At 44.0% G+C, this 144,179-nt stretch overlaps 4 protein-coding genes across 4 annotated transcripts; 3 read left to right on the top strand and 1 right to left on the bottom strand.

The window, feature by feature from the left end:
* Window positions 1–32,398: 32,398 nt before the first annotated feature.
* On the top strand, window positions 32,399–39,344 carry LOC128715773 (uncharacterized). The gene is made up of 15 exons (XM_053810687.1): window positions 32,399–32,828; window positions 32,900–33,457; window positions 34,315–34,614; window positions 34,811–34,888; window positions 34,957–35,052; window positions 35,342–36,148; window positions 36,297–36,890; window positions 36,980–37,158; window positions 37,223–37,362; window positions 37,639–37,893; window positions 37,968–38,118; window positions 38,180–38,452; window positions 38,516–38,919; window positions 39,005–39,130; window positions 39,293–39,344. The coding sequence occupies exons 1-15, from the start codon at window positions 32,399–32,401 to the stop codon at window positions 39,342–39,344; spliced, it is 4,443 nt and encodes a 1,480-aa protein (XP_053666662.1).
* Window positions 39,345–43,497: 4,153 nt separating this feature from the next.
* On the top strand, window positions 43,498–45,272 carry LOC128712151 (CWF19-like protein 1 homolog). The gene is made up of 4 exons (XM_053807045.1): window positions 43,498–43,517; window positions 43,588–43,754; window positions 43,816–44,242; window positions 44,309–45,272. Exons 1-4 carry the CDS (start codon window positions 43,498–43,500, stop codon window positions 45,270–45,272), a joined length of 1,578 nt encoding a protein of 525 aa, XP_053663020.1.
* A 2,781-nt stretch (window positions 45,273–48,053) lies between these two features.
* On the top strand, window positions 48,054–120,094 carry LOC128711484 (calsyntenin-1). The gene is made up of 6 exons (XM_053806361.1): window positions 48,054–48,177; window positions 96,038–96,177; window positions 103,530–103,648; window positions 104,532–104,607; window positions 117,417–119,514; window positions 119,604–120,094. Exons 1-6 carry the CDS (start codon window positions 48,054–48,056, stop codon window positions 120,092–120,094), a joined length of 3,048 nt encoding a protein of 1,015 aa, XP_053662336.1.
* A 14,151-nt stretch (window positions 120,095–134,245) lies between these two features.
* On the bottom strand, window positions 134,246–141,814 carry LOC128711737 (farnesyl pyrophosphate synthase). The gene is made up of 5 exons (XM_053806622.1): window positions 141,591–141,814; window positions 136,132–136,438; window positions 134,926–135,287; window positions 134,617–134,843; window positions 134,246–134,427 (listed from the first exon to the last, which is right to left on the bottom strand). Exons 1-5 carry the CDS (start codon window positions 141,812–141,814, stop codon window positions 134,246–134,248), a joined length of 1,302 nt encoding a protein of 433 aa, XP_053662597.1.
* Window positions 141,815–144,179: the final 2,365 nt, after the last annotated feature.

The following is a 144,179-nucleotide window of genomic DNA, read 5'->3' as shown; positions in this document are numbered from 1 at the left end:
TGTTTTTTTTGCCAATGAATTCCGAAGAATAGACCAGTTTTTCCGCTTTTCAACGCGTTGCCACTGAGCATAAATTCTTCCACACCGTAACATAAATCAAAGCTCGGTATAACGATGGAACGGGTGAACGGGAGGGCGATGATGCTCGTGTTTGCCGCAAAAGTCGGAAGGACCGTGCAATGCGGTGGGATTTGCGCAACCGGCTCGCGCCGAATGCGCGACGTCCGCAGGTTCGGGCTGGAATGAGATCATTAGTCGACACGCCAACTGCCCTTGCCCTTGTGCGTTGTGGGCCCGGTTGCCTCACGCGTCGCGAAGGACTACCGGACGGAACCGCCAAGTGCATAGGCGTAATGCGAAGAAATTGCAATGTACCGGGCGACGCATGTTTCCGTACCCCGTTAGTCCACGGTTTGCGCATATCATACTTCCACCGCGCACTGTAGTACACAGGGAAGGAAGATAGGTGGAGTAATCACATGCAAACGAGAGCAGACTGTTGGCGACAGGGATGAGCAACCAAACATGTCCGATGCGAATTTTGTAATATGTTAATGTGAGAACGACCGGGTCAAATTTATATACGAAATTATTAGAAAATAATAATCCTTCAGAATCTTTAAAATTAAATTAGAACAAAGAATTCATTGAAACTGTTTTGGGCATTGACGATATTGAGGTAAGTATTGAGGTGCTCTTCGCATCATTTACTAACAAATAATAAGAAACATGATTTGAAGAATTGATTCATTATAGGTCTTACTTTCCTGTTTTAAATCATATTAAATGTTACACAATCTTGGACGATTAGTTATTCATTCTTAGCGTTTTCCTTTCCAACATTTCTGATAGTTTCTTTCATTTCCTTTTTTCTCAACTCCCTGAGGGATTGTTCTCCACTGGACTACGAAGAAGCGCATCTTTCGCTGCAGTGATTTGTAGCATCCAAATGTCGCTTCGGATCTCGCGTATGCAGATAGGATACGGTCGGTGTGTGCTTTTTTTTGCTTCTTTCTGCCTCTCAAGAGGATTACGCGTGGTACAGAGCACATCAGCGATGCCGGAAGATATGTGCTGGTGTCGTGTCGCACGGCGAGGATTGCACCCTTTCGGTGAAGGATGTGGAGGTTAATTATGGCCCTCTGCACGCACGCTTGTCAGCTCGCTCGATCAAACACGCTCCAGCCGTGGTAGTTCCGTGTGTGCCGTGTGATTTCATTGCTGTCATTAATAATCAGGTGACAGGCGGCAAGGTGATTCGTTTGTGATGCGTTTCTTGATTCCGTTTATTGCTTTCCTCCTTCGCTGAAGAAGGAGAGCAACCCCTGAAAATTCACATCCTAATCGCTAACAACCTTCCTTCGTGCATCAACGCATCATCATCAGCGTTGCTCCAAAACCCTTCCCACTTAACGAGGTTACGCATCGAAGCGTTCCAAGAACCCGATGCAAGAACCGGATGCTGGGCAGGAAAGAAGAATGGATTCAAAACGGGAAAAACGCACTTCGTTTGCTACTGTGCATTTGGTTCTTAACCACAGCGCGCAAAAAAGAAAACAAAAAAAAATCCAAACGCAATGCAGGATGCGTACGTTCGATCGAGAGCCCATTACGACGCACTCAATTTCCATTTCCCCATACACTCGTCGGATCGCAGCAAACTCGTCCGCCCATAAGTTCCGCGCACGGTTGGAAAATGTTTCCTTCCGCTGTTTTGAACTGTTTAGCGCCCCGGCTTGCGTGGTTGCGAACCGTGCTGACGAGATTGGTTGCGGTTGTTGCGAATGGAGTTCCAACTCGGTTCCATCGCCGTCATCATCGTCGAGCAGCATGCCGTAATAATGCTATAATCGATTTCAATTAGTTCCGGTTGATTTTTTCGGTTTGTGTTTTTGTTTTCTTGTTGCTTCTACTCTCGGCTGAATAGAAGCTTTTTTTTCCTTTGAACTGGATGGTTGCCTTTTTATTGTGTGTTTACTTTGTTTTTCTTTACATTCTTATGGCTGTAACAGTTTAATATCAAACTGAGAGTTTATATGAACAAATGCATTTTATTAATATGTACCAGTGGAATATTAATCGACAAACAACTCTCCAATGTTTTCAGTTAATTTTATTAAATTTGATACAAAAAAATCATAATTTTTATATGGTAAGGCTCGACTGATAAAATGCCTCTCTCCATCATTCCTTTTATCACAAAATCTAATCTCCCTCAAGAATGATTCCACAGTTGTTAAGACAATTGGTTTTTAATTTTATGTGCTGGCAAATCCTGCCACCAACAAAGCCCAACAAGATCGTGAGATAAGAATGCACTTCGGGTGCATGGAACTTCTCTTTCAAGAACCTTAAGAGAAAAAAAGCCAACCAACTCACACATCACAAGCGAACCGCCCAACTGCCGATCGATTGCTATCCGGTTCGGAATTCAACGGAAGCTGCGCCAGATTTATCGATCGAAGATTGCCACAAGCCATTTTTCCCGTGCCCTTGCACATGCAGCAACAGTATTCGCAGGAAAATCCAGAAAAAAAGCACGCTTCAGAAGATTATCGATTCGTCCCTTCTTCGGTGGATCGCATTAAGCTACCCTATTATTTTACAGTATGCAAATAATGCGCCACGATACGCGACGCATCCATTGGCGGCTGTATTGTTTTGTCCACTATCAGGCAACCCTTTTGCAGGAATTGCGCCTCCGCACTGCGCAAAGATTGGTATCGCATCGTACCGTGGAGGCGACGTGTCGGCTAATGCACACCCGCAGGGAATCCGTCCAAGCAGAAACCAATTGACCTACGCATATCGGGTAGAAAAGAAAGATTTCCAACCATCCCAAACTAACCACCCATTTCCACCAGCCAGTAAACCGTTTCCTTTTGGTGCACGGTTCGCCAGCGTAATACCGGGTACGGTTAGGGAAAACCTTCCGAAACGGAATCGATCTTCGGCTGGCAGCATTGCATGAACCGGAAAGGAGTAAAACTATTCAGCCCGAGAAGCAACACACCATGCGGGAGCTGGGGAAAATCTATCTTATTTTAAGAATGGATGAACGATCGTTCGTTGACCTTCGCCGGGGAGATCCAACTAGCAAACGAAACAGAAACAAAAAAAAAACCATGCTTGATTCGGTATCGTTCGGTACTTAAAATCAATCCAAAGAAATTCCCCTTCTTCTGCAGCCGGGGAGAGGTGATGGAAAGCTGCAAAACCCTAAAGCACAGAAGGTTCAACGACCCGGTGGAGAATAATTCCGAAAATAAAGCCCGCCCGAAACGTACGTATTTCACGAGCTAAATCTAAACACTTCCGGCACAGGCGGCAGCAAAATATCTTACAAAAAATGGGGGAAAATGCTGAGCAAACTGAAACGTAATGCCGAAAAGCAACGAGAGCATCCCGGGCTGGGTGAAGGTAGAAAAGGAAACAAACTACTCAACACACACACAGAAAAAAAACCAACGCACGGTTGGAAGGAAAGAACAAATCTCGCTATTGAAAATTAAAGTTTTCGATAGATGCTGATCGCATGGAAATTGCATCGCATGGAAAGACAACAGATGGTCAAGCAATCTACAATAGAGATACAGCAAAACAACAGGCGAAATGAATGGTTTGGATAACTTTGTTACTTTGTGTTTAACCGACAGCGCGTGGAGAGCTCTTCTGATTTTCCTAATCAAAAGCAAAATTCTTCACTCCACTCGCCTCACGATCGCGGTTGCAGATATTGCGCATTCTTGTGAGTGATTAAATTCTTCCTTCTGAAGTAGACGTAGACGTACCATGCCCACATCAAAACACTACCCAACATACGGTGGCTAATTAAAGGTTTTGATTAAATTTAGACATAACCACCTCCCACAAAAGGCGAACACAACGCATCAGCACAGCCACATTCTTCCACCGGCCGGACAAGTTGATCCCGTAACACGATCAGGCTCTTCCTTCTAAGTGACAGTAACCATTTTTTGCCCTACAACACCATCCCTTATATCGTATCGGGATCAACGAGACAACGTACACGAGATACTTCGTTACGAGTGGGGTTCGTCGCTCGCGGTAGAAAGACTTGGTCGCGTTGAGATATTCTTTTTTTCTTTATTTTGTAGGACACTCGGTGCGTTTATCTCGCACTCGGGATTCTTTACAACGCATCGGCAAGTGTCCGGTTTTTCGTCTCGCTGTGCCACACTTGTACTCACATTGTGTTCCTTTCGCGCGTCTTTTATGCCCGGCAGGCAACGCGTGGAAAAGCCGCTGATATGGTGCAGTTGGTTAAGATTTACCTACGGCGAATCGGAGTAGCAAATGCATCAGACACACACTGACAGTTAGTTTGTCCGTTCCACCCGCATCTCGGTATCCCAACGGTCCCTTTCCGGTTAAAACAGATTGGCAGCTTTATTGGTTTATTGAACGAGCGATCCATGGTAGCGATCCGGGAAGAGATCACTGAACGCTTTTAAATTGTATTAATTTGTTTGTTGGCTCAGTGAGGGAGTCGGAGGTGTCCAACAAGCGGCACTCTAGCAGAACGTTGACAGGGAAACGTTTTAATGCCTACCCGATCAGTTGCAATTTGCATCCCTCCTACACTAATTCTCCCTCCTCACAAATGCAGCGGGATTGGAATGAAAAGCCATGTCCATTATTTATTTCTCAATCCCCTAGCGTGAACGGGGTACCGTTAGAATTTTGCCAAATCTATCACCCCCTTCCAGGGTGGAAAACACAAAGTATGAGGGACGTGCTGCATCTTCACAGCTACCGCCTTCCCATCCCCTGCACCATGATTGATAAGCATCGCATGAACTTCCGGTTGTAGTTTTACAGTTAATAGACAACCTGCGCGTATGTGCTGGGAGGGGGAAAAGCTCCAACTCCACGCCAACCGTAGCGTCCAGAAACTTTTACAATCTCGCGATTGCGCGGAAACATAATTGAAGGTAAAAACCCATCGATGCAAAGCGAATAGACATGTTTTCCCTCCCCGCGGTTCGGAGCTGATCATCGTAACTTTGAAGAATTCCGGTGCGTCCAGGGATTTTTGCTATTTTGATCAATTTCACCCCAGCTGTAACGTGATTGCATAACAAGGTGCCCGTTGTTTTTGTTCCCCTCTGTCATCCCTTTTTATGCAAACAATCGGGAACAATCCATGGCACAGGAGATGGGATAAAATGGCACCTGTACTCAAGGGGTGAAAACTGGTGGAGATAGTTTTGAGCCTCCCGAGCAATGCAACGCTGAAGCGAATAAAGAGCGACGCGAACAATAGAGCGGTTGTGTTAGATGGCGTTGAGCGGTTTGGCTACTGGGAGGGGAGAGGGATGGATAGCCGGAAAATTCACGTTGTTCCCGTGGGGGCGCGCAATATGGTGAAATGATGGCGCTGGTACAGTAGGGCGAGTACCGAGCGATCATTGACACCTGTGACTCGGTGGGATAAAGAGAGAATGCGTTCCAAACGGATGAGCATACGGCTGCAGTTGAACGTATGTGTTTGTGCGTGCGTGTATGTATGACTGCTGTTCGGGATTTACCGGAGGGTGCTGAGCCGTGAGAGTTTAGATTGAAGATCTCAGGGCACACTAGATCAGTTCAGGTGGTTGAAATGCACACTGAGATTGAAAAGTCTATTGGGGGAAAAATATCATTTATTTAGTATTCATTTGTTTACATATTTAACTACTAAGCTCACATGGTTTGACAACTTATAGCTTATATAAAAGTTGGAGAAAAAGAGATAAATATTTTAATTGCAACCAATTTTCTTTGCTTTTCGTCCAAATATTTCCTAATTAGTTAGTCCTCAAGCTTAAATCCACATTCACATCGGAAAGTAAAATCTAATCACTCTCGCTCGCTTGCATCACCACACATCAATCGATACCGAAAACCGTTGCCGAATGGGCGTTTGTTTGCCCCAAAGCGTAACTCGCACAAACGCCTCCATCGCGTCTAATTCATACTTTATGTTATAAATAAAACATTCAGCGATACAGTATGCCCAGAGTAACGAGTAACGAACGTGGTATGCGATGGCTTGGGGTATCGATAATAAGAAAATAAAGTTTCATTGGAAGATGAACACTATTTCTTCGACGAAAGAAGGAGAGCAATGGAGAAACAATGAAAACAAATAATCTTAAAGTTCTATTATCGAACGCAGTGGTGCATTACCGGTGGTTTGAAGCCGGTTAATGAAGTTCATGTCTTTTCTTTTTTTTTCTTCGTTTCCATTCACTGTTTGAAGATTATTTCGCTTGGTTCAACCAGTATAACGCGCGCATCGAACCCACTGTTCATCCATCGAAGCGCAGAGCACCAGATGGCCACTCAGATCAGAAAGCGAAACACACTGGAGCCACACGGTGGAGGGTATTTGTGTGTGATCGCCCAGGGAACTGGTAACGGTGGGGGCAGGACTAGTGTGTGGTATTTGTATGATGTACGAGGAATGTAAAAATGGAGATAGCGAGATAGAGAATAAAAAGTACACAGCCCGTAAAGATCACCATTGTGTGAAATCATTCCCGACCGTAGCTCAGGTAAATAGAATAATAATCCGTAGGCGAAATAATAATTTCGAAGCATCGAGTTTAACGAACGACGATGTGTGCGCATGTTGCTGCTAATGCTTAGATTCCACGATCAGACTGCATACTGTTCCGTCTGTTCGATGCCAAGCAGTTGCTTAGAATGGGGGCTTTTAATGAAAGCATTTGAACGAAAGTGCTACTGAGGTGCGTGGAATTTCGCGTACCCACGAAGCCGATTTGAATGACCAACAAAGTAGCAGGCAAATTGAACTCGCACGAAATTCGACAGGTGGCCAATGGCGAACGAGTCGGCATCATGGGTTAGAATGCAAATCATGAAACCCTCCCTCCCAGCGAAGATCGATTGTGTGTACTGCAAATTTATGTGCGATCGTTTTAGGCAGCTGGAATTGCGGGATCAGCACTTCAGGTCGGGATAAACGGTGAACTTTTCTATCGAAAGACCGTTGGTTTTATTTTGCTCTTATATCAGTACGCTTTAGAATACAAACCTCGGTACCGTACACCAGTTGGAGTGTGCGTTTTTTTGGAAAAGGTCTCGGAGTCTCACTTGCCAAAATGGAGGCCCAGAGATGATCATCTGGAGAGAAAATTTCCTTGTTTGTAATTTGATGTAAAGCGATGCAGAAGTTCACCGCCACTGCTAAGCACTGTAAAGCAAACACAACTCACCTACAGACAGCTCAATTTAGGGATGCTAACCAGAAGAGAAACTTTCGTCGACCATGTAGCTAACATGATCAAGATAAGCGTTGTAGCTTCCACGGTGGAAAAGTGTGCATTCACTAGAATAAAATAGAGACATTTCCACCAGCCTTTCCCAATTCCTCGTCTTGACCAAAAAAAAAAAAAAAACACTTCACTCACAGTGAAAACTGTCCAGCAGCTACACCGACCTGTGTGCGAGTCACCCGAAAAGAACTCGGAAAAACTCTCCCGCCCCATAGCCTTTCCAGGTGCCGGCTTCATCCACCAGTACCGAAACCTTTCCCTTATTTTCTCACGCATGCAATTAATTATGCATTTAATTTTCCCTATCGTGACCCGCATCTCTCATCTCTCTGCCCTCGGTTTCGGTTTGCAGTACGCGCTGCCCGGGAAAATTAGCACTTGAATTAAGCTCGAGTGAAACGAGTGAGACGCACTGGAGCTCTCGAAACCATACCGTGCACACGCGTTAAAGAAGGATGGACAAACGCCGGACGGTTTGGGACAACTGGGCGGCATGTTTGCCGGTTGGTCATGGCGAAAATTTTCCAAACCCTTGTGGTCCTGCCGCCCCGCACCCTGTGCCGGAGAAAACCGCTGTTCCATTTTCAATGTGCGCGCGGGAATACCGTGGGGGTTCGAACCCCGAATGCGCTCAGTCGGTCAGTAAAGTCATCAAGGCTGTTTCGGATGAGCTTTTTAGCCTCGATTTTGTTTTGTTGTTACAGTCACCGTGCGCGCTCTTTTTTTTCCTTTTCGAGATCATCTAGATCTGAAGTGCTTTGCCCGCAAGGGAGGAAAACAGGTGTCGGGGTTTTTTTGGGAAGATGATCACGGCCAACTGATAATTAGTCTGGGAGGAAAAAGAGGCACGTTTTGTGCCGTACTTTGTCTGGAGGTTCGTTTTTTCACTGATCGTTTAAGTCGTTTTCGTTGTAACTCATCCTAATTACTTCCGCCCACCGGGGTTGATTGTGAATTTTAAATCAACCAAAAAAAGAAAAGTTAAATTAAACGAACATCAACTTAAAAGACTGCTTGGTTTTACGATTGTAGTATCGGAAGATTTATTTCACGCCTTTCTCGCTCACACACAGACTCACACGCGCGCGCGGAGGTCATCGCTTGTAAGCGGCTTGTAGTTTTACGCTATCAGATCACGATATTGTTCAAGATTTTTCGTGCAGCTCCAGGGTAGCTCTATTTATTTTAGAAACATAAACGTAAAACAAGACATTCACCCCGATTTTCCCCTTTATCAGCAGGTCCGATCTGGGGCTTTTCTTCGGACCGCGAAACCAATTAGCTTTAATTTTATGTGCAATATTCCGTCACTCAATTACGGAAGGGTGGGCCAAGAAACCTATCCAGATCCATCATTTCTCCGTGGCATTTCGCGGAAAGTGAATACCATTACACGGGCTTCTGGGCAGCGATTCTGAACCATGACCACGGCGAAGGGTGTACCTGTCTAGAACACTGCCACAGCACAGCCCCAACGGGTCATAATTCATTTCGCAGTTCGTTAAATCGGTTGCGTTACCTTTACCGAACCCGGTGCAAGTAACCGAGAACTTTGAAAATAATTAATAACAAAGCGGAAAGCTTACACCGGTGCTGTACCGGTTTTGTGGCTACGATTAGAAAATCACGAAACCTACCCACCCAGAACCGCCTCCACCCTTAGGTATGGACCGTACCGGGACCTTCGGATTCTGGTGGCGCATCCATCCATAATTCATACCGGCCGGGAGGTTAGCCGTTCCGTTCCGCGCGGATGCATTCGCCCGTGTATTGATGCAGGATCATGTTTTAAACATACACATGCGGTGGGGTGAAATATACATGAACTTGCCATCAGGCACGGGACACCTTCCTTTCACTGGAGGTTCACCCTTTTTCATGCTAGCGGGCAGGGCTGCAAACCAACGGTGATAATGCTTGTTCTTAAGTTAAGCATGTTTTCCATCGGCAACACTGTTACCATTTTTTGCTTTCTTTGCGGTACTGTCCGATTCTGTCATTTTATGCACCTTCCAAGCGAGCATTTATGGTTGGAACATGAAGTATGACAGTGGAAATTAATTAAAACCTTGCCGTAAGTCCTATAAGCAAAAACAAAAAAATGTATTTTGTATTAATAATAATAATTATAGTCCCCATGGTTCCAAGCACTCTTTAGATAGTTTCAAAATTTATTCAACCAACTCTTAACACACAAGTTTTGTTACCATTTCGAAATACTTTCGATATCTGAAAGAAGCTTTATAGAATGTACAGCAACATCCTTTCACATTTTATTTTATATCCGAAAGCCCATCATTTCACAGCTTCTCACTCAATTACACCCACTACGAACCGTGATCAGAAGAGCATATTTAAAATCTGATGAGCCATGAAACTACCACCACTACTGTGTGAAGTAAACGGTGCTATACCAGACTGCATCACGGTGCATCGAATGAAGCTGCATGCATTAATGTCGATAGCACACGCTTACCCATCAAAGGGCGGACAAAAGTGAAACTGATAGCGATTAGCTTAACTGTCACGCGATGCGAGTGTCTTTGAGTGAGCGCACTCGTATGCAATCGTCGCTCGAAACCGTCTGGGAGTGGGATTGCTACACCCATGGCTTTATTCGCGTGCATTAATTGAGCGAACAAAGTATTGCTGGGAACGACATGGATGCAGTTGTGGATGATCATGAACAGATATTATAACTGCTTTCTAGTCATTGATCGAGCGTCACAGCTGATTGAAATTGTTACGATTTCACCCGTAGCGCAGCTAGAAGCAACCAGACACATCGTGATAAGCAGGAATTTTAAGCGATTTTTTGTTTCCGTTTTACCACAAAACGAGCGCTCATATGCAAATTACCCCAGACAGGTGATTTGTTCGATAGGTTTGTTTTCTAACTTCTGGTTTTATTCGCTTTCCTTGTCATTGCTCTTTCTGAGACATGTTTGCAAAATAGTAGCGAAGACATGGAAACCAGTTTAACGGCGACGCCTCGTTCTGGAATCCCGGGAAGGTGGTCGCAGACAGCAGACAGAGAATCGTAAAAATGGGTCACTTAAACGTCTGTATCCTTGCTGATTTGGGCCTCCCGAAAGTTCTCCCAATGATGGCTAAACAGATTTAAAACCTGCGCCAAATGATGATTGACAGATGCCGTGATTAATTTTAGACTAGTTTTTTTTTTTCGTCTTCTCTTTGCTTTGATTTGGTTTCTTCAACGATCGGAACAGGTTCCATTACAAAAGAATATCGAATGACGAACGAATGACGAACTTCAAATGTAAATTTGGGTTTGGGCTTTACAAACAACGAAAACATGAGACACGTGTATGACCTATGCGTGCTAGATCTGACCCTGGTTGTACGTTAAACCCTTTTAAAATTGACCGATATTTCTATCAACTCCCATTTCCGTGCGTAATCCCAACCATAGTCCGTCACAGACAGACCTAGATCAATCAGTAAATGGACCTTCCAGTTTTTGTTTTCTGAATCGCCCGAAAAAATTACTTCTTATTTGCATAATTGAAAGAGACGGAGACAAGCGAAGAAAGTATCCTGCCAAACAGTACCAAGATTATATTGAAGGTGGTCCTTCAGTCATTTGGACGGTGGTTGATACAGTTCGTTTTCAACACTTCCTTAAGTTCCGAAAATTAAAGAAATATTGTCTAACCAAATGAATGGTAGTGTGAAATTTAATACCACATTCTTCCACATTTTAAATTTGCTCTTTATTCACTATACCTCACTAAACTCAAAAAGGTTCGTCGCTTATACGATCATTGTGTTCCAGTGTACAATCATATGAGATTAATATAAGATTTTACTCTTTTTGTAAGTTGTTAATTAAACCATCAACAAACGTAAAGAGTGACGACCGGAACGTGCTAGATTAACCTTAGTTTTACCGCGAAAACCCCACGCGCGTACCAGAACGGCATGCTTTAAAATGAAAGCAACACGATATGGCTGTCGGGTCGCGTCGGTGTGGACATCAATAGCATAATTAAAAGTATCGCGGTCCGTATCTCCACTCCTTCCCACTTCACTCTGCTCATAGATTGTTGTACTCTTTTGCTATTTAGCAAACCAAAGGAACAATTATTAGACGATGGACTGGCATGGGCCGGCTTTGCGGTTCCCTTCCTAGAATTTGTCTCCTCTCATTTCACGCTATCGTTTCGCTAATCTTGCGTAACCTCAACACGTGCCCACACCGTTTTTGTGTGAAGTGTGTCCGTGGGTACATTTTATAAGTGAGACGAAAAAAGAAGGTAAATAATTTGTACGCACCGTTCCATAATTGCGCAGAACGTTCAAGAGTTCCTCCCGTTTTAAATACTTTGGGATCGTTGGTAATTATTATGACCTGGATACTTTCTTCTCTTCTCTTATGCACCTTTCATCTCGTCGGAACGTTTTCAACTTGTGGCATCAAAGCGATCGACAGTTTGTAAGTGTCACGAAGCCGGCTTTACTTCTTCCGTTTCTTCACTCCTTCCAATTTGGGTCTCATCAAATCTCGTTAGGCCAGCTGTATCTGGCCACTGGTTTGTTGGATAGTAGTGTTTGCTATCCTACTTGTTGGATAGTAATAAGGAGAAAAAAATATCTCACCAGAGCATCATATATACCTCATCATGGTCAAGGTTATGCATGGTACGGTTATGCTGTGTGTACCTTTTCCTTTGTTATGTAGCTTGATCGTCCACCGATCAAGAGGTACTAGTTTTTTATGTTTCCCATCTCATTTTTTCAACTCTTCTTAGAAGGTTTTTGAAACAGGATTGACTCAGCATAAAAAAATACACACACACACGTCGTTCAATCATCAATAGATTCACCGATGCATAACCGATCGAGTCCCTTATCAACGAATTTCCTCTCGACAGTACCCGGATCGAACCTTCAAAACATGTATGCATGCAAACAAAGAGCCTGCATAGTGTCGGTTATGAGTTTATTTGGTGGAATATTTTCTTTAACCCAGCGCCATTAAAGAACAGCTTTCAAACAAACTTTCCGATTATCTAGCGGGATAAAGATGGATAAAAAAGCGAATTAATGTGTCAGGAAAAAAATGAAGTAACTGTTCAATGCAGGAAGCAACATTGAAGGCAAGCAATGAAAATATGTTGGTGGCAGCTCGTGATTAATTAATGGGAAATAAAAAATAGATTTTCTTTTTAAACATGAAACAAAAAGCAATAATTATGCCACCAGACGAAAGTAAATAAGAAATCCTCCAGAATCTACGCCGGTAAAGAACGGTAATGTAATTACCCAACACATCAGCTCGTGTGGTAGCTGTAATACAGAACAAATTCAATTAAAATGCTTCCCCATCGTGCGGAAATTTGTCTTTCTTACGTCTTTACATTGTTTCCTACGAGGTTTTTTTTCTCTTCAAACACGCTTGAACGATCTGAATCGAATGTGTTGCGAACGAAAAACGACACCACACTGACACTGAAAATGGGAGGGAAATTCTAACGACATTTGGAGCCCTCCTTAAATAAAGCCATCACACGGAGGAGGATGTGATAATTACAGTAGAACCAAGAATCGGAACCAAAATACCCATAAAGTGTAACAAACAACCCAGGCAGGGAGGCCATAGACAGATCTTGTAGGTGAATGCATGCAACAAACATACACCGCAGTTCCGCTTCATTTCAATCTGGACAGATTCAATCGGCACCCGGCGTCTAGCGTTGGGCTCATTAAACGTTACCATCTTTCGCATCTTCATCCACTCACGGGTGCTATGAATACTTGTCGCTAGCTTAAACCCTCGGCGGAGGGCGTTCGCATTCCTTCACGGTGTTTTATTTACGAGCTGCTAATGGTGGCGAAGTCTCGCAGGGTGATCCTCTCGAAATTCTTGCCAACCGTACACCCTACGGGCCACCCTTAAGCAACGTACGTATCTTTTTCTCATTCCTGTTGTCCTCTCTGTTTTGCGGCTAATTGAATGGAGAAAATGAATTAGCGCTGCGGGGATGCTTCACGGGAGACGGCAAACAACCGAATGTCGAAGGAATGTACATTCGAAGATGTTTCAGCTAATGTAGTGTTGAGTTTGTTTTTTTTTACTTTATTTTCCTTCTTTTTTTCATTGCTTTCCCGTTTGCAATTTCATCTAGCATCCATCCGCGGGCAATATCCGACCCAGCATCTGTTTCAATGCTGTGTGTTCGATGTTCGGTCCCGACCGGATCACGCGATCTTTTTTGCGCAAGAATATAGCGTTAAGAGGGACAAAAGCGTTAATCCCTGTTTTGTTTCGCTCGAGAATGGACACATTTTCATTTTATGTTTCACAAATTAGTACATTTTATAGTAAGCTATCAGATTTTATAAACTCTTAATAAATTTTTGAATGAATAAATCAGATCAAATGTTAAGTTATCCCAAAAGAGCACAAGCTACCTAAATAAAACGTTTTGAATATTGCCTCGATATCGTTGCCTATATTTAGGCGCATCATGCTTGACGTCAAACCATGCCTAAAGCAATATCCTTAAATACGCACCTATTTCAATGGCACCAGAAAAAAACCAGTAACTCAAAGCTCCGTTAACCTTTCGCCAAATTGCCATCCCGGTGTTGATCGGCAAGCAATCAATATCGACCTAATCACTAAACATCATCTTTCTAGGATAAGCCACCTTTAGCCATCATCGGGAACACCTTCCCACTCAACGACCTGGAGGCAAGCATTATGTTTCGTGATCCCAAATTTTAGCTACACCCCTCGCATACTCGCACGCCCCAGTATGGTTCGATAATGGGTAAAAAGTCATCCACGACGATACGAAAAAAAACAGCAACTTCATCGAACCACTTCGAGCCAGGTGCGAGAAGCGCGGGTAATGATAAGCAAATAATTATTAAAATATAATGAAGTAATTTGCTACGCTCCAAATATTGCACAACCATCCCCCATCTGAGGCTGATTTTACTGGCGGCTCAAGACAGGAGGTGGCTTGAAGATTAAACATTACCATACCGTCTTCGGCCACCACGAGCAGGCCATAGTTTCGCGGTCGTGCCAATCAGTGTTTGGCGTTTTGCTCGCTCGGAAAAAGCATACTCCCCCATATGCCTTCATCATCATCTTCATCATCATCTGCTCAGCGTGGCCGTCGTCGTTCGGCTATTGGCGAATTGGACCCATCTCCTTGGAACTTCACGGCGCGCCTTCTTGATGAGCCACCGAACTAGGGTTGGTGTGTTTGGGTTCGATTTCTACTTAAACGATGAAGTTGCATGCAAAAGTAGGAAACGATCACGCTCGCGAGCTCGATCTGATGCTTAAGCAGGCGATGAGCCTAAAACAAGCCGCACTTAAGCGACCGACGGTGGAGGGAGACTCGTCTAAAACGAAGCTAATGCACCCCACGATCGTCCATTTTGTGGGTAGATCTTGCGGGCAAAGGATTTTACCTTCACGAGACATAAGTATTGGGGGTGAGCAAAACATCAACAATGCGTAGGTCCCAGTGGAGTGGCACGGTTGAGATGGTGTTATGTTTGGCTGATGGAATTAATGCACCAACCAAAAGTTACGGAATGACCCTTGCACATGCTGGAACTCTGCAGGACGAACAGTGCTTTCAATGCGGTTATAAAGGAGCGACAAAAAAACTTAACGCTTTTTTTACACCAACAACATTCACGCAGCATGCACGCGTAAGAACATTTTATTCTTCACCGTACGCGGAACTAATCATATTCAGCAAGAGAAAGGTTTAATTGGAACTGCAGGAATGCAAACATCATTGTTAGTGTTTTTATATGCATATGGAGGTTTCTTTGTTTTATGCCAACATCGTTACGGTAATGAGCATCGAAAGGCAAAACATCGTAGTAAAGAGATGGTTGTTGGCTACCCACTGGACACACTGCAGTCTGAGGAAACTGTTGTACTCTGCAAACCTGTCGCGTTTGTTAAAACTGAGGCATTTTCAGAAATTCACAATCCAGGTACTCATAAACGCCAATAAGATATAATCATTTTCCTAAACTAATAAAACCTTCTATTCAGCGTTCGTTGGAAAATATTTAGAAAGATACTTGGTGTTGTAAAAAATAAAATAATCTTCTGTTTGTTTTGAAAAATGGACACTAGTTTAATTTATTTTCACCATTATTGAAATAAAACTGATATTCGTACTACGAATAAAAGACTTCAATGCCACATAAGAAAGGAAAGTTTATTTTTTATTTCTTACGTCGAATACGATGAATTGAAAGATGAAGAATTAAATCTTTTTTAGCATATTTAGTCGTTACGGCACATTCTTCTTTATCGATTTAACAACCTCAAGAGGTCTAGGTCTGCCATTTCTGGCTTTCTTTCACTTTATTTACCCGTAGACGGACTATCAGTCAGTTCTATCAGTTCTACATACGAAGTTTTGGTTCGGATGGGATTTCGGACCGGTCCTGTCGTGCGGAAACCAGCGATTACGGCACATCACAAAACACTAAATTAATAATAATTTATGCAGTATTTGTCAGAGGATAATTCCGGATCAGCTTTTATACTAAATTTCAGGAAACTTCAAATTTAACGCATCGAGAAAGTGAGTATAAAATGGAAAGCTTACGATTATTAGCAAGTGACATGAAACTTTTCGAATGCAGTTTGCACCACTTTCCAATCACACTGCAGGATTGAAGGACAAAACTCCTTCAAAAGACTTAATGGTTGAACGCCATTCGATGGGACTGCCCGTTAAAGCGGACGACGAACCCAGTGGGATGAAGAGAATGCACTGACTCGATCTCGATCCTAATTTATCTCGAGGGTCCCATCGTATTCGAGGCGTTAATTGAAAGCTTAAAGAAAGTGCACCATTCAATCTGGTTGATAATCTGTATCATTTATGAACCGGGTGTTATGATCCTCTGTTCGTTGGGAAGGATTGGCGAAATTGTGAAAACAACAAGAGTGTTTCTTGCATGAAAATAAAATTCAACTGAACTACAAATAAGCGTATGCAAAATCTAAGTTAAAGTTTAATGTGACAAAAAAGATTGAAGTGTATGACTATTTTTTTAATATGGTGTAAAATAAAATTGAAACGTTAAACCTTAAAGTATTAATGATCAATTCAATTGAATTTATCTATTTTTTTTATTGAATATCAGTTTGAATGAAAATGGCATTATCTAGGTATTTGTTGAAATGATTATGTTTTTTTCTTCCTCGTATTAAATTTATTAATCCGGAAAGCAATAAATAACGAAAGTTGCCAACCACTCCAAACAGCCAAGTGTCAATCAATAACATGTTAATCATCTGAGATACTGCCGGTTGCCCTATGTCACAAACCAAAACAATATCGTTTTACATCTCCAACAAACAACTTTCAAAACTACATAATATCAACTCATTTCTCCAAACGGAAACCAGCGTAACGTTGCGTCACCGTGGTGCGTGAGCCCTCGATCGAACCCTTCAGCACCCTAAGAAAAATCGATCAAATCACCCTAAATATGTCCAAAAGCAACTAACAAACCGGCGCGTGAGAAAGAGATCACTTTCACGAGACAAAGGAATTCGGATTGTTCAAGACCGCAGCCTTTTCTTCCAAAAATTAGTTGACAGATTCCTGCCTACGCTATCAAGTACCTGAAACAGTGCTGTAGATGAGAATATTCAACCAATCAAAATACCGCACAAGCATTACACCGGCATCAACGGACTCCAGCTCCCAGTGAAATGTTGTTGTCATTTACACATTTTTCCTAGAGTTTCGTTTTCAACTCGTCTATCAATGCTCGATTTCTCCACTACCTAATCAGGCACCCTGCGGTGGCTGAGTGTTTCATTTCATCTCTCTCTCTCTCGCTCTTTAATGTACCCACCGCAGACAACCATTCCGTGCCTGTGTAGAACATTATCATCTGCATTTGATATCACATCGTCAGATATCTTCCCTTGCACACGCTCGCGTCTTGAGGCTTTCGAACAGTGTGCACAAATCGTCACGATTCTGCAGTAACACCCAACGCGCCTCCCAACAGATCATCGCTATCGTGCGAATGAAAAGTGAAAAGACCACCCCACAGCCAAAGGTGTGAATTTTCCTTCCCGTCATGAAACCCTTTGATTCGGCATGCCAACGGGCTGTTCGATGCGTTCCCACTTCCCCGAACGTGGGGCAAAAAACGAAAACAAAAATCAATGTACCACATAAGTCACGGTATGTGACACCGGGTCGGTAGAGAAAAATGATCCCTTCAGGGACGGAAATTTCCGTTTTTCCGCATCCCCCCGGCCGGTTGGAAGCTGCCTTAGTGTAACAAAATGTTAAGCAAAAGGGCAACGCCAAACGTTGCATGTGACCAAACGTACCTTGTGGGGGGAAAAGTGATGGTTCCTGTGTGAAAAAAAATACACCCAGGCCAAGGTGATGAGAGCCTCCCAGGAAAGAGATGCGGCGTGTATGTGATTTTATTTCTATGCAATTTTGCAACCACCCCTTTTTGACTCACCTCTCTCCACTTGGATGACACCAACCTGCCGCTTGTTGAACTAATTATTGCATTGTATTCTAAGTTGCCATACACGAAGCACACACTCGCGCACTCGCACTGTCTCACGTGCACCTGGAGGAAGTTCGCTAACTAGATCACCGTCTCATACACCTTCACTTCCTTAGCATGACTTTTGCTTTTCTTCGTTACGTTTCGTATTTTCCTGCACACAAGTTTCTGCCGTATCGTTCTCCTAGCCTCAGGCGGGGAAATTTTGCACCCAGCATAGGGGATGACGAACTGACGCCGGCTACCGGCAAGCATGCATGCAAGCGGGAAGATGATACGTCAAGGTCTCGGCGAGAACACTATCTTCACACTAACTAGCCCTAACGACAGTAGTGCGTGTTGGGTGTGGTCGGACTGTGGTTGCTATGGGTTTGGTCGTGTGGGAAAAATTCAACCCTCATCTAAGCCATCTACAAAATGTGCATTTAAAATGAAACTGAAACTTGCTCACACACAGGAAGGATGTTTCTTGTCGACCTTTGTTCTATCACGGATAATGACTATTAGCCGTCACTTAACTTCATCATAGAATCACCTCAGAAGCTGCATAATTTCACTATTACGACTGCAGTCGAAACATTTTTTTTTGCACTGGAAAGTCGTGAAGTTTGGAGTGAAATTTCGCCGTCCGTTTCAAACGTTTCACTTTTCACATTCAAATGAGCTCACGAATTGGCGACAAAACTATTTCGCGTTTTGCCTCTATTTCGGTTGTTCCTTGTCTAACGATCAATAAATCACCACAAAGGAAGGCGGAAGCGGATTCGATCGTGATATGCTCCCGGAGAAAACAACAAACGCACAACAAGCACACACAAACACTGGAAATCGGAAGCCAAAAATGAAGCAAAAACGTAAGCAAAAAAATGCTCCCCGGCATCAGACAACTGCCATACGCACGCACAATAATTTCGCGGAAGTAACGAATTTCGGAAGGAAATCACGATCAACGCCCTGGGGTTTTTTTTCGGTAAAGATTCGGCACGACACGAGCCGGTCTTTGCGCGAGTAACGCGCACAAAAGAGGGGCGAAAAGCGCAAAAAGTCCGTCAAGGCCGCTGGTCGAACGGCGAATGCAGACGGGTGCGCCAAGACGATACCAAAGAAGGTGCCCTCGGTCGGCCGAAAGAGAAGAGACCGATTGGCCACCTGGAAAGGGGCTTGGGTGGAGAACATCTCGTTCGTAGCGAGGAGAATCACAGGCGTGAAGAAGGTGTGTGTAAGGGGGGCAAACGCGATGATTTCTCATTTCTCCACACTTTGCTTTGCCGCTTTGCTGTCGTTGCCGTTCGTTTCTTTTCGTTCGTGGTTCGTCTGAGTGCCGTGGTTCACTGCTTTCGAAGGGTTTTTATGAAGGTTTGTATTTTTTTCTTTATTTCTGTCGCACTCAAAACATCGGTTGCACGCTTCGTTTGATCATGATCGAGAACCGGCGGGAATAATAGAATCAAACGACTTCAATGCTTGATAAGAGACGAACCGGGGTTTGAGTTTTTATCAGTTCGTTACAAAGAGTTGATTAAAATTTTTAACATAATTTTGTGAAATAATTTCATAATTTGGCGCATCAAATAAGCAAATAGTTAAATTTAATCCAATCAATAACTAATTACAAAAATCGCTAAAACATTTAAAGTTCTTTTAACATTTAACAACTGATTAGTATCTCTTCTTAGAATCCTTTCAGTACTGCAATCTAAATAAGAACGCAAAGCATATAACATAACGCAACATAAACTAGCATTCAACACGTCTGCCTTCGACATGCTCTCCTATGGAAGTGAAATCGCGTGTACGATCGTAGCTCCATCAAACCTCACGATCATCGAGAGTATTCACCCGAACCATGGTCATACTCGGCATGAACACATCGTTGAGTTCCACCTTAAAGAAAGAGACCAACGTATGCTCCCAAGTGCGGGAAAACCTCTCACTAGCATCTCGGCGAAGCATGTGTCGTGCGGAAAAAAGGAAAAGCAATTTAAAATGATTTAATTTACCCAGCCATTACGCAACCTGATAACGACATAACGCCTGTCCGAGCGGTTTGTATCTCCGCTTTGGGACAATTATTGTAAACTGTGTCAGGATGTTCTTTAAATTTTCATTTCCATTTTTACGATCACACACAAAATAATAATTTTTGTCTATCGTGGCATTTAAATAAACATTTCTTTTTTATTCATTGTGTTGCGGAATTGAATCATAATACGATCGATGTTGTTGTCATCCAGACAAACCCTTGCTCCCCTTTCAAAAGGCATGTCAGAAGCTGCTCTGCACAATAAAAAAACCGTGGCGCGATCATTAAACTTGATTACCGCCTCGCGTATACGCACCCTTTTGCCATCACAAACGAGATTCTCAATTGTTCGGGAAAGAAATGAAATAAATCGGTAAGTAGCAACTTATTTCGATGTAATACATGCGGTTACCGGCATTGTGCGTTGATTGCTTCCCTTTTTTCTACTTCCCGGTACAAGAAGGTAATGTACCACTAACCGCCGTCGATCTTATTGACGCAATGGTAATCCATTTGATGGATGGATCTTGTGGTTCGGCTACCAACATACCGAGAGAACATTGGTCTATTTTTGAACAGCATCAACACGAGAAGAATAATGCTTAAAAAGCTCATCAGCGGTACTCCAAAACGGAAGGAAATTGCTATTGAAAATAGTGAAAATTGTTTTGCAATGAAAAATTGACTTTATTCTATTATATTATATTGTTAACATTGTATGGATTGTGTAGTTCAAATGAGTACCTCACTGAAACGATTTAGTCTTTTGAAAAATTAACCTTTATTAAAATTATCAAAAATTAAAAAAACTATTTTTAAAACTGATCTTTTTGGTAAGATTTGTTAAAGGAAATGTTACTCTTAACCATTTAAACGAGCACACCTGTCCACATTATCACCCTTACCGAAACATCACTTCTGGCCAATAATTTCCCCGCAACAGCTCGTTTACAGCAGGGAACGCATCAGCGTATTTGGTCCACTTTTAAGGTACCGGTCCCTAATTATGTCATCATTGCTGCCGTACACGCAACACCACATTCTAACTTCAACCATTACCAAACGTCAGATTATTTCACCAAGGACCGACTCGGCTTAACGGGAAACTCTGACGAGGAAGAAAAATTACGCTTCTTCTCCCAACGGGCTAGCAAAACTGTGCACGTTACAGACAAGCTCTCTCAATGCTGCTACCAATCCTCTGCCGTATGTATGTGGCCCACTAATAGTGGAAACCGGAAATTCAAAACTGGGAAAAATCGGTGCAACTCTGTCCACGGACCAATATCACCGGCGCAGGCAAATTTATTTCATACACAATCTCTTCTTTTCTGATAGTTTCTAGCACCTTCCGTCTCGCCACCGGCTTATGTTGGAAAGCGGCTCCCAGCACAATCAACCTGAATCCGGGAAACTGGTTCCGGAACAGCATTTTTCACAGCAGTTGAGGCATCGAATTCTTGTCCCATCTTCCCGCGTGGACGTCTGCTATACATTCGTGGGGTGGAAGATAGATGCAAAAATCAAGCATCGGTTTCAGTTTGCTCCATGAAACCGTTATCCTTGTTTAGGTTGGTTTTAACCAGTACTGGAATAGGGAATGGTCTATCCTTTCTGGTTGATCATTCATACGTTTCCCGTGAGATGTTCGGTGTGACCTGAATATGGACGAAAATTAATGATTCTAGTAAGGTGTAGTTTGATGTTTACATGCGCCAGGCGACAAGAGTTTACATTTTATAGAGACGTATTAACCTAAAAATGCGGAAAAAAGCGTTTGCGTACCGAAAGGAGAACAAATATATTTTGTTTCTCAACACAACAGTTTTGATTTGTCTTTCATGCACACATTTAAAAGGGAACGTAAACACCATCAAGTTTTTGAAATGTTTCTGATAATTTTTTTACGAAAATTGTACAAATAACCCATATTTTTTTGAGTACATGTCATAAATATGAATGTATCTCAGAAAGACTTCATCATGATTGTGAAGCGACGAACCCGAAATATGATTTTAATATCAATTAGATCAGCATTATATCAATGAGACGTGAGTTTATTACTCTACATAATCTGAATGTAATGAGCGAAAAAAGTGAGATAATTTTGATTAAATTCGTTTTTTTATATCATTCTTTTCGACTGAACGATATAAAAAACTAAAACATTAATCTATTCACACCATACACAAACAAGCAATCAACCAAAAGCAATCAATATTTAACGCCTCATCACGTGTGGTAACCGAGGTGATAAAACTTCTCAACCGATCGTCCACGGTTGATCGCTTCACGTGTTGTTATCTCGGCTATTACAGCCCTACCGCACGCTTCATCTACCAGAGCAGTAGGCTAAACAAACAGAGCAAGCCATGAAATGACACCTGCTCACAGTTCGCTGTGTGTCACCCTCGGATCATTGTCCTACTCTCGGTGGTGGATAGCGTCCAGTCTTCGCAGACGACCATTTGCCCGAAACAAGTGCACGGAGCATGTAACGACCGCACTGAAGTAACCCTTGCCCATAAACTGGCTCTACCTATTTCGAAAGAAATGCAAAAAAGGCATCCCCGATACGGTTTGTCCCACGAGATGGTGACTTTATGTGGAAATGAGCTTGCTAGTAAAAGCTTCAATCCCCTGCTCTGTCTGCGCGTCTCGCTTCTTTCCCTTAAACATGGACACCCATGGTGGGACGGCAACGAAAATACCCTACGCCCCATAATGTACGCATAGGGCGGGCAGTGCGCCCCGTGCGCACGCAACCGGTTGCGCAGTTACGGTACAAACCCGAGCTATCTGTAAAGACAAAATCCGTTCCCGGGGGCGTCGGATGGACAATTGAAGAAATTGAAAACTTCATAAATATTTCATTAGAGCCACAATACCTATTTCATCTACCGGGGCGAAAAGACGGTGCAACTGTCGCCATAGGACCATCGTGCCGCATGGTTTATACGAACAAAACACTCCAACAGAGACACCAACTACAACAGCATTAAAAAAAACAACCCAAAGATGATTCAACCGATCCGCGAGCGAGCGCATGAAGATTCGCCGTAATTCATTCCGTGAGCAATCAGGGTAATTTATTGCGTCCCCTGGGAAAACTGACCGTCCGGGCCGGAGCGTATAAGACCATGCGTAATTCCTTCACCCATTTTGCCGGGCAAATGACACACCGTGCTAGGACATGAGCGGGATCAGTTTATTTATGTGGCTTTTAAATGTTTTCCTTCAAACGCAACAAAATGCCAATCAATGTTAAGGCGCGCATCATAGCGCCGTAAAAAATGGACGCTTACGATCATTCTCATAGGATTGCTTCTCTAGGCAGGAAATTCTTGATTCATGCATTGATTGTTGTTGGGATGAAATCTAACTTTCCCAGCTATTGCGTGCAATATGACGATTAAATGGCACAATTTGTCCATTTCGGGTACGTGCACGGGTTTCTGGTTCCCAATCTGCTAAAACATGGTTTCGAAATCTGCTTTGACTTAATTAAGCTGGGATGACATTGTATTCAAAACGGGCTGCAATTATAGGCGGTTGTAGCATAGATTTTATTTATTTATGAGCTCGGGTGTTAATGATGTTGATATGTTGCTAAAGATCAGCACCATGTACAGATAACGGCACTACAAGATACAAGATAGTGCGGCATATATGCTAAAATATGACTTTCGTGAACGAATATTACCATGACACGCGCTGCACTAAGCACTGCGCATTGAACATTCAAAATCGAAATTGAGAGCACATGAAACCATTCCCGTGCGCACCAACTACCAACTCGAATGCCGAACCACTCATTTCATGGATATAATTAACGGTTCCCCCATAAGCCTTGCAGATCCGGGTGCATCCGGATGCCGACCTATGAGTGTGGTGCTTCAAAACATCGAACTTGCTTCCCAAGTGCCGCATGCAAATAAACGAGGACGAACGTTGCCATCACTGCCGCTAAAAACAACTAAAACTTGCTTTCCAACCATCACTAGTTCAGTTTAAGGTCGACTGAAAGAGGATTTGGGCTCCGTTCCCGGCCAACCTCGCTCGAAAACCCAACCGTCGAGAGTGTTCTTGTCTGCGCCAGACCAATCTGTTTTCCTCTATGAAAAAAAAAATGACTGCGTGTAAAATGCTTCCAACCACGTCTGCCAACGATGGCAACGAGAGCCACTGCAACACCATACCCTGTTCGATCCGGCTCGACTAGATTTTCCACTTTGGCCTTGTCCGGCGAACACACGACGCTATTAAACACACATTACGGTGCGTTTATGCTGTCCAGCTGACGAAGAGCGGCAGCATCCCGGGCCGCCCGCGGGACTCTGTATATTGATCATAATTTATTTGTTAACAGCAACTTTGCGCAGTTTGGCGAGTTTTTAGGTACATCTCCGGAACGATGGTCAAATACTTGTTTCGAGTGTAAGCGAAGAAAAATGCAACGGGCTAACGGTACACGGAGCGGCTGTAAAAGATGATGTTAGATTGTATGATTAGATATCATCTGCTTGGTATGGGGTATTCAACTCGATTAGTAAAGATGGTCCTTCTTCTATGTACGATGAAGAATTCATTTTATCGAACAAGTATCAAACAAGCGAGTTAGTACATTATTTAAAATCTTATTATTTTAATTTATAGATGTTTGTTCTCCTGCTTAGCCCAGTTAGGTATTTGTGCTGAAACAAAAAGATTCCAATGATGATCCAGGGTTTAAAGTAAAATATTATCACATTAACATTTTCCATTTCCTTGAATAAATTTCCCGAAATACCCCTCTCTAATCGGCAAACAATCACGCACCTCATTAGTACTCCATCATATAAAACAAAATGGTGTCGATTAACCTAAGCGAAATAGCAAACAACCCCAAAACGGGGTGCACCTCATTCGCGAAATGGCCATCAGGTCATACCACCCGGCCCATCATTCCAGGAGAAAAAAAAAAAACAACGCGCAACAAACGACGCCAGACGCCGGGCATAGTGTTCACCGGAATTCGCTTAAGATGCTCCCGTTTGGAATGGCACGGGACACATGCCAGGCGGGCGTGTGTACACTGCGCACGGCAACATATTTGTTCGAGTTTTGCTCGCATCCGGCATTTCCTGCCGGTGATGAGGTTTTTGTTTCCCGAATTTTCGGGGTCCATCAGGGTGGTAAATTTAACACCGTGCTGCTTGATTGATGTTCCCGTTCGAAGCGAATTGTTTCGGCGGTACACTTTAATGAACTATTTTGCCCGGTGCTTTCCTTTCTGCTTTGTTTCCTCGCGATTTGTTACAGGGTACAAGTTGTCCAAACATGTGGTTTTATCAGAAGTGTGTTCAATGGGATGTGCTTTAGATACAAGTTTAGCGATTTTTGATGATTATTTAAATGTCATCCATTTATATCATTTTCTATAAAATTGTATCTTTGTATTTACACTTATTCCCTTCACTCTAAACGATTTTTCATGCCCTTTTAAATTCAAATAAGCATAACACAACATAAAAGCAATTATGTAAATTTTTAAAGGAATTAGTCGATTGCCAACGACTTTTGTCCTTACAACTTGATTTACAATGCAAAATGATCTAATAAAGCACTGGAGAGTATTTAAGATGATTCATTTCAATGCGATAAGCTAACTTAATCTATTGTAACACAAAGCAGACACCTGAAAGTATTTTAAAATATGACTCGTTTTTGATTAGTCATGCATTTTAAAAGTCCTGCTTAATTTAATTTTATATTTTTACATTCAACCTATTTGCTAAAATCACCGGACGACCTTCAACCGTACGTAATTTTTGCCCAGAGGACCATGAACCTGCCGCTAAATTGGTGAACTAAATGTAAAGCTAATCAGAACCCATTCGGCGCAATTTGGTACGCTTTTCGGTAAAGCATAAAACACGCCACAGCACAGGGATTATCCAGTTGGATTTCGATTGAGATCATCGATAAAAGTTTGTTGACCATCGCAACAACGGCCCGAACGGTTTACAATCCTGCTCTATTTAGAGCCGTTGTTGTTTAGTACGGTTTGACATAAATCATTTCAGGGAGTTCAGGGTTGGAATATGTTGCGTTCGAGCTTTAAATGCAAATCAACACCCATCACAATGGTCATGGTGGGCCCACGGTGCAGCATCAAATCGGTGGTGGTTAAGAATTCTTTTTTTACCTTTTATTTCGGATACATTGCATACCGCGAACTGATGACCTTCGCACCTGACTGCCCCGAAACAGTTCGCTGTAGCAGGCGGGTTCTAGCCCATAAAAATTAACACCATGAAACCGAGTGACCCACCGTGAAGGTGTCACCCGAACGCCGAATAACGCCCCTCCACACCGTACCAATTGATAGGGATCAATGTGTGAAACCACCCGGCGGTACACCGAACCGAACCATGTTGAAGCATTCAATTGCGGACACAGCTAAGGCGACCACTCTTGCAGATACTGGCTCACGGGTGGATGGTCTGCCGTACATCCGGACGATGCAGTTGATGGTCGTCCGCCATTATACCCTAGCTCAATATATCGTTTGTATATTTTAAAGTATTTATTTTTAACCACCGTTTGATCTTGCTCCACATTCCGTACACGAGCGGTACACGAAATGGCCTACGTTTGGAGGACTCTGCAGTAACTTTCAATTGCGCACCATTGCTAGTGTCGTTGCGATCGTTTACAAATCCATGATCACTTTGTTTAATTTTCACCTCTGCAAGCTGATTTCAATCTGTAACATAGCGAAAAATCCGAACGAATAGTGACTTTTCGTTTCCAGGTAGGCCCTTTTCAAAACCTTTATTTAGATTGCGTTTTGCAGTGGACGAAGTAAGTTATCAACTTGTCATGATCTACGAGCCCAAGGTACCGGCCTTCCCGATCGATGACATGCACACCAACCGTACAATCTTATCGACGACGAAGGAAAAGCGTTCCTGGTCCCTTCTCAAACACTCGTTCACGGTGCTTGCAAACGTTCACAAATGATTACAATCGTACATTCAACTTCAAACAGGCCTTCGATTCTAACAGATTTATAGCCACCCTGATACGCAGCGTCCCGTCCCGTTCAGTAGCAAGCAAAGACATTGCCTGCAGGGAAATAGGCATCTTTCATCCTCCCTTTTTTGTTTCCATTTCTCTCGACAGCTCGATTGATTCCGGTGGAAATCTCGGCATCTTGGAAATGCTAATTAAATGCTTCACTTGTTCTTGTGTCAGCTGGTGTGCAGCAACAACGATGTTACGGTAGTTGTAACCTCTAGCACACTTCTCAGCTGTCGTTGGGAATGGAAAGAATCGCTTCGTTTGAAGATATAAACACAAAATTGCAATGCGTGAGCTGGTTTTTGCTGCTTTCGCCTCAAGAATCGATGTCATTCGGGAAGGGAACGGGAAATCAAGTTTATCAAATTCCTTGCAATTGCAGGCCACTTCCAACAGGTACATTGATACATCATCTAGAGCAGCTTGTTTAGTGATGCTGATCTACCGACAGTTAGAATATTGCTAGGAAGTTCAGGAAAAGTGTATCTTTTCGTTTGATGCCGCCCCTGCTGAAGAGTAGAAGGCGAACTGGCTTGAACTACCAATGAATGATTTTGTAAGTAATTTATCGAATGTTTATATCTTACTGCAATATGTGTGATATATACCCCTATCCCTATCGTACTACTAAAAGTCCATACGACAACATTCTATCTATGTAAAGCTCTACAGTACATCAGTATCTAAGTTCTTGCATTGTCCCTAAAGCAGAGAGAGAGAGAGAGCCCAAAAAGTAAGACGGAAAAATTTAGAATATTTTCTAACTCTAACTCAATGATTTTTCTATAAACATAATGTCAAAATCTTCCCATTTTATATTTCATTTACGTATTATAATTAAAATTAAACTCACTCAACTCCAAACCACATATTTCGCGTTTATAACATCATTCTAAATACAAAATATGTCCTCCCTCAAGAATGGCCTTTTCCACATCAGTAAAAACACACATAAAGAGAGATCTCTTCTCATCGCAAATCATTTTTTCCATCGCTGACCATGTGGAGCTCCGGACGACGCCACGTTCAAACCGATGGCTTTGTTCGGTTGAACTTTTCTCTTTACTCTTTGCGAGACTTTGCCACCAGCTCGATACGTCACGGTGAACTCCAGCATCAAACCAGTCGACCGCTGGTCGCGTTTTCCAACCAATTCGTCACCCCTGGCTCACCCGGAGATTGCAGCGTGTCTGTGTCCCGTGAGCTCACAATTCTCACACAGCAAACTTTCCGGATGCGTGTAACAAAAGAACTTCCGCTTTTATGTCCAACCACCACCCTCTCCCCTACGGTCTTTTTCCAGTCTGTCCTGCCCCACGCCGAGAGTGGCGAGATGGAGTGGAGTATGAAAATCGCATTTCCATTTCATCACCTCCGAGTGCTCCCTGTTTGCCCCACGAGGACGCGCATCAGATGCGGTGGGGAAGAGATGATCGTTCGGGTCAACGAAGCGTTCAACCTGACGCGATAGATCACAATTGATCATACACAGATTGGACCCACGCTACCAATACAGACAAAACCCGTGTCCAGCACGATAATGCATTCCATCTTTTTCACCAGCCACCGTATGTAAAACCGTCCACCATCAGTGGGAAGATGGACAACAAACAAACAAACTACAAAAAAGAGTCAACCAATGCGTCACGAGCTTGTAGCATAAAACAGTTCCCCAGTACGTTACTTTTTTTTGTAATTCGTCCACACACGCGCGTACACGCCATCCCTTTCCAGCGCGTGCTTTATCAAGCCCGGTCGGGTCAACAGCTAATTTGCTTTCCATGGGTGGTCGGAAAAATGGGGACATTATAGGCAGAATATTCTGCAGCCCAATATTCAGTACTTTACGAGATCTCGCTGTGAACGGTTTATTGCGAAGCCGGAAAGTTTTGGGGGTTTTGGTTCGATTTTTCCAGTTTGGCAAACGCTTTGTTACACAATCGTTTGCATAACCATCATCGACGATCGATCGTACGGCCAGCAAGCACTGCCAGCATCACCAACAGTAGAAGAGTGTTGAACGTGGATGTGTGGACGTATAAGTTCTCGATCGAATTTTATATTAGTTTGTGTTGTCAGTGTGAATACAAAATGATTTTATTGACTGCTTAAGATATTGTGTGGTGACAAGCAAAAGTGATACAAAATCATAGTTAAACGAAATAATTAAATACGTGCTTGTGAAACTCTATCCAATACTTCATCGTGTATAAGTTGAGTTCTAAAAATAAATCACCAATAGTGCAAACAAGTGCTTTGAAAACTGTGCTACAGAATCGTTTTAACAAAATACTGGTGTGTTAAATTTAACAGGTGAGTAGGGTATGCTTAAAAATAGAACATGAAGTAAGTTTTTTGTACAATTGTGAGTCTGCATCGAACATAATTTAAGGCACCTACAAGTGATATCAAGAATCAGGAAAAATGATGCACCAAGTGAAACTAAGTGATTGTTGTACAAAACCATTTCTGAAAATTAGTATAACTTTGTGCGTTTGAGAGGTGTATATAAGGATAATATTATATTACATTACCTTAAAAAGAAAATAACTATGTTTAAACATTGATTAAATTGTTTAAATGGAATGCTGAGAACAATTATAATTATAGGACCTATAGTAGTTACTATTTTATATTATTTTTGATGAAAATATTTAAATGATTGATTGATTGTCTGTTTTTGCATAATTTTCCATATTTTTCTGTGTCTATAAAAATATAAATCAATGTAAGTTTATTAGTTAACAAGTATTAAACATACAACATTAAAATTGTGGAACGTTACCAAAAACTTATCTATAATATTTGCACAAATATTAGAATTATATTGAGTTCGTAAAAATAATTAAACTATATGCTTATTTGTTTCATTATCCAAATTACAATTATTTTATAAAAGACTATTTTATAAATATATACAAGATGTGCATGACCAACCATTTCTCAGAAAAAAATTTAAAAACAATTATAATCATAATAACAAGTATAATAATTGCACAAATTGTAACCTTGATAGAAACATTATTCTCGTAAATTATTAGTTTCCCGGGGAAACACTACTGTACCATAGAACACAAATCCATAAATTATGTACTTGTGAAACATTATTTTTTACAATTTCTAGAATAGACTAGCGTTGTACACGCTCTAGGAAAAAATAATTTCTATTAACCCATAAAACATGCAAATATAATATTTTAATTTTCCATTTCCAAATTTATTCATGCGTGGTACATTGAATCAACCAGATTCAAACTCGTCCCTAAAATAATAACAGTTTTCCCACCCTCCAAGACCAAACAGGTTGAGTGTGTCCAAAATACCACCTATTGAACAGTTTCATCACACCTTCAAATTACTTTATCGATCGGAAAAAAACACCTCACCTCAGAAAAAGGCGCCTGCCTAATTTGATTGAAACACATCAACTAAACTACCTATGGGACAAACCACAAACGCACGCGCCCTCACAGTGAGTGTGACCGTTTTCCTCCGGTAACCCTACAGCGACACACGAACGGCCATTTAACACGCCAACCCCGAGAACTTTCGTCACAGTTGAGCTGCGCTCCTGTTGGTATGGTTTTTGTTTTTCTTTCAACCTCAATCGGTAATAAATTGCCAAGCACGGTTCAGATCGGTGCATAGGTTCTCCTTCACCTAAATCACAATCTCGTGCTGATAACACGCGCGGGTTCGGTCTATTGAACAACCTGCTTTGAACGATCCGATGACGATCTGATTCTGATGGTCCAATTTCAACGATCACGCTCGGCTTCACTGGTAATATTCTAACCGCAAAGCCGCAGCAAAAATTTTTTGGGCTCAGGAAAGGGTTCCACGCACTTCCATTCGACCGCACGGCGCAGCACACGGGCAGGGTTGAACCAAACCAAAGTAATAATTACATTCCATCGCTGCTCTGCATTACTCACCCACACACAGCCCCAAACACGCACACGATCCTCTCGTTGTCCACCCCGTCCACAACCGGCCGGGTCTGTTCTGGTCGTTCTAGCCCATTTTCCCTATTTATTTTTTTCTGAGCTCGCAGCCTCGCTGTTTTTGAAACTCATAAACCGTAACAAATCAACTGTTCCGATCAGCAGCGGAAGTTGGTTCCGGTTTTTCCTCTTTACACTCTTTTGAACCATTCTTCGTAACGCACACGGTCCAACCGCAAACAATTCAAAGTGCACAACCCTCACTGGTCCAGGGCCACCGAATGCCACCACTCCCCACATCCCTTAATGATCACATTTGATCATCAAAGTGGCTCTTTAGGCTGATACCACTACACACACCCCCCTATCGGTGAGGGAAGGAACAGAAGCACGGGTAGAAAATAGAATTAAGTTAAACGCACCCCGACACCGCACTGGTTGTGGGTTTGCGTTTGGCTGCGAAAAATTTCTCTCCCGGTGCAGAATATTTGTGCTTTTTTTGTTCATTGGGCTGTACGGTATGGGTTTTTTTCTGGCAACTTAGACCTTTTTTCCTGTTTTTGTTCATGGTACCTTAATTGTAGCTGTTGCGAGATGATGAGGTTTATTCTATGGCGCCGGGATTGTGACGCTACCGACCAAAACTAGCGAAATTTGCACCGAAAATGGAGGTCTATGTGGGCAGGAACGTATTTGCACAACCGTTGCTGCTAACAAGCACATAACTTACGAAACGTATAATATTCTATGTAAAATTGTAAAAGGAAATGTAGAATGAGTTTATGCAAAACGCCAATTACAGTATATTCCTTCTATTCAACTCCTTACGGATGTGACATTTCAAAACGCCCAAAGTTATGCAAATGTGAGCTAATTTGTTTCATGGAAAGAAATTATGCTTTTATTCTTAGTTTCATCGAATCGAAGTAGCCACAACTTCAAGTGCCTATAGGTAGAACTAAATAAATCTTATAATTTCTTAAGTTTCTTCTTTAATTTTTTTCTCTGAGCGCACAGTCGTCCGATGTAGTTCTTACTACATCACTTAACTTTTTTATATTTGGGGGCAAATTAGTAACAATTAGAAAGGGAACTGAAATATTGAATTTTATGAAGGATCTTCCAAGGGTTGAAAACCCTGATTGTAGAATGGCTTTATATTAACATTCTTTAGACTTTAGTACATGAAATGAGAAAACGAAGAACTAATTTGTTCCACAAGCATATAATTATTCTCGTCCATTACTTTCATTCCAGATCGGTGGATACTATGAAGTGGTGACATGCACGCAAGATGCAGAAAACATTTTCTGTTTAGGCCCTCACCTTCGAACGATACCTAATAGTAACTTTAAATCATAAATTCGTTTCACTGCCACTACACCCTCTTTGTGCATTTTTTTTCGGAAACATTCGAATTCAAACCCCGTTCCTCATCATCCCATACGGACGTTGAGCTCACCAGGTGACATTAGCAGCAGCTGCTGCTCGAGTTCGCTATGCGCAAAAAGCAAAAGCTCCTACCGGGGCTATCCGATCTAACCGTACTCGTCCTGCTCGCTCGGTTCGCACTGGTGCTCGGTCAAACGACCTGCAACAACGGCCAGGGACGTGTACTGTACGAGCGACTCCCGAACCAACAACTGCAGGGCTTCGACGATGACGTCGTGCGTGATTCGGCACCCCCGTTTCGGGTGCTGGAAAAGTGTCAGGACCTCTGTTTACGTGACCGAACTGCATCGAACAATCTTGGGCGAGCCTGTACCAGCTTCGACTTTCAGCCCGGTAGTCGAATTGCATCGTTCAGTGGGAGCGTTGAGTATGAGGAATCAACGTGCTACCTAACGCGGGAACAGGCAGCTCCCGAGGGCATCGGGAATTTGATGCTCGTACCGAACAGTGTACATTTTACCGAAGTGTGCATCACCTGTAAGTAGAGTTGTAAAGCGACCGATTTTCAGGCACAACTTACTCATGTTTTGTGTACTAAACACTAACAGCTAGTCGACCTGATCGAGAATGTCCCAGCCGAAGGTACGTGTTCGAGCGTCATCCAAGAAAGAAACTGAAACTTCCAGTATCCGACATCAAGGAAGTGACGGCGGCCAATCGCTCCGACTGCGAAGATAAGTGCTTGAACGAATTCTCATTCGTGTGTCGATCGGCTAACTACGATTCGACATTGCGCAGCTGCGCCATGAGTCGATTCACCCGGCGAACGCATCCAGAACTCCTAGAGGACGACCCAAACTCCGACTACCTAGAAAACACTTGCCTGAACGCGGAACGACGCTGCGATGGGCTGATCGTGTACGTGAAGGAAGAGAACAAGCGTCTCGGTGGTCCGTTTGAGGTGGAAATTTTCAACAACATGACGCTGGAAGAATGCCAATCGCTTTGTTTGCGCGCGGAGAAGTACTTCTGCCGCTCGATCGAGTTCGACGATCAGACCAAGCAATGTATTCTATCGGAGGAAGACTCCGTGTCACAGAAGGACGACCTTAGCATCAGTTCCAGCCCGACGCATCACTTCTACGATCTTGTCTGTCTGGATAATCGTAAGTATGAGTCCTTAAAGTGCACCAGTCTCATTCCTCCCTGACCGGGAAGGATGGCTAACCTCGCTTTGCGCTTCGCTTGCCTTTACCCCGGATGTGGAAGCTACATCCCCGGGTGTGCGGCCGTTCGGTGTTTTGGAGCCCATTGGATTCTCCCATCAAGGTTCGACTCTTGCTGAGGTGGTGACTGATAGGTACTCCACCGACATCGGTAGAATGCTCAATCGCGCTCTTATCATTCATTCGGGAAAGTTAATCCGCACGCTTAACCGCTACATAAGCTTAAGTATCTCAAAGGCACGCTTGCATACAAAATGTCCATATGAACCTCTGTAGCTAATGTTCTTCCTAGACCCACATCCTCTAAACCTTAGATCATGCATCTCAAGGGACGCTTCCAACGCTTCCACTTCCCCAATGTCCAGCTTCAATTGTTGAGGTCAAATTTGTGTTTTGTTTTGTACTCCTTTGACATACGTACAGTTGTAGTTGTAGTTTTCCACCTCGCGCTGGTGGCTGCTGAGACGACGGACCTCATCCAAAAAGGCCCGCCAAAGCATTCGCCGACCCTGTCAGCGATTTCCTTCCCATCTCAACTTCGGGAACTCGCCAAATAGGCTACTCACTTGTCCCTGGCTCTCGGTATTAGCAGATTTTTGGACAATTTTTCTCAAAACCTACCTTTTACACACATCCTACCGGCTTTTGCCCAGCATGAACCAAAACAGGGGGAATCCAATGGGCTCAAGAACGCCAAACAACCAGCGCCAATAAACGTTTAAAAACAAAGCGAAACGACATCCAGACTAAACAGTACACAAAACCCTTTGTTCTCGTTTGTTCGATCCTCGTCCCAGAGCGTGGTACCGAATATCCGGACAACTCCGTCACGTCCCATCTGTTTGCGAGTGGCCGCCGGCCCGATACCGCCTTCCAGCGCTATCGCAACTCGCGGCTGGGCGGTGAGTTTCACTCGGAAATCACTGGCAGGTCGCTTAGCGAGTGTCTTGACGAATGCCTGCGGCAGACGAGCTTCCAATGCCGGTCGGCCGTCTATAGCGATCGGTTCCGCACCTGTCGTCTCAGCCGCTACAACCAGCGGGACGGTATGCGCATCATCTACGATGCCGATTACGATTACTATGAGAATTTGATGCGTGAGTATCTTGTTGCCCGCCGGGCGGGCGGGGATTCTTTTATCTTCTTCTTCTTTCGGTTATGATTGAATCCATCCCTTCCCCCTCCCATCACCTTCCCGCTGCTTTATTACACCCTTGCTATCCACCGATGCTCCTTGGGTTCCCTTCAACCGCTTCATCTTCGAATACCGATTCTCATTGAAATCTTTCAAAGCGCACCTAGTTGGGGGAGATACGGACACGACCAATGGACGACCGGATCCTACTGATTGGCGACCACCTTACGGAGGAGGTAGGTCATTCTTCCACCGAATGGAGGGCTGGGTTAATATTCAATTTGATCTCTTGTTTCCTTCACAGATCGCGATCGGGATCGTGTGCCGGATGATAGGCTACCTCCAGGACGTTATCCGCCCGGCGATCGGTACCCGATGGGACCGAGACCAGACTATGGAGGTAAGTTACCTGTTTTACGCCTCTCTTACATTCGTTGCACCTTGTCAATAATGTGTATGTGTGGTGGGGAAAAATGCATCCAAGGCAAAGTTCACACACTCTCATCTAAGTAATGGGTCAGTTGTCCGAACGAATGCGTTGAATAACTGAAAGAATGCTTCCAAAGAAAGCTTTATGTCATTCTCAAGTACATGTGCTCACCCCGCATAAAAAAAAACACTCGAAAAGCACTGTGAACCGTGCTGGAGTACAAATCCTAAGCGCACTTCCTCACTTCCCGTTCTTGCAGGTGAACCTTTCCCCGGTGGCTATCCACCAACGGATCGCTACCCTGGGGTTACCGACCGTTATCCGGCCGGACCCGGTACCGACCGCTATCCGACCGGAGGCGGTGACTACGATGGACGCTATCCGCCCGTGTACGACAATCGCTTCCCAGGCGATCGGTACGGTCCAACGGATCGTTATCCGGGAGACCGTGACCCCGATCCTATGTACTCGGGACCGGGAGGTCCCATGCGGTATCCACCGCCACCGCCCGATTCACGCTATCCGTCCGATTCGCGCTATCCGTCCGATTCGCGCTATCCGCCCGATTCGCGCTATCCTCCATCGATGCCGGATTCACGCTATCCGATGGATCGGTACCCACCTCCACCGGATTCACGCTATCCTTCTGATTCGCGCTATCCGCCCGATGCACGCTACCCACCGACCCAACCGGACTCTGGCCGGTATCCACCCGGACCAGCGCCGGATTCGCGCTACCCACCACCTCCCATGCATTCACAACGTCCAGACTCGAGGTATCCAATGATGGCACCGCCGGCCACACGCTACCCCCCGCCCCACTACATGCCCCACATGTACGGGTCCGGCGTGTATCCAGTGGTACCGTCACGAGCTCCACCAAACCGTGGTTACCCACCGGACCCTTATCCGGCACCGGTACGCCCAATAGACAACAATCGTTACCCAGGGCCGGAAACGCGCTACCCACTCGAACCGATCGGTGCCCAGGGTCGTTATCCTCCAGCTACATCACCGAATGTCTCACCGTTCCACAAATACATGACCGGACCGGGCCGTCCCGCGGGTAAGTATTTACCTTGTTTAGCTGTGCAATCCATGTTCACTCACCACGTTGATAACATCAAACGTCAATCTTTGTCACATCTGAGTGTAGTAAATAACGAGTTTAATCAGCAGTGGACAGTACCTAACCTTATGGTTATCACCTTCAGGTTACGATCCTTACATGGGAGGTTATGAACCGCAGCGAGGCTATGTCGATGACCGGTACGGTGGATATTACCCCACTGGTGGTGGTCGCCTACCACCACCACAAATGCCGGCATTCCCAGACCGTGATCGAGGTTATAGACGACCAGCAGTCGGCATGGCACCGGATGGTGGCGGCTATCCATTTGAAATTCCCTACGGACCGTCCGGTACAGGGTACGATAATACACTCGGCGGAGGAGACGGTTTCGGTGGTTACGGACCACAGCGACCGTACGAAACGCGCTGCGACAATACGGACGTTTTCAAGCAGGTGGCCTCGAAGCGCAAGATGCGCAAGCAGTACATCCGGCGCGTGATTAATGCGCCTTCGCTCGGCATCTGTCAGCAGGAGTGTGTTGGCGCGCGGGACTTTATGTGCCGTAGCTTCAACTATCGCGACAGTGCACCGTACGAAACGGAGGGCAACTGTGAGCTGAGCGATCGGGATTCGCGCGACCTAGAAGTCCCTAGTACGCAGATGTTCGAGAGTGACAGTTCCGACTACTACGAGCGTACACCGGGACGTGGAGGTCCTCAGGATGAGTGTCTCGATGGTAAGCTCGTGTAGAGATAATAAAATAAGCTCCGAAGCTACGTAGTTGATTCACATGTAATCGTTGTTGTGTTTCGTTTGTCTTACTAGTCGGCCAAGTTTGTAACGAGGATGGTATGGAATTTACGCTCCGCACACCGGAAGGCTTTGTGGGACGTATTTACGCGTACGGATTCTACGATCGGTGCTTCTTCCGCGGAAACGGTGGCACAGTGAACGTACTGAGAATAAGCGGTCCCCAGGGATATCCAGAGTGTGGAACGCAACGGGTAAGAATGGCTCTAAACCAGACACATATTCCACTGGTAATTGACACTATCCGTCCACTTGCAGTACGGTGACACGATGACAAACATCATAGTGGTACAGTTCTCAGACAACGTACAAACGGGACGCGATAAGCGATTCAATTTAACGTGCATGTTCCGAGGGCCTGGAGAAGCTGTCGTCACATCGGGATACATTGGCGCAGGGTAAGGAAAGGCTTCCAAGATTCTCAAATACTCCCTTAGTTTAAGATGTCTTGCATGAGTAAGATCACCCACGTTACCCTGCATGAAACTCGAAGTAACTAGACCTAGACTAGCTACTAACAATATGTGTACCGATCGAACGAACTTTGCTACGTTCATGTTATGATGTGAATGGGATCGCGTTCCAACCGGCACCATGACGCTGTTCGGTCTCCAATTCCGCCATGAACATGATTCGCAGACAAAGAACATCCAATACACGCTTCTCACGCGCAGCTTCAATTCGATTGACAGATCCGGCAGCCCGATCCCGATTGAGTATCTGCCAGCGGAGAACTCGATGAGCAACAAGGTACGTTTGATGATACTGTACCAGGGCCGCCCAACGACCACGATCGCCGTCGGTGATCCACTGACGTTCCGACTGGAATCGCAAGATGGTTACAGTCACGCAACCGACATCTTTGCGACGAACGTAGTTGCCCGGGATCCATACTCTGGACGCAGTGTGCAGCTGATCGATAACTATGGGTAAGATTTAGAGCGATGGAGTAAAAAGGGAAGTCAAGGTGTCGTCTAACCTGTTGTTTGTTTCGTGTTGCCAGTTGTCCTGTTGACAGCTTGGTGTTCCCAGAACTTGGAAGATCCCGAGATAACGATGCATTGGAGGCACGGTTTAACGCATTCAAGATACCGGAATCAAACTTCCTCGTGTTTGAGGCCACTGTAAGAACATGTCGCGGAGGATGTCAACCGGTAGGTTACACTGTAGACATTGGTTTGTTTGCACGTATTGAATTCAACTCCTTCTTGTTAGGCATACTGCCCAGGACCAAGCGGCCGCTCAGAACCTTCGTTCGGACGTCGCAAACGGTCAATCGAGAATGCGACGGAAACGATCGGTACGGCCGAACCCCTAGTAGCCGGAACTGATGGCCAGGAAGACGATGTAGTGTCCATCGTAAACGGTACAGTGGTGAACGATAACGCAACCAACGCTAAGGAAAGGGACGCCTCCGACACGATAGCGGCCGAGGCAGATGTAACGAGCCCGGGTGAAATGCCGGAACAAGTGCGCGAAATGATTGAGGTATTGCGGGGAGCGGCACAGAAACATCCACCGAAGCTTGACGGTTTAAATAATAATTCAAAGTCTCGCTTCTTTCGCCCACTGCAGGTGTTCCAATCGCGCGAAGAGATGCAACAGGACACGGTCGCACGCAAAATGGTGGCACCGATCGAGTCCGTCTGTTTGACGCACGCCGAGTACTACGGGCTGATCAGTGCGGTCATATTGCTCATCATTCTGCTGATCAGCATCACCTTTGCGGCGGGAATCGTGTATCGAAGCTATTGGAAGGTGTTTATCAAGAACCGTACACTCGACCGCAGCTCGCCGGTGAATTCGTTTAGCCCGTCCGCGCTGCACAACGCGTCCGGCAGTCAGTTTGAGGCATCTGGGCGGACGCACTCCACGGCGAGTCGGGGTGGACCCCACGTACGTACACCGGGTGTATCGCTGTTTGGTAGCGGGCTACAGAAAACATTCGCTACCGGGTAAGTGGAGATCGGATGACAAAGTGTTACTGATGCACTAAGCCTTGAAGAACTTCCATTAAACCTGTCCTACTTACCTCCACAGAAACCTGTCACGCATGTGTCAGATACCGGTGATGAACCCACTGTCCCGAAATGGTGCTACCAAAAGCGAATTTGATGACCCCAGCGAACCGATATACACTGATCCGTCGCTTTTCGAACGATCAAGGTAGTGTTGCGCATCATTCTTTTCTCAGCGTTCCATCTTTCTACCTCAGATCCTCAAGGATCTCCTACTGCGTCTATCTCTCTACATCATCCTGATCCTCTTTCTTTTGCGCTTTCTTGCAATTGCAGAATATAAAACCCTCCACTTTGAACACTATTTCAGATCGCTGCGCAGCATAGCCGTCGATCAAACGGAGGATGCCAACAATGTCTAACCACACGGAAATGTCTGAACCTTACAGTGGCGAAACGAATCGGAACCATAGCATTGTAGGATTTCTTCAATTTACGCACCCAAAACGAGAGCCAAGTGCGCATTAGAGTTGCATTAAGTACTGGAAGCAGACACTTTAGTGCCACGGTCGATGGTCATTTTGCTACCATGCCGCGCACAGGAGGGGGACATATTTATTTGCTAGAACAGGGGAACAAGCAACTCCACTACAAGGAATCACATTTCAATACACAGCTAATAAGCCAGAACCTTCAACTGAAACTCTACATTTAGAGTATAACATAGCTTAGCAATTAGACAGAGTGTTTGCGAATACTTCCGGCCCTTGATGCTAGCAGGGTGTGATTTGCATTACCCTACAATAAACACACAGCTAAACCAAACTTAAGCTCATAACGTTAAGTACTGTGATTGAAGTGAAAGCACAAACACACACACACACACACATACACACTCCTTCCCCAATGACTCGAGAACGATAGTCGGAGATGGTTTTGTTTGTAGCTTCGTCATCAGATCGCATCAGATGCTACCGTAGCAAACTGGTTGAAGAATCACCATACGTAAGCGTAATTGTACGGCGCGGTAGGAATTAGGCGTGTAGGAATATAAATACATACTTTATTAATAACCATTAATTCTTTGCTGAAAGGATACCGTATACGGGAAGTAGAGCCGCCTGCAGCACTTCATCTAGTACTAGCGGGTGTCCGGTGTATGATATGGGGGGACCTGAAAATTGAGGGACGCGATTGTTGCTGTTCTATATTTATTCGACTTAATAACAACAATTTAAAACAAAACCCCTGCTAACCATTCTTCTTCTATCGTAGGCTTAAGCAATCGTCAGTGGAACGCAAAGTGGCGTCCACCTAGAAGCTAAACTTTTAGCTACATAGCACCCTGTCTCTAACAGCTAGGCTTTTTAATGGAGAAAAGTTAATAAATAAGCAATTCAAAATTTTGAACCACCATGATGTTTAATTGTTTCTTCGTGTTCGTTTGTTTCTTCACTAACGCTTCAAGGTTACTGCTCGATCGTTGCTGATTGATCCCAGCGAAAGAAATCACGATCCCCATCAAACGAACGTGCGGTCGAACGAACGTGTCACCGAGGGTGGTTTAATAACCAGCGAGAGTTTGGAAAAGCGTGACAATTTTGCACACTTCACGCGACATAACAGACCGAAAGGTGTGAGACAAACAAAAAACAATCACGGGCAAAGAATGTGACTAACTATTCACAACATGGCTAGGGTTATGCTGGTGGATGATAGTTTTTGGAAGCGCGCAACCACAACCATCTACCAGTTACGATCAAGCGTTCGCTTCCGTTAGAACGGTTTTAGTTTTTTTTAGATTCTTGTTTAATGCTCCAAATCGTTGGAGTTTATTTTTCAAGTCCATTAATTGACCATGGAGATCGGGAAACTGTGTCTTTTAGTGCTGGTAATTGAATGTGCTAAAATTGCTGTCGGCACATCAGTGCAGACACAAACAAATGGAACAGGCGTTTGTGAAGCGGTAAGTTCAATCGGGACCCTCCTTAACGTCAGTGAAATATTAAAAAGAGTTCTCTCTGTCCTAGACACTCTGTTCCAAGCTGGAGTACTACGATAAACTCAAGCAAAAGTGTCGTGATTTTCCTGGTGGTGGGTTTCTTGTCATTATGGATCACGTAAGTGTTTCAACCGAGTTTCGAGTGAGTTCGATCCGATTGATAAAGCAATTTTCGCTCTCTTTTGTAAAGTCTACTAAATGTGCCAACGGTGACAGTGGTTTGCATACGTTCAGCAGGCGCGATTTCTACTACGTTTGCCATCCGGATGGAGTGATGATCGGTCTATGTCCGGATAATACGGTGACTTTTTCTACAACATGCAATGCTGATCGTACACCTGCACACTCTAATCCCAAATGTAATATATGTTGCAGGTTTTCAGTGATACAGAGAAACGTTGCATTGGACAAACGTTAAATCAACCCAACACGATCAAGGTGCATGATGAGTCACGAAACTGTAACATTATCGTGCCGGATTGTAGTGGAGTTGGTAGGAATGCTTTTCAGGTGTGGTTCAGTTTTAAATTGTTGGTTTTATATGTGCGCCATTTTCCATTTTCTAGGACTATTCCCGATACCATCCAACTGTTCTTTTTATTTCAAATGTCAAGAACATAACTACAACTTCCACCAGTACGTTTATCAGTGTCCTTCGGGGACTTTCTTTCATCCGGATCTGCAAAAGTGTTCGTCCTCGAGCAAGTGCTACGAAGCGCAGGCAAGTGATACTTATTGACAAGGCACCAAGTCAAAGTCATCCTTCATTATGCTTTTCCCATTCAAGGAGGAAATTTTACACAACTTTAGCAAAGACTATTTCCCAGAGTGTCACATACATGGTCAATTTCGTACGGCAAAGGATTGCTTGCTGTACTATCGCTGCGTTCCCAACGTAGATGGCTCTTTCTATCAAATTCGCTACGAGTAAGTCACATTAACCGACATCGTTTTAAACTGACCACTAATAGAAATGATTTTATTTCCCCCCAGATGTCCTTACAAGATGTATTACAATATCGAGAAGGAGATTTGCGTACCAGAACATTTGCAATGCTGTGATTATATTCCACATGAACGAATAATAGAAAATTATAAACAGCAACACAAAATTGATTCCAGTACGTCGAATCCACTTCCTACGACGGTTATAAGTGCTATCAATACGAATATTACATCCAGCATTCCGATGTACTACGATACGACACAATCATTGTATGAAGACGAAGCGGAGTCACTAGTGCGCGAGACAAGTGCCACCACCGAAGTAGCATCATCTTATGGTGAGGATGAAGTAGTTGTAACCGAAAACTTTCCTGATTGTTATTATGACGAAACGAATGACAATGATCCTTCCGACATGGCGTTGGATCCGACAGAAGAGTATTACTATTCAACCCCGGTATATGATGAAGACCCCCAAAACACAATGGTTGAAGATTATCCATATCAGTCTAGCACTGAACCTGACCCCTATGAATACGATCTAACGTCTGTCACTTACTACGACACTACGACAGAAGCCGACAAAATGACCACTGAAATAACGAGACCCAAGTCCCGTCCAGGTTATGACGAAATGGAATGGGATGATGGTGCTTGGGACATTCCTGGACGGAAGCGTACTAGCCAACCCCCATTAACCACGGTTCTACCCGAGTATAACGATGAGCCTGTAAGCGTATCAAAGGATTATATAGAAGACGTTGAAGTGACTACGGAGTGGCCTGATCATTATCCTACAAGTGAATCGCAGTACGATTCTTCCACCATCGAACCGTACGAAGGATCGGCATGTGAAATGCTCTCTTGTAATGCGGAATCGTGTCTGGATGACAAAACATCCAACAGTGCTTACTCTCCCGTAGGTCCTGTCTCCAGCAAACCACAAAGTAGCATTACGGACCAAACTTCCATTGTACAAACGGCAGAAGCCATGCATCAAGAAAATGAAAACACCACAGCAAGTAGTAATGAAGCAATGGAAATTAATTGTACCACGGACACAGACGGAGAAATTGTGTGCAATGGACAAAAGTTAAGCATAAACGGGTACTTGGAGTTGCTAGGATATGCGTTCCAGTTCACCAAATGGCAAGATTTACCAGATGAACCGGCATGCGGGATTAAACCTACTTTAAAGTTTCATTTTACGCTAGAATATCCGTATAATTATGCTTTCAAAGCACAAGCGATAGATTATCGAACGACGTATAGCTACGACGATTCCTCCACGACTACCGTAGGACCGACAGAAGGTGAAGCCGAATCTGGTAGTTATGAATAGAGCTAATCTTAAAATATTTTACAATCAATGCTTTGAATACCTGAAATAGTTTTTTTTTATAGAATAAGTAATTTGGTAACGGTTTTTGGAACAAATAAAAAGCACGTGGTGTAGTCATTATTTTAAAATGATATGTTTGTACAAACCTTGGTTTGCCAGAAAATGTTGTTGTGTACAATTTAATCAAGCAATCAAGTTCTCGGTAAACGAACGGGATGTCAAATTATTTCTGATTTGGTTTTGTTTACGGTAACGAACCGCTTGCACCGGAGGGAATTTCACCGAAATGGAGCAGAAACTAAAGCTGTAGGTTGATGGCATTTGGCGGTTTACAGAAAACAAATACAATAACGTATATGCAAACATCTTTTTCTAGGCTAGTATGTGGCGACGTACGTGGGAAACTGAAGGCGTTTTTCGCGCGCATTGAGAACGTAAACAAGAAGAGCGGACCGTTCGATTTGGTGCTGTGCGTTGGTGATTTTTTCGGTTCCAATCCTGAAGTGGAAGTACTACAGGAGTACAAAAGGAATGTAAAGACAGGTAACGATTGCCGGAACGTTTAATGCTAACAATAAGCGATAACACATTGTTTCCGTCGCAGTTGCTGCACCGGTTTACATACTTGGCCCGACTCGCAAGGAACTCGCACAGTACTATGCAGACACCGATGATGGAGATATATGCACAAATCTTAGCTACCTGGGGAAGCGAGGCGTTTATACAACTTCCGGTGGTCTTAAAATTGCTTACCTCAGTGGCATTGCAAGCCCGGAGGAATCGACCGAACGCAATGAGTGGAGTTACGACAAAGCTGACGCGATTGCTGTGCGTGACTCGTGTTTAGCCAGCAAGGGTAACATGGGAGATTTTAGAGGCATTGACATACTGCTAACGTCACAGTGGCCCTTTGGTATGCAGGAGAATGTAAAGGACTGTTCCAAGTTGGTTTCATGGCTGGCAAATGCCGTAAAGCCAAGGTACCACTTCTGTGGGTTAAATGATGAATTTTACGAATCCCCACCATACCGGTAAGTTGAAAATGTCATAGTGGCAAGACTATTAGCTAAAAATTGTACACGTTCGCTTCACGTTAGAAATTTACCGGACAAAAGCACACAGATGGAGCTGGCTACTCGTTTCGTTGGATTGGCTAGCTTCGGAAATCCGGAAAAGAAGAAACACATTTACGCCTTAAGCATAACGCCGGTGGAAAAGATGCGTGTGCTGGAATTGATACAGAAAACCACCGATGAAATTCCTTCCCCTTACACAGGGTTATCGCTGCTTACAGAAAGTCAAGGTGCCGCAGTTGACAAGAAAGACGATCAATACTTCTACGATATGAACACGTATGATGATAATCGGCGAAACAAGCGCAGAAGCAACGAACCCAACCAGGGCCAGAAGCGTGCCAGACCAACGTTCGATCAGGAGACGTGTTGGTTTTGTCTGTCTGCCGGTAGCATCGAGAAGCACTTGATCATATCGGTGGGGGATTATTTTTATCTAGCCCTAGCGAAGGGACCCATCACCGAAACGCACATCCTGATCCTCTCCATCACACACATCCAGTGCGCGGCGCTGCTGTCCGAGGCTCAGTGGGCCGAGCTGGTACGCTTCAAACAAGCGCTCGCACAGTTTTACACCGACCGGGATCAGAAAGTGTTCTTCTACGAGCGCAACTTCAAAACGGGCCACCTGCAAATCAACGCCATCGGTATCGATGAGAACGTAGCGTGGAAGATACAGCACGTGCTGGAGGATAAGGGTGAAGAGTTTAGTGTTCAGCTGGAAAAGGTACCGACGCTGAGCGGGCCGAGTGATCTGCCAGAACGGGGACCCTACTTCGTGGCGGAACTTCCCGACGGGACGGTCATGTTGACGCGACAAATGAAAGGGTTTCCGTTGCACTTTGGACGGGAGGTTATCTGTGCGGATAATTTGCTAAACTGTGAAGAAAAAGCCGACTGGCGGCAGTGCAACTGCACGAAGGAGGAAGAGGACGAAATGGTGAAAAACTTCCGCGAAAGTTTCAAACCGTACGATTTTACAGTTTAATGGAGAACATATATAATTAAAAAACGCATATTTGGAATAATTTGCTGCTTTTCTACAGCGATAAAATGAGAAAATCAGCACAAAAAAGGCGTTTTGTTTGAAATTTAAATAAAAATCACTCAATGCAATCTAATTCAATATGGCGTCCAGCTGGGCGTATGATATCACCTGCTTTTTTAGGCACCAAAACAGCACCTTACTGTCATCACACCTTGCCCCGCTAATCCGTGCTGCTCCGACTATCCGGCAACATGTTCAAACGCATTTTCTTGTTTTTTCATTCGCTTTGAAGGTTTTACGCAGCTCACATACACTGCTGTCGTGCAGTGCTTGCCGGAGAAAATCGTCGAAAAATCCGTCACTGCTGGTAAGGAAGCCGGAGCACGGCAACATTTACGTGTGCGCGTAAGTGGGCAAAATTCACGCGTGCGTACTGTGGTGGTGGTGCACAACGGGTGTTCGCCGTACAACACACACTCACGCAGTGCTCGCAGGGTGGCAAGCTTCCCAGTGCAAATTCGGTACGGAGTTTTCGTCGCGCTGACGCGTTCTCGTCGTGCTCGTGAAAGGTGTCACACATTGTGCTGTCAGAGCCGTGGTGGTGTTTCAGGTGAATAAAAACAGCAGTGCTGCAGCGTCACACAGTGCGTGCGAGGTGTGATTTTTCACGCGTACAACCCATAATTCACAGCAGGGAATCGTGTGCGGGTGGGGCGGGGGTTTGTCCGACGTGTTGTGTGAGACCGATTAAGGTGGTGCACTGCATACACGGAAGGGGCGGGGTGTAGAAAACAGGGTGCAAAAGGAGTGTGAAAACGGAAAAAACAACAAAAACCGATTGTATCCAATGTGCGTGTGTGAAACGCCGTGTGTTATCCTGACTGTGTGTGCGTACAAGTTCTAACTGTGTGACTCATCATCAGTAGCAGCAAATTGTGTTGTTACGGGGGTTTTTTTTTTGCTCGTCTTACCTCATGTTGTTGATGTTTTGCTTTAATTTCTTTCAATTCCATTCCACTTCCGGCAATTCCGGTAAAGAGCAATAAAAAAAAAACCACCAAACCATTCGACTTTGCAACAACCACCCTTGTTCCTTTCGAAATCCTTCTCATTGCCGCACTTGTATGTGCAATTCAGGTGTGCGTAACCTTTTCGAAACACGCACTCTAGGTCAACGCAAGCATGAAACACACTTGGTTTGTTGATTCAAGTGCAGTTAATTTTCAGCAGTCCCCCACCACCAAAGAAAAGTTCGCAAGTGCGTGTAACCATAGGAACTGAAGAAGTTACCCACGTATTTTATCACGTTTTCAGTCAAACTGTACAAGTGAAAGCAAAATCCCAACATCGCCTCCTCTCGTTTGAGCATCTTGTGTTTCCCGTTAGAATGTCAGAGGCTGCCTTGTTGTCAGAGGCTGGTTTGTCCAACATCGCGCGCGGGTTGCTGCAACTTCTTCGAACGACTTCGAAAGGCCCGCGAAGCAAACCTGTTTTACGAAAAAGGGTTGGAAGTGTAAGCTACGAAAATGCACTCTGCTGTGTTAGTTGCGAAATAGTGTGGTGCAGTTGAAGAGCAAATTTATAGCTCTGATTCGGGGTACAGGTGCAATGATGTTTGTCGAAAACAATCCCAAAGCTGGGTGCATGCCACGAACTTTCTTTGTAGACAAACTCACGTCAAACTTCAAAGTTGTGAAACAAAGCAGCATGCTGTGATGAACGTTTAATGTGACATCCCTGCCTTTATTGATAAAGTTCCAAATGGCATCCAAAATGGAACAAAAGTTAGAAAATGCACACGTCTAGCAGAAAACATCAAGGAATTTCAAGGATTTTACGCCATCAAATTCACCTGCTTCATTGTGCTACACACAGTGCTGCTGCTGTTGTCGGGTGTATTTGTATTGCGGGTTCCCCATTTACGCTAGTGTTCGTGCGAACCCCGTACCTTATTCGTTGTTCGTCCTGTTTTACCGTACGTGTATGCGCGTGTATGGGTGTGTGTGTGGACGCACTCATCAAAATTTTATGCTGTGGTTAAGGAAAAAAAAAGGATTGCATACATTAGCAGCGCACACTGGGCAGCGATGTTGTGTTACTTTGATGTGTGTTGTGCCTATTGTGTAGGGCTTGTTTTTGTTTCGCGTATGCATTGAGGAAAAACGAACGTATTTTCACGCTGCTCCGGCATTAATGCCAAAGTTCTTATAAGCTTTCCGTGTGTGTGTGTGTTTTTTTTTTCTTTCTTAAGTTAAAAGAGTTTTCTCGCCTGCCATTGTGTTTTGTGCACTTTTCCTAATTAAAATAGTTTTTTTTCTGTATCTTCTAGTGTGTTAGTGTATGCGTGTAATAAAAGTGTGCGTTTGTGCTTTTCCTAAAGGTTTATATAGTGTCGGATAGGAAGAAGGATCCATCCACACCAGCCAGGAGTTAACAGTGCCGGAGAGGCCTCCGCAGTGTGTGGGAATAGATTTCCCACTGGCCCTATCCCCAAGCATGGAATAACGGTGCGCACTGCTGCAGGAAAAGTGTGTGTATGTGTCCAAGTGTTTTGTGTAGTGTTCAGCTCGTTGATTTAGTTACTTGCAGCTATTGCTAGTAAACATCGGGGAAATTATCGCAAATAGTACAGTATATACACAGACGACAGTCCCGGTGGGAACCGTCCAAGATATTTGATTCCTTTGTGCTCCCCGCGCGTGTAGGAGTGGTGCCGAACGTGTTTTGCTTCGAAACAGAAGCATCCGTGTTTGTGTGCGTGCGTTGGTGTGTCGTAACGCAATGATGCCGGCGAAAGGATTTCTCCTTACGCTGCTGGTGCTGGTTGCTAGCAGCAGTTTCCATGGCCATCATCAGGTGAAGGGAGAAAAGTATGATGATGAGGACGACTACTACGACTCAAGAGGTAAGTGTGTTGTAGAGGAATGATTTACGTTGCTTACCTTTTATCTAGAGTAGTGGTAACAACAAACTTGGGATAATCTCAGCAGTCGAAACTCTTGGTCTAGAGCAATTGCATATTTCTAAATTTGAATCGTCGAATTTTGGGTACTAGGGGCCTTCAATGCCTTCATCCAATCAAGTATAATCCAAGCAGTTATCAAGTATTATAAGTTCGAATTTGTCGAAACGTTTCACCCCGTGCATGAAGGAAATTTGAACTCAGGACGGTTGGGATGGAACGACATGCAAAAGCCTTCATGGCTATGAAGCCTCACGATTTAAGAAACGAATCAGAGCAATCATATCGCTCCTACTACTTGTTTCCCTGCCTAGTTAGTACGAATATCTAGACATATTCAAACTCAAAGTCTACAGAACTCGGAATTCTCCCATTGAAATACATCGTGAATCGTTTTAATTATGTAAAGTAGGCAAATTATTGTTCATATTTAGGGCATATTAACCAGGACATTTTCACCGTTCTCCAATAAGAGGTTATTTCATCGCAATTAAGATGCTTTCATTACCATCCACCAGTACCAGCGATGCCAGAGCGAATGATGCGATGCGGGGTGTTTTCATTTCGACGAAATATTGAAAGCAAAACCATCTCATTAAGGTGCAACATCGGTAGCAGCTGGTGCTACTACGTGTTACCTTTTTGAGGGCACTCGCCTTACCCGACAATCTGCCCGCCTCCAACTCACCCTATCTTCCGCCCCTTCGCTCTTGCATCTTAAGTTGCTCATTACGCTTAAGAAACGCCATGAATTCCATTTTGAAATAAACTCAAGATGTTGAAGTTCTCTAGCGCGTACTAGAGATAGCAGCGGTGAAATTATTTTACAAGCATAAATCTTACAAAACAGTTTCCTGGGTCATTATTTAATATGTAACACCGAGCCTTCGTTGTGCTCGAGCATCTTTGCGATGCGTATGATAGGTGGTTGGCGGTACTTTCGTAAAACTCTTATCAGTGACCATCTTTCGCAGTTTGCTGTTAAAGTGTTGCTGGAATTAAAATTTTATTTCCCTTATCGCTTCGTATTGCCACCTACATCTGTAGCACTGACTGACAAGTACGATGACCGTGGCGAAACTGGAAAGCATCCAGCGAGGATATCTTGCGTCCTGTTTGATTTGTGTTTCCATATTTCCCATCTCGCTAGTGTAGCAGAGAGTGTTTTATTTTATTTTTCTAGAAATCTAGGAAAAGCATACACATAACATACGCAGCACACTCCATTATAGTGTCAGTCACACCCGGTGCGGCATTTGGTGTGACACAGTCGACAGTGCCCGTCGTGCTATTTATTCTCAATCTAAATTCAGTCAACCAAATTGAAATTCCACCCGCTAGCATGGTGTTGGATGGGGCCAAGGGCCCCCCGAAAGCCGTGGTCTCGAATACGTCCTACCGAAGACCGTCGTGTTGCCTAGCTGTAGCTTGCTTTTATGCTCTTTTCTTCGTGCTATATTGTTTTGCGTCATTTGTTCATTTGTCCCTACATTTCTCATCGTTTTGCAATACAGAGTAATAGCAACAAAAGATTGCTGCTTGTTCATGAAACAAAACGGATGAGAGCAGGTCGCGTTGAACGTTTCGAAACCAGCCCAGTCCGAGCAGTGAACTTTTCATGTTGACCTTATATGTCCTTACTTTCCAACAAGGCTCCACGGGCATGTTATTATTCCGAAACCAAACTACAATGCTGGGTGTTATACTGTAAGCCAACATTTTCCTTACCATACGCAAAATTGTCTTTCATATCATACTTGTCATCGATGGTCCGGTGTCAAATATGGAACATAATACTCCACTCAAAATGCTTACGCTATCGAACCATTATGTCTTCACTTATTGGGTAAACCGACCAAAAGCTACCTATTCAAATCGTGGACTAAATTGCTCGTGTCTATCGATCCATATGGTGCATACCGCCCCGCATGCAATGATGTGTAAAATGAGCTTCGCTTGTCATTTCTTTTCGCTTCCCCAACATTAAACAATTATGCACAATGCCGTGTAATTATGATGCCTCGCCGTGCGAAAGGATAGTTATTATGCTGAGCGGCCAATCCCGTCCAAAGTTTAACCTTTTGATAGTTGCACGGCGATAAATCTTACCGCAATCAGGATTAGCAACCGAAAGACGACCCAGTTCTGCGCACCACCGAACACATCCATCCCTACCAACGACCACGTTTTTCGGTTTGTGTCTCGTTTTGTGCGTGTGTGTGTGTGTGTCTGGGGGAAGGCACGTCTTGATCGGGTCACGAAACATGGGTCTCATTATTAATCCGCCAAAGAAGCATAAATTGCATCTATACGATCTCGCCTTCCTTGCCACCCGTCCGGACATTGAGGACTAACGGAGGCAACTCAAACAATGGATCCTTAGCTTACGCTATTGTGTATTGTGCCTCCTGTACTTCTCTTCTTCAAGTCTCATCACGTTCAACTTCTGCTCGAAACGTCGAACCGGCAACTCGTCGGGGGACTCCTTTCGATTTCTCGATTGATTGTATTGTATGTGTGTCTTTGCCAGCTCTACGTCTTCAATGTGTACACACACACACACACACACACACACATACACACACACACACACACACTCCGTATGCTAAAAGCTCACTTGAAACCATTCGCCCACGCAATCCCATCCGACAGAGGGAGACAATTTCGGTTGGTTCCCGCAGAACTGCCGATCTGGGATGATGACTCCTCATTCGTGATTGAGTCACGGTTTGGTCTTTGCTTTTTGTGCACTGATGATGGCATAGTCTCCTGCAGGGAAACGGCGTGTATATTCATCGCAAAATCGATCTAAAGCTTTGTATAATGGCCGTGGGTCTCAACAAGTAACAGTCAGGTTTCAAGTTGATGAGTGGTTTGTGCTTTATGGCTTGCAACGTTTTGTAGGTGAATCGGAGTGGGATAGAGTACGCTCCAAGTTGAGATGCACGTAATTTCGTAGATTGGAGTTCCAATGGAATAAAAAGTTCCATATTTCTTATGATAAATGTATAATACGAATGGATAAATGGACAAGCACTCTGACATATTAAGCCCGAGGTGCGATATCTGGTGGTGTACTTGTTGCGGAATTTATAAAGCTACCCTCGCCAACACCGCAAGTGGACAAAATCCTTCCTGAGATTGGCATCTATGTGCGATCACCGTGCGAGGTACGCTTCACAGTGGAGCGCTCCTATTTACACGCGCATGGCATGATCTCCTGGGGGTGTGGAATTTAAGATAGAGGTGGTTCGTTTGCATTCACTCCACGACATTTCTGTGGATGACTCTATAAGGTAGTTTTAAATACATGCCATATGGTGGTTGCAGCGTAACAGCTTAGACACAGTCGTTGCAAAGCTTTCATCTACGCCGGTTTGTATTTACCCAAAGCATTCTCGTATGATGGGTGATGCAAGGCCTGATGAATGTCGCCTGTTTTTTTTTCGTTTGATTTAAAACTTTCAAGGACTACACGGAGTACCCATTGATACGCTCGCCGTATTTGCTCGTTTATGGTGCGGTTTTTTAATCGCTTTGGTACGTTCGTGCGGTTGTATTTCGAACAGAGTTATTCAGTTTTTAAAATCAATTCAAAGTCGGTTCGAGAATTATAGTACAGTTTCGAGGTTATAGTAGAATCCGTGTAGAAGTTTCATGTTTTATACAGCAATAATGGTTATTCTTTTCCATTTGGTCAAAGTCTTGCAAGCAACAGCTCAGAGGTCTGCAATTGTTTATAAATCATCCTTACATTCTACACGACTAATTGTAAAATAAACCATTGCATACTTTCAGGCTTTTCGTACACATGACTTTAAATGAAGTAATTAAGTTCCCTAATATTCTACCATACATTTTTTTAAGCGCTTCTAGTAGCTTAAGCGTCTTTAATAGATTTATAACTAAGCAAAAACATTGTTTACGAAAATTGTAATACTTATAATGTCGGTAAAGATTGTATCTTTTTGCTGCAAATGTGCACGACAATGCAACATCTAGCCGTTAACCTAATTCCCAAAGATTTCCGTTTTTTTTTATCGGTCATGTGAAAGCACTTAGTTTTCTATGCTTATCTTAATGCGTTTTGAAGAAAATAAAAGAAAAATGCTCACACAAAAAAATCCCCGACCAGGATAAAATCCTCATTTGAATGCAATTGCATTGCCAAGATTACTGCACACTTAGTGCGGAGCAGTAGGCAAAACCAGTTCGGCTGTGAAAAAGGAAAACGAAATAAAAGGATATTGCAGTTTAGAACGTGCAATAACAATAGTAATGGAAGGAAGAATGTTGCCAAAAAAAAAAATCACGACCAAAGGGACAAGGGAAAACCCCATGCAAATTGGAACGAAGGTACAGGGGGATTAAGACCAAACCGAACCAATCCTTGGTGGGTATGAACGTGCACCAGCCCGTTGCTTTGTTACATCGGTAGCTTATGCTGCTTTACCAAAACGGGGCCAGTGCAATGTTTCGCGAGGATTGCTTTTTTTTGCTTTCCTGTCTGCCGGCAAGTTCTTATCTTTATGTGCATCGTTAGCTTTGGATGTAGGAACGGCAGCAGAAAACAGTTCGAAATTATCAAATTGCACGATACACAAACACAAGCCCGGCTGCAAATCCTTTGCCGATGCTCGAACGCCACCTTATTACGCTCGGTCGGGATGTGTTTTGCTCTGTCGCATTTGTTTTTTTTTTTGTTTTACTTCCACCAAATGATTTGCGTTGTCGGATTCGGTATTTCGCATTCTTGGTGTGAAAGAATAAGGTAGGAATTCCACTTTGAACCGTAGCTAAACCCATGCACCCAACCAAACCGCCAAGGATCATCGGGCTGCAGAGCAGCTGGCTGATCTTTCGGTCTTTGTTGTGCGAGCCAACAGATGGCTGCTGAATATTCATGGACTAAAACAAAAGGCCAAAAAGGGCTGAAGCACCCAAACCATCTTTTGCCATCTGTGTTCGGTGCGCTGGGCCGCCACCGCTCATTATTATTTACTTCCTTTCGCCCAAGCACAGGATCGTTCGGGGAGCACACTCGTAATTGTCAGGGATTGAAGCTAGGAAAATGAACCCCGACTGTACTTTCAAATCAAACGCGCAGCATATTGTCCCTTGGTCACTGGGGCGATTTTTTTTTATGCGTCTCTCTATTTTTGTTCATCCCCTCTCTTTTGCCTTTTTAAATGCAAAGTTATTGATTCGATAAAGATGGTTTTCGCCCTGTTGTCGACTGTTTTCCCGCTGTGAAGGGTATCATTCTCGACGCCGTCTGAAATCTGTGTCTTTCCATAAATGTTGATGGTTACGCCGCCGTGCGGTGGAAATGCTGAGCCACTTACTGGGGAGAGTTTTATGTGGGGATGGAAAAGATATACGCCTCATATATTTTCATCATCGTTTGCCAATGGATGGTGGATGACTTAGCGGTGACTGGCGGGGATTAGCTTAAATCAGTCCGCTTCCTTCACAAATCTTTAGCCCAGAAGCGAAGGAACTGGCTTTGTCGAAGGTCATCCATTTATGGAAGGTTGTATTGCCCGGGATGGGCTGAAGTTGTTCGTGTTTAGGAAGTCGCATTCAGTTGAAGTCAACCTACGCCGTTAAGAGATTATTACTCGCCACTCTGCGATACTGTCACCAAAAGCTCCAAAATGCCCCCAACGTCGAAAGTGGCGTTGGCGTTAAAAAAACGATTAGATTTCAAATCTTAAGATCTCGTTATATTTCTCAGGATTACTCATTTGTAGTCACCAGTCATATGATATTAGTCGTTTTGTTAAGGCATATTAAATATTCCACATCTCCACATAAGTAGCTCTACGTTTGAAAATCTTCACGAGATTACGTTCGTTAGCCAAGTTAATTTGACCTGCAGAACTCCTCAAGATACACCAGATAATTACATGAAATGAATCTGTGAAATACTTCCGTCGAAGCACACGGCGCAATGCATCAGTTTCGCATTACTCAGGCCGGATTCTTCATCGCTAATGTGTTACTAACTGCAATCAATCCATTCCTAGCCCGAGGATTCAGTAATTCGCATACCAGACAACTTCGTAGCGAGCTGTTTCCTCGGTGATACTGGTAATTATTCTGGCATTAGCGCAACCCTTACCAATTAGAAAACCGACCAAATGCCTCTTGCATATGCTGATGTATTCTCTAGCTTCGCTGCACTTGCTCTGCTGGGTTTTGTTAAACGTTCCCTATCGGAACGATGCATCTGAGTATATCCTTGGCCAGGGCCGTCGTATCCCCCCCAACGCCCGTGGAGAGGCTAAAGTTCGATCGATCCTGGTGGGGAAGGTCAGCCGGGAGTGCCTAAGAACGTTGAACATTATCGCTGGCAACCAATCTCCCGGCACTTACGTATGTGTGTTGCCGTTCTTGTAGTGGCACAGATTAGTCACGTTCTGCCAATGACGGTTTGAGGCGTCGCGTCGTTTCTTATTTGGTCGCCGTACCCAAGCGTTGAACGTGAGTTCTGTTAAAAGTGCAAAGTTAGCATATCTGCACCAGCAGCAGGATGTGGCAAATTCTGGACGATTCTTCGGGAGGCACCCAGGATGGTAACGTCGCCGACTGCAGTCAAGCCAAGCGCAAGGTCACATTGGGCATTTGGAAAATGCCTTCGTTCCACGTGGTTTCGCTTTGCTTGTGGTGCCTTGGGTGGATTTAACCCTACCGTAGATACAAGCTTCATCTAATGCTTTTGACGTTGATGAGAAAACATTGAAGATAGCTTGTAAGAATGCTTTATCCTGTCGGGTATGGTTACAAACACACCCCCATCGTTTTCTATCCAAATCCCCCCGTGAAGAATGAAAGAATGGTAGAAGCCCTCACAGCAGGGGTAGAGTAGAAAAGAGGCCACTTTTATGAAATTGAAATGCAATTTTCTTCGCTACGCAAAACCGCAAAACTGCCACAAAAAAGCAGCAAATGTGTGTTTACAATGCGATAAAGTTTGGTGTATGCCCTCTCTGCCGAACCTCTTCTTCTGAGCGGGTCACAGGAGCCGGGCCCTTATTGACGTTAATAATTGCAATTTTAATTACAAACTTGTCGCACCCCCCCATTGCCCCCTGCTGGAACCCAAGAACAAGGTGCACCCTTCCCGTGTTCGGCAATTAGATCCTCCTTTTTCAGGCGACACATCAGAAAAGGGCCCTAACGGCACACAATATGGCACGTTTTTTCCGAACCGTCGGCCGCCGACCTCCCGGCCGCCGATCTTAAAGCGAGTCGCTTAAGTCAACAGACACAAGCTCGGTTTGGGTCTCGAAACAAACATAAGCACTCCCCAAAGACAAAGTTGCCGGCGATCTCAGGGTTACACCAACCAGCAATGATGTTTTTGGTTTGGTAAGGCTCTTGAAAGTTTCTAGTCGAGAGGAGTTTGTGTGTGGAGGGGATGGTCCGTAGCGGGAGAAGGCTGGTGCAACTTGTTCACCACCCTGTCGCAGGGAGGAGATCGCGCAGCGGGGGAGTTGATCAAAATGCAGGATCAAAACCCAGTACGGCAGAAGTTTCCGGCGGATGAGCAGGATTTCGATAATTGCTGTCGTAAACAAGCAAACGTGTCTCCTGCTGGCTGGGAACGCCCTCGGTACGGTTACAAAACCGTACCGCCCCGTAAGGCACGTGATTCTTTCGCCGCTTTGATGTCGGTTGGTAGTGATTGAGGAAAAGTTTCACACTGCAGTACCGCCGGGAAAAAGCAGCGCCATTTGCATCATTTTCGCATATCCGGCTGTGGCAGGGTGTCGTTTTATCGGGCGTGTTCGCTCGGTGCGACAAAAAAGCTCTCGCTGTTTATATGCTGTACTATTTTGGGGGTTGGAAAATTGTGGCTAAATTCGTTCATTAAAAATCATCCTGAAATGATATGCATCTCGAGTCGTGCGAAGGGGAAGCTTTTGCGGTGGAGCATACCATTTGTAATTCAGGTTAATAATCGAAGTTTTGTCTTATCTAGCGAGAGCAGCAGCAAGGGGAATTACGCTTCATAACGGGGTGAAGCGCAACGACTCGTAAAATGATCCAATTTTAAGAAAATGGCACCAAATGAATAAACTTTTTAAGTCTTAAATCCTATTCCCAGGTTCGTTTCGTGAACCAATCTTACTCATTACATGAGTTACAGCAAGATGACAACGCTAGTGCTGTGCCACATAATAGCGAGCAAGTTTGCTGTACGAAAGAAGCCTGCAACAGTTGTTTGTTGTTTAGGTTTTGTTTGGGGCTTTTGTTAAATTTTTTGCCACTCTTTTCACAACGTTTACCCACAGGATGTAATGCTGACGTGACAAACGAAGAAACAGATGTTCCAGTTGGGGGTTGGGATTGCAAACCGTTCACAAGAGTTCGTGCCGCTTGTTTCTCGAGCGGAAGATGATTTGCCATGGCCCGTGTTTAAAATGCAGATTTTAAACAGTCCGATTCTTTCGTTCCCCTACCACGACGGGTGATGTTGATTCGGTGTGGCAAGTATTCAGCCAACTTCCGCAAAGTTTGTGGGAGTAACTTCCAAGTAAATCGCAAGTTCGCCAGCATCCGCCCTCGATGTTTGGACATATAAAAAAAAGGATCTCTTACAAGGTGCAGTAGCTAGCGGCACACAAAGAGGGCCGAAAAATCGTTCTAAAAGAGAATGCTGGCCATCTTGTTTCGGGAGTGGTAATGGCAAACTTCAACACAAATTCTTGTACGGAAGTTTTCGCAAAACATTCAGGCTCAAGAACCCTAAGAATCAAATCCACTTAGCGCCTACGATCCTATGGTGAAGAAATTCGGTGGAAAGGGAGATCCCCTTCAGGCAGTGGTTTTGACGGAATCTTACGTAAAACTAAAAATTGTGCCGACTGGAATCAATTAGCGCGAAATGGCGCGTACTTGAGCTTTTAACAAAGTTTGGCATCGGCCACAAAGAACAAGGTGTGGTGGGGGCAGAGCGGGAAAAGTACATTGCAATTTTCAGCAACGTGTGCTAGTGTTAAGGTCTTATCTTTGCTGAACGATGCCGTATCACTGCCATCGTGCTGTGGCCACATTATGTGCGAATGATGTAACCAAAGCTTTTGTTTTTTGGCCATTTTATCTCTTGCAAGGTTTCGTAATGGTAAGGTAAAGATGTCATTTTAAGCAGTTCTGGCAGCAACACCAGCAGATGGACTGGTTTCATCCAAGTATTTTCTATGTACTAAAAGTCCTTTAAAATGTATTGAATAGTCCGCAATAACCTGATTTAAATTATGAAATAGTGATACAATGCGAATTTATTTTTGCACAAACAACTTTTGATAACTATTGGGAGTCTACGATGGGTTAAATTAAGCAGCTGGAAATTTTGAACAGTTTCGTCCAACAATAGACAAGAAATCGAGCAGCAAATTGAAATCAAGACATTTAATCTTCGAAAAATTGTGCTGATGTGTTTACACATATTGCTGATATGCTGCTACTTCTTTAACAAAAATACCTTGAAACCCTCAAGTTTCTGTTTAAATGTTCTTAAAATAAATTGTTGATTTGAACAATCTCGTTATCAAACAAACTTTAACAATCGCTTTGAAGTTAGTTCTTATATTCTTTACTTCACTTTGAACACCTTGCCATGTAGGAGAAAAATGGACCATCTTCTGGTTATCTCAACTTTCCCGTGTCCTGTCAGGATGCATCTTAGACATTCGCATTGCTGAAACCAAAAAAAAAAGGTGTTTCCTCATCCCGAGAAGAAACAAAAGTAACTGCTCTCATGGGGGTCTTGGAACTCCACGGAACTTGTCCTCTGTGTCAGCAGTCTCCATTTCATTTTCTTACCCCACTTCCCTCCACGCTGCCGCCCTCCCCCACGATAAGGGTTTATGTGTAGCTGTTGCACATTTGACAGTGGCGCAAACTTTTTACTCCAGGATGACCCTTGCGCCCCGAAGCGAAAGTTAAATGGAAAGCGACAAGTTTGCCCCCAAAGTATGAGCATTCTCCGGAGCGTTCCCAAAGTGTTTGGGAAAGCGTACGGCCAAAAGGGATGTCGCCATCGGGGGTGTAACTGGTTCGTTTTTTTTTCTGCAAATAGTTGGACGGTTACGTTGCTTACGGTTTGCTCGCTGTCGTGTGTAGCGCCACTACGTCACTACATTGACACTTTTTGTTATCATACACTTCTTTTACCTAGGTAAACTCTTTCTTAACTCATCTCCATCATATCCTGTTGATGTTCATCGTTGTCAAGTGTGGTTGGGGATGTGCAGTTTGATGGAAATTGGCCAGAAATTACACTTTATAATGCAGTTTCCCAAAGTTTCCCTCATTGTTGACACTTTTTTGCTGTTTATCTTATCACATAATGGAAAAGAAAAACTACACTTTTGGTAGAAAAAGAAATAAAAACCCTTTCAACTTTTTCAACTCCGAGGTGAGGTAATTCTGGGTAAAAATTCTTGTTTAACAATACTGTTCATCTTTTGTATTTCTACTGTTTTGTAAAAGATGTTCCCTAAAAAGGAGATGATTTAATTTACCCAGTACCACCCTCCCTTCCTTAGGGGTATGTGTGTGTGTTTGAGTTATCTCCTGTTCGCTAGGATTCGTGTCGATGTTTCGCAACACTCGCAGCATAATAAATCGAGATTCGAGAACCAAGGTCTCCGAGATGGACATAAATCATCACGAGCATGGTAAAAACTGGGTTGCGCACAAAAAAAAAGCTCAGAATTGGCAACGCCTGGGTACCATTCCCAGCGTCCGATCGAGTACCCTGCGGGATATAATAATAATTCTCGCAACGATACCGGCGCACAAAAGCGTTGCGGCAAATGGTTTTGCAATAAAAATTAAAAACAGAAAGATAAGAACGCGATGTTATGGATCCCGCACACTTCCAGGTCGTCCAGGTCCAGGAGTGTGTCCGTTGGATGGTATTCTCTTTTTATTTTATTTTTTCGTTCCGTTATTTCGGAAAAGGGCAAATTCAGGGGTAGCGAACTAGCGCATACTACATACCTTTGTTCTGTAAATCTCAAACAAGCTGAAGTTATATCTGAGTTTATGCCAAACAAAAGGCAATACATACGCACACAAGGATAAAAGCTCAAGGATGAACTCTAATGGTTTTTCCCCCTCTGTACAAAGCCCTTTCTATTAAATTCCCGTTTTCCTCCTGCAGACAAAGAAAGGATCTTTCGGTGTGTCCAGATATAGCTCCATAATTCAATGTAAATCCCGCAGAAAAGGAACGTGGTCAAAATGGCAGGAGCATTGGGACCTTGTGGACCCCTTGAGCGGGACCCAATTCTAGAGCTTTGTGAAAATACTGAACCATCCCGGTCACGAAATGAGTGGCGAACGGCTCACTGGTACGAGATGGAATGTTGGACGTATTTGAAATCCTTACTATGAGATTTTGAAATTGGCTTCCCGGGCGGTCATTAAAACAGGAGACGTGTTCTGCAAAAGCTCTTACGGCAGCTGTATGGCGAAAAAGTTAAGGTGTGTGTGGCGAATTGTAACCTTGCTATTGTTCAGCTAGAATTGCTGTGCAGAAAGCAGGACCTTTTGGTAGCTTTCAGTTTTAATCCCCCGTTTCAGCGGCCCATCAAGATGAAACGAACTAACCACTCACGCACATGTAGTTCCTCGTTTTCCCCCTTATTCAAATGTACCTTTCACTATTTAGTTAAGCGTTGCGGCGAATGATTTAAGCTCGTTCTTAGCAGCATCCCAAAAAAAAAAAGCAGGAACCCTTCAGTAATGGTCCAAGACGCTTGTGTGTTTGCACGCATTTTCAACCGCGGACTCGGGACACATTAACTTTTAAATCTGCTTTGTGGTGTAGTGCTTTTTTCACCTCTTCGTTTTCGTTTCTTTTTTAAACATGGTGCACTTCATTTTACGCGTGGTGGCTTTTGACCATGCAACGCGAATTGTCAGCGTCGTAAAACGCGAAGGGTTTACCAGGCGGCAGAAGGTGCAATGACGAAGGTGGTCAGTTCGGGCAGTTTGCTGTCGTTGCAGATTCATGCTTTTAATGGTTCGCCAAATGTACCAAAAACGGACATCGGTGCAGTGGTCCCGATCGCTAACCTTGTTGCTACCGCCACCACGCTTCGCTCGCCTGGACGGATTTCATTCGTAATGCTAGCAAATTCTTCCTACCTCGGTTTGTTTTACTCCGTTTTGCTTTTTTTTTATTCATGCGGTGTTATGTTGCCTTCTCCAACTATCAAGTTTCGTGTGGCGTTGGATCATGTGAAACAGTTTTACGAGGCGCAGTACGCTTTAGTTCTTTCGTTCCCTTTTATTCACTCATTCTCAGCATGTTTTTTGCACTTCAAATGAATTCTCACGAGCAGGAATTTTCAAGGGCCCTTCGTTCGACTTTGAGGGTTGACGGATAAATTACTGTCGTCTCAGGTTTTGTTGCGCTGTAGCCCCAAGAAACGGAATCATTTTACAAACATTAGGTGCCGTGACAGTTGATCCTGTAAAATAAAATGGTTTCCCAATCCAGTGGTAACTTAATGAGGATATTTTAAAGTTGAAGATTAAGTACTACCGACATTTAAATCGTGAGTTGCTTCAGTACTTCGTATCATGCATCGCGGATTGCATACTATTTTAACACATTTTTTAATTGCGCCGTCAGTTATGCAATCCGCAACGTAAAATCCCTGCAGTTATGTAATTTGCATTACAAGAATAGTTTAATAACTGCTTGTTTGTCTCATTTGTGGAACAACAATTCATTTCATCGGTGGTATATTGAACCTCAAAGCTGTCCACCTAATTGGAAACGCTCGCTTGTCGTAACCACACATTATCGCATTACGCCACACAGAAAACCGTCCATTTTACCCCGAGTGTATGACCCCATTTGTTAAGCAGCAAAATCGATGTTTATCCTATCGCTGAGAACTTATCAATCCACACTATCGCACCATTAGCGCCGCTCGGCAAGGCCAACTGCAGCAAGAGCATATCGGCCGGAGCACGTTCGTGGCTCGTGCTGGCGATGTGCACAACTACTATCGTTTGACAATTCGTACATTTATGTTGCTTTGCCGTTGTGAGTTTTCTGATCCGGGCGCTGCCATTCTCGTGCCGCCGGTTGCGGGACGGTAGGACAGCCCGCAGTACTTCCAGCACGACAAACGGCCACTGTCGCTACCTACTCGAGGCGATGGGAAGGACTTGCGATAAGCTTAAAAGAACGATCCGTTGCCAGGTTCAGCGTCCGGAATGTGGAAACTCCGCGCGTCAAAGTGGTCTGTGAAGTGAAGAAAGCGCGACCATCATCATGCCCCCCGGCCCGGGCTCGTCCCAGTGTTGTTTGGTGATGGGGAAATATATCTCGTTATTTTCCGTATCAGATCCGGTACCGACCGAACACACCGTCAGCATGTGTATGTGTGTTTGCTGCAGGAAAACGGTACCGTTAAGAAAATAGTATGTGGACTCCATTTCACCTTCGGTTCCGAGTGGCTACGGTATGCGTGAAAGTGTACCGGTGTACCATATCGTTTTCCCGTGCGATGCGAGTATTTTCTTACACCTCGTGTGCCTTCAAAGAACGCTACTTGAAGATTCTTTTCCAACTTGTATTTTTTACCCTTGGCTTTTAGAGAAAACGCTCCTCGCAACGTCGTACACAGTTTTATCAGGTTTTGTTGCCTTTCGGTGGTATCTTCGCGGCAGATAACATTGCTATCTTTTTTTTCCCGGAGAGGCAAGGCTTTGTATCGTGTGGCGTTCGCATTAATCTAACCCAGAGCGACACAGCCACACAACATACTGACGGTAGAGAAACGAAGAAACACATTAAATACCCCAAAAAGGACTCCTCACATTCCATTCAACGCTAATAGTGTTAGGATTGTAACAGCGCGGTAGCAAACATAAAGCGAATTGGGAACAGCACGACTCTTCTCTAGGAGCAAAAAGAAACTTGTTGCTTGTTCGGTGGGGCAAAGTTAATTACTTTCAGCCAGGGTAAATGTTCACTTCGGGGACTCAGCGCACTCGATAGCGTATAAAGATAACCTCCTTTTCCACTCTGCGCCACCATTGTAACTCCTGGCGCATGTAATGCTTGCCCAGAAATAAGGATCTTCTGCCTTGCCCAGCATACCCAAGTCATGCGAAAGGAACTTCTTACAATAAGAAATGTCGTTCCGTTCCTTTTTTTTATGTTTCCCCACTCAGGAAAACTAGACCACATGGAAAAGCGCATAGGAAAAAGATAGTAGTAAACGATTTACTTGCGAAATGTCTCCCGGTAACGTACTCATTCTCCGACTCCGACCCGTTGGGATGGAGCAGTTTGTGTCCATTTAGCACATTGTCGGGATTGCAGTTCACTCGAGCGGCTGACTTCAGCCCAGGGAGCTTTGCAGAAACTCCCAGAACGGCCATGCATACCATCATGGTTACATGAGCCCCGGCAGCTTTTTCTTACGTTTCTGCTACGTAGCGCTGCTTTTCAATCGCTCGCAAACCCTCGCACTACCGCGAGTTCATACCTGGTCGTACACCTTGCTGTGGGGTGGTATAATTCGCACAAAAATTACGACCCTACCGAGGTCGCTCCGGTGGCTCGGTGCTTGGCTAAGCATTCAGTTATCTTTTTAATTAACTCCATAGGGCTACATACGGCACACGGGGTGGCCCTGTATACTGGTGTTGGTAACATCTTCCAACCCACCTCCCATGTTCGCTGGTTGAAAGGTATCCTAGCACGTTATGATGATGATGATCCCGATTCCTAGTTCATCTCGCCTATGTGTGTCCGTGGTTTGTACTATTTATGGCCGGCTCAGGTGTTGAATGGGTGGGATTCTCTTGCCTTTTTTCCCACTTTAATTTTCCATTCTTCCCATTACAAGAAGCAAGGAATACAACCACAGCTGCTGCACGTTATGCTACCGAACCCTGCCGTATATCATCCCGGGTGATCCTTCATCCAGTCTTTCGTGAGTGCCTTGGGACGGGCCATGTATACTTTGTGCCTTAATTAATTTTATTGCGCTCGGAAAACGAACCTTCCCCCCGAACGAAAGGAGACCGAGGGTAGAGAGATCGGGCTATTTCGGAACAGTGGACGATTGTGGTGGGTGTCTAGGTCTTTATTCTGCGGCAAAGGTAAGGGTTTTCTATTGTTGATTCTATTTTCCCTTCTTATTGCTGGGCGTATGGTGTTACCGGTTGCAAAAGGTCAGTGCTGTAAATAAAATGGGAAAAAGGCTTTTCCTTACTGAAAATATATTGTCCTGAACCCGATGCCTTTAAAGGAAAGGAAGCAAATTTAAGGCACGGAAGATAGTTGTATTTTGTATTGAATAGAAGAGTTGCTGTATTTTCAAAAGAACGTTATATACAGATTTGTTAAAGCATTATAGTGTATGACATGGGTTGGGTTAATCCCCACATGAATAGATCATTGCATTCTGTGCTGCTTCAGTTGCGCCCGCCCGAGAAATCGTACTCCTATTCCGAGGTTTTCGATGGTTGAATACATCGTATCACAGGTGGTCTTTCATCTGGCCGTCGATGGTTGTGTGTAAACAAAGCCGTTCAACTGCATTGAATTGGACAAGAGCACTGATCCACCTAAACCGTTCGTTGTGATTTACACAACACCGACCCAACTGTGATGCGGTTGAAACACCTCGTGCAAACGCCGTGCTAATCAACTGCTTATTAGAGTACGGCAAGTGACACCACAATGCTAAATGCAACCGGGGTAAATCTGAAACCGGTGAAGTTTCCCAGCCTAAAACCTAAACCAAAAACCGCTTTATCAGTGAAGATGCCCGGTACAAATCCCGATTTGTCAGTGCTTATTAGAGCGCATCTGTTAAGTATTGACATTTGTCGTTGCCAAGCAACGGTCAGTTGATGCGTGTCAGAATGTAGGAATTCAGGTGGGATTTTAACAAAACGGCATCTCCTCCGAATCTCAAAACTCTCGGTATGCATGGATCCATTGCTAATCGAAAAACCTTTTGGGAAATAGATTTATCCCTAACGTGACGTTTGTAGAAAACAGCAATAAACTACACTTCACCACAAACAACAACGCTATGAGGTGACGGTGAGCGAGGAAATGTTTCGATTTCATCAAGGGAAATATATTCTGCTCTTGTGTCGGACATAGGCGGCCAAACCATTCCAGCAGCTAATTGGTGCCGTACTGTCAATGCGGAACCTTCGGAAGCAGTTGACCACATAGAATTTATGCTGTGTGGGTGGAAAAAATAACCTCAAAAAAGGGCTTCTCCCAGTTATTCAGGTCCCCTTTTTTTTCGTCCTTGCAAAGACCCTTTTTCCCGCAAAATGACCACAAATGGAAGTACAGCGCTGGAAACCTCAACGATTTGTGTCCGATTGCAGAGCCCGTTCATTGGACGATGCTTCTTCCTAGTGTCGGTGGCAAAGAAACGGTGGAAAAAGACTGTCCATGGGTGGAAAAACAGAATGAAGCACATTTATACCACTGCAAAAACGCCCCCCGTTCAAGCACATCTCACAAAGGAATGGGATGGCGCGGTGCCATGAGTGCACTCTCGCCTCTCTACCTTTTTTCCATTATTTTCTCTTTATGAGTATGGTATTAGTCGTTTTTCCCTCGCACCATAGCATAGGTGAAATCATGACGGTTATATGAAACAACGGTGCGCGAGGTACCCTTTATCTGACCCGGTGTACTATGCTATATTATGGTCTGCTTTCGATTTTATTTATGGCGAATGTGACTACGGGTACTGCTGCTGCGGCTTCACCACCGGAAGAAGCGGCTCGGGTATTCGAAGAAGGTGTGGATGGTTCGGCTACCAAGGAGACAGTTTTGCTCTATTTTCAAGTTTGCCTCTGCACCGGCCGCACCCGTATGGAACAGGTCCAACTATTGCTGGAACCAACCGTTCCAGGCCGGTTGTGTGAGGTCAACCGTTTCAGTTGTCTTTTAAGTTGGTGTCCCACTTGAATATTGGCTCGTGATCGAGTGGATGTTCTGCCGGGCAGGTTGTACCATGGTGCAACCGGAAACAGTCATTTGTGCCCTAGATGTGTGACATGTGGGGTGAGGGCGATGTGCGCTAGGTTTGAATGACAGAAGCGGAGGCGCCGTCCGATACGAAGTTTTGTTTCCGAAAAGAAGCGTCCAACGATGCACATTGAAGTGATGCTCAAATTGGGAACACTAAGATGTGCACTACACCGGCGTTCTGTCTTTCATGTTTCTAGCTCGTTTGACAGAGTGACTAGAGCCGAGAACACACGCTCCAGATAAATGCTTTTTGTGCTACGCTTCATGATGGCATGACCTCTTGCGGATGCACTGGAAGCCCGGAAAACATTTGGCAAACTGTATTGGAAATGCTGAGGAAATGGGGCGTGTTCACCTGACTGTAAGCCATGTAACAGCTTGTTAAAAAAGACGTACAATCCGTTGACAAAGTAGAAACAAGGTATAATTATCACACGTTTTGTTACACGGTTTGCATACTTTGAGGCAAACTTGCTTGCGCCTAAAGTTATGCAACACAGCAAAGTTTCTATTTTGTAGTCTTTTTAACTGCTTTTAAGTGTGTTTTAGCGAAACTATGACCTCAAAACTTAACTAATAGTAAACTTCAGCAAAGCTTTTTGTATATTGCTTGCCCACATCTAGGCGCTCTGTGTAAAATATAGAAGCTGCCAGGACGAAACCCATTGCTAAAGGTATATGTTTACCAATCATAATAGTCTGACCTTTTCCTTCTTCTCATCGTACCGAAATTTCAAAAAGGGGGAAAATGCGTTCAGAACATTAAAAAAAACTCATAGAACCAACTAAAAATGGGAGTTAAAAAGGGGCCACAAGTTTACGTATGTGCGTGAACATTGGCTGTGGGAATTATGAAGCCGGCTGTTGGAATTGTTTTCGTTTGTCTTACCGGGTTTCGCCTACACCCGCACAGCATCCAATTTGTGAATGTTGCAAACACAAACATCAACTTCGCTTTCCTTCCCCTCCATCTCTGCCTTTTCTCTCAGGTTGCGGTGCACCCAGCGATGGTGCTGGTGTGGGTGTACGTTTATTGTCAGCAAGCCGATCCGAAGTAGTTAAGCCCTTTTGCGGATGCAGCTTTACGCAACGGTTTTGGGTCTAATAAAAACAAATTGGAAAAGGGAAGGAGGAATGACGGAATGGGGGGAAGAGACGACCGTGATTTTCATTCGTCTCTTCATAAAAGCGTCACGTTCGGCGGTTCCCAGGCGGGCAAGGATTCCTTTCGACCGGAGCAAAATAAATTCATAAATCGTTAAAGGTCTATTCGGCCGGTAGCAAAAGCAACTCGTCGTGCTCCGTTTTTTTTTTGCATTGTCTTTCGAGCAGATCATGTGTTGTTCCGGTCGAAAGTTTATGTGACATTTGGTCTGTGGATCGAAAAGTTCAACCCCGCCCCCCCGAAAAGAAAGTGAGCACCGTTGGGTTACAGTGAGCAGCCACAAATTGGATGGGATTGCTTGCTTCGTAGCAATTAAGGGTGAGCATAAAACCAAGGTGGGTAGAAGTAATGCTAAACCCATACTTAAACCTTCTGGCTTTTTATTGTTTTCCGTCACGATTGTCGGGCTCTCCCTATATTGCTTTATCTGATGCTGTGTGCGCCCTTCGAAAGCCGATCGATGACTGTTTCAGTCCCACACATTATTTGCTGGTACGGCGTCAGAGTGAGTTTGAAACGTGGTACATTGAAGTATGGTTATATTTGTTTTCTTTATGTTTTGCCCTATTTCATGAGGTCGTAGTCATTCGTTCTGTGTTCTACTTGCAATACCTGAAACGATTTCGAGCTCGAGCTTTACTACCAGCTGTAAGTCGCAGTAATGTCGGGGACATCAATAATACGCTGGAACGTTGCTCAATATTGAGGTCTGTAAAATATGTTTCCTAAATTACTGCGTTATGCTATAGATGGTCAACCTTTTTTGTGGAAATATTTCTTCATATAAAAGGCGGAAAAAACATTACCATCGTGTCGGGAAGCTATTGTTGCCCATGTGATCTCCGTTCAGCGGACAATATTTTCCCCGGTTGGGACCAACGGTTGTTTGTGGAACAAACATATGTTCCAAACGGAATTCGCTTGGCGAGACACACGGTACGTATCCACACCGACAATGTAAGTTACATCCTTTTTCCTTGTGCCAATACGAAAAAAGTACAAAACGGTCGAATAAAGGCAGATTGTTGTTCGATTAATATCACTTCCAGCTCCAAGCGTACCGTGCGGCTGGGCGACACTATGCTGGCAGTTGTGCAGAAATATTGATAAGGATACGAACAACAACCTTATAAAAGCGCTTCTAAAAACAACAAAATTCTCTGCCGAACGAACGATACTTTGGCTGGTTGCTTTTTGCCATTATCAATTCAACGGTCTTCGGGATGGTTTGTGGCATCGGAAAAAAGGTCTTCAACGATGATGTGTTTTAGTTGCTTGCTGTCGTCCCGTTTGTTTGCTGCTGAGAAAGGTTTTTTTTTTCGTTACGGAAGTGAGGTTTTGTTGGGTTTATTTTCCTGTTATTCTTGATACCACATAAGATTGAACTCGTTCGGTAATGCTCGTTAGTTTCTTTCCTTCCTTGAGCTTTACCATTAAAAATGGGTGAACGATAATCAAAAGTGCATTAGAGTGTCGTATGAATTGCCATTAATGGGTGTTGATGATGGCGCAGTAAGATAAGCTTTTTGCAGAAGAAAACTTTGTGCTTTTTTCATTTTATTCTCGTGAAATATATTTTTCTTTAATATTCGAATGTGTTCCTAGTTTTGGTCATCTTCAAACTCAATTACTCCTCACATCGCCAGTTTGTTTACGCAACATACAAAATGTTAAAAACTTTACATTAGAGCATTCAATTAATAACAATCAATAAATCATCCTGCTCATGAAGGCTCGAACTCACGATGGAAACAAAATTAATATGATGTGTTACCCGGTAAGCTTTATTGGACTTGTTTTATAGCTTTCCATCTACCACAACGTAAATTTTCTCTCGCAACCTCGCGGAAAAAGCATTTGCTAATCGGTAAATCAGCATAACACATCCCCTTTTGATTGTCGTCTGCTGTGACATTATGTCATCATAAGCGCATATTAATGTTTCAAGCCACGCTACCCCATCTGAATGGGTGCTTAATTGTATCGGCTCAGCATATTATCCCCCATTTCACAAGTGCCAACCGAAACACCGAACGAACTCATCAAAATCCTCGCATTGTGCTGAGCGCACGGCAGCACACACGGCTTTAGCACTAAACTGCCCGAAGCTCGACTCAATTGACGTCCGGGCGGCAACCCCAGCACACCGAAGCTGACCAACATAACCGGAAACTCGTTTTTCCCCCGAGGCAATCAGGACACGGCATTGTTGTCGTGCGCTTCATGCAAAGTGTCCCGGAACCCGGGGAAGAAGCGCGCGTCCCTTCTATTCCTGGTGTGTCGCGTGTGAGATGAGATAACCTATCCTATAGTAGTGGAACTCTGGCGAGTGTTCGTATTATCGTACAGTACCCACCCTTTCCCAATGGATGCCGACATTATCTGCCAGAAGGAATAACGCCTCCAAAATCGTTTGCAAACTAGCGTTCGAAAATGTGTTTTGAATTTTCCGAACTCCATGCCCAGACCATATTGGTTGTGGGTCGTACGAGGCACATCTTTCTGCGCGGGCAAATATGCTGCTCGCCCTGTGTCTCCGGCGCACACAGCCCCGGGTGGAACTTAATTCAATAATTTATGTCTCACAATACGGCCCGTGCACCCGTTGTAGGTCAGTTGGCCATCCGGCCCTACTCGGGTGCGTGTAGCCATATGGTCACTACCACCCCCCGCCGGTGCTTTAGGTTAGGTTCTCTCATGGCGTGGATTTGCTGTGACACTTCGATGCCTGCATCATGAATCTTTGCGTGGATAATGGAATCGGTGCATCCAGTACGGGTGTACGGGTTTTAACCCTGCTTTTTGGTCGCGATTCCCTATCGGATTCAGGAAGCGACAAATTGGCGCTAACATGCAAACGAACAAGCTGCACGCAATATGCAAGTACACCATTTGCATGTCGGAAAATATTTAGTCCTGCACAACTTCACGATCGGGCTATTGCAATAAGGATTAAATTTCGACCTATCGCGCGCTGTTGGAGTAGCTTGCCGCCATCGCTTAGCACTCGGATAATTCCACACTGAAACCAGCTAAGGCAAAAAAAAAAAAGGTTTGGCATACCAATCGGCAGGACTTCATCATGATTATGATCGTGTGCGAAAATTAGATAACCGTAACCGTAGCGCTATAAGCGCCAATGTAGAGCATCGCCAGAAGAATTGAACGACAAGCGAACACGAGGAATCGTTTCCGTTAAGTAGCGTCTGACAAGCACGGAAATGAACTTTGACAGATCTCTCGGTACGCGCCCGACGCCTCGAATTGGTAGTCGATTTTTCGTGTTGCGCCATGCTAGTAGGTCGAAAGTTTGCGCGTTAATTAGGTGTCTCTAGTGCACCTGGACATGCACTTTGGCGGTGAAACTTTTCGGCCACAGCGACCGCGCCGAAGTTGACTCCGGAAGAATGTGCTGCTAACATCCTCGAGCAAGCAACCACTTAATGGTGGACTAAGTGGAGTGTGCTTATGATGTTAATGATATTTTCACGTCCAATAAGTCTGAGCACGGCCTGGAAGATTAAAAAAGCAATAGATGGTGTGGCGCCTAGCGAGAATTGCGGAAAAATTTAACTTTTGTTGCACATTCCTTCCTTGTAATCTCTTTCTAGTTCCCATCCCATCCCTGGTTCATTGTGAGTTCATTCGCTATAATTTTGGTTTATAGTATCTAAATTAAAGCGTTGTCTGTCCTATATCTTTCCTTATATTACTATAAATTTATTGTTCGATAAATGTAAACGTTTACTTCCAACAAAATAATATTGAAGTGGTTTATAAGTTCTTCAAGCGGTATTGATACGAATGTTTGTTCATGATAAAATAAACAAGTGATAAGAAAAGAGATTTAATAATTGATAAAAACATACCATTGAGAACTAAGTGTGTGTGATTAGATAAGAATGTTGAGCAATTAAAATGGTTCATGAAAGTTTTATTACATTAAATGTATACGAGCCTAGTTGCGAATGCATCAAGATACATTTATTCTATCATTTCAACATTCTACAATTGCATTCATCGTATAGCTACAATTACTAATTCAACAGGAACAGAAGGTAATGTTTGGAAACATTTCGCATGAATCACTTTCCCGTTCTCGGTGTTTGGTGTGTTTGTACAGTTTTTGCATCTACTATTGATCAACAGTGTGTAAATCGATTGCCTCCATCGCATCGTTCCAACCATTCCCTTACATTCTTGGTACGCACGCAGTACTGAAACTGCACAAGTGGTACGAAATTCTCATTTCATTTCGATTTGCTCACGTTACCGTGCCATCCAACAGAACGTTCCGGACATACGAAACCTTGCCTCGGCGACGGTAACGTTCGGAGAGCAATCATTCTTTTCCGGATAATCACATTTTGAGCTACAATCGAATCGAGCAAACGTCACAACCACCCACACGGACGCACCCAGCCACCTCAGCATTCGGTGCTTTCGGAGTCCACTGTATCGCTTTGCTCTGGGTTGTGTTCGAGTGATCTGGAACAAGATTGGGTACGGTAACCTTTACCGCGGGTAGGCGTACGGCACAAGAACAAACCTCTCGCTTCTTGTACACTTTTCCAGCTGCAACCTGTAACCTGCGGATGGGAAAGGAAAAATCAATCCCACCCACACGCAAGCCGTCGTCCTTCGGTACGCTGGTACAGCTGAACCGGAAAAATCATGTTCAAACCACGATGGAAAAGTGCAGAAACGTATGCGTGTGTGCAGTTCATGCGTAGGGTAGGAAACTGGATACCGTCACCTTCCGCTGGTTAGGTTTCCTGGTCACTGACCGGGTAACTCTTTTGTAGTTGATGGAAGCAGAATCAACCCTCCGCCACCCTAATGGCCCGAAGGTTTGTACTGCGCTGAAAGCCCAACCGTACACAGCCGTTTTTATTGCAATCACACTTCGAAGCCGGTGCCTACTGAAGCCCTCCCAATAACGCAACAAACCACTTTCCCCTTTCGGGTACTAATCCGATCTTCTGAGGTTGTTTTTTTTTTCTTTTAAATTCAAATCACATCACAATCATCACTCGATCGCTGCTACACAATCCTGCCCGTGGAGCTATCCGGTGAATCGTTGCACGCGCTATCCTCTGGTGCATTTTTCTACTGCATCCATTTCCTATAGCTCTTCGTTTGGAAATAGACAGCTCGGTGCGACATGTGACGATAGAATTCAAATTTTCATTCGCGGCTCTTACTCGTATGCTAGTCACACAAAGCAGTTGCAGAAGCTGTACATAGTATCTGAACCATTTGTGCCGTGGAAAAGGACACCTCACGGGGATGTATGTCCATTGTCGAGTTTGTTTTTCGCCCTCAATATCTGATGGTGCAAATCCGCGTTTTAGCGTTGTCCTATCCAACCAAGAAAAAACGTGACTGTGCTCACCCAAAAATTCCACCAATTGTTGGGCGAATGGTTTGCACTAAACCTTTGTTTTGCGAGGTATTTTTTAAAAGTACACAATACAAAAAATGTGTGTTTAGCCTTTGAACTTGCAGTTGCGAGGGTTTTTTTTTTTGTTGTACCGCCATTTTGCTGTCCATTTTCATCTCATATGATTTCTTCCCTGTTTTCCCATTCGGATTGTCGTTAGGTACTTTTATGCGCTGGCAACAGCCCGAGCAAGATTGTTGTATGCATGATGAAAAATCATGCTTTTTGTTTGCTTCCTTTCAATAAAACAACGAGGTTCCCGGCGCGCTGGTTTATGGAAATGGAAATGGCGAACCTCTATTCACTCCCCCAATGATCGGGGGATGGAAACCGGCTATCCCTTTTCCTACCCCGCAAACCGCTTTGATACAATGTGTCCCATATCCCGTATCACAATCACTGCGAGCCGTGCGGTTGACTCGCACCCGAAGTGGGTTTATGAGTGGGGTGAGTGCCCTGTACGTGAAAACACGGAAAATGTGACGCTTTTTCCTTGCAGAAAAAAAAACAACAAAAAAGGCTCCGCAAAATGATTGCAAATCTATCCGGCTGATGCCCTTTGCCGGCGAGGGTGGGGATGAAAATGAAAACCCCCTCCGGTCCTGCACGTAGGGGGCCGCAAGGGCAGTTAGGAGGGTGCTCTTTGGATGATTATTGTTTTTTGGATTTTTCCCCGGCATTGAGTTTCCCGCAACGGTGTTTTCGGCCGTGATTGAATACGGCACCAGTGTGCGGTGTGGTTGTTTTCTGTTGTTTTTCATCTGTTTTGCATTTCACAACACACTGTGTCAAAGTTCAACCGGTTGTTGTTGATCGGGTTTTTGCGTTGAGGACGCGCGCATGCGATTGTGTGTGTGTGTGTGCGCAAAAGGAAATAAAACATGGTGACACTTTCCGCTTCCGCGTACGCTTCATCTGTCGCACGCGATGAGATTAAATGGAAATGTACGTACGCTCGGCAAAACGAAATGCACCGGATATGGGACTAACCTTTTTGCCCTACTCAAATATCATCCCGTAGCGGCATCCCATGCATTGCCTTCATGCACAATTCAATTGCTCTTTTTCAATGCTTAGGTTCGGCTGCTTTTGTAAAAATGTATGCATTTTCCATGTTTGACACACGCCGGCTTTCGATCGGTGTTGAACACAACACACCAAGGCAGATAAATTGCAAATGGTTTGAAGTGTGTATAGATTTAACTCGTGACATCGCGAAAAATCAGACTGCTCGAGAGTCAATCATGGATAGAAAATGCCACACGAATACGCAAATGCAACGCGTGGGACAGAAGTGGGTGAATTTTCCCGTCGACCGGAAAACCGTCCCTAGCCGGAGGCACCAGAGCTGGGAAACATTTCAAATAGCATAAAATGCAGATTTACGATTTTCATTTTTCCGTTGGCAACTGCTCCCCGATTCCTTTCAACACTTCGTTTGTCTTTTGCCTTCCCCGTCTGTAGGTTGGCGCGTTGAAGTGATTGCAAGGCAAGTGGTTCACCTGCCTCTCGTGTGCTTCAATTTTAAAAAACCTCATTCTTGGTACTACCTTTGTGAATAAGGATTTAGCACCGGGAGGGAGGAGGCACCGGGAAATGGTTTCCCCCTCCCAACCTCAAGGAGTGGATTAACGCGCGAACGAATAAGAAAGAATAGTGACAGTCTGTAGCGCTTGAGTGCTGGTGGAAAATGTGCCAGCATTTTTATTGCCTCACTTTTCGCTCTATGTGCCGTAGAAGGTGGAACGTTGCGACATCCGCAACAACAGGGACGTAAGGTACTTTGACGGTACTGCAGTTCGACGGAGGAGATCGTGAGCTCAATAAAGGTCAAAATCATTTGTGCTCTTGGCAGCCCGGCAACACGGTAGTAGTGGGGTAGTGCGGAATCGATTTCCCACGCGCCGTAAACGTCACACCGAACAACCGATATAAGCTCGGCGAACCAACCAGCGCGATATGAAACTCTCAATCACACTCGGCACATGGGGATAGGGAATTAGTAGCCGGGACCGATTTTCCTTCCTCCCCCCGGATTCGGTGGATACGGTAGCGCATGACATAAAAAGGTACTTTAGGGATGGCAAATGGGAGGCCAGCGGAGACGGAGAAGCTTCTGCCAAAGGACATGGCTGGATGAAATGAAGGATAATTTCCTTTTTCGGTTCCTATTTGTTCTTGCTCATTTCGGTGTTTGGTGATGAAAACCGACTGCAGGGCCCCCGGTACCGACGGAAATGATGGCTTTTGCACCGTGTTCCGTGGTGCTTGAGACTTTTTAATGAGCATTTGTGTACGAGAGGTGTACGGAAGCGTCGGAAATGTATACAAAAAAAAATATCCCACTACCGCAGTCCAGTAATGAAACTTTAGTTGTCCTTTGTGGGAATGTAGCAAACATTGACTATTTATAACATAAAACTAAAGCTTTCCCTAGGTGAGCAATGAATGTGTATTTTTGCAGAGTTTTTCTCGCAATTTTTACAGTTGATTTTTATGCAAGCAAGCCACACAATGTTGAGCCGTTTCGAGATTGACTAGTAATATTGCGTTGAATGGAAAATCACTGAAATTGACTAGGTTTAATTTTTTTTAAACTATTACAATCCGAAAAGTTGGTCATAATCAACTGAACCTCCCATTTTATTGCGTTCGTTTAAATTTTTTACTTCAAATAAATAATATTTGGGAAATTAACCTTATACTGCCATCATCCACAAATATTCTAGCATTCCAATATCCTTAAATATCGTCCGTGGTTTTTTTTTTCTATCCTTATTTGCTCTGCAAAGGAATGTTGAAAATCTGTCGCTTTTGATTATTCCAGCTGAGGAATCCTTTGAAAGTCAAACATTCGCTCACGTATTTTCCATTGCGAGCCCGAAAAGCTACCCAGCTTTCCCGACCAATGGACGATCTTGTTTTCGTTTCTTTTCAATCCCATTCGATTATAGTTTTCGCTTAGAATCTTTCACGTGACCGGGTAGAAATAATGGCGCCTGTTTCGCAGAAGCATCTCGGGGAGCTCTTAAGAACCTTTAATGGAACCAGAAGTTGTTGGGAAGTTTTGGCGACGGTGGCGAACTTCTGATAGGTTACGGTGCGAAATGGTACTTTCGAAAGACTATTTTCATTAACTTCTGCTCGCAGCATCCGTTGGTGAAGTTTGTGATGAATTTTCCCCAAGACTCGAGTTATCATACCGGCTCCTGTTGTCAATCGGTAATGGCGAACTAGGCGTTCTAGGGGTGTCGTACTACCCCTGCTGGTTCGGCCGTACCATCCGCTCTAGGTGATTGCATTTTTCGTCCAACTCAATCAACTCGAGCGAAGTAAATTCCTGTGCTACCGGGTCGTTTTTCACGGTTCGCTGTTCGTCGACCTGACCTGACGCTGTATGTGTTTGTCCACCCCCTTCGGCTGTGCAGGATTTTCAGTTCAGGCAACATCCGCAGGAAGCGCACCTATTTTTAGCACTCGTCACCTTCATCATATGCATGCATGTTTCATGCAGTAATGTTTTATTGCCCCCACCGTATACCACCCCTACCGGAACTCAGTCAAGCTGAGTGTATATACATCGGTTTGTCATACGACCGACCTACAGCAGTCGATTAAAATCGTTTGCAGACGAAATCAGATTTACATGAACGTGTTTGTATGTATATTGTTTTCATTTTACGAGGTGGACATTTCTTCAGTGAAATAAAAAAAACACACACACACACACACACAGTACGAGCTCTTTCCTTTTGCTTCTCTTTTAACATCTCTTTCACGATGTCTCGCACGCAAAGATTTTTATGATACATTTATTTATAACCCCACGCCAATTTCAACATCCCAATTTTAATATGATTGTACAGTGAATCATTCCTTCCCCTTTTACTTTTTCCATAACGTTATGTTTATATTTTCTCTTATACCATAAAATGAATGCTGCTGCAATGCGCTTGGCACTCTTGCGTCACGGAATGTTTTGCTCCGCTGAAACAGAGAGAGAGGCGAACAGCAATATCTTTTATGCTTTTGAAACTCTCCCCCCGTTTGTGGTTTACCAGTGCCATAAAGGAATTTATATCAATCCGCTGGCTACCGAAAGGTCGAGTTTAAGGTTTTACATGGTTGCAAAATTAAATTTATTACCCTTCAAAGCCGGTGTGCGGTTTAATAAACGATTTTCATGACTTTCCTTTCAACCGGACTTGGTTGTTGTGACCCTTACTCACGGAACTGTTAAAGTATTCAAATACCGATAATAACCGGTTTCACCTTATCGATCGCTTTGAAGATAAATCACTTTGTTTGTCTGCTGTCTCCAAGAGGTGTACAATTTGTATATTTGGCTTGATTAATGCGTCAATGATTCGAGTCAGTTTGACGTGGGGTACATGTGGAAGAAAATTTAATAGTGCAACATTAGTCAACAGCACCTAACGCATTCTGACCTTATGCCATTCAAAATATAAAATGCTAGCTTTTGGGTCATCTTTGATCCTTTAGGAAGATCGGCTGCTCCTCAATTTCTCATTTTCTGTGGAGTACATTCCTTGTTGGAGGTTTGCCCAAAACGTTCCGTCGGTCAAATTTGAGTAACATTGGAACGGTTGGTGGTCTTCTTCAGATTCTTGGACCGGTGAAAATGTGCTCCAGAACTTTCAACCACTTCTTCTGAGTGTTAAATTACTAAATTGTAACATTGTCCATCTTGTCAAGGAAATTTTTCACTCCATGATTCGTCTGTGGCTGCGACCTCCTGGGGAATTACGAGGTCTAGCCGTAATCTTTTATCTCTGTTGTATTTACGGTTCAGTCTACTTTTGGGCGGCATAAACTAGATTTCCGTTTATCTCTAACCTATATCCAGGAAGTAGAACGTCAGATTGTCTATATCCAGTGGATAAAAACTGTCCCAAGATGTAAATTTCTGCTGTTTTGCTTAAATAGATCACACATATAGTTCAAATTTTACAACATATTTGTCGATTAGTATTTTCGTAATGGCAGTGGCGTAGAGTATTCAAAACAAAGCAGAATTCATCAGTACATGGCAGGAAAATCGTACGAAAACTCGCTAAAATTCGTCCATTTGTGTTATCCATATATTAGCATTAATGAAAAACACAACATTAACAGTGTATAAAAAACATACTTTGTGCTTTAAAGCAAGTTGTAAACAACCACAAATTCCCACGTTCTGCTTCTTGCCATTTGCAAGCGCAACGCAACTGATTAGCATGATCGTCATGATTCTTGATCTTCCTGCTGTGCCGCTCATTGCCGTGCAAGGGTTGAACGTTTGCGTTTCCTAATTAAACACACAAACGGCAAACGGCAACGCTTTTCCAATACCGATTGTGTAACTTTCCAGTTAGTTCGAACTCGTTCCCAACCGGTGGAAGCTTTCCCATCGCACGGCAACCTCGCAACCAGAAGGATTACAGCAGCGAAAGAGGAATTTTTAATTTTTATTTCCTTTGCGCTTTACTCCCAGAGTGTCAGATGCTAGAAAAGGGTGCTTCTTTGCAGCGTTCTCTGCTGAGGCGGAAATTTCAAATACTTTCCCGTGTTTTATTTTTTGCCTCCAGTTGCAAGCACAACTTTTCAAATTAACTTTCCTCACTTTATTCGCTTCTTGTTTGTCGTATTCGAGCGGGAAATAAAGACGGTCGAAAGTAGACGATAACATTGCTCTTGGACGTGTTGTTCTTCCTCACCGATGGACGGGTTGTCTTCATTATCTAGTCAAGTGCGCGTGCTGCATTGGTGTCTTATTTTATTCAAACTCGAACAACATCGAAATGGTATACGCGTGGAATCGCGATTCCTTCCTTAGCAGCAACAGCAGCGCCAGCCACTGTAAATTCGTCAGAGTCGTACGATGGATGGATGAGTGCTTCAAATCGGAAAGTTGTGAGAAGGCATGTGGCTTTTTTTGTTGTTGCACACCGAGGCAAAAGATGGCCGCGCGCACACGAACGGAAGTTATAAATTATAGAAGCGATGAAAAGCCGAGCCGGAAAAGGATTCCATTTTTCCGGCATTTTTATGTATATGTGTGTGTTTGCGTAGGTGACGGTGTGTCGGTGCGCACTTGTCGGTCGTGTGGTAATTATATATTCTTCCTCGTCGAAACAAAGTAGCGAAGAATTTGTGGTCGGTGTTGAGTAAGGAATATTGTTTTGCTTCACCCGCAGGCTCGTCCTTCTCGAGAACGTTGCGTCCAATGTAGGGTTGTTGTTGTTCTCTCTACCAGTTGCAAACAAACGCAACAAAGAATGGAACTGGCAAATTTGATGCACAAAAACTTTCCAGATGGAAAGCTCCATTTTCGTGGGAGTGCTGACGCGTACGCATTGGTGTGTCTGTGAGTCCTCGGCAGTCTCCGACGGATGCGCTTTCCGGGTTTAATCGTTTTGCATAAAATTTACTTCGGATTTTTACGCAAAACTATCATCCTGACAGTGATGCGCCTGTGTGAGTGATGGGAACCCGCCCCGTACCGGCCGCCACCAAGCTTCACTGCAGTATAATTTACACCCTGTGCCCTGCTGGATAGCGAAGCATTATAGTTTGTAGTGCATGTGGGAAAAGAAACAAAAATGGTAGAGAAACTTTTTACCGCAGCAACAGGAACAACTGCAGACACACACACACACACCATACGGTTTGGCATCGACAAGGCTTCTTTTATAACACTCCCGCCGGTGTCGGAACATGGCCGGAAGGAAAAGTTTTGTTTGCTGGGCTGTGCGGCCTCCATTGCCGAATATTTTGCGCCGGATAGGGTTGCTGCACTCGAACCTCAAATCCATCACGAGTTTGCTCCCGTTTGCTCCTGCTGTTGTTGTTCCGATTCGGCGATGGTTGAAGGGCTTCATTCGGAAAGTTTTGCATCGGAAAAATATGATTTCACCAGGTGTTGTGGGGTGTGTGTGGGTGGGTGTGTGGAGTGGTTGATGATGGTGTTTTGGGTATGGCTTGGAAGCTCTACCCTCCAAACAGCAGAACCAAAGGAAGACCATAAAAACCGATAGGTTTTGAATGTTAAACAATCTGAGGGTACGAACTCATGGGGCAGTTGTTCTTCTCTGGTTGTTTCTGCCCTTGTGAAGTTCAAACGCACACCCACTCGGGGTCTGGATGCGCGTGTTTATTATTTTGAGGCTTTCCAGTATCTTCCTATTCCTCGCTCATTACTGACAAACAGTTAGCGCCTTTTCTTTGCCTTAGAAGCGCCTGTTGGAGTTTAGAATGTGTTGATTTATGTGTGTTTTATTTTTGTTTTTCCTTGCCTCCCTTGAGGCTTGTCTCGATAATATTATTTTCTTTATTTGCTCGTCTGGAAAATGTTTGCCATCAACTCAATTCTCTCTTTCATTCGGTGCCGTCCGGCGTATTTTTCACGCGCGGGGAACGATTTTCCAGTGCAGGCCAATGTGAGGAAGGAAGAAAACAACTTTTCTCAAGCAGTCGGAAATCGAAGTGATTGTGAACCGTGAAAAAACAGGAATACCATGTGCAATGGCTGTTCGGGTTGCTGTCTGCACATCTCTATCCACTCTGCACCAGATGCCCCCGAACGATTTTTTGCTTCGGAGTCCTTCTGCCCAATTTTTTTTTCCTTCTACGCCTTCTAATCACTAACCGAAAAGTTGCTCCTTGCAAAAGCTTCACCCCCAAAATGGTGTGCAGAAGGAGTTTGCTTTGAGTACGCGCGCACGTATGAATGATTTTATTCCGATTCGGGGTGCGCTTTTGTGTGGGTGAGTTGGGTTGTGGCTGGGGGTGTGGCATGAAACTGCTTTACGGAAGTTGTGCCGAACGATGCGGGGGCCGACCATTGTTGATTAATGAGTTTTGTGTCCAAGTTGTCTGCAGTGCGGAAAGGATTGCTATCATTTTTATTCGCCCTTAATTCTCCTTGGGCCGAGCACCTTCTGGGGTAAAAGGATGCCAGCCAGTTGAAGGATGAACTGTAGGGATTTAAAAACGGTATGGTTGGATAAAAAAGGGACGCTGTGTTTTGGGGAAAGAAAAATAGCTTGAAAATTATTTTATTTTTCACACAAAAATTACAACTGACTGTACACTTCGCTTGAGACACGCGAAATTGACGGTTTGTGTTGTTTTGTGAACACGTTTCGCCAAATGTCAAACGTAAGTGGGTGCTTTAGCAGCAACGCTAAGTACCATTGGTTGCCCGTGAGAAATCATTGTCTCTTTGCCGTCTTTCAATTTCCTCCAATCTACCTTTTCCGGTGATTGATTGTTTGATGCGCATTTATTGAAAGGTGTCAACCGTGTGATTGAAGAAGCGCGAAGCAATGCTGCTGTGGTTTATACTGTTTGCTCCCGCTCGAGGACTACGACACAAGGGCCTTGTGACGCTTTCGAGATGAGTTGTAAATAATTTTTCTACCTCCCGAACGGGCGGATGTATCAAGCGATCGAACGTTCAAATGGGAAGAAAGAAAAATAAAATAAACATATCTCCACGCTTCGCGCCGGCATCTTGAGGGAGTAACTCCGTGTAACCGATTCGGGAAAGTTCGTTTCGTTCGAGATACATGCGTCAGTTTGACGGCCTTTCGCGCTGCTGCTACTGCTGCATTGTCATCGATCTTATTCCAAATGGATTTTATTTGTTCGCTTCTTCTTCTTGTTTTTCTTTGTCTTTCATTCCAAGAGCGGGGGCAAGCAGGTCTGGCGAGCATCACTTGGCACGACACGTGACACGGGAAAGTTACTTGAGGTTGTTGTAGTCGTAATGTATGGGTTCAATCGTTGGCCGTTAGCGCTGATCACGGATCCTTTATTAATTCATGAGATGGCGTGCAGGGCACGCAGCATTGAAAATGAGGTTTTCCCGAAGCCATAAAGCGTTGATTGACTGAGTAACTGTGAGTGTGTCTCGGTTTGATGGTGAAGAGCGATTGAATATGTTCCTCAGACCATATTTTTATTCGTAGTGGAAGATTTCGTTACTCTGTACGTAGTTTAAAGACGATACTTTATTGCGGTAAATTTTTTGTTGAAACAGTGGAAACATTTTTTTTTCAAAGTGCAACTTCAAACATCTTGATAACACACAAAAATAATAAATCTTGTTTTTTTTCTTGATTCTACCAATCGAATGTTAATTTATGAAATTCCATCTTGATTTGTATGTTATTTCTTTCGTGTATTGATTTGCATACAGCTTCACCTTTCGGGTCATGGCACGTGCAGTACAATGATCCTTTAAATGCTGCTGCTTTCCTTCGTTTATTTACGTTCCCAAGAATGCTACGAGCGAAAGACAACCACAAAAGATTTGCCAGAAAACCCCCACCGTCGAGAAGTTTTTCGCGAGAAAAACAACGTTGCCGCAAAGGAAGGGGAACATTCTTCCCATAATAACCACCGCCCGCATTAGGTATGGGGCCGCCCGGTAATCCATCTCGGGACCAAACTCCATCCCCCCTCCCCATCCCTTCCAGAAAAATGTGTGACGTAATATCTTCCCGTTAAACCTCCACTGTACACCGTACCGGCACCAAATTCGCATTCGGAAAATGACGGTTGATGAACTGGGTGAATTTTCTTTTCTGCAAACGCAACCAAGCAAACCCGGTGGAATGGTTGGAAAATTGCTGTATGCCTATTTCCATACGAATACAACATAATTTGGGCCGAAGCCTTGCCTTCACCTTCGGCGGTTGCGTTGAAAAATCATTTGCTACCTTTTTAAAAGGGCCGATGCCTTATGCTTCTGTGTGGGGTTTATTTTCGTTGCGAGATAGCGGCACAATAATCGTTGCTGTACAATGGAGCAGCACAAACGTTTATCACCACCCACTGCACGTCCATTTTCCGACTTCGGTCATGAATGTGAATTTACAAAAAGAAAAACACCTTTCGAAGAAGATCTTGCGAGGTGTGTGGTAATGGAGCGAGTGGGAACGGAAGCCCTGCCTGGTTTCATCAAACATTTCGATAGCACACGGCATGGGGGGAGTGCAGAAAAAGAGGAAATGAAACCGAGCTGATGAGCGGCTCACGACCTAATCCTAATGATTTGGATCCCGTTTTGTTGTGATGTTTCCCATTGAAACCGGCGAATCCTTTCAGTCCTTTCAAATGCCAGCGATTTAAGCCTCCTGCTGCCCAAACCGTCCTTTAGTGCCGAACCGACAAAACCAGCAGCCAGTCATCAACCACACTCACTCTCACCTGCGTTTGGTCGGAAATTCTACACCATATTGGACGGGGTCTTTGTGTTCGGTGGGCGCATGAGTGGGTGGTCGGGGAGGTGTTTATTGGTTAAGCAATATACTAAACGGTGTGTTGCCACGAGTGAAAATGAACTCTCGTGTTCGGATCGCACACACGCACAAACTCCTTATGGTCCGGGCCCGCAGATAATGGAGGTTTCGCGCTGGAATATTTTTGGTTTCGGTAGAGTATTTTACCGGAAATAGGAAATTCACATATGTTTGCGTTTTTTTACGTTGCGCCATTTGTTCGCTCACCACACGATCGTTTGATGGTTGGTAGCCCCGAGGGCTACACGGGATCGCGCTGACGAACGGCATGGTTTGGATTTTGTTTTTTTTACTGTCGCAAATGTGTCGATAATTACAGAGGTGTAAGGATAATGTGCCGTCCTGATATGTTATGGGAAGCGGTTTAATGGCAATACTAAACAGAAATGGGAGCAGCTTGATGAAGTGCTTTTTAGTTTTGTATTTAATGTTGCAATATCCTTGTGCATTTCGTTTAATATATTTGTTGTTGTTTGGTGGTATAAGCATGACGTGATAAACTCATCGAAATCTTAGTTGAATTATGTATAAAACAGTCTCTTTTAAAGCAGAGAACTCACGATTATAGAAAGGTAGTAGAATACAGATGTATCTCTGTACTTTCTCAAAGATAACTTCCTAGTCTGAAACAAGATATTCTAGCCGAAGTTGATGATCGGTCTATCAAGCTCATTTCGTCCTCTGAAGTATGAAGCCTACGTTGTTCAGAAGATAGAGCTGCTAGACGTAATGTAATCAAATAAAAGTCAACCCTCCCTCCTTTCGCAAGCACCAAATGCTGGTGAAACGCATTGTTAGCTATTCCTCACTCATGTTTACTAAGTTGCTTTCTTATTGTGGTGTGAAATTTTCATCCATCTGTAGCGCATACGCAGCGCATCGCCATGCACACCTTTATATCGTCAGTCGTCTTGATGTCGCCTTTATCTTGCTCCTTCAATTAGACGCAAGATGGATGCGTTGTGTTGCATCATTTGCTGCTCGGCTGCAGCTGTTTACCACTTCATTAAGCGAGACGCCATGCCGAACCGTGAAGTAACGTCAAGAAGTGTGGATGTCTTTCTTTGTAGCCTTTCCCTCACAAGCCTGCCAGGCCAACAGTAAAGGCATCCCGGTTGCTGGGTGTGTGATGTAAGGATCGCAATTAAATACACAGCCAGTTTGGTGGGCAAAAAGAGAGAAAAAGATCCTATCTGTGTTCTTTAGATCCCTTTTGCAATGGCTCTCGGGAGAAGGTGGGACGGAGCAGCATTATTGAAATGTTCCTCCGGGAAAGTGTGGTGACCATTACATGGGGATGCGTTTGCTTTTGCCATCTGTTTGAGCTAGCCTAACAAGGATTGTGCTGCTAACAACCTCAGACACCACCGCATCCGCTGGCGCACACACCGTTCGTCGGTAACCAAATCCGGAAAGTGATTCTGTTTGCCCAACATATCTCCCGGTCCAAACTATGGCTGTCAAGCGTCGCCCACCTACATTCGACCCTCTCGATGTCTCTATAGATGGTTGTCCTTCTTCGCACGTTATGTAGGGCGTCTGGTTATGCTCAGGGTATCCCTTAATCGCAAACATGGAAGATCAATAATGTTGCCTAAGGGATGCAGTCCTGTAACGTATTCCAGATTGGATTTGCAACGATACAATTAAGTAGGTGAGGATGCATCCTCTTTGGATTTTAAGTGTTCTCCAACATTGCAGTTTTATCGATTTGTTCACAATATGCTACTCCGTGTGGTTCCGGGGTTTATAACTGATGATAGTTAAAAATGTCTCTAAAAAACGTATTACAATCGATTAGACGACTCAAAGTACCACTTTAAAAAGAAAACAATGCTAATTAATGGCTTTTTCGTACACAGAAGGTTGGCAACAAACGATATTGTTGCGGATTTTCTCCATCCCTTGTTTGGGTAGCGTACCGGCTTTACTGCTAAACCGATTCAAAACGAGCAAACATAATGGGAAATTAGTTTACATCCATTACTACCATACTCTGCTGGACTTCCTCTGCTTCCGCTCAATATAGGGTAGAGTGTATTATTTTTGCGCTGCAATGGGAATGTAAATTTCAATTAAACGTCAATTAATAACGTTTCTCTTTTATCTCGCTTTTTCACCCCTTTTTCACGCAGGTAAGAACCATTGGCACCAATTCTCCACGGTTCCACGAACGGATGACACACAGATACGCGCCCACGATCACAGAAAAATGCGTGACAAAGCGTACACAAACCCAGCGGACCGAGAGTTATGGTTGGTAATTTTGTGACACCGTTACCGAGCTACAGCGGCCGCATGCCATCGCTCGCCGGAGGATTCAGAGGATGTGCTCCGAAACGGGACCAATAGAAAAAAAAGATGCCAATTCCCTGCAGCACTTCGCAAGATAAAGCGTGCCGGTGTATTGTGCAAAAAAAGGACTCTTTAGATATAGCGCAACACCATCACCCGGGTTGGGGTTGGCCGATTACAACAACAAAAAAAAAGGTTCCAACTCGATCCAGTAAGTCTCAGGTGTATGTCGCGCTTTCGTTATGCAGCGCCGAAAAAAAAACCGCCACAACAGAAGGACCTCTTCCTGCAGCCTGGAAGAGCCCCGTGTCTCGTGCAACCAGCCCAAGCTCGTGTTTTTAATTTCTGTTCATTTAATTTAATTTTCGGCTCACCCTTTGGCGTGTAATTGTTTTTAATAGCGCGCATGATGGCGACTGGTCTTGTGCAGGCTTTGGTGTGTCCTTCCGAAAGGGGGTACCAGACCACACGCCGCCGTCGGACCGTCAGCAGCAGTTGACGAGCGAACAAGCACCAATCAGGGTGGGTTTCCTACGGGTGTTTGAACCGGTTCGGGTGCGTTCTCGTCCCGTGCTGAGCTCGGTCCGATTACAAAACGGTGCGTAGATGTGATTCCGTTCCGTTCCGGTCGGAAAGAGGAACCCCGCGCGCCATTAGATGGGGCGCGTACATCGACGAGGAGAGATATCCTGCTGGTTTACTGTTCTGACTCGTTTACCCATTCCTGCTCGGCACTAAAGATCTCGGAGTTCTTTTGTGCTGCTGTTTGTGTGTGTGCGTGTGTGTCGCACCGCCGAACGAAAAGCGCTGGTGGCCCGGAGTAGTAGTAATTGAATCGAAATATAATTCGATTTAGTCCGCTTGCTGCGCTTACATCCGGCACACGGCGCACATCGGTATCGGAAGCGCGGCATGAAAAGCACCTGTAATTGGCAGTTACACTCCATCACACATCCACCGATAGCAGCCAATTTTCTTTTGCACGATCGTTTACGTTACGCCGTACCTCGCAAAGATTCGCTTAGTTCCGGTGGGAAGTGGCCCGCCCGAAAGGTCGTCACGTACGCGTGAGCCAAGTGGAGAAGATTGGAATGCTGCCGGATGAAATGATAATTATTTCCAGGAGGTTTTTGCTTTATCCAACTGGATTGGGGATAAATTCTAACCTTTTTGTGTGGCACTAGTGGCCGTTGGAAGGTATGGAAGGTTGGAAGGTCAATAAAATGTTATCGCGCTTATCGATAAAAAGGTCACGTAGTATCAATTTCGGTGTGTTAATTTTCTTACTACAACACTAAATTTCTTTGTTGATGTAATCACCTATAATAATATGCATCAAATTACTACGATTGTACTTTTGCAACATTTGCGACTGAGGTTGTTGACTTCATTTTTCTAACTATTTCTTTTTGAATGTCTTGAAATAGTGTTCATTTTGAAGGCTGCGAATGCTACGAATAACATTCAGGGAAATTGGGAAATTTTTGTCCAAACACACTCTAGTATCGTTGTTATTCGAACAAACCGGCCACCATAATAATAATAACTGTTAGTGGCCTTCCTTTATCTGTGTCATTATTTTGCAATTTTGTATCCTTTCGTTTATTATTCAAATTATTCGTCCTCCGTACCCCCCGAGTGAGTGTGTGTTTCGTGTGCTACCATGTTGCGTCTTCTTTATACTTCACTGCTGCACATAATTTGCCGTACCTTGCCCTCAAATCGATAAAAACGTGACCAAACGGTAGCAAGGGAGGGAGAACACCAATACCCCGCGCCCGGTAGCACATCGAAACCGGAATAGACAAACCTAAATTGAAATAAACTGAAACCGGAATATACCCCCGGGTGATGATACTGCAGAAAAGTTGTGCACTGTGCCAGAATTGTACAGATTCGCACTTTCGCACAAGCTCGAAGCAAAATGTGCTTCCAAAAGCCACCTCATAGTCACTGCTGTTTTGGTGTGTGTGAAGGTGTTGACTTTTTTTTTTGCTGCCATGACACTTCCGGTTTGCCGAGTAGCGCAACATTATGGCAACAAAGAATATTGCTACAAAACGTGCCATTTTGCTATTTTGAAACAACTATAGAGGCGGTGTTTTCTATGCTTGTTCGTTTATTTGGTACGGCTATCTTTTATGTTCCAATCCGGCAATGGTCTCCTACAGCTATTTAAAGTAATTTGGGATATTTGTTTGATTATACCCTTTTATTCAATAGTAAAATTTATTTACCATTTTATTACACCAAGATTTCTGGAACAGCCAGAATATAACAGTTGAACACTCACCATTACCACAGTGCCTTCATCATGTGCCGCTTTGGAAGTGGAAAAATCAATAACAGTACGCATTCGTCTGATTTAATCCTGCCTCATTATAGGGTCGGGGAACACATAAACCCCTAAGCCCTACATTATTGCCCACTAGCAAAAGGACCAGACCATCAAAACAGGGCGCTCTTGTGGAGGCCTTGTGACGATTGCTGACCGTATTCAACACCGAACTACTTATTCCGGCAGTTCAGGCTTTGACCTTGGGGCAAATTGTTGGAGGACGTCCTGCCCTAATGTTTATTTGACTTGAAGTCCGCACGCCACTTTTCCTTGCACTCCATCTTCACGCAGTCCGTAGTGCCGTTCAAATCAGTTGAAAAACACACGAAAGTCCCCCATTTGCCGCTCTACGCTTTCGAGCTTTGCGTGTGTACTGCCACACACACACGGGGCTGAATGGGCTCCAATAATGGTTACGTCACATTTCGTACAAACACACCATGCACACCTCCGTTTCGCACCAATGTTAATTTTCACGTGGAAATAGTGATTGGTCAACAGTTTTCGAGTCCGATTCCTCATTCGTGCGATTCGTGCGTGCGTTGCGTTGGGTTTCTTATCTGAAACAGCAAATCACTGCCATCGACGTAGAATGAGATGATTTATTTCGTTCGATGGTTCAACTAAAGCTGTACATTATTTAGTAACTGGATGGAGAAAAGAAGTTTTCCCGCAAGCAACCGGGGCGGCAATAATTCTTCACGCTTTGCCAACGGTCAATGGCCAACAGCAGGCTAACCCAACCGGGCGGTAAATGCGATCAATGTTATTATTTACCTTTTCTTTGTGGGACATAGCGTAATAACTTAATACGATGGACTAACTTTTTTGCTACTTCAGTACTATAATGTTTATATACAGAATGTTTATAAATTGCTTTTTGTGGTATGGAAACGAAGCGAGGAATAAAAAAATTATTATCGTAAACATGATGTTTGACAATAATATTACGAAACTTATTGTTATAGACATTTTATTTTCCTTTGCATGCATACAAGATCATGTTACACACTACGTGCATTATGATGTTGTTGCGCCATTGTGACAGTTTTCGCTCATAATGCATATTTTAAACCCTGTGCATGATCTGGCAAGGTGAAAACCATTACCTGACGGTAGCTTTGGCGTTGGCGGCGCTTGTCACAAGATATCTAAACTGCTAAACAAAAGAAACCACTTGGAGAGCCGGAGTGTCATCCGTTCGGCTGTACCGGCGTTCCCCGTACGGTGGTGGTGCATTTTATGATGCACAGTTATTTTTAGCCACTTTCCCAATAGAAAGAACCTGGTAAATGGCCCGAGCCGAACCCGTGCACGACGAAAACTATTCCATGGTGTAAAGCTTGTCGAGGTGCAGATAAGAAGCACTCAGCTGTGTGTTGAAATCACGTTGTTTACATACTAAACTCATTTATCTTCCTTCCGAGCTCGATGTCGCCGGTGTTGTTATTTGTGTGGCGTTGGTATACGGGGAAGAAGAGATTTCACGGCTGCCGGTCTGGGGATTGTTTCTTCTTCCTGACATCGGCAGATTGGCTTTCGCGTGGCGTGGTGGAGATAGGCTTCTTTCTTTTAAGCGCCGTGGATGGTATCTATTCCGGAAGGAAAACACTAGCAGGAAGGATGGAGGAAACCCGGCCGACAGCAGCACCACCCCTTTTTTGCTGCCCCTGTGTGCCTGTCAAGGTGGGGTGGTTTTGTTGGAGTTTTAAGATGAGATTGCCGGTCGTCCACGGGTTGGCAAAATATTGTCGTCTCCACCGGTGTGTTTGTTTGTTTGCCCGTTCGGGTGTACCGTACGGTAATTGCAACCCTCGGGGTTCCGTATCACCACCCGTACGAAACAACGTGCACCTGGCGGGGAACTCTTTCGTGTCTGGAGGTGGGTAGATAAGTATGTTTGGTGGCACAACAGAAAACTACGTCTTGTCTGACTATGAAACATTTGTTTTAGCAACAGCCGATTGACGATTGCCTATAAGCAAATATTATTTATTATTGGTCTTATTTGATAGATTTAGTGTAACAACAAGTTAAAACATAAAATCAATAAATTTCATGTTTTATGTAACAGATTCTTGTATTTTTTTTTCGCATAAAATAAAAAAGCTATCTAAAACGATCCAATAACAACCGCTTAATCCATCCTTACTGTGCTTATTTCCCAAAGCCCACCGGAAGCCGCCCGGTGAGATTTGCTGTTTGCAAGGAATAACATCAATTTCATTTTAAAGGATTAAGAATAGAACATCGTCAAACAAATCCCATTACCGCCGAGAAAAACTGTTGCAGAAGAGCAGTATAAAAAACGCCTCTCTCAGCCTCTTATTCGAACACAGATTACCGGAACGTTCGGTCCCAAACATGGCGCTGAAAAATGACTACAAGAATAAAAAAACATTACCTCGAATCATTCGAGCGCGAAATATGTGCACATTTCAGGCGGTGTAGCACGGTTCGTGGAAAGGTGGATAGGAAACTACCCGGAAAATTCCAAGCGGTGATGTAATTTAGGTCGGCCACGGTAAGGCACGGCCACCGGGAGGATATTGACATAATATAAAACATAATGTAATACAACCATTCCGTTTTATGTGTGCCCATTGGCATTTCGAGCTCGAACTTTGCAACACTCCGTTCAGCCAAACTGCCGGAAAACCGCCGCAATGTGAGGATGTAGGGCGCGAGTTGTGTCACCAATTTTCGAAGGAGCGTGAGAGAAGGAAGTTTGGTTTTATGTTTCTGTATTTGCCAGTTTTTCCCCCAATTGACAAGTCTTTTTGAGAAAAAAGATGGTTACTAAAATGGGAGTATGGTTCGTTTTTTTTTATTTTTTAAAGCCTCCATTTAGACTGGACCCTGGACATTTTTTTTTCTTTGTATTTGTGAAGAAAAATCAGCGTCATTGCGATTGAAATAGTGTTGTGCAAAAAAAAAACACCCTCTCGCACACGAAATATGAGCACACAATTCGGTGTACCGAGAGGCTTGGGAGAGTTTTGGGTGTGTAAGTGCTTTTCAGAAGGACGATAACCGAGTAGAGAGACTAGCTCAGCTCCACTGAGCTTACTGTGGCAGAATGTATTCAACACCGAAAAAAACGACTACAATAGCATGACGAAACATCAAATCCTCTAAAGTACAAAGGGGTTTTGTTCGGTGCTTTATTGTGTGTGAGTGGGCCCATGTTGGATTGATTAAACGTTGCATGAAAGTGCACGAGTAACGAGAGATGATCCCTGAAGGATTTTCGAGCAAATGGATGTGAGTGCAATGGCGGTTGAATGCTTTTCCTTCGGGTGGAGATTATTGGAGTATTTTTTTTCTCTTAATGCTTCTTTGAAACTGAACTTCTAGTGAACCTAGTGAAGAACCTCTATCACAAGTAGAAGCAGTTTTCATGCGACATTAAGTTCTCTTAATATAATGGCAAATTGCCCAAAACTGTTTCCTCTAGAAATCTGACGAATGAGTCGTCTGTGACGTGACAAGATCGTCAATGCCGGAAATTTCTGAAGTACTGAGAATTATTGGAGATTCTATGAAGAAATCGATCGTCAGATCGACTTCTTCGCATGTTCCTTGTATTGTATTTTATTTGATAATATTCTTCATTAGGAAGTACCTTTAAATCGTATCATTCTTAAGGGTTTTATCCACGATTAGAGCACTAGAACTTGAGCTATTAAACTTAACTAATGTAGAGCGTACTTCAACTTTTGCCCACAAATCTTCTTAGCCGCAATCGCAGCCATATCAAAATGCACCGGTATGCTGCAGAATGTAGCAAAGCTCCTGCAACATCGTCCACAATGCAATATTGTCCCTGCAAACAGTCTTAAATCGGCGCAGCGCACCGGAACCGGGATCTAAAATGATCCCTCCCCAAAGAACACTAGAAGGCTGATGCAAATATATTGCTTTCTTCGTGTGAATGTGAATGGGTGGCGGGTGTGGCGTGTTGGCCCGGGTTGCGATACTGTTTTCACCGCCTGCACCGGAAGCAAATGTGGCTGAAAGTCGCGAACCTTCACCAACAACCCGGCACGGAAAACACAATTTATGCAGAAGTATTAGACTCGGGATTATGTATGTAAAACGATTGTGTAAAGCTCCATTTGCCACCCCTGGCTTTGCTGCCACTACCCGGCCCTGCTGTCGTCAACGTCGTTGTTTTATTTGTGATGATATACTTCTTTTTTTCGCTTCTGGTTGTAACCTACAAACGCCCGTCTTGTTGTCTTCTGTGGTTTAGAAGAAGATGCGCGTATTCTTCAGTGCCGCGGGTTTACAACAATGAGGTGAAGTGTGTTTGCTGTATGGATGTGGGCGGCCGGTGGCGCTGACGGTAGCGGCGTGAATGATGATGGAAGATGATTTTTCAAGACCGCCCTCTGGACACGGAGCACGGACGTCGGCCGCCCCATATTGCCATATTCCATGGCCGCACGTTAAAAAGAAGGACCCTTTCGCATAAACCCAGCCAGCTCGCAAAGTTCGAAAGGGAAGTACCTTATTTGCATAAATGCTTAGAAAGAGAAAGCAACCACCGACAAGCACACACCAGCTTCCCAGACGGTTTAGTAGCTGGTTCCGAATGGGCCATCAAAACCGCACCTCGTGCGTTCTGCTCGGCAGCATCCCATCGTTACCAGCTCAACAATTAGTCAATAGTCTATTGCAGACACGTTTCTGTGCCGCTCCACAGACAGCTTCCTGCCCGAATAGTTCTCGCTATAAAGATGCTGGAAGGAAAAAGGGCACGTGAAGACGTAAAATCTGCACCCAGATCCGAGAAGGGTCCCGCTCTCAGCCGGCATCAGATACAGTCAGACGTGTGTAGTGTTGGGGATATACCGCAGCACAATAGCGCTCGGAGGACCCCAGGCTCGCTAGGAAATTTCAAGGCAAAGGTTTTATTATTCATAACCAGAGCCCTGGCGATGGTCGAGCTAATATGGGTGCACCTCATTTAAATAAATGCAATCATGGCTGTAGCGCGCCGTGATAGTTCCGTGGTGGTTCTCCTACATTATCCTGCCCTTAAGATGCACTTTAGATATAGAAAGAATGTTAGTTTAACCTTTTTTTAGGGATCACAATGTGTAAGTTTCGCAAGTGTTGCTTTAAAATTTGAATGTTTTTAAACAACCGAAACAAGCTATGAATAATAATATAACAAGCTGATGAGGTCTTTTAAATTTCATAAGTTTCGGCGTTTCACTACTTCTTACACACTGAAGAACATTTTGTTGCATCAATGTTTATTTTCGTCGAAATATCGAGATTATGTTAGGGTTCCAAAACTCGTAGAATATTAGTTCCTTTCTGTCCAACGTAAAAACATCACCTTTAACAGCTACAAATGGGCGCTAATGATCTTCGACACCCAAAAAGCGTGCCACGCAAGCATCCATCATTTACAGTAAATCGTTACCGTTTTAAGCCGCCACACCTTTGTATGCTGAAGGCACTGGCTCAATATTATCGACTTCGCTGCCCTCGACAGATATCCAAGATATACTCGGCGTTAATTTCACCGTTCGAACATTGGCCGCTTCGGGGGACATTGATTTATGTCCGCACGCTTGGATAGGGTGATTAATACTGACCCCAAAGCAGATATCTAATTTGGGTGCGTTTCTTTCTTTTGTGGTCTTCTCGTCTCTCATATACTTTTCCATGAACTGATCACCAAAAATATCGCCCCACCACCGGTGGTTGGGTTCTTCTCCTGAGAACAGCGTTCTACATGCGTAGATGGTACGTCAACCGATCGGATCAAATGAAGCCGCAGGGGTTTCGTTCGTTCCGGTGAATACATTTTTGTCTCGCCACAACACCCACGTGTGTGACGGCGGAAGTAGCGGATGGCGTGCGCTCATACACACGCCCTGCAGTCATCACTTGGAGCGACATTCGCTGTTGCGCGTCTCACCCTGCACGACTGCCAATCGTGGCTGTTTGTTTCTTGCTTTCAAACTCCGTTTTTAGTTCACTTTGTCTCCATTTTTTTCGCTTTCAGATTAATCTATCCAGTGGGTGTTCTAGTGTGTTTCGTTGCGCTGCGTGCTGTCATTTATTTTTGGGCAACGAACGTTTGTTTCTTTTCTTGTCCACACCGTTGCACCGTCGGTTTGATGCACTCCTCGTCCTGTCGTCGTCACACCAGCAGAACAAACGTTCGTTCCGGCGGTGTAGATTTTATGATTCGGTTATTGGACTTTTTAAAAAGTGTTCTACTTTTAGTTCGTTTATCACGCTGCTGTGGAACAGTTTTTTCGTGTGTGTGTGTGTGGGTCTTGCCCATGGTGTGAATCGTGTTTCTCTTCATGATGTGCCCCTAGTGGACTATCCCTTCAGTGCCATGAGGATTATTCTTTACGATTGCTGATGTCGAATAATGATCCTGGTCATGGCACCAACATAAAATTGCAGTATTTTGGGTTTTAACGGAACAAAATTGGTAGAAAGAATTATTTTTTTACAAATACAATTTTCTATACTAGCTCTTGTTAGATTTTCTTATCCTTTGAATCATTGTTTTATTTTGTGTAATGAAGAAATGTTCATTAAAAAAAAATCAATCATAAACAATATATTAAACCACCAACAATAAAATGTCTGTCTAAGGGTTAATAGAACCCCCAACTTATGTCGCATTTCATTGCGCCACAACCAGCAAACAACAAACAAAAAACAAACGATACATTTCCTAAAACCGACATGTCAGCAAAAAGGAAAATAAAATGCACACACGGAAAAAAAATCGTTGACACTTTCCGTCTCGATCTTGGCTGTTTTTCCGTGTCGCTTTCTTGTAGTTTGTGTGTGTGTGTTTTTTTGCACTTCTTTCAGCACTTTTACGGTTGTGCAAGGGTGCACAAGCACAACGTAATCGTTCAACACGTCAGAGTACGTCGACACCTTGCAGCTGGTCGAATCGAAACCAACGTCCAGTATCGATCAGCAAAAACCGTCCAGTGGTGGAGCAATTCAGCTCCTCTGCTTTTCCGCCCACAAGCTCTCATTTGGGGGAGCCGTTTGCCATCCCCTCCCCCCGCGCTAAGAAGGTGCTAAGCTGAGGATTTCATTTTACGCCATAGGTGCCTGCTGCCTGTGAAGGCGTGAAAATTGGGCAAGAAAAACACCGTCCTGCTCGAAAATGGGTGGAAACCAAATAAATCACGGTAGAAAATGCTGTGGTTTGACTGGGCGCTTGGGTCATAGGGCACGTAATCTGTTTTAATTCCTTGCTGAAGTACGATTTCTCTGACCACACCGTTTGAATTGCATGTTTTGCTATTGATTTTTCCGTTTTGTTTAGCATTCAATTTTGATTCCGGTAAAACTGTTTTGTTTTTCTTATCTCTCCAATGCTGGGGGGTTCTTTTACATTGCTAACGCTGTACGTATGCTATTAACAATATTCTACCGATTAAACCTTGTAATATGTATTCGATCCAAGTCAAATCCAAGTTTTAAAGGAATTGCTTATCCGATTCGCAACAGCTATACAGCACCTCGGAAGCAATTAAAACGCTCTATAGTTCCTTCCATTCGTTTTCCATTTTCCCGATTGAAAAGGACTTCCGCTTGGGCACTTAAGGGTGGTGGTTCATCTGAAGTGTCGGTAATCATGAGCAATGAATGACTTTTTCTGTGTTACTACCACTTCTTCCCATGCGCTTATCGCAACGCACACACCACACACGGTTCATGTTCGGTTTCGAATCGAATCCAAGATTTAGCAATTTATTTTCCTTCCCTTTTTCCTCGCCCGCTTACGACACCAGCTTTTACCCCGGTGGCCGACGCGCCACCGGAAACAATCGATTGATGCGAAGGAAAAGTCCGCATTATAGCCGACAGCCTTCAGGCGCTATCGATGGGATACGCGCGTTCGGAAGGAAAGGTATTTTGCCCGGATCGTGAATTTCGGACAATTCTCGTTCGATGCGATCGATTGGCGAAATGTAAGTTAAGCTCCATTTTAGTGAGGATTTATGCTGGGTTTTGTTTGTGTGATTGATTTATTCGCCGGCGGGTTTACAATAAATCAATAGAGGGATTTTTTTGGTGCTATTCTCCATTCTGGGATCATTACACTAATCCTCGCTTGAAGCAAAATTCTTTACCGAAGAAGTGATTGGATGAATGTCTAAAAAAACGCACTTTAATTACGAATAGAAGATAATTATGCTAACTTCAACTTAATCGTAGTTTCTCTTTGTATCTTTATAACAAGATTGGCCATAGTTTAAATTGAAGTTACAATAAATCACTTCTTTTACAAAAAATTATAGAAGCATACAATTTAAAGCTTTCCCCACCAATAAAAAGGTTTCTTTTCTGGCGATATTTAAAAGCGATAAGGGTTGGATGTTTGTTCGCGAACAAATAAATTCTTGCAAACGATGTACAAATATAATGCACTGGAATGATCGTTGTACGTCTGCAAAACAACTCCACCCCTCAGGTGCCAATAAGGGTTCAAATTACTAAACATAAAATGAGCCTAGCGGTGCATGTTCTCACACGGATAATATTACTACCGTTGCTGCAGTGTTTCCAACTCACTTTTCGGTACCAATTACACTAGGAAAATGTTTGTGATTGTAGCGTATCGAATATCGATAGCGAAGTTTTGTACCATCAAAGTGTACGAGTCACGAGTTCGACTTTGGGGACCATTTGGACACACTAAAATAATGCGCCTGACGGTAGGTTTGAGTGAATGATAATGTTTTGAGCTTTGTGCGTTCCCAGGGCATGATGATGTTAACGATGGGCAGAAAATTATTTCCTTTCCAAGAGGACCACTCATGAATCCAATAATATCCGGAAATAGTACTAATTTCAATCGTGTGTCAGCGTGCATAAAAGCCGAACGCGCTCGCTGCATCTAATGCACGGAAATGTAACATCATATTTTCCGATGCGTGTCTAATGATATTGATGGACAACTGTTGAAGTAGATCAAACATCCTCCTGGCATGCAGCAGAATGAACAACGTGGACTCGGAGCTACGTGAAAAGCATCCTAACAAATTATACCACCTAGTTAAATTTGAAAGCTGAAAATTTAATTAAGTTGATTTGTTTTTATTATTCCGACTGGTCTTTCGTCGTCCTTTCAAAGGTTTTTGATTTCAGATGTTTGTAAAATTAATTTCTTTTTTTTTATAATTTTCTCTTACAGAGCGTGTCCTGGAAAACTCATACCACGGACTGATAAAGGAAAATGAAACATTCGTTGAGATAACGCCACTGATCAAAGTCGACGAGACGAAAATCTGTGGTTTTCACATAATCAAAAAGAACAAGGAAATTCCCTTTCAGGTAAGCTATTGAATTTGTAACATGTTTTCCTTTAGAATAATTTATTTGGATTCAGCAGCATATTCCAACTCTTCGAAGTTGTTTATTAACTAATTATCAATAAAATCCCGCAGAAATCCTGGTACTTTTAATGTTAAAATCGTCGATTATGCACTATTTATTCTTGTATAATGGCGACTCTTCTAACATCAAATATTCGAACGAGATTTAAATCTCTCTAGGTAACCCCGAGCCATTAACCAAGACCTCTCAAATTTGACAACGCTTGTAAATTAAAATAATAGAAAATCAACTTCCTTTTGTAGTCAGAAAGTGTCAATATTTCTTAAGGGCCATTAAAGGCCAAGAGTTTCTTTCCCATTATTCCATTTTCAAACGAAACGAAACAAATCGTTTTTCGTATTTCCACGGCGTGCTATCGATAACGAAGTGAAACACTCGATTATCAGGTAGTAGTAAAAGTGGCACGATTTGCGAAAAAGTCGCACCGTGTCTCCATTTCTTCGGAGCTATTTTTTGCTGTTGTTGTGTAAGATTCATCGTCAGTGGATCCAGCAGCTGCCGGACCTCGATATCACCATTCGCCCATCAGGGACGGAGACGTGCTTCGGTACAATTTTAGTCACCGAGTCGCTGCTATTTTATTCCGGCACCCACTTACGAACCGGCGAGTGAAATGTGTCCACCATAGCATTGCCGCCTAACTGAACTTTTAACATGGCCATATATCAACTCGCGCTCGTCGTCGTCGTCGTCTGGACCAGAATAGCCAATGTCCTTTTCGCGTGCTGCACGGTGACCGAAATTGCTTGACAGGAGGTAGAATTTCGTTGATTTCTGCTTTCAAGTTTCCTCTCTTTCTTTGGCGTTTGCCTGTTAGGTCCGGTTTTTAGCTCCCACCGTAATTTCCAGCACATTTCTTATGCGGACCCAGCATCGTAATGCTTTATTTTTTCGTCTCATTTTGTCGCCTTTTTCTGTCAGCGGTAATGCCTCTTGAGGCAACCGAAAAACCCCAAGCGCTGGATAAGAAAGTTCATCCTTTTCATCTATTCAGGAGCAACGGGTATAGCACTGCTACTTCTTCACGTCCATCAGTCCATCAAATACAGACCTGAATAGCCGGCATTCACTTGAGAAGGTTTCACGGGGCGCGGCGAGACACGGGCTTTCGTCCTTTTTTTTTTTTTTGTTAAACGCCATCGTATTTACTGACAAAATCCACTTGAAATTGCTGCTAAGCTTACGGGGATAAGGACCCTGCCTACTGCTGTGCAGCCCCATGGCGTCGTCCCCATGATAGCGACTGGTATTTTTTTTTTCTCTCTGGTTGTTGGGTGGAGGTCAGGGTTCTGTTTTACTTTCATCACCACTGTAGCCAAAATGTAGGCAAACTTTCCACCCTACCCAAGGGGCAAGAAATGCTGTGAAAAAAAAGCGGCAAAACACGACGATCATCCACCAAATTTGTCCACCACTAACGAATACGATACACGGGGCCCTGGCCGTCACGCGAAAATGGCTTTGGATGAGATGGATGGGATGTTTGGAGGTACAGGTTTTTGAAGCATCTTCGAAATTAGATTCCCGGTATCGTTGTCCGTTCCGGGAACGCTAACGCTGTGGACGGTAATTAGCGCAAATGATTATTCCTTGATGTCCACAGTAATGAGACGCTGCGAGCACACACCATTGGAGCTTATGCTTCTGATGTATTGTTGCCTTTTTTATTGTACTCCTGTCTTTTTTTGTTTAATTTGTTCGGTCATATTACAAAGTCCAACATCTGTGATTCTCCCTCCCACGAGTTTTGTTGGTATAAGTTGTTTAATGCTGTTTGAAGGTCGTATTTTTTTCAGCTGGTCTGTGCGTGTTTCCAACGCGTCCTGGAAAAGTGCGTGCAATGCTACGTTCTTAATGTCAGGTAGTACACCGACTTCTTCCTCACGTTGTTATGGTGGAGGGGAAGCGACTCTAGGAAACCTAATACCCACCGCCAACACCCCGATGATACCGTAACGACTAGGCGGCAAAGCTTCACGGATCGTGATCATTAGCATAAGTGTTGCCAGGTATCATCACGCCAAGGGAATATGGATAAAGTCTCTCGGGTGCCTTTCTACACGAGCGCCTCCATCCCCATTTACTTCCCTCCTACAAGCGAATGAAGGTACATATTTCTAAGTTTGAGAACGCTAGAAAAAGTCTCAACTTTTCCCGACACTCTCTCCATCCAGGATAATTGTAATGCAGTCCTGGAGTTTTCTCGTTTTACAATGTTTCTTTCCAATTCGGGACGGGAAAAGTTTGCCGCAGAAAAACATTGGCATAGTCGATCACCGGACGCTTGCTGGCGGCAAAATAAATCAATAATGACAACAGCTTACATATTTCCGACGAAAAAGAAATTAAATTCATTTGCAAAAAAAAAGGTGAAACTTTCCGAAGGTGACTTTGATATGCTTCCAGAGCGTTCACTGCTTGCGCAAATTGAATGCCAAATAAATGCCGCATAGGCATCCACTGAATGTTGCATTATGAAATAAGTTTAATTAAAAATAAAGATAGTTTCGTCCAACATATTTCATTCAATAATTGATACATTATGTTAGTTGAGAACGGGTATAACAACAGAATTTATTGGTTGAGTTGCATACAACAAACAAATAAAAGGACCCAAACGTGACGTAATGAAAAACAGCTCTTCCTATCGTTAACATGCGAGAATGCTTTTCACATACTTTGCAAACCCGAGCCCCGAACCTTTCGTTACCGGACGTTACCGGCATCAAAGAATCTTCTGTCCGCTCATTTTGAAGAGTCATCATGTCCAATATTTGCTTAGGACAGGAAAAATTATCACCCCCCAGATAATGTATGCGTGTGTGGGAGTTTTGCGTGTAAAGGCGCGCGCGCGCGCTCCGACGGTCGTTAGATAATTTATTATCCATAACATCCATGGAGACCGTGGTGGTGCGCACAACGAGTCGTCAAACAAAAAAAAAGCGTCACTTCTATCCCTCGATGCTATGGGCAGAAGGAACGTGAAAACCGATTATGCACACCACCAAGACCACACACCACATTGTGCCACCTTTGGGTCCCAAGATGTGCGGTGCCTGGTGACGTCCTGTGGTCTGCGGTACCGAGCGCCGTTGTGGGCGATCTACCCCCCCCGCGATGCCGATGCACGTTATTGTGTGGTCTACCGACAAGTTGGAGTCAGAATCCGGACTCTCCAATGCCGTGCGGTGGTCGTTAAATTAACGGCCGGAAAAGGACGTCTAGCTACTACCAGCGTACAGGTGCAACACACATTATTAGACTCTGCCTTCACTTTGGGAAAGTACATTCCGAGATGGCGGTTCGTACCGTGGTGTGTAGGCTTTGCCACGTAGGGTATATTCCGTTGGCAGACGTATTATTGCATTTAAATGAACAATTAACGAACCTCAAACCCAACGCTGTGCTCGGGCGTTTCTTTAGGTCACATTGCATCCGTAGCAACATTCCTGTCGGCAAACGATTATTGGAAGCTGCTTTATTGCGCAACCACAATTCCTTCGCACCGTTTCCGCCGTAGCAAAGCAGCTTGGCTGAAAAAGCTTCCCATCCTTGCACATTAGTAGCAGGTTGTGCAGTTGCTATATCGCTCAAACCGCAATAGTGTTTGGTTTTTTCGGTTCGGGAAGCAACTGAGCCCATCTTAATGGGGAAAACGGGAAGATGTTGATAGGAATTTTCATCGAATTCTCGAAACACCTCTGCTGCTCTAATCTACATTATACACACAAGTTTTAATGATGTTTATTCCTAACAAGACAAAATTAATTTTAACCATCTGCTCTTCAGTGAATGACTAAATGGCTAACGTGGCACTGCAAGCTTCCCATTCCGGTAGTTGGAGAAAATTGGTATCCATCATCCTTTTTTCTGCCTATTCAACGGTTTTAAACGGTCACTAAAATGGTGGCTTAAAGGATTCACCTGTGGCTGTTCATCTCGTCACCGTCGCGGTGTGGAAATATTTGAATGAAAATGTAAATTATGCAAGCAACAATTAATTAATTATACATTCCCGCTGGCTTTTCCCGCGATACGGCAAATTGAGGGAAGTTTTTAGTAAAGCGCGAAGAGACACTGCAGCAGGTAATGAGTAACTGGTGTTTATATTTTTTCATACAAACATTAACCATTTTTTTATTCAGTATTGCATACAATTTTCATTAAATCTTTCTATTACTGGAAGTTCCTTTAAAAATAAAATTCGTGGAAACGTTAATTCCATTAAATGACGGAACTCATTAACCGCAAGACGTAGAAGAAATCGGAATTGCTACACTAAACATCACAAACAACTTAAATGTTTTATACGATTGCTTCGCCTAATGTTTAATTGAAAGGTTAATTAACCACGCCGACTTTCAACGTTCAAAAACTGCTTGGAAAGCTGGTATCAACTGAGTTGTTTGAAATTTAATTGAGGCCCGCACATTGAGCCATTGATCTCTGGAGTTGAAGACCGTGCTTAGCATTTCACCATTTTGGGCACCCTCAGTAAATACGCTTTTATCCTTACAATCATGGAAATAAGCTAGCACCGTGTTCGTTTGTGTTGTTGCGACTAATGCGAGGGAGGTCTTTGAGAGTTCCTGTATTTCCCCAGAAGAAGCCATCCAAACGTTTAGGCGTTATTTTCGTTGTGTGTTGTGACAAAACAAGCATGGGTTTTCGAAAGACCCTTTCAGTTTAGAACCCGCCAGAAGAGAGGCGAATTTGATAGAGTCGCGTCCCTTCTTAAAACAAAACATTGAAGTGTTACTTTCCCTGGGTAGATTTGGTCTGACCCCAAACGGAAAGTTCGTTGCCATGGTGGAAGATAGAATATCAATTTATTTTTAATCGTCTTCGAATCATCTTGCACCACCTGTCGTGACGTGAATCAAATAACCAAATGGATTTGTTTCGATGACACCGCCCCGAATGCCGGGGGTGCGATTTGGAAACACGCATTACTACGCAACCCGCTGTTCTGGCGCATCCCTACGAGATGAAAAACCAGGGGGCAAACAACAGAGAATGCAACCAGGCGAAAGCGAAAGAACGGCACCGAGAACCGCGCACCGTCTGGTGCCGGTGACCAGGATTGAGCACGGATTAGCATTTTGATGAGGGAACGTGAAATTCCGTGAAACGTTCTCGCGCGCTGTGCACGGGTGTTGTTAGACGAGATACTGCTGGTACCATCAACGCCGTGACGCGACGTGTGCCAACGTGGGATTCCCGTTTTAACATTCCATTCCGACACATGGTACCGCCATTCAGGTTGTTGGATGGCATTTTATGTTACAATTTTGGTGTGGATTGAGGTGGCGGATGCAATCGTGTCTCGTGCCGAATGGTGCATAATCGAAATCTGGGGTTTTCTTTATTGAAAACCGTGAGCTCTGGGCGAACGCGGAAGAATTGGGAGTTGAACTTAAGAACAAGGGAACAGTTTAAAGTCACAAGTTAGGAATTATGAGGTCTCCATTGCTTAGTTTTGCACAAAATACACAATAACCTTGTATAGGAAATAGTATTTGAATTTAAATGGAATAGTTTTAATCACTTCTGGACTTCTTTCTAATGGGGCGGGGACCGGTGGTGTATTGGTAGTGGCGTCAATCTTCACACGACACTTCCGGTCCCAAATCCCATCCGAACTAATCTCCTCCGTACGCAGGATTGATTATCTAGTTGCCGGTAAATTGAGTTAAAGATAGCCAGAAATGGCAGGCCTTAGACCTTTTGAGATTGTTGTGCTTTTTATCCTGACTTGAATACTTTTTCCAAGTTGAAGTGGAATATGCAGACGGAGATGTTGAATCTTTCTTCTTATCTCGAGCTTTTTCAAGATGATAAAAATTATGCGAAAAAGCTCAATAATGCAATCAACTTGTACATGATCCAGAAGAATGGAAAGATTCCACATCTACCACTGGATGTTTTAGTTCAACTTGAAAAGTATAAAGAAGTGGCTCCACTTGTACTAGGGGCACACCCCTGTACAACATTAAAAGTGAATTAATTTAATTTGAACCTTACTGGTCATTTTGTGTTCCATTTCATTAAGCCATTTAATTTAATTGTATCTTACCCTAACCGCTTTCTGTTTAAACATCATCAATGGTGCTCACACTCGAAATGAACGAAAAGCAATTTTATTCGGCTTAATTAATTTATTAAATTGCTCCGATCGTAACCGGAGTTATTTCACCTCACAATGTTTTAGCATCCCGAATGTAAGGTCTGTTCTCCCTGGTTCCAGTTGGTGTCGATTGGAAGTTTGGAAAGTGAAGTTTTTCAACTTTGTGCATAAATAAACCTTATGCCGCTTGGTGGCGGGAACAATGCATTCCCCTCACTGTTCTCATCGAAATGCTGTTTTGTTTTCCTTTTTTTTGTGGTGGCTGTTCATCCTCCGCTTCGTTTGCATTTGGCGGGTTCGTGTTTCCAAGCATGCCGGTACCAAATTTTGCAATTATGCAAAATTGTATCCGCGCAACCGTAACACTGCCACTGTCGATTGCTGAACGGTATTTAAACGACTGCGTCATGCGTGTGTTGATGAGGTTGGTGGTTCGTTTACCGTTTTTTCCGAAATATTTTTATTGCAAGCAAAACAACCATAGCCCCGCAGATTCCAAATGGGCCAGCCAGCATCAATTGATCATCAACAAAACTGCCATCCAGTTGTATTGGCGGGCGAAACCATTTCAATGTGTATCGCTACTGACAAAAGTAAAATATTAATAACGACAACGCACGGACGGAATGGTGTGCAGAGCACAATCCCGAAAAAAAGGTATCTGCAATTAACAGATGGATGCATTCATTTTTGCCTGCCGATGCCGATGTGCCAAACAAAGAAGAAAAAAGCACCGTGTAAAATGAATTTATGATTCCGCGTGGAGCATTACCGTTGTTCCATTCATTTGCTTTCCTTTCACATCGTAATACATCCGATAAACACGTGGGAAAACAGACAATGCTTCAATTTTACAATTATGCAAGATGTATGTGTTTGGACAGTGCGGGTTCGTTTGTTTTTTCTTACTTACCATTGATATTCCACACAATCAAACGACGCTCCACACCGTTTGCAGTCGAAATTGTGCGATCCATCGTACCACCGGCTTGAAACCCTCCCGCCCAAGGCAATCAATAATTTAGTGAACATCAATTTCGAATCCATTGGGCTAGTATTTACAGTACCTGTTAAATGCTTTTATTTATTGTTTTGTGTCCCATAAGCCGCAGCCATAACAGTCCTTTTTTTAATACGTTCGTTGTGTGTTCTTTTTTTCCAGATTGAGCTTGTCAACGAGCTTGGCATCCTGAAAGCGAAAAAGACACTGAACTGTGAAAAGCGGAAAAACTACAAATTTGACATTACGGCCGTTTTTTGTGATGGATCACATTCGAAAAGGTAAGGTTGTAAATGTTGGGTAAGGATGGTTTATCAGCAATACGGCTTGACTGTTCTTCATGAATAAAACAAGTCAGTTAAATAATTTAAGCATTTTAATTTTGAAAACAGCAAGGACATTTTCTAACCGCCTAAAAGTATGCACAAAAAAGTACGATTCTTCTTAGCTAGACGTCATAATTCTTAGCTCGTATAATTCAGTGACTAAAAGTGTGACTGACAGTGGCATCAGTCAGCGATAAAGCTTCCTTAAAAAAAATTAATAAAGCTGCCAAATAAACAACTAATAGTTAGTTCCCTTTAATTCTAATTTCAAATTCCTTCAAATTGCATAACTCTAGGCGTAATCAAATCGATTTTCCAGTTCACATCAACCCCAATATCAAATTACAAATTGTTTTCTTGTTCACCAAATTTAAGTTTAACGTATGTTTACGTCGAAAAATGCATATCGTTAAAATATAGCTTGCGTCTACATTTCATAGCAGCAATCGTCTGCTATCAATTTACGGCGAAATGTGTTCCGTACGGGCATCGACGATCTAGCCGTGCATTTACGTTCCCGGGCAAACATTCAAAGCTCTGCTCTGGTTCAATCACTCAAGAGACACCGAAGCAAAAGTTTATCTGACAGGCGAAATATGGACCCACTTTCCCTTGCCAGGGCCTGATTACACCGTTCGCCGTTGCGTGAAGTTACATGAATTGCGTACGCTTATCCTGCAAACAAAGTTGTTGGCCGCCGGTGCTGGTGTGGCACCCTCCTCATTTTTTTTTCGTGAACGAGATAGCAAAGGATCTTTTGTGGGGTTTCGGCTGATTACGATTACGTTTTTCTTTTCTGCCTTTTTTCTCATTTCCTTCATTTTCTTGTTCATTTCAGCGCGAGCGTACACATCTCCGTGATTGACATTAATGAATATTCGCCAACATTCCTGCAGCCCTCGTACGTCACAGAGGTAAGTTTTTCACGGGAGTTGCGCCGGTAATGCGGTGACCGAAGTTACCAAACCGACCATATCCATAGACTCGAGTTCTAGACGCACTTTCGCTGTATCCACTGCAGCTATCAAATACTTTTTCCCGATGTACCGTTGTCAACTATGCGTCAAACTCGTTGTGACACTAGCGTACCGTATTTAACAACTCCAAAATATGCCAGTAATTAGTCAATGCGTTTTTTTTCCTCGAGCCGTCCTGCGCTTACCTCGCTCATGGTCGCTTGGAAAAGTCAGTAAGGAACTTATAATCCGAATACATTGGTAATTTATTGCTCTCCTGTCATTCTCTCCGAATGATCATTCGTCGTGAGATTGGATTGGGTCCGTGCGGAGATGGGCAGGGCGCGCAGAAAGTTTGTTAATATTCATCATCCATCTTCCGTTGCGAATTAGTTCCACACCAACCACCAGGCGTCTCCATGGGCGTCGGTTATTTTATTTTCCTTTCTACTGCTCCCTAGCAAGAAAAGACGCTCTGCTACGGCCACCGTTTCGTAAGTAGGGAAAAAAGCCAACCAATGGAATTTACTGCCGGAACGCCATCAAAAAGGACCGACTGAATTGAGCACAGTCAATGAATGTCCTTTTTCACTGCTGTTGCGCTGATGTGATGTTACGCGTTCGAGAAACTCAATTTTCGGCACCTTTAGTCAGGTTCGTTTTGGTGTGTTTGCTGTTCATCACCCGGAAAGGGCAGCGGCAATACTTTGGGGGATGCTTTTTTTGGTGGAACTCCCTCCCGTATTCTATTTCCCTCTTCAACGATAGATTGTAGATGCAACCACTCTACGAGTCCGGGGTTGATTTTCGCAGACTCGTAATTAATTCAATGTGGTCGTATTGATTTTTGCGATGGTTGGGGAAAAACGAATCCCCCAATCGACGGCACCGAAGGACGGAAACGTTGAATCAAAGATCGCTACCGCTGTGAAATGTGGTGAAGTTCAACTGAAACACTTCAATTATTATAAAGTGTGCTCGCTGTTCTCGTGTGTATTGGGAAGTGATTGCGAATTTAATGAAAGCTTTCAGCGAAAAACGATGGCATTGAAAGCTGTTGAAAAATGGAGGATTTCGCGGAATGGTAAAGGTGCAGGGAATTACACGTTCCCGGCACCAGATCGTATAATAAGTTAATACCGGTGAAATGTTTATATGCTTCTCATAGAAAAATGGCGCTATCTAGCAACCAAAAACCAACTTGAGTTTTCGTTTTTTCTTGCTGCCGATTGGACGGCTATTGGGAAATGATGTGCGGTCCTAATGAAGCGCTTTGCGCAATTAAAAGGCTAATTTCGAAAAGTAAAACATAACAACCCACTAAAGCCTCAACTTTCTTTCCGGTACGGTGCAGTGCGTTAAATTGATAGATTTAAATGTTTGATGAGCGTTAATGTTAGCCGTTTTCACTCTATTATCGTTTCATTCCATCCATTGCAGACCGTTTTGGTAAATTTAAAATTCATCCCTTTCGGTTTTTTTGTTTTGGACTCTGAGAACGAGATGAGGAAGGATATAATCGCGGTAAAAAGCAATTAAAAATACACAACAGCCATCCATCCATCAAGCGAACTGCGTTATGCGAACGTCGCTGCTGCGGCCCGCCAAGGAATGGCGTGGGCATTGGAAACTGTGCGTCTCCATTACTGTAACTCTTTGACAAGGGTTCGTCATGCCCACTACACAGGGCATGAAGTTCGCGACAGTAACTTTTCTTCGTGGTGGACGGAGAGATTCGGTGCGTGGAAAAGGAAAACAGCACCCCACCCCTGCTAGCGATTCATTATCCTGTGACCTCGGGTGAATTGGAGAAAGTTGAGTTACCATCAACAAGATGGAATAAATGTCATTTGTTGTCCAGCTGGGCGTGGAGATGCTAGAACATTCATCCCTTTTTATGTTGACAAGTCCGAGAATCTGAAAAAAATGTTATTTTCTTTTCATTTTGCACAAGCAAAAACAGTAACAAGAGCTGAATTTCTTGACTGTTTTGAACACCATTCTATAGAATTCCACCGCGTTTCATTGTAGTGCAACAAGCGGCTGCGGGTCGCTAAACTCTCCACGATGCCCATCCTTTTGTTATCCTTGCCACGTACGCATCGCACCAATAGGCGATCCGTTGTTAAGCACATCCTGCAATATTTAATACACTGCAGATAAATTGCGTGCAATGGCGTTCGAAAACAATAGAGCCATTTTAGGCGTTGAAAACAAACGGGCCCCGGCACAATCTCACGCGCTGCTCTCACACGATGGCCGATAATCGATAAGGCAAATACGTGCGCAGTAGCACCGATACCAGCACCAGCCAGTGGCAAAGATGCATCATCGGTGGGAAATCGGACTTTCCCCGGTCGCTTTTGTAACAAACTTCCTGATGGCGGCTAAGCTTGGATGGGGGGGAGGGGTGGGGGGTAGGCTATTGTTTCCGGCTTCCGGAACCCGATATCGTTCCGGTGTTGGAATGCGTCACCGTTTTGGGTACGATGTGCATCCGTACTTCGTATCCTAACTTTTACACAACAACCGTGCACCGTGCTTCCGTGACGTTGGGATTTACTGTAAAAGTAATATTAATTTCGAAAGCTCCAGGTAGAACGAAGAGTGCTGCTGCAGTGAGTTTAGATAAAGTCTTTCACCCTTTTACACACTGCTCAAAGGGATGGGATGGGATGGGGCTATCATGGCAGTGCACATGTGTGCAAAGGTGTGTGGCCGGGTATTAAAATAACGTTCGTTTGTTACACCCAAAGCTGGGTGCAAAATGCTAAAACACGACTCAAACGCAAGGTGAGATATAGTTCGTACGTAGTATTCAGTTGGCTTTAGTCGACAGTGAGTATAACAGGCACATAAAAAAGGGATAAAACACAAACCAAGCCAGTTACGTCCAATACAGCAGTAAGCATTCGTTGCTGTTTTCCAACCATTTCCCACTCCGGTGCGGAAAGGCCATACATCATCGGGTGGAAAGTTTCGCGCGTTTCCAAAGCGCTTTTTCATCATGCATGAGACGGGAACTTTCCAAAGCTTTTGAAGTATTAACGATTTCCTCATCTTCCGAGTCTGTGTTTTATCATTTTTATGAGTAGTTTAGGTTGTTTGCAATGTTTACTTTATGTTATAAAACGTGCAAAAAGTAGGAGAATTGTAAAGTTGCTTTTCTACTTCAATTGATTTTATTTAAACTTCATAAGGTACGGTAAAGTTTCGCAATACTCCTAAATTTTTTTATATAATATGCTTTCGGCTTAAACAGCTTAGTAATATAATATTTAAACTAAGTTTTAGCAGTATTTAATATATAATTTATAATGTTTTTCGACACCTAAACCATTTCCATTACATCGGCCATAGTTACACTTTTGGGCAAAGGAAAATTTTCCATTTTCCCGGGATATTTCTATAATTAAATTATAATGGACCAATTTGGGTAACTTATTGGAGATTTCGTTTCTGTTTTCTTGGGTACGGGAAACCCTTCCTGGAAATATCAAACTCAATCCACTGTGTGCACACCGAAACACCCTTAGCTACCATCGTGATTGTTGTCTTGCTTTGTCGTCCGGGGAGATTTTTTTTTGTTAAGTGTGTGTTTCGTACAGTATCATCGTCGCTTCCCAGCTCTTGTTGCTGCCTGCCAACCTGAAGAAGAAGAATCACCTGTCAAAACTGTAACCGACTGGGTGGGTTTCGAAATGCTTCGATATGGGATGTTTCCAAAAGAAGATTAAGGAGGATGGTGGGGGGGCACAACGACAAAAATGCTTGCGATGGAGTTCACCGAGCAATACACAGACAGCGACCCTCGGTTCTCCGGTGTTGCCGAGTTGTTTTGATTGTTTCGAAATGTGTGTTTTTCCTCCTAAGCCAACAAATCCCATCCCTTCCCGAAACACAACAAAAAAGTGAAATAAATTCAAGGACAATCAGATCATTTCCACTTGGGCGGATTTTGGTCGGTCCCATCCTAACCATCGACTCCTCATCGATTGCCAATCGAAGAGAGAGGCAAAGTAGGGTCCAATGTTCGGCACACCAATGACAAAACAAATGATGTACCGTGTTGAGGAGAGGTGCGTGGAAAACGCTTGGAAAAGGTAAAAGTGGTGCGGTTAGGAGTCGGTGGTTAAATGGGGAAGCTTATCATGAGATGGTTGCGAGCCGGTACGATGGTACGACCCAGGGCCGTTTTCCTGTGTCTTGCAATCAACCATCGACAGGACATAGCCATTATCTGCAATACCCAATGGCTCTTCCGAGTGCTCAGTTCTCGAACGTCACAAGGACTACGGCTGTACGGGCCGAAATGTGACCACGATGAACCGGCCAAGAACCGAATAGCAAAAGGATATCGGTAAACCTTTTGATGATGTTCTTAATCATCCACTCAATTGCTCTGTATAAATTTTATCGTTCGCCGAGCCGGGACTCCGGGGCCGGGGTACGAAGACTACCAATGAAACCTCGAATGAAGGAAGCTTTTCTCTCTCTCCCTCTTTCGTGTCCGCTGTACCACCGAGTACCATTTTCTTGCTGCCGCTACCAATCGAAAGTGCCACAGTAAACCCCAAAAACAAAACATCTCGCGGGTCGTCCACAAGGATCCAAATTCTTTCAGCATTTTTCTTCCTTTCGTGATAGTTTTTTGAGTGTCATTCCTGTTGGGTATGGCTGCGCCTACCACTGCTGTTAACTCCACTATCACAGCTACTGCTCCTTGAACGATCATCATCACAAGCCGATAATCCTGATCCTCAGGATTCCGGATCACAAGGTTGCTTCCTGTCGAATGGATGACGCTTCAATAAACGTAACCGGTACAGCTTTCTGCTCGCTGCCAGTCATTTTCTGCAAATTGCTCCGATCCAACCAATAACCTTCGCCTCGCGCCACGCGCATACCTTTGAGGTGTCCTTTGCCAGGAACTGTGACTCGCGCCAAAGAAATGCACTGTCCGTCCTTCGTCCCGGCTTCTCAGAGCACTCGTGTCTCCACTGTATCTATTTTCGCCGTGGCATCCCATCAACGGACTAGATCGGTTTTATTGTTCCCGCCACGTTTCGCACAGTCCTTTGCCGATCTGCCCCTCAGAGGACTCACCGGGGTCTGTATGTATGTGTGTGTGCACGAATAGAGAAACTCCAAGGAAAATGGCAGACATTGCCGTCCAGGTTTTGGGCGAAGAAAATGGAGCCGATGCGATGGTACACGACGGCGGTACAAATAAAAAGCGTTTCCTTCAGGTGCCAGTGTTTGTGTTGGTGCTGGAGCTTGGGCCCCCAAATGCAGGACAGCGTTGGGGCATCGGGCGCGAGAAACAGTGCTGGGAAATTCTCGAGAAATGCCACCGGTACGGGAATGGTTCACCGCTCACCCGAGAACGTTGGTTTCCAGAATTGAAAACGAGAAAACTTCGTAGCTACTATTTCCTGCGTCAGGAACTTGACTTTTCCATCGTTTTTTTTTTTGTTCGTTCTCCCTGCAGGTTTTTGCGCTACCGTTGCTTTTTTTATTCAGAATGTTTTTTTTCTTCCTCTTCTTTGGTTTGTTTTTCCTTTTGGCGCACAGTATCCAGACGCACGGGAACAACCGATGCGAGGTAGGTCATCATCGTCCTCAGCCCTTGGTTGCTCGTCCTTGGATTCCACTCGGTGCCAGGGTGTCTTTCCTTCGAGAAAGTGAATGCTCCTTCGCCAAGAGCAAACCCTAACCAAGAAGATCTTGCCCGGTTCCACCCCATTGCACACGGTGCTGCCCCCTGATGCGTCCCTCGATACAAAACCGAAGACTGGGCTCTCTCTCTACACGTTTCGATTATGCTGCGAGTCTTTGTGCGCCTCTGTTCGAGCAAATACTTACGTTTAGAAGGTGGGTTCCGGCCGGGGGTATGGGGGTGGTGGCAGGAAATGATGGAATTACATTTCCTTTCCAGGCAGAGAACTGCCAGAGGGAAGGATTTTTGCCACGATTCCGTTCGAGTACCGGTTCCCCGAAGCCGGTTGCTTCCCACTTCCCCGTGCACTTTTGCGAAATTCCAGCCAACCATCGAAGTTCCGTTGAAGAACCGCGAGGTTTGTCTTTTACTCGGATGCCCCCAACAAAAGCTACTGGCCCAGCATATCAACCACCTCAGGAAAAGGGTTTCATCAGCCCCACACCACACGTAGAGAAAAATGGGTCGGATCCCACCCCGCCACATTGCTGCGGCCTCTTGAGACGTGCCCAATCGACTTCGGGTTCTGGTTTTGATCTTCCCATATACCCCACGTTCTCGCGTGCCCCGAGTACGCGTGTGACCACTATTGCCAACCAATCGTGGTCCCGCGCACCGTAAGATCACTGTCAAACACCGACACAGATGGCGCTGACACGGCACCGGTTTCTCGAATCCACAGATATTTGTCATCGTTTCCGGCGCTTAGTCGGTCGGGAAGGATGTTCCACTCCACGCTGGTTTCCCGTTGCCCGCTGCACAGGTGCGAACCGAAGCAAGAACGCTCCCAACAGAAGGAAAAACCACAACCACCCAGTAGGGTTTGGTTTAGCCATCCCCGATTGTTGACAAAAGCGGGCACGTCGAGAAATATTGATCCCCTTAAACTACATGACAATAAAATACCATCGGTTACGCTCTATCAAACAGGGAATTCTCGTGCTTGGTGTCCTCGTGTCTTTTCCCTCCATTCCCTGCAATATATTAAACGGCACTTACTGCTACGCATCTTGTACCTTTAATCACGTTTGACAAATAAATTAATATCTCCGAATTGGAGAACTTTTCTGGCGGCAGAATGTCCTTTGCTCGCTACCAGTACACGACCGAATATAATAGGAATTAGGGTGTACAGTTCCGCGCTATTCCACGTCTATGTTGTCCTGAGAGGCCACAAGCTATCCACATAAAAAAAACACTGCCTGGGCTGATAGTTACTCAACCTCGGGCTCTTACCTCAGTGCCTCGGTGGAGTGCGATGATTCCGCATTTCAGACCTTAGACATCCCCATTCTCCAGATGTACGGGGACGAGGTGGAGCTGAAGTCTTGATGCGCTTACCACACAATGTAGAAGTTTCGCACATTGGCCCTGCATGCGAAATGATTACACGTCCCACGTGTAAGTAGCGTGTGTGTTTGCCCGCCTGATCGCTGAAGGGAGTTGAGCCCCGGTGCAGGATGAATAGGTAAGGATACACAACGATGAAACCGCCTTCGGGGTGTGTTTCGGCTTTCGATGTGCCGCTCCCTTAGTTTCGAAACCCTTCCTTTTTGGTATGGTGGCAAACGCGTACTTGAGGGCGCGGGTGAAGTATTTATGAACTGCTGTCGCTTCGTATAATGGCGCCTGGGGGGGAATGAAAAAAGGGAATGACGAGAGTGCGAGTTGCCAGCCATTTCTTAGCTGGCCCACGATAGGCACGGTTAAGGTTCGGGAAGTGTAGACGACGCAGGGCAAGCGCACACTTAATTGAATGTTAATCCATACAGGCGAGGATCCTCCGGATACTACTTCAGGGAAGAAAGATATCCAATCGAGCCGTGGTGGCACAAAAAAAGGCGGGAAGAAAAACAAGAAAACCCACACCAAACCTGAAAACACCCGGGCACACACCGGAAAAGAAGATAGTACACACCAAACACGTTGTTTGCTGATCTTGTTGCCGGCCCGTCCTGGTTCCTGTATGTGTGGCGCTGCTCATCAAAAGATAATGGATATTGAATCATGCCAGCCAACCAACCGGCGATAGAAAAATAGCATCAACTTGGGGAAAATATGGCTTCAACGCTGGGCCAGCAATGGGTGCTTAGGGTCCACATATTTGTGTGTGTGTGTGTGTGTGTGTGTGTGTGTGTGTGTGTGTGTGTTTGGCATGTGTGGTTGCCTGTTACAATATGGGCTGGATGTGGAATGTTTAAGTTTACAATGTACGCGAATGGCACGTGTTTTTCGCCTCGATTCGGAGATTGGTTTTTGTTGCCGGTGAGTGGGGTAGATTAATTTTTCTGTTTTTCTTTGGCATTAAAGTGTGGCGGAATTTGATAGAGAGATAAAGTATTTAATTTTTGTGTGAAGCCTACCACAAAAGGGGTATGGAGGAATATCGTATTAAAATTATGATACACCGTTTAAACCGATTACTTGCGCCTCATGCAACAAATCGTTTGATTATTTTTTATTATTTGGGCTATTCTATAAAGTTTTTATTTGGGCTATTCTATAAAGAATACCTTTGAAACTTGTTTTCAATTAACATATTTTTTAGAGCTACAGCATGAAAATCAGTCAATAGTTTGTTGTCTACTCCCTAATAACATATAATTTTCATAAAACTACTCCGAGCCATGTTTCTTTCACTTTTTCTGTCGGTCTGACGGTCACTGAACTTTTCCTTAGCCTTCTGTCCTTTTTCGGTGCATTTGTAAATTTGTTTGTTCAAAGAAATTGAATTTCCAGCAATTTTCTCGCTCGCACAGCTCTTGCTGGCTTTGATGTCTACTGGCCTTACCCGAAACTTTGCTGGAACGGGGCCTTGTTTATTCCAGACCGCAATGCTTCAAACCTTCTGCCGTACGCCAAGCTGAATTCGTCTAGTGCCAACGTAAGACTTGGCCGACGCGAAGACGGCAGGGACCAAGCTCGGCATCTTCGGCACATGCGGTCGTACACTGTCTGTTCGCGAATCGCAACTGAAAGTCGGCACCAATTTGGCTAATCTGCTTTATATTCATCCTGCATAATATTCGTTTTGCTGTGCTTGTGATATTTGGGGCGATTTTTCCAAACAGCTGTGTGTAGCGGGATAGAGGGAAAAAATGACCTCGGAACGGACATTGCCAATTATGCAAAGAAACTACAGTCATGTCTCGCTGAGGTAGTATCTCTCAAAATTAGCAAGTCTCTCTTAGAAGAACATGTTTGACAGTCCCTTCGTTTTCAATACATTTTATGTCTCTCAAGGCAGCGAAGTCTCCCTAACATGGAGTTCTCTAAGCTGCACATGATTTTTGTACACCAATGTCTCTCTAAGGTAGCTGTGTTTTGCTGTTTGTCAATGATAGCTCGCGATGGTTGCGTCTACAGAGCATGGTTAAAGACTTTTGCCATAAAATGGTAAAAGGAACTGCAAGTATCTCTAAGAAGAGCTTGCTGGTTAGAGATACTTGACTGTATATTTACATGGATAATTACAAGATAGAAATAAGCAAAATCTATATATTTATGTAATACAGATTAATATAGCTACTTACTCTGTTTTATGTAATTTAATCCCCTGGATAGATCCCTAGGCGAGATTTGAAACCAAGCCCGTGGTGTGCAAGCCCGTCACCATTATCACAGTACTACCGGCTCGCACCAGGGAGTTATGCAATAGTAATCAATAAGATGAGGCATAAAACAGCTCAGCTTTTTGTTTTTGTTTTTTTCACACCTATTTGAAATGTTTTATTTTATTCCACCACCGTGGTAGTTCCATTAACACTTGATGCAATAAATAATCCCTCGCTTTGGCGTACTTTCATCAAAGTTTTTCATCGCGTGACAGCCATTGTGGGGAATTTCTGGTGCGACCTGCAAGTTTTCTTTACGATACGCTACTGATGACTCACTTTTCACCTGCGCTACCTGTCGCTTTGCGTTACCGGAAATGCTGGTGGTGGGTCGTTATGGTTGAGGTGAAATTTATGAGCTTGTCGAACACGGTCGTTTGTTGTGCCACACCGGCGAGGGTTAGCAGTGGCAAAGAATTCGATTTGTAGTTCATCAGCAAGGTGCTACGTATCCAATAAGAGGCGGTAAGGATGGGATATAAAACCTCAGCTATTGAAAAGTTGTTGCTTGTCAAACTTCATTCGGGGCGGAAGTGTGACTAGACCCCATGAATGCGAGGGTTTTGTAGTAACTAATAGCCGAACCACTTCGTCCGTAGTAAAACATCCGATGGAGCCGTATGCTACACTATTTACAGGTTCTATTTCTCACCCCCGGGAAATTAGTAAAGCACGAGAAGTAGTTCACTAAAGCGAACACCGCAAGCGTGTTCTTTTGAAAGTTCCAAACCGGCGTGGTGTGTATTTAGTCGATCGAGGTAGGTGCGCAAGGAAAAACGGGCGTCTTGCAGCGAAACGTCTTGCGTAACATCCTCTCCTCTATCCATTTCCCAACCGTATATCAACCTTAAATCGGCGCAATCACTTTCGAGGACTAGTTTTCGGTTGTTTCCCATTCGCCACCGACGGGATTGTACATACGCAAACATCAATCATGTCAACAAAACGGCAATTTTGTGTGCTGGAAGGAAGGTGTGCTATCAAACAGGGCCACCAATCATACTCTGCAGCCCCGCTGCGCCACCAACATTCCATTTCGATCGGTCGCGTTTCGGTTCCGTTCGTTTGTCCACTTGTTTAACATCGATCACATCACGTCCGAGACCGGAACGCACCAAGACGTGGAAGCTTTTTTTTTTTGTCGTTGGGTTTTCTTCACTGCCGCAGTCGTTTGGTGACAAAATTGATCGCTTCAAATCGTACCGTGAAGAAAGAGGAGCGCCAAAGTTTGCGTTTCAAATTGTCGACTTCGGGAGACCTGGTTGGTTGGTTAGGGCATCCAGCAAATGGTTAAGTGGCAGGTGAACCATGCTACCACTTTTGAACTCGCCGGAGACAAATAAGTGAGAGCGTGAAATGCTCAGAGTGTTTAATGTTGGAACTTATTTAGATTTAAATTATATTTACTATCATTTGATGCTGAAAGCCTTTTTTTGTCGATCCGAATCTGTCCAAATATGTTTTGCGCATTATCAGTTACATTCACCTCTGGCTAAAATTTCATCATAAACCAAAAACTTCAGTTCAATCCCTTGACATTTTTTTGTTTTTTATGGTTTTGCCTACGTTGTACCTTTCCTATTTAAGGAACCCAAAGCACGAATCCAATCTCTCATCGGTTACTTTTAACTAAATTCGGTAACCGCATCGTATATCAGGTAATTTTGCCCATCGAACCCTCCCAACATATTGCGGGAGAAGCTTCCAGCGGTGGACAGACGAGACGAATGGTAAAAATAACCGTTCCTTCTTTCGAACCCTCCGAACTAATGGCCCACACAACAGCGCTCTATCAAAAGGCCCCGGCGCTGTAGCTTGCTCTCCTTGTTCACGTCAGCGTGCGCAACGTGGTCAACGAGAATAAATTTTCGGTTAACGATTAGCATGGGAAAAACTAATTTTCACACCGCGTCTCCATATATCCACTCCCGTTTGGCCCTTTTTCCCCGCTGGAAGCCCCTTTCGTCATCCTTTTCGTACTCGTTTTTTGTTTGTTTGTTTGTTGGCGTCTAAAGTTGTTTTTCCCCCTTTTTCTTTATTAAATCCGTCTCGTTCGCTCGTACAGCAGGTACAAAAAAGTGGATGGCTCCCCTGCGATTGGATAGGTGGTCAAATCCTGGAAAACCTTTCCGAAAACCTCCGAAAAATCGATATCGACAGCAAACCCGCGTCATCGTTGTCCGTTAGTGCTTGCCAGTACGACCAAAACATTCGACTTCGGAATAAAGCGACTCGGAGAAAAAATGAAAGCAAACGAACGACCAAACTACTACCACCAACGGGGGGCAGTGGCGCACTGTAATTTTGGTGTAGCGCTCCGGACTCGGAAGAAGCAGAGCGAGTTTTATTACATCGCAATCGGTTAAGCCTACCGGGGCGTGTTTTGTACGATGATTTGTCTCGCTGTGAAGGGAAACTTAATCTTACCTTTTTAATCTGCCTGACCTCTGGCCTCCCCTATTTTGCTCTGGAAATGTAACCGTGCGCTGGCTGTGTGATGTTGCCCTCCCCCGAACCCTCCCCCCAGCGTGACGCATTCCAATGCCTAGACTTTTATGTAGCCGACACAAAATGTGGGCCTTTTGAGGGTAACGATCGTTTTCAGTCGCATACCTTCCACAGCTCATTGATTGCCGAATGTCGTTCTGTTTCATGATTCGAGGACGCTATTTTTGGATGAATTGCTCCTGTTCTACCACGTTCACACCCGACCCCGGAAAGTTATCCCGCTTCAAATCTAATCCCTTTCCACGCCGGACCATGCTGATGGATTGAAATTCGAAGGATATTTACAGATTCATTTATCGCAAATGAGTGACGGTGGAGAGATTTTGTGCGTTCTGGGTGGTGAGCACCCGTGGCTTCTCGGGCAGCCCTACACAACCACTCTGGTGGTTATGTTTTACGGTGGCGCTTATGCTGGGCCCCAAACGACCCGTATCGATGAGAAGCCCAACCTCGTTCGGTTGTGTAATGTTCGGTTTCATTACAGGCTTTAGCTGGGCACATTACTATTTACAGCAAACCGTGAACGCTGTGCTGTGTTGGTGAAGGCATTTGCTTAATCTACCATTGCTCTGCATTTCTGTAGTTAACGCAACATGGTTTTCGCCCATTTAGAATCTCCAAATATTCCTGAAAAAGCTAAAAATAATTTCATGTTTAAAATTGGGTCAGGTCATTAAATATATTCCTATTGAATTTTATAAGGGAATTCAATGTAGAAGTAACTTTTAAAAAGTGGGATGAAACATTGAAGTTATCTTGTCTATGTCTATCATGTCATTTTGTTATCATGTTATGCTAGCAAAAGTTCCTGAACTTTATCTGAAAATTGTATAGTTATCGTGAGGGGTCGGTGTCTTCAAAGACTCTTTTCAAAGACAAATATTAAAATGACTGATCAATATGTTCTTCTTGTTTCTTCCCATCAGGTTGACGAGGGTCGCCTATACCAGGAGATCATCCGTGTAGAGGCTACGGACAAGGACTGCACGCCACTGTTTGGCGATGTGTGCAAGTACGAGATCCTCACCAACGACCAACCGTTCACCATCGACAACGAGGGTTCGATACGCAACACGGAACCGCTGTCGCACAAGATCTCGCACAACCACATCCTGTCGGTCGTCGCGTACGACTGTGCCATGAAACAATCCGCCCCGGTCATGGTAAACATCCGCGTGCGGCGTGTGTGCGAGGCGCACGTTATGGGCGTAGCGGAGCGTATCGACTACATCGCCAACTCGATGGAGAGTGTGTCACTGTTTCCGAAGATTCATCTCGAGCTGTGCGATATGCAGTGCAAGGGCGAGGACATGGTTATCCAATCGTCGGTATCGCTCAAAACCAAGCACATCTCGTTCGGTTGTGATCGGGACGCGAGCCAATGCATGCGCCGGCTGAACGAGAACGGACAGCAGCGTGACGGTGCCGGTGACACGTCCGGATTGGTTGACTTGCTGCAGAAGAATACCGACTGGACGAAGGACCTTACGTACGACGAAGGTGCCGAGGCGATCTTCCACTTCGATGGTAGCTCTGGTGCGATCGTGCCGAAGAACGTGGTGCAACCGCAGGACTTTGCCGCCCATCAGTTCAGCATTGTGACGATGTTCCGGCATCATAGCATCGCGACCAGTGACAAACACACGAAGGAACACATCGTCTGCAGTGCGGACGACCACAAGATGAATCGACACCATATGGCACTGTTTGTGCGCAACTGCCGGTTGATTTTGTTGCTCCGCAAGGACTTCAACGATGGCGACCTGAACATCTTCAGCCCGGCCGAGTGGCGCTGGAAGATCCCGCAGGTGTGCGATAACGAATGGCATCACTACACGATCAATGTCGATCTGCCGAAGGTGGACCTGTACATCGATGGTATACGCTTCGAGAGCAACGTCGAGGACCGTCACAGCAATCCGGAAGTCATTGATGATTGGCCGCTACATGCCGCGCACGGCATCAACACGACGCTTGCCATTGGCGCCTGCTACCAGGGGTCGGAGAATCGGCTCAAGCATGGTTTCAGCGGTGACATTGCGGAGATTAAACTGTCCACGCGCAAGGTGCTGACGGCGAATCAGATCCGGTGTGGGACGGATTGTGCGGAGAAGCTTCTGCCACCGGCCGACCACTACCTGGAACCGGAGCAACAGATCCAATCGAACACGCAGATGAACAAGATTATTATCGAGGGCAGCAACAAGACGAACATCGAGCAGCTGCTGCAGCAGATTCAATACATCAACTCGAAGGAAAGCCCCACGATCGGGCGCCGTAACATTCAGGTGATGACGACGGTTAGCTGCCCGAACAAGAAAGCTATCCGATTGCCAACGATCGATACCTACATAATGGTGAGCGCGGCAAACAATTTGTCTGGCGGTAGTACACTGTCGTCCTCTTCGTCCTCCTCTTCCGGGCTGTACAACAAGATACTGGTCGATAAACCGCTCGCGACCGACCAGAAGCCACAGATCGTGATCAGTGGCAACTCAAACCATCTGGTGTCGTACCCGGACATTAAGGAGGGTGTAAAAATTCTGGCACAGATCAACATTAGCGTTTACACCGGCAAGGACATCCGGCCTGAGCTGCAAAAGCTTGACTCGTGCAACGTGAATGTATTCCCGAGCCTTAACCCCGACCACGAGGAAGTCACGATTGATGATAAGGACGGTGCGGATGAGTCACTGTTCAAGTTCGACATCAAGACGCAGATCAGCAAGGAGGGTGTCGAAATGATCGGTTACGACACGATCGAGAACTATCAGCACGTGCTGAAGTCGCTGGTTTACATCAACAAAAAGCCGGCCTACTATCTGAACCGGGTGTTCAAGCTGACCTGCTCCCAGGTGGACGATCATTTCCGCAGCGCGGAATACACACTGACGCTGACGGTGTTACACCCGAAGCAGCAACCAGCCTCGTCGATCGCTTCCGCCGCACCGTCTTCGAACGTACTGCTCGCCATCTCGACGGCACCTTCGGAGCAACATCCGGCCGTAGCCGTTGATTCGCACGGTAAGTTGTGTTGTTGTGCATTGGTCAGATACATCAACCCCCCAGGTAATGATGTGTTTTAATCGTTCATTTCGGTTTCGTTTTTATAGACAACACAAACCAGTACGCGCACGTGATGCTACACTCGCACGACGTCCAGGAATCGCAGTCGAAGGTGCGCAGCAGCGGCGGTGCCACCCTGCTCGGGCATGAGAAGCTCGCCTCGTCACACTCGACCATGTTGATCGTGGTCATATGCGCCTCGTTCGTGCTGCTCATCTGCGGTGTCGGTATCGCCCGTCTGCGCAACAGCAACGCTGCGATGGCCGGTACCAGCGGTGGACATGGATCGGCGGGTGGTGCCGGTGGTGCGTTTTCGCGCAACCTCACCGACAAGCATCTACCGTGCCCGAAGGTCGCACCCGATCAGCAGCTCGACTGGGATGATTCGGCGCTGACCATCACCATCAACCCGATGCAACACGACACACTGTCGGACGAAAGTTCCGAGTCGGAAAATTCCGATTCCGAGGACGAGGAGGTGCTTAACGGGCGCTACAAAAACGTCAGTCAGCTCGAGTGGGACAATTCCACAATGTAAGTTCCGATGTGATGTAGGTGTGTGTGGCGTTCAAACCCTCAATTGACAATCGGAAATCCCTCCCGTGGGCGATAGAAGAATCTATCGTGAGTTATCCTATGAGATATGGGAGGGATGGGTAAAGAGTGGTACAAAGCAATTGGATGAGGTTTGAGTTTCCCAGAAATCCCCATTGTTATTACTATTCAAATGGGTTTGCCTTTTCCGTCGGACGGATTTTCCAACGTAATCAACATCCAGCGCCGTCTCTCCTGTGGCGACCGTTCGCTTTTCTCCGGACGTTTTCCGGTGCCGACAACGTGACAGAATCGAATACGATGTGTAAGGTGACGCATTCATGCAAACGCTTACCGAAGCGTAACGGAAGAACCATTCGTTTGTCCATCCGTACGTCCTTCTGTCCGGTGGCCAAAAATTTCCAACGAAACCCAACCCATCTACCCAAATCTACTTGCCCTAGTAGTAGTCGTGCACCTTTTGTACCACGAATTTCATCCCTTTACGGTCAAAACCCAGCGAATCTGAAGTCCTTTATACTGACTTTCTGGCTAGGCAGTGCTTATAGCACTCTTTAGGACACACGGACCATGGGCTGGGGATGTGTTTTCTTGACTGGGTAATAATGAAGTCCCAATCACGTTCAGACGAACCGCGTAAGCACACAGCTTTTTTCACTACACTACGGTCGGTGGTTTTCGATGGTAAAAAGTACAACAAAAAACCCAAAATGCATTGGGAAGGTGAGCGTGTGACGGGGGAATGATGTGTCTTTCGTTGTTGAATATATGTGACGGATGAAATGGGTTTGCTGCATAGCTTTTAGCAATTCGAGCAGGGATTCTGGTGAAATTCACGCAATGTAACGAATGAGAAAGGAGACGGTCATGACGCGGTACTGTTGCCGTAGGCATGGACGAAAATTATTATTCTGAAATACACATTAGTCCAACGATATATTGCTTTCCAATCGATTGAACCAATGGACCCAACCAATAGTAAATTTACAAGTAAAAAAATGCAAGAATGAAGGAATGCTCTAACCAATATTACTTCTTAACTTTTTTCTATCATGAGATATAATAATATATTAATGTAATTAATCCAAATTGACTTCAAAATTTATCAACTATTATCTATTGATCTTAACTTCGTTCAACGCATTCAGACATTTTTTTGTACTGAACCATATCCGGTCGATTGAAAGTAAGTTAGGGAAATTTTAAATTAACTTTTGCTTAACCACGTGCTACGGCATTCCAAACAAGCAGATAAAAAAGCTTGTCCGGAGTTACAGCTGCCACAGAATAACTGTTCCGTGATTAATGAACGAATTAATAATTCATGAAACTCCTTTCCTTTGCCGTATCACTTTGACAACAGTTGAATAATTTCTGACAGTTGGTAGCTTTCTATTACTCACTGGCCTTGTTAAATGCGTATCTCTTTTTGTCTTCTTCTTGGCGTTACGTGTGCAAAGCTGCAAAGAAGAAGAGCGAAACAACTTCTATCAAACTTGCGCTACTGAAACTTGAAGCACTTATCTATCAAAGTTTGCCGAACGCTGCCACCGATGCTAAACTTTGCCGAGTAAGAATCTCCCCCGTGTGTAGGATAAACGGAAAGTGGTAAAGCACCATCCTTTAATTCAATCTTTGTGTATCCGATGCTGATGTGGAAGGTTAACCTCATACAGACACACACACACACACCCTCCCCTTGCCTTTAGTTACGATCCTTTAACTTCGATCGGTAAAGCTCCTGGTTTCGACATTTGCAAATTTGGCATCGGATTGATGGGATTTTGATGCTTCTGACAGAATGTTCATAAATTCGGCACAGATGGTACAAAGCAACGTAACGATTGGTAAATGTACTTTCCCTGAACGGTGGTGAGATGGGCATCATAATTACACTGATGAGGTAAGGCAATGTATTCGGAGGATTTACAAACATGAAATGATTGAATGTTTCGCGAATTGATAGAAAATACCCAGAAGGGCGGAAAGGAAAATTATTCTACTTAATAGGAAAGGGATGTTCCGCGTAAAGCTAAGCTAATATGTTATTCATCAACCATTCGAGTGTTGTGCATGTTGAAGATCTTTGATGGCTTCCTTTACCGGGGAGGTTATCAATATTGAAGTTCATCAAATATAATCATAAATGCCTGCTGTCGATACTTGCTGTGCAAATACACCACCGTCGAAAAGCATATGCAATTGCAATAATTAGAATTGGCAATAAAGCCGTTTAGAATGAAATGTTTTTGGGTAATCGACAACATGGACAATTAAGCCGCTAATAAAGGCTACCAGCATGTGCCCAGGAGGGCAGAAACTATGCAAACAAAGCTAATGATGGTCAATAATAACGTGATTACGCTTTAAATCATGGCTGTACGATCAAACATTCTAACCGCAATTGGAGTGGAAAATGTGTTGGGGGAAAGGGAGGGGGGAGGAAACAGTGTGCTTTTAATCGATCGGTCGCCAATATCTATCCACCAGACCCGAAGAATTGGAAAACAAATCGCATACTATTACTGTTAATCTCATTTGCTAATGGTTCATTTCGTGTGCTCTTCTCGTTTCAGCTAAATGAATATATCAAATATTTTAAAGTATGACAGATTTATTACAACATCAACCCAACCACAAGCGCATTGCAAAATCCCTTTCCTTCTGCATTATCAAAAGCGAGCAGTAGATGCAGCAGCAGCAACAACCATACATTCAAAACAAACGATTCCCAGTACCATACAGGCTAAATACACCTCTATATATATCTGAATATATATATAAATTATATCAACAGCTATACTCTCATGCATACAGAAGGATTAACCCTTGTGAAGAGAAAACAACATACACACGGACACATCAGTATTGCGTGCAATTAAAGTACGACACATGCTCTCCGGGGGGAAGTGAAAACAAGGAACAAATTAAATAATTTGCAGACACACCACACTCGCAAGCTGTGTGTGTGGGAGAGATTAAAGGGTAGCAAATACTTCAAGGTAGCGTGAAAAACGAAGCGCAAACCCGGAAAGCATTCGTCCTCCCAAATCTCCTACGTTACTGCTTTCTAATGCCCACACAACCCACAAGAGAGCACAACAACGCTCCAACCATCAAAAGGGCCACAGGATGGTCACTTTCCCAGTTTTGGTTCCGGCGAGTAAGAACGTAAGAACCAACAGTAAAAACAATCGCAATGTACTTACCAATGCTGCAACAGTGCATGACGATGTGCCGCGTATGCAAATGAATCGTAAACAAATGCACCACACAACATACCACCACCCATTTTTGCTCGTTTTGTGGCCTCTTCTTGGCGTTGGTGGTGTACAATGCGTACACCACTTGAATTTTGTGTGTGACCAGTAATCGAGGCAAGGCTGTTGAAGCTTCTCGACCGAGAAAAGCAAGAGAAATTCCGGCACACTGCAATGGCGAAGAAGACGCCGCGTATGTATGTGTGTTTGTGTGCAAGCCGAGCAACAGCATTCATAAAATCTAGAAACCAGCTTAATAATATGAAAAAAGGATTCTATATTATTAATAAAACAAAATCTACAGAGAAACAAACCGTAGCTATATACAGTAAAAAAGAAGAAAAAAACAGAACGATAGTAGAGCATACAGATAGCAAAAGAAGATAAGAAAAAACAAACCTGCAGAAAGGGTAGTGAGAGCATAAACGTAAAACGTGTGTAATAGTGTGTGAGATGTATAAAATTGATTAAACAAAAATGAAAAGGGATATAAACTGCAGCCGGTGAACAGGTACATTAGTAATGCAACACAGTCCGTCTGCGTGTAATATGTAATGTGTAACTGTTTTGTGTTTTGTGCGTTTATGTACCGCTGGGCGTACCTCCCATTCTCCCACCCATCCCATCCCTCACGGTGTCGGTGAAGCACAGTGGCGAATCAACACCGACCCTAGCGCGTATCCTTCATACGATTAGCAATTGAGGAAGCGACATAGCAAACAAACAAAACAAACAAAGAGGAGAACAACACAACACGGAACATTTTACGATAAGACGACTAAACTATCATTAGTACTATCGCTCTATTACTCAAACCAACCTGTGCTATCATCACTACTACTACTACACTACTACAATCGCTACTAGTACAGCTGCTATCACCTTCACAACATGGTGTAAAGTACTATTTTACTGCACTACCAGAGAGAGAGAGCGGGCAAAAGCGGGCAACAAATGTATCGCAGCATTACAATTCCTGAACACATGTGAAAGCACGCACTTGTGAACGATTCTTGGACACATCATCAAAGCAAAAGCAAACAGGATAAAGGATAATACACTACAAATGAATTGGATCGAGATGCGAAAGAGGTTCGCTCAGTTCATCAGCATTACTTCATTACAATGCGAAAAATGCAACAACGCCACAATGGACCCACGAAATAAGAGGTAAGTAAAGGAGACTATTGATGATTTTCTTCTATTAATGTATCTCTCTAGTAACTTATTCTAACCTGTCTTTATTTCTATCGTTTTAGTGTCATTTTCTGTCAGCTCAGCTACGCAACTTCGACCAACAATTTGGGAAACAACTCCACCAATGGGCGCGCACAATGATGCAACAACAAACGTCTTTTTTGTGGCTTTAGGTGCGCTGTGTCCATTTAAACGTTCATTTGTTTATGTGTTAGAAGACTTATAAGCTTGAACAGAAAAATGCGGATGAATAGGAAAAAGAAGGCAGGCAATCAGAATGAAGAATGAACTATGTACGCAAGTTTGTATCGGACAGAACTTAATTACTCTTCAACGGTTCTACTAATTTCAACAAGTTGTATAATTCCTTCGTTCGGCGTGCTTCTGTGGCACTGTTTTTGTTTCGCATCATCGTAAGAGTTTTATCACATTGTTTTGGAGTTTTCGTTTCTTATGCACACACACACACTCACGCAAAGACATCGTTAGTGACAAGAAGGCAGCTTGTAATTTTTAAAATACTATCTCTTTTTGATATGCCATAAGAGTTTTATTTTGTTTTAATATAATTAAGAGGGTGGCTTTAGAGTGTTTTAAGTTTTTTTTTTTCTTCTTAAATCCTGTTCTTCTTCAACGAGCTGAGCTGTATGTGTTGTTGCTACTAGGGCTTAGCGTTCAATCTCCATCCCAGTAACAGTGAATAAATGCCGGGTAAACATGAGTTAGCAACAAACAACTACTAGCCCACGGACACACAACAAAACCCCTTTAATCTCATGGCTTGCTGTAAATTTTAAATCACTGTCAAAAGGTGCGTGTGAGAAATGTGAAAACCGTACAGTCGTCACACGCAAACAGTGCGCGTATGCCATTCAATTGTAGTTTGGCGCTGTAGTTTGGAAGGCGAGATTATGCGACACAAAACAATAGCGCGCAAATGAAATGAAGTATTGTAAATGAAATAAAGAAAACGTATGGAAAACAACGCGAACCGAGAGCCATCATCGTCCATCAAAATTGAAGGTGTTGGAAGTTGAGAATAGAGTGTGAGCGTCCCGGTTTGTTCAACGAGAATGGCGGTTTTAGTAAGTAGTGTATTGGTAGTAGCAGTAGTAATCTACCCCCCTCCCAGTGCTTCTCTGCCCGATTCCTTTGAAGCCCCTAAACATGTTCCCACTTACTTTGCCTAACACACTAACATATCGTATTTGCGGTAGGCTTATGGTAGCGAAATGTAAAACGACAGCTAATACAAAACAAAGCAAAACAACAAAAATCTTGTATTCACAAAATGTGTCCATATAAATATATATATGTGTGTGTGTGTCTGTGTGTATGATAAAAATTACACGCGCGCCACGTGGCAAAATGGCGGAGAAGAATGAGTAACACATAGAATAGTGTCCAGCAGACAACTTCATTCATAAGCGAGATTTAAGATCCTTACTTTTGCTGTTGGTTTTGAGCGTATAAATGGCCTTTTAAATGCAGGCCACCAATCGATTAAAGTTGCTGTGGAAGGTAGGATAATGAAGTGGTGTAATAGTAGTCCATTTCATTAGCTGTTTTAATTTTGTATTCCTTTTTTTCTGTCGTTTTAGAATGATCCTAATTCAGTGCAGAAGGGACAAATAAAAGAAACATTATTTCATCTCAAAAAGGAACATAACAAATGAGAATGAGAAGCGAAGGAAAATATCACCAGCAATTGCCCAACCTCCTTCGATTTGCGATGGATTTTTGCTACCAGGTTGGGTAGTGTTTGTTATTTTGCGTTCGTCACTGTAGTAGGTGTCACCGCTGGTTGCAAACTACACGACCCGCGTTTGAGGTGTGCAATCAAAGTAGTCAATGGTTTAGCAAAGTTATGCTCATAATGCCAAGCACGCCATACACACTCTCTCCATCTCACTCAGCTCAGAAAACCGTCCAACAAATGGAAAAATTGTAAACGTTGCTACATCTGAAATTGAACATGAGTGTTTTTTGCAACCATCAAACGTCAGATTCTGCGTATCAACAGATAAAGCATCCAGATGCAGATGCATGTCCTGTGCGTAGCATCGTTTCTACGATTAGACGATAAAGTGTGAATGTTTGTTGTACGCAGCTTCTGTTTGGTGTAAAACCCTTTTGTTTAGAAAACAGAAGTCAACCCTTAATTAGCTCGATTGTGTAGCAAAGTACGCAAAATTGTAAAAGAACAAATTGTGAAGACAAACTTTTCCAACAAGAGGTTTTACATTGCTGATAAGCCTGGATGGACGTTTCCATATTACCAACGCGGTGTACAACTAATTAAAGAGAAACACCACCATCTTTCTTTTGATAGTTTTTTTCTTTGGGAATTCTTATTGCAACAAGAAGTTGTTGTAAACAATTTTGTCTAAAATTGTGTACTTGCAAACAAAGAGGAGAAGAAACATTAAAAGAAACGAGCATGTAAAGGCAGAGAAGAAAATCTAATCATTAAAACATTGAACTACATTAAACAAAGCGAAAACAAACATCTAATAACAGACACAGATTCAGTACGCATGGAAATTGAAAAAAGACACTGAAACGCTGCAAACATGGTACGGTGACGATAAGAAAAACATTAAAAGTTGAATGTAAAATTGATGAAAATGTAATGCTAACAAATAGAAAAAAAAAACACACACACATAAACACAAAAAAACAGATAAAAATGGAAAAGGAAAAAAAAACGCAAGATGGTTAAGGAAACGTTGTTGAGTTATAGCAATGATGCAGGGAAGCTGTAAAAGACATAAGAAAAAATGGAAGCTGTTCTCTTTTTTGTGTGAAAGTTAGGAAAACAGAAGGAAAAGGAAAACAACAACACAGATAGTATATATATATATATATACACTCACCTACCCTATATACATTATATAATTGAGCCATGAACAAGAAACACACTCACACATATACACCTTATAACAAAGTATTATGGCTTGCTTTTGTTTTGTTATTCGCAAATAACTTTTATTCTGCGTAAAAGAAAATTAAAAAAAAACTCCCCACAGAATGTAGGATAAATAATAAGAAGATCAACAAAAAAAAAACATAGTAAACACTTATAATGTGTAAAGGTGACGAAACAGGTTTTTCAATGATCTCGATCTCTGTGAATTGACGTGGTGAAAAGAAACCGTCATGTGGTTGTTTTTGACCGAATATGATTAAACTTTTCTTGTTTTTTTAACCCATTTCCTCCTGTTTGAATGTAAGCAAAATAGTGGCAGAGCTTCAAACGAATGTTTCAACACTTCAACAAATAGCATCGACAAACAAAAAACAGCAAGAACTTGAAAACTTCCTCAAACGTCCTTAATGCACACTTTGAAACCTCTAAAAACGGTCATGTGGTTAACCGACAACCAAAAGCGTCGAATCGAACGTGAGCAACAGATCGTCTAAATCGTTTTCCTCCAAGCTCCATAGATAGCTCCGAAACAAAGCAAAGCAAACAACAAGAGTTTAGAAAAAAAAACTAGAGAAATGAGAGTATAACATATTTTACAAAAAAAAACACACACACAAAACACGCAACAAGCATGATGTTGGAAGGGGAAAAACATACAACAGCTAATAGCAAGCGTGCGTAATCCTGCAAACATTACTCCACACCTTCCCTCTGTAATAATCCCAAACAAACGAACAAACAAAACTTCTCTAATACGTCAAAACACATTACAATACGGTGCCGCCTAATTTTGTCCGTTTCGTTTACTTTACCGAATAAAATTTACTTAATAAAACCAAGTGAGTGGCGGGTGTACTGTTACTTTTATGTTCAATTTTCACCATTAGTACTCAGGCAGATCCTCTCTTCCATGGAGTAGACGAAGTTGTCGATAAGGCAGACGAAGGATTCTCAACCTTCTTTTCGGATTGTCGTGTAAATATCACTTGATCTCTCCTCTTCGATTGGATTTTGTCAGGATGCAACCTGACAGTTAGCTACATGGTGTAGCTGTTTTCTTTGCAAACACTGTAGACAAAAATGTCAAACTCTTAACCTAAAATATACACACGTGCTTCTGCACTTCCCGATAGGAAAGTCGTCCGTGTCGCCTCAAGCTTCTATTACATCCGAAAAACTATTTCAGGTTATGGGCCCAGTATAACCCAAACCTAGTTCATCTGTTTATTTTTTTTTTCTCATCGTAGTCTCCCTGAATACTGTTGATCCAATGGAAGAAGAAAAGAAAGTGTATCTTTTCGATGGTACGAATTTCAGCAACTGGAGCTTCCGGACGGAAGTGTTGCTGGAGGAGCTGGATCTGATTGATTGCATTCGTGTTGAAGCGGAAAAGGCTTTGGAATGCAAAGTATTGGCTACTGATTCGGCTGAGGTAAAGAAAACCAAGGAGGACCAGCTGAAGAAGAGGAAAAAGAAGGATGCTAAATGCAAATCGGTTTTGGTGCGGAATATTGCCGACTCACAGTTGGAGTATATAAAAGGTAAACAGACCCCGCGAGAGATTTGGACCACTTTGGAAAACCTTTTCGCACGTCAAGGAACATGTGGCCAGTTCTATATTATGAAAAAGCTTTCAGCGATGAAGTTTGTGGAGTCAGGTTCTCTCCAAGCGCACCTACTCGGGTTCGAGCGGATGGTGCATGATTTGGAAGCAACCGGAATCAAACTACAAGAAAGTTTGGTTGTGTTTTACCTGTTGCAAACCATGCCGAGTTCATATGGACAGCTAGTGACTGTCATAGAAACACTGCCTCCGGAACAAATGACGCTGGACTTTGTAAAGGCTCGTCTTCTCAGCGAGAGTTTGAAGCGAGAAAATAATGGAGAAATGAGCGAGAAGAACGATTCCATGGCGTTTGCTGGAAAAGCCCAGAAACATAAACTGAAGTGTTTCTATTGTAAAAAGTTTGGGCACAAACGCACTGAATGTCCCATATTAAAAGATCGGCAAGATAAGAAAAGAATGTTTGCACATGCGAAACCGAGAGCAAATTTCGCTGATGCAGAAAACCATGGTGGTGGATCAAATAAAAGCGTAAGTTTCGTGGGTGTGAGCAGGGGAAATACAGTTCCCATTGAGTCGAATCGTATACGATGGTATATCGATTCAGGATGCTCGGATCATCTGGTAAACGACAAGACGCTATTCGAAAAGTTGCATCCGTTGCAGAATCCAGTCGAAATAGCAATTGCGAAGGACGGTGAAACAATCGTTGCAGAATACACCGGTACAGTGAAAGTAATAACGCTTAAGAATGGTAAATATGCTACATATATCATTCACGATGTACTATTTGTTCCTGAGCTGAGATGCAACCTATTTTCGGTATTGCGTGTGGACAAGGCAGGTATGCGTGTAGAGTATTCGAACGGAGAAGTAAAAATTCATTGTGGATCTGACATCATAGCGTGTGGTTCTCTACAAGGACAATTGTACGAGCTCAAGTTCTGGAGATCGAATTTCGACAGAAACAAAGTGATGTTGACACATGGTCGTATACCGGAAAATATGGATTTATGGCATCGTCGCTATGGACACTTGAACGGTAAAAGCCTTGAACATCTTTTTCGTAAGCAAATGGTATTAGGAGTAAAAATGCCATGCGATTCGAAAGATTTCAAAGACATGAATTATTTCATGTGTAAACCGTGTTTGCTTGGTAAGCAAACTAGAAATCCGTTTTCAATACGCGAAGGAAAAAGATCGTCACGGGTACTGGAACTGATCCATTCTGATGTATGTGGACCAATAACTCCAATTGGAATATGTGGTATGAAGTATTTTGTTACTTTCATTGATGATTGGTCGCATTTCACAATGGTGTTTCTCATCGAATCAAAAGATGAAGTATTCAATATGTTCAAGGAATATGAAGCTCAAGTAACCGCAAAATTTGGGCAGAAAATAAGTCGACTTCGCTGTGACAACGGTGGAGAATATCGAAGCAAAATGTTCGAGAGGTTTTGCAAACAACGAGGCATCTACGTAGAGTGGACGGTTCCCTACACTCCAGAACAAAACGGGGTTAGTGAACGTATGAATCGAACTCTAGTGGAAAAGGCACGTTCTATGCTGGAGGATAGTGGTATCGACAAGAAATTTTGGGGTCAGGCAATACAAACTGCAGCATATCTTACGAATCGGAGCCCATCATGTGCGATTCCATCTGGTGTTACACCATACGAAATGTGGGAAGGTAAGAGACCTGATATTACTAACTTACGAACATTTGGTTGTAGCGTATTTGTACACATTCCGAAGGAGCACCGAAAGAAAATGGACGCGAAGTCATGGAAGGGAATTTTTGTTGGATATTCCCATAACGCATACCGTGTATGGAACGAAAGATCCCAGCGAATTGTGGTTGTACGTGACGTCATATTTGATGAATCTAAGCGATACGAACCGGTTTTTGAACGAAAAGCACCTTTTATGTATCCTGCAGCTGAGAATGATCCAAATGATAAAAATTGTGAGTCGTTAATGATAAATGATGATGAACCTCAAACATTAATTGAAGAAGAATCGGATGACGAATTCGAGAGTTTCTCTGAAGGAAGCGGAACAGCATCGGGAGGTTACCGTGATCAATCTGAAGCTGAGCCAGAAAGTAGTGAGGAGTCAAGTGCGAAGCAACGACCGCAAAGAAACCGCAAACCTCCTGAATGGCATAAGGATTATGATGTCGAGTTTGCGGCATATGCATTAAGTGCAACGGCATATGTGGAAAACGTACCAAACTCCTTGGCAGAAGCCAGAAATCGAAATGATTGGCCCAAATGGGAAGCTGCGGTACAGGATGAGATGTTTTCGCTGGAAAGGAATAATACCTGGGTTTTGACGAAATTACCTTTGGGTCGTACAGCCATCACCAGCAAATGGGTATTCCGAATCAAGAGAGGAATAAACGGACAACCTGATCGGTACAAGGCACGTCTAGTGGCCCGTGGTTTTAGTCAACGACGTGGTTTTGACTATAGTGAGACATATTCTCCTGTTGCGAAACTTGACACTATACGTACTGTGCTCGCAATGGCAAATCATGAGAAGATGCTTATACATCAAATGGATGTGAAAACGGCCTTCTTAAATGGAGAACTGCAGGAAGAGATTTATATGCGTCAGCCAGAAGGTTATGAAACAGGAACAGATTTGGTATGTCGTTTAAAAAGGTGTTTGTACGGATTGAAGCAAGCATCAAGGGCATGGAATGAGCGTTTTCATTCATTCGTTAAATCTAGATTGAGATTTGAAAGGAGTATGATCGACCAATGTATGTACATCTGGAAAACTGATAGAGGATTGGTGATCATGCTGATATATGTGGACGATATTATCATCGCTGGTACGTCATTGCGGCTGGTGGAGACGGTGAAGAACTGTTTGGCACATGAGTTCGAGATGACTGATGCAGGGGAAGTAAAATACTTCCTTGGTATGCACATCGATCATGACTTGAAAAACTGTGTGATGAAGATCAGCCAGAAGCAATATTTGGAAAGCTTATTGCAGCGATTTAAAATGGAAAATTGTAAGGTGGCATCAACTCCAATGGAAACCCACTTGAAGCTTCCTCGCGGTGAAGAGAAGGATCGAACGAATCAACCCTATCGAGAGTTGGTTGGCTGCTTGACATACGCTACGTTGACTACACGACCAGATTTGGCAGCTGCTGTTAATATTTGCAGTCAATATCAAAGTTGCCCAACGGATTTACACTGGACTTACTTGAAGCGAATTTTGCGCTTCGTCAAGGGAACTTTGGATGTTGGCTTAGTGTTTCGTGGAAACCCTGAGGCAGTGACGATGGAAGTGTTTTCGGACGCCGACTGGGCAAATGATCCTGTAGATAGGCGATCTATCAGTGGTGCAGTGTTCAAAGTTTTTGGGTGCACTGTTGCTTGGATTACCCGAAAACAACAGGTTGTCTCTCTTTCATCGACGGAGGCAGAACTAGCAGCATTGTGCGTAGCTGCATGTCATGAGCAGTGGTTGGTACGACTGTTGCGAGATTTAGGATACGATCCTAAGGAGCCGATATGTTTCTACGAAGACAACCAGTCGTCCATAAGAATTGCTGAAGAGTCGAAGGATTTTGGACGCTTAAAACACGTTGATGTAAAATTCCATTATCTTCGAGACTTGATACGGGAAGGAAAAATCTGTCTGAAGTATATACCATCTGCAGATCAACAAGCGGATATGATGACTAAGAGTCTTCCAGTAGCGGTTTTTCGTAGACATTGCTCAAGCATTGGTTTGGCTAACTGTAGCGGTTGAGCAGGGGTGTCAGGATGCAACCTGACAGTTAGCTACATGGTGTAGCTGTTTTCTTTGCAAACACTGTAGACAAAAATGTCAAACTCTTAACCTAAAATATACACACGTGCTTCTGCACTTCCCGATAGGAAAGTCGTCCGTGTCGCCTCAAGCTTCTATTACATCCGAAAAACTATTTCAGATTTCAATCTCCTCTTTTATTAATAATAGACAATAAGAAAACGTAATGTTCACTTCACCCATCAAATCTCTTCTCCACTTTCCTTATCCTTTAATGTGTATGTATGCATAGCTTTCCTCTGACTGGTCTGTATCTTGCTTTTTCTCGTATCTCTTCTACTACTGCACTTCCTCCTATGATGCATCCTGTGTTATCCACTGTCTGTCCGCCTCTGTAATTGATCTGTTCTGTGTCTTCGGAAGACTTCTACCACTTTTTTTAGTCCCTTACAATGCTTACTAAGCTTTACTGCTAGAGTACGTATTTGCACACGTGTTACTCTTCCTTTCACGTGTCTGTTCCTCTGTGTTTATGTGTCTGTATGTGTACGGTGTGTTTCGTTCGTTCGTTATCAACCTGTTATGAGTTCGGTCTGTTCTTTTCACACCCGCAGAACATCGGAATCATGTTGATGATGGGAAGGGAATGGGATTTCTGTGGGATGTACCGTTCTCCTTTGGTCCACGCGTGGTAAAGGAATGTTTCATCGGGGAATACGGATAATGTAAATGTATGCTGGTGGGGGTGAAAACAAATGACACAACAGCAAAATCAATTAAGTAAAACTACCTCAAAATGCAACGTTTAAACGTGGATACAATTGCAGTTGCTGGTCTGCAGAAGAAGTTAGTCTGCCTTTCGTCGGATCTAGAATCCCGAAAAGAACGTGAAAAAGTGTACTAGAGGGGGGGATGGGAAAGCAATGTGTGTATGCATGCGTTTGTTTGTCTGTAAACTTGTTTCATTATTCACTGTATCTTCCTATGCTCTAGCTCCTCCGCTTATCAATCACGAACAGTACACTACTGTAACCGTGCATCTATATAATTCCGATAAACCCCTTTTTCTTTTTGCTTTATTTCCCATGAAACCGAATTTCATGAACAATTTGCTTTTCTTCCAAGTTCGTTACAGTTTTGTTTTGGAAAGATTTTCTAAAAACCCTTCACACTACGAACACAATTTAACGTTATCATCTCATCGATCGCATTCGATGATGGTGCGATGTGCGGTGACACCATGACTTAAACCAACAAACAAATATACGTTAAGTGCGATTCCGCTAGATTCAAACCGTGGGCAAAAGGACCATAATGATGGGGACACACACACGCATACACACCATTAGTACACAACGTTAGTAGATTATTGCGAGTGGTTGTGCCATGGTGATGGTGCTGCGTCATTTACGCTTCGCGTCGATAGATTTTTTCCATAATTTTGAAAAACAGTTCGTGCGGCAAACCGCGCGAAATCTGCTGAATGTGCGTTTTGATCATGTTGTACGATTCTTCCTCGTAGATGCTGTACGTGGTCGGCAGTCCGAGCTGCTCATACAGCTTCTTGACGCGCGCAATATTCTCCGGATCTGCAAAACAAAACAGAGTAAAGGGAACGTTAATTATTTTATATCAATTTTAAAAACACAATTTTGCAAAACCCAAAAATTATGAAGGTGCTTCTAGACGAAAGATAACACAATTATTCAAACAGAGATCGTATCGTCTAGAAGCACCTTAACGTTATTTCCTCAGCTAGGAAAGGACGTTCAACCTACCCGTTGATCCATAGCACGCCTTCATGATCTCCTTCTGCTCCTCGGTCGCACGTTGCATCGCAACCACTGCCAGCCAGCTGCACTTGCCCTCGGCAATGTCGGTGCCAACCTTACCGATCACGGCCGGATCGCCGAAGCAATCGAAAAAGTCGTCCTGCGTCTGGTAAAACTGTCCAATTTCGAGCAGAATCGTTTTCGCCTGCCGGAACATCTCAGGATCGGTGTAGCTACAACAAAAAAAACGGAAGTGGTTAATATAAGTAAAATTCTTCAATCAAAGCAAGCCAAACGCAGCTTGATGATAGTTACCCAGTAAGGTGCATGGCCATCGCAACCGGGAGGTAGAACGTGTAGTAGGCAGTCTTGTGGAATACGATCGATTTGTACAGATCCATCGTGTAGTCCGTCACGTCGAGCTTGGCCGAGCGAAGATCCAACGATTGACCGATGGTTGTGATGAACTTCATGTCGTTAAACAGCTCCAGCAGCCGCGGATAGTACGACTCGTTGCCGTACTGCGTCTTCACCAGGTGTGATATGGCTGCCTCGATCATGATGCCATCATTCACGCCCGCCAGCTTCACATCATCCAGCGTGTGCCAGCACGGTTGACCACGGCGCGTAACGCTACCATCCATAACGTCGTCCATGATCAGGAACATCGAATGCAGCTGCAATGGAAATTCCAAACAACACACACACACACAGATGTGTTAATTATCACGCACTAGAGAGATGGTTGCTTCCATTCTACACTTATTTCTTGATAAATCAAGCGACGTGCGCCATCAGCAAAGGTCACGACATACGGTTCGAGTGTGTTCCGATGTGGAAGAAGTACGACAGGGCGGGGTATCAGCAAAGGTTCTCAAGAAAAAAAAACAAATCAGCACAATAAAGAAGAGGAAGGCTTACGACACAAATAAAGCACTCGCGCGATTACGTGATTGGGAATTTGCAAATGAAGAGGCTCGTCGGGTACTTGAACACAGCACCAAGAAGCCCAAGATGGGTTGCCTACTGTGGCGAGGCTAGACTTTTCTCGATCTTCTTGAGTAGCGCTGATTATCTTCGCTCTTGACAAAAGGTATTCTTCATGTTATGGAGATGGTCGCTATGGAGATTATCGCATCTGTTACTAAGCTCTAACATGAAGTGCTTTGTTGTCTCTTGTAATTTCTGACATTCGTCGCCACCTCGACATTTGTGCGACGTTTATGTTATACAACTTTTTAAGTGGATTTAGTAAAAAAGTTTTTGGACAACATGTTGGAAGCAACAACTTTGATAGAGATAGCTCCAAGCAATGGCATTTGATAACAATGTCTTCCTATGCTCTCTGCTAACTCCTCGCGTAAACATTCGAACACTGGTAAACAAAAACATAAAAATGATAAATACGTGTTTCTTTTTTCGTAATCCTTCCATCAAACACACGTCGAAGGTCACCGGGTTAGTGGTGGAAGTACTTTGCGTCGTGTTTACGTCTAAGGTTCTGCCCCGTTTTCGCCTTACCATCTCAATCGCCCAGCCAAGGTACTGTGCCCTTCGGATGTTTTCGGGCGTTAGCTCTTCCGGACGGGCCAGCATCCGGTACGCATACACACAGGCCAGCCCCCGGTTCTTCTTGCCCTGCGGCACATTGTACTGCAGCGCCCGGACGAACCACTTGGTCGCCACGTTCTTGTCGTACTTGCTGGCGTACGCGGTCAGATCGCGCACGACATCCGGAAAGACGGCCATAAATTCGCGGCTCTCGCTCTTCGGTACGGCCGTATGTGCTGCCGCTTCCGGCACGGATGAGTTCAGCGTCGAGAGAGTTCTGGAATGGAAACAGAGGGAAAAAATGGTAATGATTAAGTCTAATGTTCTGTTGAAAACACGCTCATTTTCGAGTTCGGACATTGATTACTCAGGTAATTAGCAAACGAGGGATCTTCGAACCAGACCAAATTTGAATCACAGCTGATTAGAGCTTGCAGAGCAGAAGATTACAACACCTGTGTGTGTGTCCCAGGCTTTTTTTCCCCTTAAAACGAACTTCAAATTAGAACCTAACGCGCCATGCAATTAGTAACTCCCAGGCAACAAGTAATCAATGTCTTATTTTAAGAACCAAAGCCTAAGCGGCCCCACACTAATTGTATAAATTAGCAAATCTGGTTGATGTCTTGAGAACAGCATGAAGGCAATATTTATGCCCCACTGTAAATGATGGCGAGTTATCCAACAATACCAAACAATAATTGTACAAATCAGAATCAGCATTATCAAACATATCCGCGAATGGTGTGGGAGAATAATTCCAGTTAGATTAGATACCCGGAATCCCCAACGAACTTTGGATCTTTGGTAAAAATTTGCTGACTAATCAGTTTCTAATTCTTATGTACGTATGACATGATTTATAATGCAGCCTCAAGTACAGCGAAAGACGCTTAGCCCAAAACACAACCTCAATAGAGACTATCTTTATCTGCTTTCACCGCTAGATAGCAGTATTCGTGTCCCATATCAGGATCGGATAAAATTAATCCCTTGCTGTGGGAGCCTCGATTGCCACTAGCACGTGCCATAATGAGACTGAACGCGTCAAAGCCCCACAACGCCCTCTAAATGCGTCATAACCGATGCAAATGAACTAAGGTTTAGCATCATTTTCACACTGCACGCATCAAAAACGGGCAATCTTTGGTACTTTCCTATCTCTAGCTCGATCGCACATGACCATCGTTGCCACTGTTTAATCGTCTTATTAGCGACGAGCCGTTAAAAGCAAAGGATGACAAAAGCTGTGTCTGCATATGGAGGACACCGCAACATCTATAGGGACACAATTTGCAATTCCCAACTCTTTGTACGGTTTGTTTAGCAACTAGCCGACGCAAGTTTATTTTACATTTATCTGCTTGAAATAAATTCACGCCTGTCCAGCCGGCCGGCCGGCCGGTCAGCGCATCACAATAGGCGGAATAAATTTAGATCCACCTGGGTGTGATAAAAGTAGTGACGAGTTTACAGTTTTTTTTCCCCCGCCTAAACAAAGCCTCAGTTCTCGCGGGTTGTGCCCTGTGGTATCATCGCAACGCAATCATGTTTGCATCTTGATATTGCAGAAGAATAGCAAATATGTTTATTTCATTTTCCTGGCTGGGCACAATAGTAAGGGATCGTACGAGTTCGGGGTCCGGTATTGTGGTACAACGGTGTGTTTTGTGTCCTGTCACTCAAAGCGCACTCCACTATCGGAAGCGATCGAAACAACAAACCGATTCTTAAGGAGGTGATACACTCTACAAGTGTTGAACATATGGTTTTGTTTTGCTCGAAAGATTCTTTGGAGTGTCTTATTCATCGTAAACTACACGCAAACTGCATGAGGTATTCCGTCGTAGAAGGAACTCAAACCAGGAACTGCAGAGGGTCCAGAGTATTGTGTCTGAAAGTCCGATTTTCATTTCAAAACTGTTACTACTACTTTGAGCCCTTTTTTATCTCCGTAGTGAGTGGCCAACGAGAAACATCTTTTTTATAGAACTAATCCTACGCATAATGACAGAGAATTTAACGGAGTTTAAGGTCAAAATATTGATTTTGTTCTAGCTCCAACCTCAGAGGTACTAAAGTCAGTGGTACCACGCTGCACCAGATGTTTCGGGGGCGAAGTCAAACAAATAATTCTTGGTGCCGGAATCCTTAATCAAATCTCATCATCGCCATCCAAACAGAACGTAGTGTAGTGTACAACACCCTTTAGCGTGATGTGTAAAAGCGATCCACAGTACGATTGCCTTATCAGGGCGTCATTTCAAACAGCATTCCGATCAGCCGCAATTACTTGACCTATCTCTACCCACCGACTCGAGGGGGGTCTCTCTCAATGTACACGCACAAACAGATGATGTGTCGTTCTCAAATCGTTATGCAATTTGCTGCAGGAGTCGCTACTGCAACGCTCAACTTTCGCTTCTGGGTTCTGTTCGGTATTATCGGGCAAAGTGGGAATTAGGTAAGCGCCTTCCAACTTCAAGTGGGGTGCTATATTTTTGCGTCGCAACTCCAGAGCACTAGAATGAATCGAATCGACGTGACTGGCCCACGGGGTGTCCGCGTGTATTGTGCTTCTTTCTACCCCTCTCTCTCTCTCTCTCTCTCTCTCTCTCTTTCACTCGCATTTACTTCATCCGGCCGGCTTTTTGACCTTGGTAGAAGCGCGCTCGTTCGAGTGAGCTCATTTCATCGCACGGCATTAGGGGAACCGATCGGTATTGGATTGCTGTATTTGGGGTGGTGAATGGCAAGCAGGCGCTACTCCCGTGTGCTTGAACCTGTTTACATGGTGTCTAACAGTAAACAGCTTCCAGAAAGGGTCGACCGTAAGCCATTAGAAATATCATTTAACCACGTTGCAGAACATTTTCTCCAACGGGTAAAAAAGAGTTCCAAAGGTGGGTGTGTTGTTCCATTTTGTCTGCTCCCAATTCTACAACCGGGGCCCCGGCTTTCATATCAACTAGACGCCACGCTGGCGCGCGTGTAACCAAAAAACTGCGCAGTTAATATCGCAAAAAAAACAACAACAATAACCTGTGGCGGAAGAAAACAAACCCCACACTCCATCACTCCCCATCTCCTCAACCCTCGGTTCGAGGTTCGACACATCCAGCTTCAGCTTCATTCGTGGCACATTCCTATGCGTGTAGCCTGCTGGGGGTCTCTGTATATCTCTCTCTCTCGCCCATTCTTGTATACTCTCAAGCGGTTTCGCTCGAAAAGGGAAAGATAACGACGCATTATACAGCCGATGGATGGGCAGATATTGCGTACTTCAGCCTGAACCGGTCGAACCTTTACGCACACCAAACAGACGTTCATTTTCGAGCTGTTTGTTCCAAAGCCTCCGTGGTGGAAAGGAGAATTGGGACTATTTTTAGCCGCGTTCAGTATTTTTAAATGTCCAAATAGCCAGAGATGAAAGAATGCCTTTTAGAAATCGGAGACTCTCGCTTGAAGCCAAGTCAACAACACCGACACTGTTCGAAATATTCTTCCAGAACATCCAGCACACACGCTGCCGCCGACTCCTTCTCACCACACGCTCTGTTACCATCGCAACGGAAAGCGTTGCGTTGGAGGTGCGAAACACCTCTGAATAGCAAATCGCCGAGAAACAAGTTTGCTTATGATGGTGGCATCGTGCCTTTTAAGAGCTGGGGACACAGTATGGATTTCTGTACTCTTTGTTTCTATGCTAAGAGCAGTCACGCCGGCCCGGTGATGCCGGGTTTTACTGCGTGTTGTCCAGCCCCGAGGGGGGATTAAATCGAAACCGATCAAGAAGTACAGTTACCGCCGGAGCTGAGATGTCGTACGCTGATGATCGCATGAAACACTGCGTGCTGTGAGTTTCATCACATGAGAAGAAACTCGATATAGCCTCGGACAACGCGTTACCATGGCAAAGGGAGGTCGTGCACGATGACTACTGAGGTTGGGTCCGTTTTCTTTCTTCTCTTCCAAGGTCTCTGCTTTGTCGTTGGCAAGTGTGACAATACACATCTTCCGCTATGCAAACATAGGGCGTCTCCTGCTTACATATTCCATGCCACACCTCAATGGAGGAATTCCACCAAACTTTTGTGTGGATTTTATGTATTTATTCACAATCCTGACCTCTACATTGCGAATATATAAAAACAAAGATCTTCCTGAAATTCTCACATAACAGAGCTTAAACTTTTAGTCATCCTTCACTTGTGACTTTCCCTCCCATGTCTCATGGGAGTCGATTCTTAACTTGAACGACTCCTTGCAAATGATTCTTAATACGTATGACTCTCCCCCCGAAGTAAAATACGTCGTAAACGCACACGGTTTTGTTGTTTCGCTTCTTGCCTATATTATTGCGTACAACCCGTCCAAGGTGTTTGTGTGCGTACTACACACCACATGACCGTAACAAACGAAAAGGGAATCGGCCGATTATGTGCTGGAACGCAGATGAAAATAGGGCAGAATCAAGGTGGCAACAAAAACAAACAGACTAAGCAGGCGGTGCGTGTTTTTTTGTTGTTGCGAGCGTATGTATGTGTAGAGCGTGGAAAATGCATCTCTCCCGTACGCACTTACTCACAGCGCGCACAGGGAAACAGGTTCTATATTTAGCTTCGATAAAACCTTTCCCAATGGGCGCGCGTGTGTGTGCGTGTGCGTGCGGTCATGTTTTGGTTTTGGTGCTTTTTACAGTGATGTGAAGCAAACGCATCACGGTGATGAGATTGCGGATGATATCACACTGCGTTGGCCATCTTCTCAGTGCCAAGATAAGCTACGGCACGTTAGATGCGATGTACCAACACACGCACATCCGCGATTGAGCGATTCAAGTCTATGAACTTTGGACTTTTTGGTTCCATCATGTGTCGCTTCCTACCTCCCTTCGAGACGTCCAGTTCGAGTAGGGGTGGGGGGAGTGACAAAAACAATATCTTGAGAAATAACTTGCCGCGCGACAGATGGATACCGGTTTCGACACATTTGGAGGCACGCCCGAGTTTTTTTTTTTATGTTGGCCCGAATTGAATAATGGACCGGCGCGGCGTGCCGTGAATTGGAATTCATTGCATATCATTTAGGTGGAGTTAATCAGCAACCACCGCGGCAGAAGATTGCCCATCCCAGGAGGGGCTCCAACTCCGATTTCATGCTATCAACCAACTCCGAAGCGGACTTCTTCCTAGTGGAAAGCAATCGACGATTTTGTAAGTTCATTCACGCACGTCAAAACAGCAATCCCCCCCGCATCGGAATCGTTAGTCACGAGCGTGAAAAGCGCACCGAGGAGTCAACACAAACTTCCGCCTCGTACACCCGATCCACGTAACAGTTGCGCCATCGAAGAGCCAAAACCATGAAGAGAAAAAAAATGCCACAAAACAAACAAAACACACCAAAACATACCACCATTAACTTACCTCGACACCTTCTTCAGTCTTATCTGTTGCTTGCTGTCGCAGTTGCGGGTATTGGCCACCGTCTTCTGGTTCTGGTTCTCCGTGCGGATCGTCATGAAGTCGGAATTGTTCACCTCGCTGCTCTTCGAGATGTTGCGCCAGCACCCGGCGGACATTCCGCTGAGCGGAGCGGTCACCCGCGGCCCCACCACGCTACCGCCAACCCGTGCCAAGATGGAAAGCATCGTTTGGTGCTATACGTGGCTGCGGCTATTAAGGAACTGGCTCGGAAAAGCCGGTGTGGAGTGGTGAAACTCGCAAAAAGCGCAAACTACCGACAGTCAGCCGCCAGGTTTGGGGAAGGTTGGGAGAGAGTCACGTTATTCTTTGGGGTTGCAGGGTTGCCACTTTTTTGTCCCTCACTGTACCGCACACATGTGTGCACACAAACACCGATGATGACAGCGGGCTGCGTGTTTCTTTCTCTTTCACCGTTCGATCGAAGCAATCAGGAATCGGTGTTAATCGCTGTATTGCAGTTTCTTCTTCACATTCAACGTAACTTTCCTTCCGAATCGAATGATGAGCGCAAAATGTTAATTTCTCCTGTTTTCACGGTTTCCCGTCGCGTAACTGCTGCTTATTTGCTTTCCGACATTCCCGATACACCTTGCGCTGGAGGTGACGTTGAGGGCATACAAAACCGGTTAAACTGTTTTCTTCAACAATCACCACCGATTTTTGGGGTCGTCACTAGACTCTTTTACTTTTTTTCCGTCAACTAAAGCCACACTTACACAACACACAAACACCCGTGCACGCACGGTCAAGAAAAGCGTCTCGTAATCGTATTTCCACGCGTTGACGTCAGTGAGAAAAACAGAGAAAAACCTTTAGTCTACTTCGATTAATTTATGCTTTCTTCCACGCGAATGCACTTTTTCTTCGACAGCACACTCTCTTTGTCACTCCTTTGGCACACTCAACACGCACGACAACACTGTGTGGTGATCTCCCCTACACTTGTCCACTTTGGTTTGAAGAAAAAGAAGAATGATTCTCGTCAGGATGGTGGTGTACGCACCTCTGCTACGTTCAAGCACTTGCAAACAAATGTGAATCTTTGCTCCGACGCATCTGCTTTTCAATCGCACTCGCGGGATCAAAATAAAAACCCCAAAATGAACCCATCCGCCGTCACGCACACACGCTCGCGAACGGTATGCTTATATAGGAGCGATATGCGCTAGTGGATGCTGGTGTTAAACGACTCGCAATGTTGTTTGGTTGCTTTCCTAAAGGTTTTTCTTCTGAAAGCTATTTAATATTTAAGAAAATGTTTTGTATTCTTAAATGATCTGAAATTAATACAAATTGGAATACTGAAACAATTATATACCGAGCTCCAGCGTTCGCTATGCACCTACACAATCGAAACGCGCTGATACACAACAGCGCTGAGTTCATTCGGCGCGTTGGTGTTCGTGCAATCGAGCATCATTTTCTAGGCGGTACGCACACTCGCGTCCGTATTCCACCCCGTCTGCTATATGTGCATTGTTTACGTCGCAAAACGTGTGTTGCCGATGTTTTTTGTGTAAAGAACGGTATGGGAAAATGTTTTATAAGATATTCTAATTAAAATGCAATTAAATTTAATTATAAACTTGCATTTATGCTAAACATTATTTTACGGACCGCCAGCAAAGCATGAAAATATACAAATAACTAAAGGATCATATGTTTACGACCCCGTCCAATCATCTCCCAAGCACCTTGTCAGTCCGGAAAGTGTTTACAACGGGTTTCAAATGTAAATAAAACGTTGCCTACGCACATCACACATTACAAACCCCCGAACGATGCTCATTTTTAAGCAGCGTTCGTATTGCAAAAATGCATCTAAACATGCAAAATAGTTCTATTATCGCCTCATTGCAATATCAATATCGCACCATCGCGCCAACCGAAAGCCATTATTGTTGATAAATATTTACCGTAAAAGAAAACACGTTGCAAAAGAAGTTTCTCGAGCGAGGCAGCTGTCAGAGAATAGAAAGCTAATGAAACTTATTTTTACTACTGTTTGTACCGCTTGTTATGAAGGTAGGTATTATTTTTGCACCGCTTTTTTGTACCTTCCACTCGGATGGCACACCAAAGGGGCTGCGATATTATCATTCGTGCTGCTTCTTTGTGGTGTTGTTTTTTTTTATTGGACGGATTTCCCATCCCCCGTACCTATGCTGTCACTTTCGCGGGGTGCGTTCTCATTGCTCTGCTGTTATGTAGTCACGTAGGCAACTGGCCGGACAAAACGCAATTTCAGGATTCATTCCTATGCTGCGCGACCACACGCACACTGTGGCATGGCGTAAACGAACACCAGCATAACAATCAAAGCGCACACGGATGAACGCCATGTTGTGGAACAGTGCGAAATGGAACGGTCACTGTGCATTCGAGTTGAAGCGAATGAATGAAGCGTTATGTGCAAGGAAATCATATGTTCCGAAGGGGTGCGCACAGGTGGAGCGATTAACTACACTGCCGCAAAGTTGTTTAAGTGCATGTGTGGAACTGAGCAGTAAAGTTCCATAGAATACAACC

The sequence above is a fragment of the Anopheles marshallii genome, chromosome 3, assembly GCF_943734725.1.
Source record: "Anopheles marshallii chromosome 3, idAnoMarsDA_429_01, whole genome shotgun sequence".
NCBI lineage: Eukaryota > Metazoa > Arthropoda > Insecta > Diptera > Culicidae > Anopheles > Anopheles marshallii.
The sequence above is the reverse complement of the archived record's forward strand: the minus strand, read 5'-3'. Positions and strand labels throughout refer to the sequence as shown.

Coding starts and splice junctions, on each gene's coding strand:
- LOC128712151 (XM_053807045.1), top strand. CDS start 43,498: ATGGAGCAGAAACTAAAGCT. Junction 43,518..43,587: donor ATGGAGCAGAAACTAAAGCT/GTAGGTTGATGG, acceptor ATCTTTTTCTAG/GCTAGTATGTGGCGACGTAC. Junction 44,243..44,308: donor TACGAATCCCCACCATACCG/GTAAGTTGAAAA, acceptor GCTTCACGTTAG/AAATTTACCGGACAAAAGCA.
- LOC128711737 (XM_053806622.1), bottom strand. CDS start 141,814: ATGCTTTCCATCTTGGCACGGGTTGGCGGTAGCGTGGTGGGGCCGCGG. Junction 135,288..136,131: donor TTGGCTGGGCGATTGAGATG/GTAAGGCGAAAA, acceptor TTTCCATTGCAG/CTGCATTCGATGTTCCTGAT. Junction 134,844..134,925: donor ATGGCCATGCACCTTACTGG/GTAACTATCATC, acceptor TTTTTGTTGTAG/CTACACCGATCCTGAGATGT.
- LOC128711484 (XM_053806361.1), top strand. CDS start 48,054: ATGATGCCGGCGAAAGGATTTCTCCTTACGCTGCTGGTGCTGGTTGCT. Junction 96,178..103,529: donor ACAAGGAAATTCCCTTTCAG/GTAAGCTATTGA, acceptor CTTTTTTTCCAG/ATTGAGCTTGTCAACGAGCT. Junction 103,649..104,531: donor GATGGATCACATTCGAAAAG/GTAAGGTTGTAA, acceptor TGTTCATTTCAG/CGCGAGCGTACACATCTCCG.
- LOC128715773 (XM_053810687.1), top strand. CDS start 32,399: ATGCGCAAAAAGCAAAAGCTCCTACCGGGGCTATCCGATCTAACCGTA. Junction 34,889..34,956: donor GCGACCACCTTACGGAGGAG/GTAGGTCATTCT, acceptor TTTCCTTCACAG/ATCGCGATCGGGATCGTGTG. Junction 37,894..37,967: donor CAGCTGATCGATAACTATGG/GTAAGATTTAGA, acceptor TCGTGTTGCCAG/TTGTCCTGTTGACAGCTTGG.